General features: G+C 39.1%; 1 protein-coding gene and 1 non-coding gene across 2 annotated transcripts; one reads left to right on the plus strand and one right to left on the minus strand.

The window, feature by feature from the left end:
- Positions 1-10,536: 10,536 nt before the first annotated feature.
- On the minus strand, positions 10,537-121,321 carry HS6ST3 (heparan sulfate 6-O-sulfotransferase 3). The gene is made up of 8 exons (XM_063304645.1): positions 120,153-121,321; positions 119,780-119,784; positions 83,243-83,267; positions 82,366-82,383; positions 73,130-73,162; positions 51,642-51,683; positions 16,783-16,791; positions 10,537-11,417 (listed from the first exon to the last, which is right to left on the minus strand). The coding sequence occupies exons 1-8, from the start codon at positions 120,776-120,778 to the stop codon at positions 10,709-10,711; spliced, it is 1,467 nt and encodes a 488-aa protein (XP_063160715.1). The 5' UTR covers positions 120,779-121,321; the 3' UTR covers positions 10,537-10,708.
- LOC134499397 (U6 spliceosomal RNA) lies at positions 50,465-50,571 on the plus strand. The gene has a single exon (XR_010068124.1). It is a non-coding gene; the product is annotated as a U6 spliceosomal RNA (small nuclear RNA).
- Positions 121,322-140,393: the final 19,072 nt, after the last annotated feature.

Raw genomic sequence — 140,393 nt, forward strand, 5'->3', positions numbered from 1 at the left:
AATGTTTGCACCATCACATTGCTCTTAAAAGGTCCATAGATAAGAACAGATTTTGACAAACATGCTTTATAAAGCTTTACTGTCTCTTGTCTGAATCTAAACCTACTAAGTTCAAATTCATGCAGGCAATGCTTTTTCCTGTGACACTCTATGGAAGCAAAAGTTAGAACAAGCAGGATAGAAAGGTTATTGACACCTTTGAACTTTGCTGTTGGTGTTCCTCCATGGATAGGAAAGAAAACAAACAAATAGATCATTGAACGCATCAATCCAGGGTGACTTGAGGCACAAATGATCAGGCTGGAGAGAAGACCTACTTAGCTCTCTTGAGAAGTTATAATGCTGGGAAAGGTGGAGGGAAAGGGAAAAAAAGAAAGACAACCAGAAGTGAGGTGGATGGACTCAATTACACTGGAGATGAGTGCATTATTAGAAGATCTGAAGGGCCAGGTTGGGGATAGATCATCCTGGAGAAAATCTATTTGTCTGGTTGCTAAGAGTTAACATCAACTGGATGGCACATAATCATCAACCAATCCTTGCCTCTCATGATTTTTGTCTTTGTTAAATTGCTTTCAGGTATCATGGTTCTTATTTTTATGCTAACTTTTGGTTTATGATCAAACAGCAAATAAATAAATAAATAAATGACAGGAGCCACCAACATAAAACATGCCCTTTCTTCTCTTTAAAAAATGAAACATTATTTTCAGATTAATAATTATTTCTTTCATGCTGATTTTCTCAGGTGCCCTGTGCTTCTTTTACTGTTCTCAATTAACAGGTAGGCATGCAACTACTGAAACTTCAAGTCATGACCTCCAATCATTGGAGAAATGTGTGTACCAGTGCAATGCTGGAAGGAAAAACTGAATGTGTTACTGTCAGCATTGAAGGTGCTCATCAACATCAATACCATTAAGTTCCTTAAAACTTACTGTGCATGGAATTGAAGGATTTACATAAACCAGGTGGTCCCCTATGCTTTTTATAGACTGTTTTTATCACTATCGTGCATGGACAGAAAGGTTTTATATGTATGAGAAAATGGATAATTCTTGAGACATGTCCATAAATTATCATTGTACATAGCAGGGAATATTTTGACACACCCCCAATGAAATTGTGTGACCCTCCCCATGAATATAATCAATGTTTTCATTGGAGTCAGGTTGGACAAGAAATAAATATACCATTTACTAGAACATATATAACTTCCAACATAAGTTCTTGACTTAGGCTTATTCTAATCAGCAGTACTGTACATCAGTCTTCCCTAGCTCATCTTTTAGAATCCCGCAAACCATCTTGAAAGGCTAGAAATTAATATAATAGATAAAAATAGTGAACTTCATTAATGTATGCCCTTTTAACAGACGCTCCAAACCGTATGGATATGCTGCTACACGTCACACTGTGAGAGATGTCAGAGACCTATAAATATTTCTGAGAGAAGCTGAATCCGTTAGCCAGCAGGAAACCACCTGGCAATTGAAACAACGCTGATATAAGATCACAGTATGTTTCCTGCAGAAATCAGAAAAGATTTGGAAGCATGCATGCTTGAAATACTCCTTAGGAAGTTGGATCCAACCAAGTTTCCTAAATGGGGTGGGTTTCTGTGTACTCAAGTGGTGAGATGTGGTTGTATGCACACAAACATGCCAACATACACTACCATTTGTAATGTTTTGCTATGGGAAACAGTGATTTTTCAAGAGGGTTTTCAAGTACAGAATTGTCTCATATTCAGTCCATCTATATTGGTTAGGTATTTGCCTGTGTGAACAGTGATATAATAACGGCGCTGTGTTATGGCCTTTCTAAGCTTTGCTGCTTGAGATATTTTGTTTGAAAACACTGAGAACTGAATGCAGGAAAAATCTTCTGCAAGCACTGTCTGTGGCACTAAATAATGGCACTTATCCTTTGTGGTGATTTCTTCTGTAGGTCTAAAATGGATAAACAATTATTATTGCATTCATTTTTTTTCCTGAATTGGGAAGCCTTTCTAGCAAGAAGGACATTGAAATATATTATTTCTTTAGTATAAAGTGTGTGGCAAAGGATCAAGTGTCCCTGTGTTCTTGCCAGAGCAGATAACTTCTCATCAAGGGTGTGGGTGGCTATGCTTGAGTTCCTTACATGCCAAGTCTGGGATGGATAAGCCAAAAGAGAGATAATGCTGCAGATTTCATTCTTTTACTAGGTACGCACATTTTATTTATTTATTTTATTTTTCAAATTTCTATCACCGCCCATCTCTCCTGAAAAGGGGACTCAAACATGCTGGTTGGAAAAACACTGTTAATGTATTCTATCTAGTAATGTATTATTGATCAGTCATCTAAATATCATGAATAAGTGGTGAGATGTGGTTGTATGTACATAAAAGGATGATTATATTGCTGCCTTGTTACCTTAGACTAACTAAAAATATTGTCTAAAAGGACTCACAATATGGTAGTGGGTTATAAAATTTGGATAACAAGCCCATTTCTTTGCATCTCTGAGAACCTTAATTCTATGAAATGTGGTGCCTTAAGTAGAAACGGGTATTCTGTCTAACAGCTAATCTCAAGGAACATGTAAGTTGTATGAAGTTCCCTAGCACTTCTTCTTGCCTTACATAAAAAGTGTTGACATTTGCCCATGTCATTATCTGATCCTTTTGATATTTACTTTACAGAACATTTTATTGTTTTGCAAATGCAATCAATATTTATTTGCTATTTATAATGAAGTCACACTCCAATTACATTCAATAAATGTGCTGTCCAAAATGACATTTTTACAATTTCCCACATGTTGTCTTGTTTTTAGTGAAACCATTTACAATTATGGGGAAAATTATCTTAAAGTTCACTTTAATTTACCATGACAAACATTCACCATATTGTGCATTACATCCACAAAAAGGTCTCAGTCCTGTAAACAATCCCATTCATAATTGAAACAAGTAACGTATTATTACCTAATATTGGAATCCATACATACTATTGTATGCAACAACAGAAAAAGCCCCAAAGAACTAGAATCTTATTTATTAGCTTAGTCTTTTTGCAAGACAGAAATTTTATTTTATTTTTTATTTTTATTTCCTTAACTTGACACTTACATGAGAAAAAGATTGGTAGAAAGAAAGTTAAGTGGAAAACGGACACATTTCTATTCATAGCCATGTTACAACACTAATTAAAATCAAGGTCTTCCTGAGTCAAGAAGTCACAAATGAGTAGGGGCAAAATAAGTACATGTATAAAACTTGCTTGAACTACTTGAGAGCAACATCAGACTTGTATAATATCTGATCATTCAACTCTCTACCTTTTGAACTCTAATTTTAACCCTAAATTAAGGGAATATTCTTGCTGTCTGAATGTATTCTATCTAGTAATGTATTATTGATCAGTCATCTAAATATCATGAATAAGTGGTGAGATGTGGTTGTATGTACATAAAAGGATGATTATATTGCTGCCTTGTTGCCTTAGACTAACTAAAAATCTTGTCTAAAAGGACTCACAATATGGTAGTATTTAAATCAGAGTATGGTAGTAGTTAAATCAGAGCTGATGATCAAACTTGGATTCACATTTTTGCAGCTTATCATGCTATTTCTATGGCTTTGCAATTTAGGTTTATGACGTGTAATATATCTTAATTTTTAAAAATAGACTGGGATGATTGCTCTACTAAAGCTGCCTACAGAGTAACAGCATCATGCAACATCAATAGCATAAAAGAACCACTTGCCATGAGGATTTTATCCACTATGTATTTAAGCATCTTGAACCTTTGATCCTTCAAATGTTGCTGAGCTGCAACACTGGGCAGGGGCCATTAACAAAAATGCTTGGAACTGCAGTTCAACATTGTCTGCAAGGTCCAAAATTTCTCTCCCTGGTAGAGACCACAAAAACCTTGCACAACAAAATCCACAAAATGTTGTTAATACTTTTGAACTTATGGAAGTGAATATATCCAAGGAGTTAGAAATACTTCCAGTGTCATATGACATTGGACAACCATATTCTGAAGGCTTTATTAATTGAATGCAAAAAAAAAAACCTAAAGAAAAAGACACCCCCCCAATTAACTATGGAAAAGAGAAAAGTTTTAAATCATTTGTTTCATTTTTCATTTGGGGAGGAAATTATTTCAGGTATTAATTCAACTTTGAGACAAGAAATAATATATTTAGATGAATATATTTTTTTGAGTTATATTCCCATTGTATAGAAATTGACATCTAGATAAAGCTGATGGATTCATGGTACCCTACTTATAGCTAAAACTCCTATTCTTTAACAATAGGAAGATAAATTTATGGGTCCCCATTATTCTATGGTCTGCAGAGCTGACATTATTGGCAACTTACAAACAAATTACTTATTGATGTTGATGTAACATTACTTATTGATATCGATGTTGATTAGCAATTATAATAACATATGGCTACCATTCATTGAAATGCTTATCCTGTATGTAAAAATATTATTTTGATGTCAACCATAATGTAATAATTGTTTCTGAGAAATATATGTAATTTTCCAAGATATATTTGAATTATTTATTAAGAAATGATTAAAAATTCTTATACCCAGATCTGTATCCAAGTTTCACAATTTTTCCAAACATGACACTCAAAATACACATCATATACAGTGAATTTATTCTAGCCAACTATCATCTATATATCTTAGAATGCATAGCACAGCTGGAAATAAATCAGTCCAATATGTAACGTATATGATACATTGACAGAATTTCTATGGTAGAATTAACAGGGTAGAAAATAAACTTGAGAGAGAACTGACATCTTGAGGATAAAGTAAATGAAAGTTGCAAAAAAGGAAAAGTAACTTGTACCTAGTAACTTCATTGAAGTGTATTATATAAATAGCATTTCATAGAATCAGGGATTTTTTTCTGTGTTCTGTTGAGTCATGTCCTGCTCTGTATATATTTTAAAATATGAAACTTCAGAAGGGAAAGCCACTTAATTCAGAATCCTGGTAAGACCCCTAGACTGTATAAAATTCTGGTAGCATCTTTTCTGACAAAGAATTTGTACAGCATTAAGAGGCAGACACTTTTGTGAGCTACAGCTCACAATGTATAGAGTGGCTAGGACTGATGTAGGATTTAAACTGAGGTAAGATGAGAGGGGAAAGGAGGTGGATAGAGGGAAGGGAAGACAGGTTGGTTATGCAGATGCAGGTTACATAGGAGACAGATTACAAGTCTTAATCAACTGACAATTGAAATGTAATGCTAAAAACCCATTGTGTTTGTTGAGACCTTCTAAGATTGCCTGAAACCTTTTGATGTACTGTAAGTTCAACAGTTTCTTGCTCAGTGGTGCTGTTAAGTCCTGATTCTGGGAGACTGAAATGCTCTGATACTACTTTGTCCTTGTTTTGAGTCCTGATGTCAAACTTGTGTCCATTTTGTGCCTTTTAATAGCATTTGTGAGTTGGAAAAGGTGCTGCCAGACTCCTGATTTTTTGTCACTACACACTACTGTAACATGGCTCTCCTCCTACAGTGTCTACTAGACTGTATGACTCTTAGTGAAAAACAGTGGTTTATGCACACAAATATGTATTTTACAGTTAATTGTCAGTTTCAGAATAAGTCCAAACTTAGACCAATGCTGAGTCATTCATTACTGAATATGAGTTGCTAAGAAGGCAAGCCCACAACAGTGGGGTATGCAGCCCTTTATTAATTGGGGATCACTTATTTCCAATTATTACCAAAAGCATATGGTCCTATACTTGGGACAACAAAAACAGTTTTAGCCCACACAAGAGAGATTCTCCCCTTACAGCAAAAACAAAGCTTTATATTGTAGTACCAAAATAACTTGCTACGTGCCAGTTTCAGAATTAGTAAAGCAGTTACTGTCTGGAACAAAATGGTGCCTGGTGCATCCTTCCTACTAGGACCTCCAATCATTCAGGCAGATGTTCTTCATGATTGTACCATTCTGTTTTCCTCCTTGTGGTTTCTGTTTTCCCCTTTCCTACTCTCAGCCAGAATTCCAAGGGCACTGGATACCTTGGCATTGTTTCATTGTCTTGGTTTTTGTTGGGAAAGAGGCTAACAGATCTAAACCCCATTCCTTGCAGCCCCAATGTGGTTTGCAATTGCCCCTAGTTGGCTGATATCTTCTTCCTGCACATGGGCAATGACATTTTGTTACATAGAGATCCACGCTTGGAGAATAAATTGTAACTAGTATGATGAACTGTGTGATGTCAAATGACATTTTCAACTAATTTGAAAACAACAGCATTGAAACTAAATCCGAATTTGGGGGGAAGAAAGCAATGAAGCTCTCTGGATACAGTGCAGAATCTATCATTTATTTCATCCATGGTAGGTGATATAAAACAGCTCCAGTGCTTGCTTGTGTCCTTTAAAAGAGGTGGTGGTGAATAATAATTAGAGTACAAATAGCTTCATGCCTCAGGCTTGTTATGCTAAATTAGTGGAAGATGTCTATAAATAAATAAGTGTTGTTTTCTTATTAAGGAAAGACTTTTTTTAATGCTTAAGCTTAGCCTAATTTATAAAACCGTGGATAACTTCACAAACCAGTATGATTGTATATGATGCTAGTATTTCATTAACATTATATGTGAAATAAACAAATAAGAAATAGAATGAAGCAAACCTTTGCTTGATGCGAACTCACCAGGTTATACCAGTGGTTTCATTGCATTACAAAATAGTATTTTCACTCTTAAATATATTATCGTTTTTGATCAAGGAGGAACTATATATATATGGAACATCTGGGAGAAGGGTCTCCACAGTTTCTATGTATGCGTATATTTGGGGAGGAAGATGGAATTGGAATGTAACATGAGATGGATTTTAAACCTTTCTCTACGGCCTGATTCCCTATTCCTATTTTCCCTATAGATGAAAACTTACAGAGTTAAGTAAGTTTTAATGTGTAAAACTTACACATACATATTAATATCACATGCCTCCTAGAAACTTGCTTTATCAAGAAAGAAGGAGAATTAAAACTCTCTACTCAAGAACCACTAATCTGCAGTTTTTAAACATGGTGGGTCTCCTCAGGCACATCTAGTTGCACCTACAAATGCTGCTGTTTTTATCCAGCAGAAATGAGAAAGAAGCTGTTCATGATCCACCTGGCATCATAAGCAGAGGCTTTACTTACTAACATCATTATTCTCTTTCATACATACAACCATAACCACCCCACTATTTCCTTTTATTCTTTACATATTTATTTGTTAGATTTATATCCCATCTTTTCTCCAGGCACTTAGGGTAGTTCTTTGGAGGGAGAAGAAACATTATGCAAAGCGCAGAAAGGATGTAAGCAACACTCTTTCTTTCTTTCATCCTCTCAGTCCATTTCCCCTGTTGATCTATACTTGACACTAACAAAAAATGATCTGTCCCAGATTTGGAATCTCTCATCACCCTTTTATCCCTGACTAATCCTCTCTATCTTTTATCATAAACATGTGAACACAGTTTTATATTTATCTTTGCCATGTTTCATGTATTTCAAACAAACTGCTTCTTCTTAGTAGATGCTCACCCAACAGCCACTGTTCTCATTCATTCTTGGGTGTCCAAGTGGCCCAAACACATTTTCTCTATCTTCTCTCATTCCATTCCTGTCACCCAACAGAATATGCTTGCAGATAAGCCTATCTGCAGATAAACTGATCTGATTTTTTTGGTTAAAAATTTGAGAGTCTGCTTATCCACAGATGGGTTTTTATGTGAGTATATATGGGTTTCCTGGTCAATGACCAAAATAAAATGACTGACCGACCAAGTATATATGGGAAATACAGGTACTTTTTAAAAAGTGTTGCTGTATATCCTCGTCGATAAGCTGAACCCAATTTTTAGGTGTATTTTGGTACCTAAAATTCTCAGCTTATCTGTGAGTATATATGGTAGTTTCCCATGGATTGCATTCATGCAGAATATTGAACCATTTTCTCCACAATTCCTGGTTCTTCTATTAGCACTATTCAGTGGAGCATAACTTGCAGTTTTCACCAGCATATGGATTCCTATTTTCATACCATCACATATTGTAGTACCTAGGTGAAAGCAATTCATACTTTCTGGCATTATGCTGCAAGTGCAACCCAAAGCCAGTTTTACCTCAAACAGTTCCAGTTTTTCTGTGCTAACTAGAATCCTATTTTGTAGACTATCTTATTATTCAGATTAGATATGCACTTGCTGAAAATCCTGGCAAAATTCAAGCTCTCATAAAGTTAATGAAGAGCTCTCAGAAAACCGATGACTTCATGGGGAAGCCAAATAGAGAAGCCAGGAATTCACTGCCAACCTTCTTGGCAAAAGGAACATCACCACCACCACAGGGCACCTTTACTTAGTACAGGATCTTATACAGCTCCAGTGATATTCCCTTATTTCTTTGTGGTTCAGGATATCTGTCCCTCAAATGCCTATTTGCTGCTTGCTGTCATTTTCGTGTTCTTCCAATAACCCCCCTTAATGCTCCTGTTTGCTTCTGCAGAGGAACATGTGGCTTTCATGTAGGACAGGCACTTAACAATGACAGAGTTGGCAGAAAGAGGGTGAGCAATGTGGTGCCCACAGCTGCAGGCAACTCTCAGTCCTCTTTCTGTGCTCCCAACCTACCCCAGTTCTAGCACTAGCAGTGGCAGTGTGATCTTCTGAGTGTTGTCACTGTAAACAAGACAGTTCTGTATTGCCAGCCTGCTCCCCACCCCCCTACCCCCTTGGCTGACATAGGCTGATTCAAAATAGAAAAAAGAAAAGAAAGAAAAAACTAACCCATTGCTGGAGAAAGCTTGCTGTTGAAACTGGGGGAAATTGAAAATTGTATTTTATACCATTTAAAAAAAAATAGTTAAAGTGCATCCAGTCTTCAGAAAAATAGAACTCTTGAAACCAAGCTCACTGTTGTTTCTTCATTACTGTATGCTCCATCTGATTAGCAGATAAATGGGAAACCATCCAAACAAATACACCTTAAAAGTATAGCTTTAAGAATGATAAATCAAGCAACCTAGATGAATGTTAAAGCAAAGTATTGCAAGAGCAATTTGCCTATTTTATATCTAAATTTTAGTACTATCCAATATGAATTAAAACTTGAAATATTTTAAATCCCATTTTTAAAACATTAAAACCACAGAGATTCTGCTAAAATTATAGTGGCCAAATCTAATCCTTGGCACAATGTTTACATTTTTCAATCTTCTTGTTTCTAATTTTCAGTACTGTAGCTGAAATAAATCCTGTGAAATCCAAATAAAAACTTGACAGAAGAATATGCTTAAAATACATTTCACTTGCTATGAAGAGTTCCCTATTGATTCATCCAGAGGGTCATAATAATGGGGGCATCCACACATCTATTCACAAAATACTGCCAACATTTGGGCATGCTTATTTTCAAACAGTTATCAGGAAAGAAGTTGTGTCATCGTAAAAGTTACATGGATGTGAACACTTAGTTCCTTTTCTATTCCCTTCTCAGATTGGAGATTCTCTCTCTCTCTCTCTCTCTCTCTCACACACACACACACACCCTTGACAAGAGAACCAAACCAGTCAGTTTCCATTTCAAACTTGCAGAATCTTGTAACCTATTACAGAAAATCCCAAACTACTGATTCTGCCAGACCTTTATGGCCTGGCTTCCCAAAGGGAGTAATAGGATTAATGCTATTTTCAAGCTGCCTTCAACTTAATATCTTTTATACTACAATGCCTAAATATACTTTTAGAACTCGATCTTTTCTTCTTGCTTATAAAAAGTTGAAAGGCATCATCACAAATTTACAAAGGAAAATTTTAAAACACAAAAATGAAGTATATAAAGGAAATCCACAGAGTCTACCTTTCCAAGTATCTACTGGACATCATGCCATTAGGATGGCATGAATCTCATGATAAGAATCAATGTTTTATAGATGATCATAAGTGGCTTATTGTGAAGAAGAAATTGTTCAACAGCTAAATGAATAATAACAGCTAATATGTACTGAAAATGGCAAGCTTTCATTATCAACTTGTTTATTCAAGCAGGGCATATAAGATAGATAGATGACTGACAGATAGATAGACAGACAGACAGACAAAGATCTGAATTAGAATTTAATCTGATGGGTATCCTGTATTTTTAGAGATGTGTATTTATTTATTGGATTTTTAACTTTTAAGTTTTAAGTAAAAAAACTGTCCTAACAGTGAGACACACTGAGACGAGGAGTAGGTCTCTAGTGTTTATTACTGCTACATAAACAGAATCCTAACAAACTGAAGAGGTGTGGGAAAAACCCAGACAGATACACCCCAAAGTCAAGGTGGGTCTGATCTGTGTCTCTTTGAATGGCTGCTTAATTCCTCAGTACTACGCATGCATTTTCCACCCTGGATGGGAGCCCCTTCCTGCTCACCATCATTACTCATGACAAAAACCCAGAACTTTATTATTTGTATTTTGAGTGGACCATTTGGTGGGAAACAGGATATAAAGTTAATTAATAAATAATAAATAAAATGTTGAAGAGTCTTCATTTCATTTATTGGAGTTCTATTTGTCAATTCATTATTAAATCATTCTGCTCAGCAAAGTAATAATGTCTGAATTAATACGTATCTCTGTGTGTTTTCTGTAGGTGCATGTGAGGACTATTCACCACCGTTCCACCTGGCTGTTATAATCCTCAGTAGCATCTATTTCTTTAACTTCTCCTGCCTTTTGCCATTCACTAACTTTCTGTTCATGCAATATTTTTTGCTCCTCCCATTGCTTCTGGCGATTTTGTTCATGCTCCTCTTGCTTAGCATACTGAAAGCGCTGCAAAAATAGATCTTTAGCATATTCGTAGAGCTGCATATCCAGGAAGTTGAGGTCTTCTATGCGCTTGCGTATTGACTCACTGATATCCACATTAGAGGCCCGAGTAATATTATACTGAGTGAATGGGGAAATGAACTCCAGATTAAATGTCCTCTCAAAGAGATACTGAGTTTTTCTCTGAAATTCTGTCAGCCCAAAGAAAGCCATGTTCTTCAGATTGGACTTGGCGCTTTGAAGAAGGATCATGTTCCTTTTGCCCTCATTCATAAAGGTCAAATTATAGCATCCAACCAGGCTGAGGTCTGCCAGCATGCGAACCTGGCGGTTGTTAGCCAGGTTGTGGTCACAGTCCATGAATTCCTGTAAGGAGACTCCAGACCAGTCATCTCCTAGGTAGCACATAGGCAGTTCCTCTGGCGTGGGACTCCTGCCATCACACATGTGGAGGGAGGTCTTCCACGTTGCACCTCTTTGGACATGCTTCCACTCACTCAAGTAACGTGACACAGGATCCCTCAGCATTGTGATGTAATAGAAGTTCCTAAAAGAGTTAAGAAAATATGTTAAGCCGTTAAGCAATTTTTAAACATTTCCTCCTTTAGTGCTTTTGATGATTTTGCCAATTACACTAAAAATTATCATTAAATCATCATTAAAAACAAGATATATAAACACTAAAAACAGTAGAAAATCATTAAAGACCAGAAGGATTATGGGGATAAGTCTGTTTTTAGCCTATACTGTAATAATTATTCAGCATATTCCACATCAAATTAGGGTATCACTCTGGTTCAAATAATTTCATCTAAATCTATCATTCTGATACACATTTCTTTAAGACAGCTGAAATGTAATAGCAATTGTAAGATGAATCTTGCCTACCCCTCCAACTCACTGGAGTTTCAAATGAGAGACCATTTCACCCCAGTGGCATTCCCCTTCCCATTTTTTGATCCATGAGATAAAACACTGAAATGCCAACAGAACAAATCACAACTCCAGAGAAGGTCGAGCTACTGTATCTGGGCTGCAACTGCATCTACATTAACAATATACAGAAAACTAACACCTTCCTCCTGTGTAAGAGACATCAGGGCTTCTGCAGATGTGATAGTCCTAGAGAAGGTGCAGGGTTTTAAACATGGAAATGATACCGGGAAAAGTTTATTCCCATTTCCTCTGTGACACATGCCTCAAAGGTTGCTAGTAAATTGAACAACAATGATATAATCATTAATTTCCTGCTGCCTGTCAATTTCTGATCTAAAGTACAACCAGAAATCACCTCTTTGTGAGAAATATATTAGGGATTCCAATTTGGTATTTAATATCCAGTTTGGGGCAATAAACCTGCCTCTCCCCGATTACATCTGCCCGTCCCATCAGGTCTGGCAGACAAGGCATGCGGAGGGTCACACCTGTCAGGGAGAATTACATTTGGCAGGTCTGCCATGGCACCTGCCTTGTGGAATCTTCTCTTCCCCAGAACTGAGATTAGCCCCATCCCTTTTAACATTCCACAAATCCCTCAAGATCTCATCACAGAACAAATCAATCTAGAGTTCTCACTCAAGACACAAATAACCAGGCTCAAATTATCATATTTGGCCACATTACAATATGCAAAGACTCAGCTAGCTCTCATGAGAAGCCTATAAAGCTGGGAAAGGTAGAAGGAAGGAGAAGAAGAGGATGATGATGATGATAATTGATTAAACCTGTATGCCGCCCAACTCTCAACGACTCTAAGTGGTTCACAACAACCAAACAAAGAAATTACAGTAAAATCAATAAAAGATAAAGATGAAAGATGGCAAGCACAATGAAGTGAGGAATCTCCCTCGCCAAAGCCCTGGGTGAAGAGCCAGGTCTTCACAGCTCTTCTAAACAACAGCAGAGTAGGCGCCATCTGGATTTCGAGGAGAACCTACTTCTGGAGGGCAGGTGCTGCTAAAGACAAGGCACACTTCCGGGGTCCCAATAGATAATGCCATTTAAGCAAAGGAACCCAGAGCATGCCAACCCTGCAGGATTGAATCAGCTGGGTGATTGTTATGGAAGGCAGGCATGCTATAACCAGGCCCTATGCCTTTTAGGCTTTATATGTAACAACCAGCACCTTGAATCACATCTGAAAGCAAACTGGCAACCAGTGCAGCTTGCAAAGCAGAAGTGTTACATGGGCATACCAAGGCATGCCTATTACTGCTTGTGCTGCTGCACTCTGGACCAGTTGAAGCTTCTTGGTGATCATAAAAAGGCAGCCCCATGTGCAACATGTTGCAGTAGTCAAACTGCAAGGTGACTGTCTGAAAGGCCCCCCAATCTAAGGAAAGGGTGCAACTGGTATACCAAATGGAGTTGTGCAATGGCCTTCCTGGCCACAGCTGCCACCTGCTCTTCAAGCAGGAGCTGTGAGTCCAGGAAGACCCCCAGAGTGCACACCAACCTTGAAGGGGAAAGGGCTACCCCATTCAAAGTCAAAGATAGAATATGTCCAGATCTGGGTGGCCCAAACATCCACAGCCACTCGATCTTGGTAGGATTGAGTTGGAAACAGTTCCCATTCAAACCCACCCAGCCTCCAGGCACTGGGACAGGACTTTGACAGGCTCACTTGGCTGGCCTAGGGTTGAAACGTATAATTAGGTATCAGCAATATACATGATACTGAACCCTAAACTGGTAGATGACCTCACCCAGCAGTTTCATGTATAGTAGATGTTTAAAAGAGGGGAGAGAGAATAGAACCAGCAGCAAGGAGAATGGACTTGATTAGAGCAATGATAAGTGCATTGTTGGAAGATCTGAAGGGCCAAGTTCGGGACAGATAATCCTGGAGAACATCTCTGTATGTGGTTAAGAGTTAACGATGATCTGATGGTACAAAACCAATTTGTGCTTTGTTTGAAAATTTGAACTCATTCCAGGAGACAAACTAAGTTTGGCAACAATCTCTAAATCAAAACCATGGTTTAATATTGGTTAGGGAAAAGAATTCCAACTTGTAACAAATATATTGCAAACACTTGGTTTACATAATGACAATCATTAACTAATGTCATAAATCTAAGAGACTGGTTAGGTTGGTAACTGTTTTTGAACTGGAGGAGACTAATCTTATTCACAATAGCAAAATAGATACTGAAATCAAAAGGCAATGCATTCCTGTAGCCCTGAAATTATTTGCTGTTAAATCCTTAGCACATTTGCTGTTTGGTTCAGAGATGTGTCCTTAGTAGAATAGACACATCATGATTAAGAGTTTTTTCTCATCTGTCTCTGGAATAGTGGAATAGATTCCCATCTATATACTACTAAAATGTGTCTGTAACCTTTAACTGGGTGAAACGGTGCATCATAGGGCAAAACTTTTTCAACCAAGGTACCTCAAATGGGCTAACGTACATAATGCATCCAAAATCCAGGACCCATGGATTCTGTGGAATAGAAATTTGGCAATTTTTATAAAACATTTTATGACATAAAAATTACCATAAAACACTTTATGACATAATATAAAATGTCACAAAACATTTCCTGTGGTCAGTTCCTGATGTTTGACTATGCTATACAGTTCAACATTGGCAACTTTCAAGACAGATACATTTCTGAATGTCTCCCTGAATTTTAAGAACGTTTCCAGTGCATTAGAAGCTCTGCCATTGTTGAAGATGTTGAGGAATCTGGTAAGGAAATATCTCTGAAATGATGACCCAACAGGTCATGGTTGTCGAGTCAGGATTATGCCTAGAATTAGATCACTTAAAATTTTAAAAAGCACTAAAGAGCCCCTATGACGATGCTTTAAAATAATTAAATCCTTATTGGGCTATATTATAAAGAGAATAAATGAATAAAATAAATTAAACCACATTGCCTCATTTTTCCCCCCTCTTCAGGGGGACAGTAAACCACTACTATTGTCCCAATTGTAGGTCATTGGAAATAGTGCAAATCAAGTTCTTAAGTGTTTTGAGCAGCTAGAAGTGTATCCAATGCAATCCTGAGATGGAGACTGGTAACCTGAAAACTGACATGAGAGTATGACAGTATTTCTGTTAATGTTTTCTACTACAGATTAAGGTTACTATAGTAACTAATCATTTTGGCCGGGTGAAGAGGTTGAATTCAACTGTCCCCTTTTCGAATGTAAATTTTTGCACCTGGGGGGAAAGAATTTGCCTGGACTTGTTTTAGTTTCTGTTTCCCTTCTGTGTAGGCATGTAGCAGCTCTCACTGAGAGCCTGCAAGAATGCAGAAGCCTTTTAAATATGTTTTGCTTTCTGTAAATAAAATTATTTTTATAGAAATGCCTGGTGTGTGACTTTTCTGATCTCTCCTGGGCTAAAGGCTTTCCTAGCAATCTGCCAACAATTTCCCCATATGGCTGATCCCTCTTGTCCTGTCTGTCTAATTTCAGTCTTCATGGTCTCAAGCAGCTTTAGCAATGTGGTCTGTTATTGCCTATATATTTTAGGATTTACACAGGCTAGGAAATCATCATAAAAAAGGCTTTTAGTAATTAATACCAAAGTGTAATTAGTCTGATCTTGGAGCACATCAAGGAATAAATGAAACATCCTAAATGTGAATGGGTAGTAATACTACATCCCATACTTTGCCATTTCAACAAAGATTCTTCTTCCCTTTCAAGCTGATGAGTTATAGACTTGCTTTTGTCAGATGAAAAAAAAAAGTTGGTTACATCTTATGTTGCAAAGCTTTGGATGGCATTGTGTTAATATGTACATACTGTATGAGTCTCTATTTTTACATAGTTGGTATTTTAAATGTCATTTTATCTTTGGATTTTTGTTCCTTTGTTTCTTTTGACTGAAATAATATTGATATTGAAACTGTAACTTTCAATTAACTTAAATATATAGATGTTCTACAGAAATCAAAAAGTCTTGAAAATTAATCTAGTTCCAACATCAGTCTAAGGGGGAAAAAACAAACCTGGAAACCAATGAGCAATTTTCTCTTTAAAAATGATGACATAATAAGTCGTGTAAGTAAGTATGGAATTTCTGTTGACAACTTTTGATTTCAAAGGTTATAGTCTGATTATTTTTTAAAAAATCTCTTCAATCGTGTCCAATTCTTGGAGACTGCCTGGACAAGTCCCTGCAGTTTTCTTGGCAATGTTTTTCAGAAGTGGTTTGCCATTGCCTCCTTCCTAGGGCTGAGACTGGCCCAAGGTCACCCAGCTGGCCTTGTGCCTAAGGTGGGACTAGAACTCTCAGTCTCCCAGTTTCTAGTCTGATGCCTTAACCTTTTCAACCTTGGCAACTTTAAAATGTATGGACTTCAACTCCAAGAATTCCCCAGCCAGCTATGGTTGTTGAAGTCCACACATGCCTTAACCACTACACCAAACTGGTTCTCAGTCTTTGATTAGGGCCTTGTTATTCAGGATGGAATTAAAGAATTTTGTTCACCTTCTATGTGCTGGGGAGAGTGGGAACAGCCAGCCCTGGGATTCCAGCACAGGGGAGGGGGATGTATTGTCTTGTAAGAATGGGAAGCACCATGGAATCTTCCCCTTAGCAGGAGTTAATAATGAGCAGGAGGAAATATTTATTTATTTATTTGATATCCTGCCTTTATTATTTTTATAAATAACTTGAGGTGGCAAACATACCGAATACTCCTTCCTCCTCCTATTTTCCCCACAACAACAACCCTGTGAGGTGAGTGGGGCTGAGAGAGAGAGACTGGCCCAAGGTCACCCAGCTGCTTTCATGCCTAAATTGACTGAGTATTTTCTGAGTGGAACCTGAAGTATGATAAAATACTTCCCCAAACCTCTTTACATAAAATCACTTTGTTTCCAGAGTTTATATCCATCCCATACTGCTAATAATGGGCATGTAGTGAAATTGTATATTTTTAAAAAAGGCTTTCCTGAGCTCCTCATTACTAAATTAGCAGAAACACATCCTAAATTGTAATGCTCAGGCAAAAGCAAGACATCACACAAGGAAATGTTCATGACTGAAATCATCACAGATGAACCAGTATAAAAATAAATGCCCACCCAAGTAATGTCTCTGCAGACAATATATTCATAGATTATGACCCTCTCACATTGGAGCCATTGATACCATCAAGGTGATTCTGTACTTCTGGAAGAATGCTGATGTTTCAGACTCTAAATGTTGGATGAACTAAGCTTCTCAACTCTTAGCCTTTGAACCAGCTTTGTATTGAGAGACAGGCAACTCCAGACAATACAATTCCCTATGGTCTAGGTTTAATTCATTGTTTAAAAACTGAATCATACCACTCAAAACATTGTAGATAGATACTCTCATTTTGTTAATTAATTAGGTCCATTTGAACATGGTTTGCCTTTGAAGAAAAGCCTAAACAAAGTAGAAGTTGAGAAGATCTGCCTTCTCCCCATTACCTGATACTATCCTACCATCCTGTCAGTGGGTAGACCCTTTCCTTTTGCTACTGACATAGTCCCACAAAAAGCCCCCCCTCTCCTGGCCTTCCAAAAGGGGCTCAAGACGTGGCTGTGCCACCTCGCTTGGGGTGGGAGCAGGGACAGTTCGTCATGGGGGTGTCTGGCACCTTGACGCAGCCCCAGAAATTTTAACAAGACTGTGATTTTGCCATCTTGGGTTTTAGGTTTTAGAGTTTTTATTATATTTGTGTAATTATATTTGTATAATGTATTTTAATTGATATTTAATTCTTACTGTTTTGTTTGTAAACTGCCCACAGTCATTTTCGAGATTGGTGGTAGAAAAATATGATAAATAAAAATAAATAAAATAAAAAGTAATTTTAAGATAAAAGGGAGATTGTTATGCTGCTTGTTTATTTTGTTGTTTGCTTACTGTATGCTGCCCAGAATCACAGTTGTTTCAGTTGGGTGGTCGTATATATCTCTTAAATAGGTAAGTAAATAAATAAACTGTGTATCATCCAAAGATACAAAACTGTCCAGCTATTAAAATATGCAATAGCTCTACAAAGCTTGCAAAGCAAGGTTTGACAGGCAAAAAGACTTTAAATTTAGATTCTGAATCTAGAATTAGGTACACAATATGTATACTGTAAACAAACCAATCAGGATTTATGTATTACCAGAAAGAAAAGTTCTAAGTATGCTTTGAAAAGCTCTTCTGGTCAGCTGTATTTCTTGTAATACATTGGTATTTACAGTAATTGTAAGCTGCCCAGAGTCAGGCAGTCTATTAAATGAACAAATACATAAATAGGCCAAAAGATTCCTGCTAGCTGCCACAGGGACGTCTCCAGTGATGCACTCAACCCGACCATCTGGCAGTGATGGAATGACTGAAGGAACTTCAAGGAATTGATTAAAGGATCTGGGTGCCTTTACCTTGCAGGGAAGAAGAATGAAGGGAGATAGGCTAGCAGTCTTTGGGGTCTCATATAGAGGAGGGGGTGAGGAGAACAGTACTCTGTTGCACTGAGGACAGGACTAGGACCAACAATGGGTTGAAACTACAGAGGAGTAAATTCAAGTTAGGTATTAGGAGGAATTCATCTTGGTAAGAAGTATAAACCAGTGGAATGGGTTTATTTATTTATTTCAATTTTGATGGTTGCCCATCTCGCAACAGTGACTCTGGTCACATTTATTTAAACACAGTAGAAGGTTGCCTCTTGAAGTAGCACGTTCCCCTTCATTAGAAGTCTTCAAACAGAGGCTGGATAGTCATATGACCAAAATATTCTGCAGTGACTGTGGGGTTGGACTTGATGACCTCTGAGGAAACTTTCAATCCTATGACTGAATTGTTTTTCTCTCAGGTGAACCCTGAAGAGAAGCAAAGTGCAAAAAAAGGGGAGAAACTGGAGGGAAAAAAATAGAGAGAATTACATCTTGACCTCCAATTAAGGCTAACCCATCATAATGTTGGGCCAAATTCAAATATTTGTAGGGTCATGAGCATTGCTGCTCCTTTTCTACCCAAATTTCTTCCTTCTCTCTGAGGTTTTCTCTCCTTCTCTGCTAGGACTAGGGACAATTCTAGACAGATAATTCTTGAAATTGTTTATGTTCTTAAGCATCAGTTAGGAAACAAACCTTTCCACGTGATGAAATAGGAAGAAGGAATGACCTTGAGGGACAGAAGGAAGAGCCACTACCAAGACAATGGTTAGATAAAAGAAACCTGAGCCTGGGGCGGAACTGCAATCTGACAAAAAGTCTCAGACAAGACTCTCCCTAGTTCTCATGAAGATAAAGGGAGAGAGGGTGGGAAGTCATGGCCTGCATAACTTTGGTTTCCCAGTCTGATCTACCTTGAAGGGTTGACACATACACTCTCTCTTGGAAAGAGCTCTGGCTAGGGGATAAGCTGCCATGGATGATCCACTGCACACCATTACTTTTTATGCTTAGTGCAGCTCCCACCTTGAACATCATATGCTGAGAGACCTTTAGAAGATGTCTCAGTCATTCTTTCAACCACACTTCAGATTCAGAAAGTCAGATTCAGAAAGAGCCTTCTCAGTAGTCTACAGAGAAGGATGGGCATTTACTTCTGTTCGAGAAAAAGCAAGTTCAGATAGGTAACAGGTCACTGAAGTGGAGGAAAGGTGCTCTGCATATCCTGTGGTTTATGTGTGCCTGGGGACAGGAACCCATGTGTTTTCTTTGTGATCTTGGAGTGCCAATTATGGCAGAAGCTTCTATGGGCCAGGATTCATAGATTAATGAAAATATTTGAAATTTAAGGTTTAATTGGGTCAACATCCAACTTTCAAGGGAGTAAATTGGTTTCTCAAGGACATACCAATTACTCTACATTTTTATTGCCAATTGCTGTATTAATTATGCAGAATTACTGGAATACTTCAAAATGTACTGCAGCAAGAAATCCCACTGAGCTTTCATTTGAAGCTTAAGGGAGACTGGCAGTGACTGAATTAGTAAAAATTAAAGAGAATTTGATCAGGGGAAAATGCTGTGTACTTGGCTTTGAGGGTCTATTTATCTAACAGTTCTGGCATGTTTCACAAATAAATCATTTATCTTACTTACCTGGCTATATGGATGACAGTGTCAAATATAAACAAATATAAAATATAACACTATTATTTGCCTTTGCAAGAACAGCACACTTCCAGTTGTATATAATAAATGATTCATAGATGTCCAAAATTACTTCATATTTTAAAAAGTAAATCTAATGCAGAATTCAATTATAACTGCTGCACGCAAAATGCAGGCTTCTTGGTTCTTCGCCTGGTGCAATTTAACAGCCAATTGATAGGTATTTTTAGTTTAAAGCTTAAGGACACTTAGGATCTGTTTTAAATACTGATATGATATATTTTAAAATATAATAATTGGTTAACAACATTCTGGAAAATAGATATTTTAGAGTTTTTGTTCTCTGTATCTCATTATTTGCAATTTTGCTTTTATCTCTTTTATATATTTTGTATCTCCCTCTGTTTATATATATATTTTCTAAACATGTTCTCTGTCTCTTTTATAAAAAAGAGTCTCCAGTGGCTGACCTCTCCTGGTAATCAGATCAATGGAAGCCTGATATAACATCTACCTGGTTGAAGGACCAATCAGTGACATACAGTAGTCCACAAAAGTCAGGACATACCACTTCCTCTGAAGTGTTTCATCTTTGTAAAAATAAACATTTAATCAGACAGCAAGAAGAGAGGAAAAAAAGCCCTGTATTTATCCCAATATTTTAAGGAAATATATGGTTTAATACATTTAACACAAATATCATAGGTTGAAATGGGAATTCAGCTTTCAGGACTTGTTTTACTCTGGTATGAATCATTTTCCACAATTGTTGATTAGCAACACTGCCACCAGATATGAAAGAACGATCTGACCTGCTCATTACATTTCCAGCAATTTATGGCAAATGAATTATCCATTTTAGCAATCAGAACTAGAGTAGAATATTATGATAAAACATTCTACCAATTTTCTCTGAGTATCACATTCAGGGTAAATTTAATATTATTTTTCCCTTAGCATTTCTATTACTACATCTAAATTCTGCATCCATTTGATTATACAATCTTTAATTTGTTTGGTTTCTAAGTCATAATTCACCAGCAATTTATAAATAAATTCCAGCAGATATTCCAAGTTACATGCTATACAATCTTCAATTCTGTCCTCTAAGAATCCCCCCACTTGTTTCTGCAATTGTTTTAATACTGCATTACTTATCTGAAGATACTGAAACCAGCCTGTGAAGAAGACCATTGTGAAGTAAAAGGTTCATATTATCTTCATCTTAATAATAATAAAATCTTAATAATCAAATCTTGCAATCCAAACATATTGTTCTCTCCACTGAGCAATTGTTTTTGTGCTTTCCTTTTCATACAAATAAACATTTAATAACAAAGAAAGAGGGGAACACCTGGCTTATTCTTTTCCTATATTTATCCCAAACATTCAATATATTACTTTTTATTGTATGATCTCTTACATATTGTTTGATTTTGATTGTATCAGTCCAGATATACAGTATTTATGCAAACCATCTGGAAGTCCTGTCCCTCCCATAGTAAGGAGATACAATCCAACCTGTAATCCTTGTTAAGCAATTGGCCTGGTAGTACAATTTAAAGTTTATAGCTGCCAATCCATCTCACTCTTTTGAATCCTGTTAAATCATGAATCTTGAATTTAATCCTTGGTCTTTTATTGGACTACATGTAGTTAATTACTCATTTATGCCAGTCACTTAATATCTTGATTTCAATATCTATTAGATTCATTTGGGAAAGAAAGTCTTGGTAAAATACTCATTTGGATAGCTGCAATCCTTTGTAACTAAGACAGGTTTAGTTTTTTCTATCTAGAAATATCTGCTGTTACATTTTTCTAATAATAATTACTTTAAAAAATCCTTACTATTTTTTGTCAAGTAAATTCCTAAGGGTTTAACCTTATTTGCACAAATTTTGGACAGAGATGTTTATATCATTTTTAATATGTGCCTCTGGAAGGCATATGTTGTTTTTCCTTTTTAACTTAAAAAGATCCTTTTAAATGGACTAAATTATGTGAAATTTATAAGTATATCCCATGGGAATTTTTTTCTTTATGCTGCACAATAATTTATTCTGTAAATACGTTGAATTTACAGATCCATATCCAGGTTAAGATAAGTCTTAAGTGAAATTTTCCATTTCTCTTTCTAGATCTTCTTTATTAAAATCTTCAGAAATACTTCTGAATTTTAAGTTATTTTAATGTAGTTTTATTTCTGCTTGTTCTAATTTAGCTTCCAACTTGCTCAATTTGAAAATGATTCAGAAGCTTTCCAGATAGTTCCTGAGCACAGTACCTCTCTGATACTTATTAAAGCAGCCTGATCTTTTTCAGGCTTCTCTATGAGCCTGAAAAAAGTGCTGTTATTTTAAGAGTTGCATTTACTTTAATGAATGCATTACTTAAGTCATCATCATCATCACCACCTTTTTTAAGGATTGAAAAAGGCTACTTAATGAAAGCAGAAAAATATTATAGTCATCATTTTTGTACATCAGTAACAGTTGGTATTCCCACAAGTATTATAGTTAGGTTTTGAGATTTGGAATCAGACTGGAACAACTATAACAAAAGCAAAGTTTCTGATTTTCTACCCTTTTTAGGTATGCAATAGAAAAAGTTCTGTAAATTTAGGGTTATTTGAGAAAATTAGCTTCCAAGTTTTAATAACACAGAAAATATTTGTGAAACAATGATAACTGTCAGAGAAATATCTCTCAAGGCATCAATGCATGAAAGAACTTTCTTCTTAAATTACATTACTTTATTGTTTGCTTCTGGGAATCAAAATCTCATATGCTCACCTTACTAGTAACAAATAAATTACATATTTACTTAATTAGCATAACATATTTAATCAAGACCTTGCAGATGAATTTGTACAACGTTCTAAACTTGGTTAGCTTTAAAGTTGGCTAGTATATTTCTGGTTGTGTGTTGTACAAATCTAATCTGTTTGGTTAGGTTATAATTCAGTGCAGAGCAGACTTAAAAAATGAGTTAATTCATGATACAAGTTAACTGTGTTGTACAAACCCAGTTATTAATTCATAATAATGATAGGTAGTATTTTTACTATAATCAGTGCTAGTTAAAAAGCAAAGCAAATCAAGTAATGATTTATTTCATTTAGAAAACATATATTCCCTTGTTGAGATAACAAAATGTTAATTCACTACTGATAATTAGAAATAAGCTTATTAGATAGCATCTTAGTCAATAATATCAATGGCTAACTGCCAGTTTCTCTTCATTGTAGCTGGTGGCATCTTCTCTCCTTTAAAAAGCAGGTTAAAAAAATCAGTTCATTTTAAAAGAGGCTTTGCTATTTCTTAGCAGGATCAAAATCTACTAATATTATTAATCTTTCTTAGTAGAAATCCAAATTCATAATTTATCCTGTAAATGATATTTAAAAGTTCTCACTAGTTCATCCTTTATTTATTATGGCAGGACTCAGCCAAAACCAAACAGATACTTATTATCCATGAGACTCTTATTCAGGGACAAGCATGAGAAAACTGTTGAATTAGGCAATGGCCTCATCACTGAAAGGGACCAAGTTAGGAATGCTATGAGAATACTTATTTTGTTCTCCAACTGGTACCTAATTTAAATATAGCATTATTTCATTGGTTTTCTCTTCTACAGGTGGGAAAGGGTAGGAAAAAATCTTTGGGTTGAAGATTTGGCAAACCAATTTAGAAACCAATGTAATAGGAAATCATTAACACTAATGATAAATAATTGGCTAATATAAGAGATCCAAATACTTTGCTAATGGGTAAAAGTGAAAATTGTCATGTTGAACCCCAACATTATGTGGAACAGCTCCGCTAGTAACCTAATTATATATTAGTAAGTAAGTACTGTAAGATTTGGTTCCATTGTGATGAGTATCTTATGCTATTTAAGGTCTGAATTACAACAAATATCTGAAGTCATTGCATCATTCTAGACTGCAGCTCAGAGATTAAATACTGTATTCAGTGCTGCTCATCTCATCAACAACACCTTTGTCCTGGGCTATCATGAAAGCAGAGCAACAAATACTCTAATTTATTATTGTACTTTTACTGTCAGGCAAGAAGAAAAGTATTGCCACAAATGTTAAAGCTACCCCTAAACAGGTTCACCTTCATTTTTGGCCAGGGTCATCTGTGTGTTGGAGGGGGTGGGGAAATTAAGATGGTGGCTTAGATTACACAATGCCCCACCCCTACTTCAGTCGTGGCTGCCATCTTCACTTGTTTAAACCTCTCCCAGATAACACCTGTTTTTGGCGTAATATATGTCATTAACTTCCATTAACTGGATATGTGATGCCTGTCCTCTCCCAGAATAAAGTCATCTACTGAACTAGATGTAGGCTGACCATATTTCCTTGAGACAAAAAAGGGACATTGGGATGGCAAAACGGGATGGGGTTAAACTTATGTAATATTCTGTATTCACAAAAAAGATGATAAAAAATGTTATTGACACTAAGCTGGGAAGGTGCAGGAAGGGGAGGTGTGGCAATGGTTGGGTCTGGAGAGGCTGGTTCAGGGGTGGCATTGGGCAGAGAGGTTGCAGGAGGGCTGGGGGCAGTGGCGAGCTGGGACAGGAGGACAGGAATGGAAGTGGCAGGAGGCTGGAGAAGCGGAGGGCTGAGGGCAGCAGCAAGCTGGGACAGGAGGACAGGAACGAGGTGGCAGGAGGCTTGAGAAGTGGAGGGCTGAGGGCAGCAGAGGGCTGAGGGCAGCAGCGAGCTGGGACGGGAGGACAGGAACGAGGTGGCAGGAGGCTGGAGAAGTGCAGGAGGGCTGAGAGCGGTGGAGAGCTGGGACAGGAGGACAGGAACAAGGCAGCAGGAGGCTGGAGAAGCAGAAGGCTGAGGGCAGCAGTGAGCTGGGACAGAAGGACAGGAATGGAGGAGTCTAGTGAATGGTTGTCCCTGACAACCTGTTCCTCTCTGGCGCGCCCTTTTATTTTCTTCCTGCCGTTTTGGCCTGAGAGCCAATCAGCTTCTTTTCTGCTGGGCGTGCTTTTCCGACTGTCTTCCACTGCACTGATTGGCAGCAGTGACTCTTCCTCTTGCTCACCGCCAATCAGCTGTTCCTGTGGTTCCGCTCTAGGTTTCCCACCAGATTGAGAACTACTGCCAAGTCAGCCTCCTTTTCAATTTCAATTTCAATTTTTTCCCGCTTCTCTGAATAATGGCTCTGTTTTTAAAAAACAGGACAAAATTGACATTTATACTAAAATGGCGGGACGGTCGGGAAATGTTAAAAAAACAGAACTGTCCCGTTCAAAACGGGACATATGGTCAGCCTAACTAGATGTCTCCTCTCAGCTCCCAGAGTCCCCATCTGTCCGATAGTATGGGGAGATTGGAAGTGCCCATGAGGCAGCTTACCCTGGTCCCCTTGTGTGATAGTGAAGGGAGCTCATGGTTGATGCTTTGCACTAGGCAGCTTGAGGCGACATCATTTTTCAAGCTTGAAGTCATCCTGAAGTGGTTACAAACAGTTATTTTATTCTGCTTATATAGCCCAACTAAATTATAAAGATTGGCACATAGAAGCTGTTTGAAAAGTGTTCTCCCCCAGAATATGCTGATGAGATAGCCTTGGCTTGCTCTGCCTGAAAGCAGTTATTGCTGTTAATAACCTATTGAAATAAATGAATCAGTTTCGGGCTGATCAAAGAGAAGCTGCACACTTTCCATGTGTTTCCATAGCACGAATTATTTAGAAACAATGAACACTAGAAAAATAATTGCTGAAATAAATAGTTGAAAAAATAAAAAATCAAATTACATAATTTCCTTTGTTCCTGAAGTTTGTTGGTAAGAATCTTTCTTTATACTGTATAGCTAAAATGACAAGCTCTGTAAACAAGATGGAAGTTTAAGACATACACAACATGTTTAGGGAAGAAGTTATGGATGAAATAGACTAAAATTCTCCAAAGAACACTGTACATGTTCAACAGCTACAGACTGTTGAGGCTAAGATGGAAAAAGCGGCAGATCATAGGGAATAGTTAGATGACTGACTAGAACATATGGATGATTGGGCAACCTTTTGTTGCAGATCACACTTGTTACTTGTGTTTACAGTGTTAGGTGTGAATGGCTGCATATGTCATCAAAACAGCACCATCTTCATATATAGGAGATTTAGTAAATTGGGAGGAAATTCTAGACTGGCAGAAGTACAACTATACGTAATCCTTAAAAAAAGGAAAAGCGTGCAAAAGCTCTCAAAACAGAGACATTCACATATATATTCACATGCAGACCATGTGCATTCATCTGTATCTTGAGGCTTTCAAGTTGCTGGAATCCACCCCACAACATCTCTTTATATTAGTGTTACCTGGAATTTTAGGCTTCATTATTAGTTTTGTAATAAGGCTGACATTAGCATTTTAGCATGGCATCCATGCCTTCTTTTGAAGTTCAGGAAACCATGTTTTCCTTTTACCCAAAACCATTTCTTTCTTTTACGTGCAAAAACTAGCCTTTTCAACAACTAAACAATAGAAAGTGTATTCTGACAATCCTTGAATACACTTGCAAGTTTTTAAGAAAGATACAAATCTGGCTGGGAAAGGGAGTGACGTATCCCATAAATTTGCCACTTGTGGAATGCTATCTGTAATCAATGTTTTCTATTATTCAATTCTCACATGTAATCCATGTCTTTTATTGTTTGATTAGTTGCTTTCTGACATATCATATATACCAAATGTATCTATAATTTGTTTCTATAAAAAGATTTGACCCCTTTAATAAATGCTCTTTGCTTTGCCTGAAGTATTTGTGATTCATGCTGTTGGGACGACAGTTAGTCTCTCTCCCAAATTCAGGGACCAAGTTCTTATTAGCTCCACACAAAACTCAGGTGCCTGAGTTTTGAGGCAACACCAGTCATTCCAAACCATTAGTCTAAGAACCACGTATCTAAGAGTGATTCTTGGCATGGATAAAAAACCAAGAATCAAAATAATGTTTGATAAAGTAGGCCATAGTCTCCTTTTGATACAGTAAATTGGAACAATATGGGATGGATGGATGCAATACCAAATGGATTCATAGTTGGCTGAACAACCGTAGCCAACGCATGGTCCTTAATTGGTCTATGTCCACAAGGAGAGAGGTATATAGTGGGATACCTTAGAGTTCTGTCCTTGGGCCAGTACTCTTCAACATCTTTATAAGTGACTTAGATGAGAGAATAGAAGGGATGCTCATAAATTTGTGTATGACACAAAGTGGAGAGGGAGGGGATTGCTAATATCCTAGAAGAAAGCTCAAGATTTAAAAGGATCTTGACAGACTTGAACATGGGTCAATCCAATAAAATGTTGTTCAATGATAAGAAAAATCAAGATGCACAGATACAAGATAGGTATTGGATTAACAGTAGTACTTGCAAGAAGGATCTGGTAGTCTTGGCAGACCACAGATGAAGCATGAGCCAGCAATGTGCCATGACTGCCAAAAGAGCCAATGCAGTTTTGGGCTGCATCAACAGAGGGAAGTGTCATGATTATGAGAAGTGATAGTACCTCTCTAGGCTGCACTAGTCAGACCACACCTGGAATGCTGCGTCCCCTTCTGGTTGCCACAGTATGAAAAGGATGCTGAAGAACTGGAAAGAGTGCAGAGAAGAGTGACAAAGACGATAAGGGGCTTGGAAGCTAAATCCTATGAAGAGCAATTAAAGGAATTTGGTTTGTTTAGGCTAAAGAAGACTAAGGGAAGACATGATACCAGTCTTCCAATACATGAAGGGAAGGAGCAAGAAAGAGGGTGTGGATTTATTCTCCAGAGCACCTGAGAGTAAGACAAGAACTCCACACTTAGAAATCCCGACTTAAAAGGAGGAATTTCCTTTCTGTGAGAGCTATTAGTCTGCCTCCTGAAATTGTGGAAGTTTGCAAGAAAAGGTTAGACAGCCATTTGTCTGGGGTGGTATAAGGATTCCTGCACTGGACAGGGGGCTGATCTAGAAGACCTCCAAGATCCTTTCCAACACTATGATTCTGTGAAATGTCCTAAGTCTCAGGACTTCACCAACTCACAAGATCATAGAATCACAGAACTGAAATGTATCTCAGAGGCCATCTAGTCCAAATTCCCTGCTCAACAAAGAGTCTGTTATAACAATTTGGACAGATGCTATCCAGCCACTGTCTGAAGAGGAACGTACCACTTCATGAGGCAACCTATCCCACTGCTTGACAACTCCTACCATCAGGAAATTCTTCCTGAATCTATATCCATAGAGTTTCAACCCATTGGTTCTCTGGTCCTGTCCTCCAGGGTGACATAGAAGAAGCTTACTACTGTGATATGACAATCCTCTGGATATCTTAAGTCTGCTATTATATCTCATGTCTTCTCTTCTGCAAGGTAGAGGAATTGGTTTTTAACTGGAATTGGTTTTTAGTCACCTCACTATCTTGGCAGCTTTCTTCTGAATTTGCTCCAGTCTGTAAAAATTCTTGTTAGACTGCAGTGCCTAGATTTAGACTCCATATTCCAAGTGGAGCCTAACTAAGGCAGAGTAGTGTGGGGAAATTACTTCCAATGATGTGGACTTTATGCACCTGTTAATACTTCCCAAAATAGTAGTTCCCTTTTGTAACAGCTGTATCACATTGTTAACTCATGTTCAACTTGGGATTTGCTAGGATACCCAGATACATTTGACATGTACTACTGCCAAGCCAGGTTTCTCCAATCCTATACTTGTACCTTTCACCTTTTGCCCCAAAGCCCACAAGAGCATATATTAAAAAAAAACATTTGGGAGTCATTCAAAAGACATGACTGCCAACTTCTGGCTTATGTAATGGCCATCAAAAGCTTTTAATGGGAGGGATAAGGCTGGGAATAACTATTGTATACCACTGCTTTCAAGCCCCCCCCCCCCACAATTTGGAGTATTCAATAGTGCCAGACAGCATCTCGGCTTTGATTATACAGTTAAAGGGCATGCTTCTGACTGCAGAGATGAGGTTGGTTATAACTCAGCCTGGCCCAAGTTCTTTCTCATAAGGAAGCAACTTAGTATTGGCCAGAAGAGAAATGTAGTTGCTAAAATCTAAGTTTTAACTGAGATGTTTCTTTCACAAAAAGTAACTAAAAGTAATTTTAATGTGTTTATATATTGTATTTTTCTGAAATAAATTTTATAGCAACTAACATCTGAGCATGTCCAAAAATGTGAGGGTTTTGATGCTTTTTCAAGGACAGAGGCTGTAAATGTAAACTAATTCTTAATCAATCTTGATTTGAATTGCAATAATCTAAAAGTTTGTTGGATTAAAGAATAAACATTACTTATTTTGCATTTTAGACATATGGGATTAGATCTACAAACCAATTAACTCAGAATGTTGGTAGCATGCCTAGCAGCGAAACATTCTGGCACTAGGAAGAAAATCTGCTCTGCTTCCAGCATAGTCCAGGATTATCTTCTTACAGAGACTCTTCGATGTTAAAGCCTTTTAAGGAAACTCCACACGGGAACAGGATGTTAGATACAGTAGCTATAAAGGGAGATGATTCCTATATGAACCATTGGAAAAACTAAAAAATAATTGGATCTTGTCATTTTCAATCAAATCTCAATACTAGATAAAATAAAATCAAACAGGCAACTATCAGAGAATCAAAACAGTAAATACGACATTCAGGGCAAGGAGGTAAGAACCATTTAGTTACAAAAAGTCCATATAGTGATTGACTGCTCAGAATTAAATATGCTGATATAGCACCAGAGGACTAGTAGTTTACAATTAAGATATTTATGTTCTTAAAGTATACATCAAAGTTCTAAGGTCTTCATATAGCTCATAGCTACTTAATGAATGTAAGCAGTTTATTACCAATGTTAAATAATTGAGAAGGCAAGAATTGTCTTACGTATTCACCTTCATAGTCAGATGAAAGTTCTTTAATTCTTTGCAATGTATCTGATGCAACAATCCATCATTCTCTTTAAAATTAAAGGGGAAAGCATGTATACCAAAAGTATTTAAGATACATTTGAAATAAGGAAATCTATTTACTCTTATTACATTCCTATGTTGCAATCAAGCAAATGAAGTAAAAAAAGTAAACATCACAGCCAACATGAATAGTCTTGTAAACGATCTGGAATCCTGAACAGTAATTCATAGGATAGAATTTAATGAGATTTTAAAACTAATACCAACAAAGAAGGTAAGATCTGACAAAATGTGTTTATTCCTGTATTAGTGTGACTTTCAAGGACAACAAAGAAGGGTTCTTGACAAAACCAAGGAACAAGAAATATTGCCTTAATGTACAGATTTCCTGTTTTATCATTGAAGTAATCCATGTGTGTACAGACATTAAAGAACAATTTATCCCAAGCAATAATTCTCAAATAATTAGTTGCTTTTTAATTGCTAGTATCATTAACCTTAAAGGTATAATTGAGTAGCTCCCCAAAATAAAAATAATTTCTGTCCTATTTATTCTGAAGAACAGGAACATTTATGTACACTCAAAGCACTGAGGACTGAGAACAAATTAAATGGCACAGAAAATATAGAAATTGTTACCAGCTTTATCTATCTATAGAAACATTTGTGGAAGTCCTGGGGCTGTCATAATATTCACCCAAATTTGGATACTGAGTTTTGTTATGCTGAAAATCCAGTTTCACAAAGGTAAGTTGAAAGCAAAGGGGACCATAAGGTAGAAGGCTCTGGGTAGGCCATGACAGAAGAAGGGAAACTTGTATCTTTGTACAGGTCCCCCCCTCTAAGCCAGTTGCTCCAGACCTGGACCCAAAGGCATTATATCATTCCATGTTCGGACCATGTCCATTTTTTAAATTCAATTTTTTATTAATTATCAATACAACAAGAAAATATAAAATGGTTTCATGGCATACAAAATATTTACACATTATGACCTCAATCAGTTTCAATATCTTGCTTATAAATGTTTCTAATCTAATCCAGTGGGGAAGCTGCAATTCAAACTAGGACCCACCTGCTTCTGTACTGTATTGCTTCTTCCACAGGGATATCCATAGCACCACAATTGCCTGTGGATACAAGAATTCTATGTGCTCCTGGCAACTTTTATGTAAATTGTCTACTTGCAGATAAAGACTCCAAAATCTCATGTCAAGTAGTGAAACTCGGGCGGCTTGCTGGAAGTGACACTGTTGCTGGGGTACAAATCACTGGTCATATAATCAATCATTTTCAAATTCTGTAGAAACCAAACTCAGAAATCTGTTACTTAATGTAGTTCTGCCAGCCTGTACTTCCAGAAGGTCAGTTTCTTGCAGACTGAAAACATGCTACTAATACGTCATGTTCGAAAAACAAGCATATGTATATATATATAGGATTATAAAAATATAAAGGTTTTTAGAATGAAATAAAGGAGAGGGTTGGGGGGCTTTCCAGAAAACTGCCCAGAGTCCCTCCAGTGGGAGGAGATGGGCGGTGACAAATCTGATAAATAAATAAATAAGTAAAATGGAAGGCAAGGATTTGCCCACAATTAAGCAGAACATTTGTGTATTAGAGTTAGGCATTTCTACATTTTCTAAATGATTGACATTAAGTGTTTTTATGGCTATCAGCAGATAAAGATGAAAACTGAAAATTGATTCTCAGAAATTCTAGTACGGCAGTTAGCAGAGCCACAGCTTCCTTGTTTAGCTTGTTTTCTTCTTTTCAAATTCTGACTCACTTATTAGACAAGCTAGAGTCACAAGCAATTTCATCTTTAAATTTGGGAGAAGAGGAACTGAACTGATTGTATCCAGTCTCTGGTACTGGAGTGACAAGTGGTCACATCCTCTTTTCTTTTCTTTTTTCTTTTCTTTTCTGTGCCTTTGAGTCAGTGTTGACTCTTGGTGATTCCCTGGACAAGACCCTGCACTTTTCTTGGCAAGGTTTTTTGGCATGCCCTTGCCTCCTTCCTAGGACTGAGAGTGTGACTAAGGTCATACAGCTGGTTTTGTGTCTAAGGCAGGACTAGAACTCCCAGTCTCCCAGTTTCTAGCCTGACGCCTTAACCACTACACCAAACACCCTTCCAATGTGTTAACTCACACATATTTTCTGAGCCTGGGTGGTTAGGGTGCAAACAACATAAAAAGCACAGCTTCTTTGAGGATCAGCCAACAAGTACATCCTTGTCAAGATTCTCCTGTATCTCCTCTTGTCCTATACTGTAAGGTTATTTTCTATTCCCCTCCTCTATCTTCCTGTCATCTGCAAATCTGATAATTGTGATAATTCTGTAATTTTCTAATACCTCATCCAGGTCATTTATAAACAACGCTGAACAGCACAGAGGCTAGAACTGACCCCTGTAGTATTCCACTTGACCGCTCCTTCCAGCTTGAAGCAGCCATTGACATACATTTGTTACATACAAGTGCTGACCAGTTCTTCATCCATCTAATGGCAGCACAGTCCGGTTCACATTTTGCTATTTTCCCTACTAGCATTTGTCAAATGCTCTGCTGAAGCCTGTGTATGTACTATGTTTACTGCTTTCCCTTGGACATTCTATCAATAGGAGATCAGATTGGCTTGATATCTGAACACTTAAACAACTTTAGAAAAGCACAACTAAGCTAAAAATAGCTTTCTTCCTTCACCCAATTCTTTGACCAAGGCTTTGTAGGATTGTTTTTTTATTAGAGGAACATAACTTGAATGGAAGATGCTCCAGATCTAGTACTTCACTAGCTTAGTTCTTCTAATCATCAGACTGTGTGATATGAAGAAAGGGCCCAATGTTTTATAGAAGTTTTAACAGAACTCTCAGTGTATAGTTACTTCAGTGAATAAGTATCTTTTGTTCTACAGTTCTTTTTTCCTATACTTAATGCATGAAATAATCACTTCTGGCTTTTAAAGGAAAAGTGAATATGGCAGCTGAATGCTTAAGTAGCGATCACTTCTAGAAAGTACCATTTGTCCAAATACATTCTGATATGTATATCTAATTAGATTTTAGATTTTTTAAAGATTTTTTTAATCCTGCTTTCATTATTTTTATAAATAACTCAAGGTGGTAAACATACCTAATGCTCCTTCCTCCTCCTATTTTCCCCACAACAACAACCCTGCAAGGGGAGTTGGGCTGAGAGGGAGGGACTGGCCCAAGGTCACCTGGCCGGCTTCCATGCCTAAGGCGGGACTAGAACTCTCAGTCGCCTGGATTCTAGCCTGGTGCCTTAACCACTAGACCAAAGTGGCTCTCCAGTTACAGAAGAACTCTAACCTTGTACCATTTAGTAGGTGATTAATTGATGATAGACAGACACACAGACAAATATTGCTGTGATTTTATATTTCACTGGTAGGCCACTATATCACAAAAATATAACATCTTTTTACTGTCAGAGATACAAAGGTGAGGTATTGTGGTGCATTCATTTCTGTGCATACTTAAATTGTCAAAAACAGCCATTATCAAACCATTAGTTTCTGAGACTGAATTTTCGGGGTGGGGGTGGGGATTGTGTATGAAATCATAAAAATTGATTTAAGAGAAAATAAGATGCAAGTCCACTATTCTCAGCATCCCATTTCTAATCTCATTTCTAATTATTAAAGCCTCTAATGACTCAGAAACATCTCCTTCCCTCCTAGCCAGTGTATATCATGGCTGCTTATTTCTCACTTCATAAGCATTCAAATGGATAAACTGTTGAAAATCTACCAGATTGATGGAAGGAGACCATATTTTTCCATTTTTATTATGAAAATGAATGAACAGATTAGTACTAAAAAAGACATTTAATAAAGGGGATGGTATATAAATGAAATATTTCTCTGACACAAATACTTTTAAAAGCAACTGCACAGCTACTTCTAAAATGAAATTGTGCAAAGAAAAAAAATAGGATTTATTATTTTCTTTATAAGCATGAGCCTCAAAATAATGAAGTATATATATTTAGCAATCAAACTGTAAGATAACTTTGAAGTCTGGGTAAACTATACTTCCAACTACTTAAAAAGTTACTATAGTTACTCAATCATACGAAGGCAGAAATAAATTTCTAGGGCTGTATGATATTGAGGATATAATATTATATCAATTTACTTTGAAGTAAGCCCCATTCAAAGGGACGCAGTGGTGCTGCGGGTTAAACCGCTGCGCTGCTGAGCTTGCCGATTGGAAGGTCGGCGGTTCGAATCCGCGCGACGGGGCGAGCTCCCGTTGCTAGTCCCAGCTCCTGCTCACCTAGCAGTTCGAAAACATGCAAGTAGATCAATAGGTACCGCTTCGGCGGGAAGGTAACGGCGTTCCGTGTCGTCATGCCGGCCACATGACCACGGACGGGTCTACGGACAACGCCGGCTCTAACGGCTTAGAAATGGAGATGAGCACCGCCCCCTAGAGCCGGACACGACTGGACTTTACGTCAAGGGAAACCTTTACCTTTACCTAAGCCCCATTCAATTCACTACATTTTCATGTATGTATGTGTATCAATAAACACATACAAACATGTGGAATGTTCAGACATGTATACTCTCCAAATGTATGTCTAGATCACTTTTCCAGCATAGTGCAAAATGCTTAATTTTTATTACATTACATGGAATTACAGTGTCTTGAGTGGTATGATCTGTGAGCAGTAGGTGACAACCTAAACCAGGCATTCAGAGGACTGAACTACCCACCCCAAAAGGTCGACAGATGAATCAAGAGAACTGGACTGATTCCCAGGGAGGACCTCTTAAAAGACAAGCTACAGAAACAGAACAACAGACCACCACTGGATGTCACCCACAGCTCACAGCATAAATCACCAAAAAGCATTATTAATAATACTGAAAATGAAACAAACCAAACAATGCTGAAGATAAACATATTGAAGACACTGCACTTTTTCAGGCATGGGGGGGGAGCTCATACTTGCCCTCAGGCAACCACCCAACAGGAAGCAGATTCTCACTGGAAACAAGACAACAGGACAATGATACTAACATGGACCAGACCATGTAACAAACACTGATGTCTTTTTATCCCCACATCTACACCAACAGTACCATCTGAGGCCCTGACAAGACACACACAAGTCCACAGGCACCTTCATATGCTCTTCCTGTGATGTGATACATGCTGGTAAATGTTTAAGAACTGGCTGTGCTGGCTCCATTGCCTCACTTCTAGACACGGAAGAGCCGATCAGTGCACTAGGGTAGTAGCTCAACTCTGCCCTCAACCGGCTTGCAAAATTCCAGAAAGTTTAACAATCAGCTCTCACAAGCTGGCCCCAACTGTAATGGTCCATGGGAATGATCTTGGGAGACAGGAAGAACAGCTGCAGACTGGACAACCGTCAGGTAAAAGATATCTCAGTCCTCAGAAGGAGGTGGGGGAAAAGCATGGGAAGCGGGGACCCTCGCTAGTTTTCCAGAGAGTAAAAGGAAAGGAGTGGAGAAGGGCTTTCAGTCTTGCAAGATTCTGTCAATGTAACCTTACAATAAAGACAGAGTTAGTACTCATAGTTGTGCTTCTTGTCTGGACTACCTCAAAGGGCTAACACCAGCATACCACTGGATATATGCTATCATCTGCCACCAATCCTCTCTGGATTCTAAGTTGGACAAATGGGACAAACTTTGTGCAAAAGAATTAACGGACACAAGTTTGACATCAGGACTCAGAACAAGGGCAAAGCAATCTCACCATTTCAACCTCCTAGGATGTTCTACTGCAGACCTCAAAGGGACTATTTTGAAAAAATTAGACTTTAACAGCACCGTTGAGCAAGAGATTGCTGAGTTCACATACAGCAAAGAAATACAACAAAAATGGTCAAATTCTGGTTACACACACACACTATCTTTTAAGTTTAGGCATTCAAGACAAGTAATTTAAAAATTAGTTTCCCTGTTACTCAGTACATTTTTTATTTCTGATGTCATTTAGGGTCAGAGTCAGTTGCTGTTCTGATGTAATGTCAGGGACTTTGGGGCAAGGAAAATATCTAAAAGCATCCAAGGCTGAGATGCCACTGGAATACTACCTTGCCAAAATACTAATTTATTTATGTAGTGAATGGCAAATTCCTTCCTTTCCCACATGCATTCAGCCATTCCCCCAAGCCTTCATTTTACATACACGAAATCCATGTTCACCCGGTACTCACATCCCAGATGACTGAGCAGACAGGCAAGAAAGTTCATACTGACTGCGGCACCCTTGCACCATTTGAGACTAACAGATTTATGTTTAAGGCATAAGTTTCATGAGCTATAGTTTGTTTTGTAAAAGCTTATGTCTTAAATAAAATTGTTAGTCTCAAAAGGTGCCACCAGTGTCTTTCTGAATTTTGGCTACCACAGACTAACACAGCTCTTGCTCTCTCTTACAATGTCCATGTTGACTGCAAAATCCAACCCTTCAAGGGGAAAGAAGAAGCTTGTCTGGGCTTGCCCAACAGATTCTCCTCAGCCCCTGCTGCATTTGCTGGAAACAACAATACTTGATTCTGAGATAAAGAGGAGATGGAGAGCTGGGAAATGGAAGTTGATCCCTTGGGAGGGAACCAAGGAGAAAGACCACGGGGAAAGAAAGCCTGCTGAATGATGTAATCAGAATGGAGACTGGAAACAGCCTCCTGGTTTTGATGAGTTAGTTTCCAAGGCAAGCAGAGAGCTAAGCAATGCTTGAAGTGAAGCTGAACCTAAGGATTGGAGGTAAGGGAAATGCAACTTGGAGCCAAGGAAATGGAGGAGGTAAGAACTCTAGAGTGGTAAGACAGAGAGCTAAGTGTCTCTGGGCTGGAGGTGAGACAAGGCTCCAAACTGTGACCCAGAAATCTCTAGGGTCTCAGCAGGAGCTAAGGGGAAGTGAGCCTAACATTTTGATTGAAAATGCCAATCTATAGAAGTCAGGGATAAATCAGAACCAGCTTGCTGGAAAAGCAAAAAATTGCCTCCTCAGAAACTCAGCGTTGTCGGCCAGAATTTGTGTACAGGTGTTTTTTTTTTTTAAGCATTTTAGCCTGCTGCATTCATCTTGGAGAAAGACAGTCTATGAGGTTGCTGAGAATTAACACTGACTTGATGGCACCTAATCAGTCATTCAAAGTCTGCTGTATGCATCCTGGTATCTTGATTGCACCTGCTAATTATTTCAAGGAATTTGCCTCTGATTTTTATTATATTTTTGCTAGTTTGTAAGTTTTCTACTATCTTAAGCTATATGAGATCAGAGTATGCCCATCAGATCTGTGCCCCAGTTTAACTACTATGAGACTGAAGCTAAATGCCTTACAGTATTTCATCCGACTGTAATTGTTTGGGCATTTGGCCACACATCTCAGAGCTACTACGGAGTGACTCCAGGGAGTTGGCTTCCCTTTTTTATCATTATTATTATGATCACCACCATTATTATTACAGGTGAATAAGTTGCCCAGGCTGTGAGAGCCTCTTCTCTCTAACAAGCTGGTGTTAAAGGGGAGGAGCCTGGTCAAGGTGTTTCCTTCTTGGGGCAAGATGGGCAGTGACAGCAGACATACATCATCATCCATAACCAGAAGATGTGCCAGGCATCCCAGTAGAATGGAGGTGGGGCGGAATGTGCTGCCAGGAGGGTCAAAATCCTACTAGTTACCAACGTTGTAGTCTTCCTCTGGCCATTTTCTGCAATGTAATATTTTCATTTTACAATCCCAAGAATGTTTATAATTAATGTGAGTTGAAATCAATCACATAGTGTCTCTAGTGCTTTAATTTTCTGGTGTCATTAGCTGCACAGCAATTCAGAGACGGAGGCCATTATTATAATCATTATACTGACGTATTGCAAGAAGAGAATGCAGAATTCAGTCTGAGGCTCTCAGATTGGAAACAGACTTTGTTTTAAATTGCTGAAAGCAATTTGAACAGGCAGTATTTCTTATGCTGTACAAACTGGTTCTCTAATTCATTCTTGCCTTTGGCCAACCAGTTCTTGAAACAGTACTAAAAAGGTAAAGAAACAAAAATGTTAAGTGTCAAAGTTGATTACCAGAAGGAAAAGTAAGAAATTATTCACATCGGCCAGTCCTGTTCAGCATTCTGAGGGGAAAAAGTGTTACTAGGCTACTGGTATAGATCTGGAAATCAAATTAGACATGTTTATTTGTAGCACAGTGCAATTAAATGTTATACAAAAAGTTGTGTCTGTTAGCAATCTTCTAACAAAGAAGATATGAAGTCATGTCATTCTTTCATCACACATTTGGATCTGACATTGTAAATTATGAATGCTAGAGTCCAGATTACAGCTGTCAATGCTGGATTCAGAATAGTTATGCCCCTGTTAATTTGGCTTTGGTGAGTCAGTGGCACACGTTATATTGAACTGCATTGTTTCATTTCTAAGGATTCCTGTCATCTACTAGTAACATCTCTCTTAAATAACTACTTGAGTAGATCAGACATTTATGTCACTCTCCTTTTATCTCATTCAAATCCAAACATTATTTATAAGGTAGACTATGCTTAGTAGGAAACAAATGGTCCTACAGGTGCCATTCAGGTTGTTCTATAAGTTTAAGTCCAATTCCACTGCTGTAGTTAAATTTTTATGCTTTTTTTTTGTTTGCTATTGTGCTTACGATGGTTTGGTTCTACAACCCTAGTCTAGTTAGACCAAAATAAAATATCTATACAATGTTGAAATGGAACTAGATTTAATTATACCTAGGGTATACACACTGAAACTTAAGTTAGTCACTGATGTATAACCTGTGTGACACACACAACTTTTTTTTTAGCCAAAATTATGTACTTTTCCTAATTACCTTGATATTGTCAATTTAGTTTTTGGATGTTTTGGATATTTGAATACTAAATTTCTTGTTAATGACTGCAGTAAAGACTGCTGCATACAACTTTAAGTATGACCAAGAATGGATTATATTCATGTGCCTTTTATGTTTCAGGGGTGCCAGGAATGTGGCTTTCTCAAGCATCAGATGCTGAAGAATGAGAGGAGAAGGCAGAGGTAGTAAGGTACTGGAGGGTGCAACTTGTGTGTCACATGGCTGTTCTACATCCCCATAAATGGACTCACCCTCAAGTACAGATCAGAGTGCTATTCCAGCAGTTTTTTGAAGTACGATTCAACCGATAGCCGAGACATGTGCCATGTACACGTCATTCTGTATGTGCCATCATCATGGCCCATCATCATGATGGCCATATTAGCAAAATATTAACAAAATATCCCTAATATATCCCTGTTTGCCTTCTGAAGTAGAGGCAAAATCAATAAATGTCTAAACCTGGACTCCAACTCCATCTGTTCTGTTTCCCAAGTCAGTCACCATTTTCTATCCTAGCATTTTCTGTGAGCACACAGCACACACTTGCCCTACAGGAGGTTTTCACCTCAGAGAAGAGGCACCAGTGGAAAAACAGCACATGGCAGATGTGGACTTCCAGATTCCAGGAAGACATTCCAATAGCTGTTTGACAGGAAGTAATACAGCCTTTCAAACCAACGGAAATATTGAAAAAGAAAAAATCATTACAACTGTACTAATATTCTCTTTGCCTCTATCCAGGCAATCATTAAGTCAAATTTCAGCCACCAGTTCTTTTTCGCATCATTATGAAATTTCATATCATTATGAGCCACCAAGAGTTGTTGAGAGTTGGGTGGCATACAAGTTTAATATATTATTATTATTATTATTATTATTATTATCAGAACATATTTGGAATTTCATTAGTTTTCAGTTTATTTTTGTAAAAGGCTTTCTTGTTTCTCCAATTGTTAGTTCTCTTAGTCAATTTTAACTAACCAAATTTCATCTTTAATCTATTGTTTTCTGATTTGGAGGATAGCACCTTGATTTTGGGGTGGAAACCATGGAAAATCAAGAAAAGGTTGCTTTGGGTTTATATCACACTCATGTCCAAATACTTTCATCTTGTAGGACAAAAGACCAAAAAAAGAAAAAAGGGAAGCCCTTCCAAACATTTATGTCTGACAACATTTATCAGAGAGCTAACGTTAACAGATAAGCCTAAGCTGTTAAGCATCATGAGCCATTATTTTAAAATATACTTTTCTTGTATGTGCAAATAGTTTTTGTCTTCTTGTTCCAGATATTATTGTGTCTTACATGCTAAGCTTGTTCCTATACACTGGAGATAAGCAATAGTTTAAATGTTTGATTGCAAATCCTAATCTCCATATCAAACTGCCTGTTAAAAGCTAATTGCTCAAAAGCTGTTGGAAATATTTTGAGATATTTTCATTTTTGATAAAATTATGCAAATTAAAATACTGCATGCACCATATTATATTTTCTACAGCATTGGTTTTATATCCACATTTTGATGATAATGCTTTGCATTTATCAATTTTCAGAACTGTTCATACCTATATTGTAAAGGAGACAGATTGGCACAAGAGGTTGCTTGCAAAGGTAGAGTAACCTAGTCCTTCCTTCCAAGTCAAAGAGCAAGGCCAGTTACGTTAAAACTTGAGATATGACTTCTCCCCTTTCCTAGCAGTTTTTAGTAGTATAGTAATACTGTTGAACACTTGGGTCTGCCACCTTGCTTGGGGCAAGAAGGGAAGTAATAACACCTGGAGATGGTTAGCGCCTTAAATGGCCCCTTTAGATACACATGAATGATATTCCAACTGCTACCATCATCTGGATTTTATATTGTATTTATGTTTATGTCATATTTGTATTTATATCGATTAGAGTATTTTAATGTTTTTATCTTTGTTGTAAACCACCCAGAGGCCCCCTTTGGGGGTAGATGGGCGGTGGCTAAATTTAATAAATAAATAAATACCAATCTTTTGCTACCTTTTCTTGACACTCCAAATCAATTGCTTTTCTCTGCCTGTGGAAGAGTGAACTCCCTACCCAGAGTGAGCAGGCATCTCTGTTCCCTCCTGGGATCCAGAGTTTTGGTGCTGCCAGGAAGGAGGGTTGAAACAGCCCTCCCCCGCTTCATTGGGGAGTTTGTCCCCTAAAAGGGACCTGAAAGCAAGCTGTGGGTGGGGGTGGTGAGAAGGGGTCAAGCCAGGAGGACCACAGAGAAGCAGGAAAGAGGAACCTCCAAGCCAAGGGCAAGCACCTCAGCAGCTGTCTTCAGGCTGCCAAACAAAGTGGTAAGCCTTGGAAGTACCAGGCTGACTGAGAGGCAGAGCTGAGAGCCAGGGAGGAAAAGGGCCTGGACAGAGCTGCCAAACTCAGGTGAGCTCCCTGCCCACAGCAGCCCCAGTGTGGAGCTCCCCCAACCAGCTCCAGGAAGAGAGGCCTGGGAGTGCTGGCGGGGGCGGGGGGTGGGGGAGAGAAAAGCCCATTTGCCAGTCTTAAAGACCTAAGAAATTGTTAAGTTAGGAAAATGTAGTGCTACAAACGTAGAGATAAGAATGTAGACAAAGAATATGGAAATAGAAATTGATCAATTAAATGCAGATGGTCCTTGCTTAATGACCACTCATTCAGCAACCGTTCTTGAACTTATGAAGGCGCTGAATGAGTGGTACTTATGACCGGTCCTCAAAGTTCTGGCCATCACAGTGTCTCCACAGTCACGTGATCACAATCTGGGTGCTCAGTGACTAACTCGCCATTACAACGTTGCAGTGTGCTGCAGCCATTTGATCCCATTTATGACCTTCACTGCCAGCTTCTGACAGAAAAAGTTAATGGGGAAGCCAGAAGGAGCTCACAAATGGTGATCATGTGACCCTTAACATGATGCCATGCTTTATGACCACGTTGCTTAGCAATGGAAATTCCAGCCCCAATTGCTGTTGTTAATGGAGGAGTACCTGTAAGATAGAAATAGTTGTAAACTTATAATAGGAAGACTGTAGAATAAGATAGGTAGAAAATTAGAAAGAAGCATAGAATTACCATTAAGATTAGAAGTAGGGAATAGGACTTTAAGTTTGTATAATAAAACAGTATTTGTGGGGGGGAAAACAAATGTGGTCTTTGTGTTTGTGATCTATAACATATTAAGAGAAACTAACACTGGCAAATAGCAGGAGTGATTATTCTAATATTAATCACTCCTGCTATTTGCCCGTGTTAGAGTTTCTCTTAATGTGTTATAGATCACAAACACAAAGACCACATTAAACCATAGTTTATCAAAACATAGGCAATTGTCACAGACCAACAACCATAGGCAAAGCTTGCAACCATTAAGAGAATTTCCCATTAGAACGACCTAGGTTTAAGGTGAAGGTAATGTCTCCCATGAGTTGACCTCAGTCCCTGGTGACATACATGAACATATCTATTTTATTTTCTTGCTAACATGCAAAAGTTATATATAATATTACCTTATATTTCTCCCCCCACCCCAAAATCTAGCATTTCTCAAATTAAAAAACTTCAGATTAATATGTAAAGGTCAAGTAAGGACATATTGTATTTCCAGATATGTGAAGTAAACAGAACAAAAGTTGTTTTTTTCCTAGTAAGTTACCAGCCACCTAAAATTCTGCTTGCATTTAATTGAAGACTTTAAAAAAATAGAATTCAGCATTTTAAATCAAAACCATTAGGATGTACTGAATTCCACTTTCTTGAAAAGGTGTATAAAAATGGCTTTGGTACCAACCAAGTGTTCTGTGCAGCTGCAAAATTCTCATTTCTTGAACACCTGAAGATTGAATTCATGATTGGAACTCTGACCTCCTCAAGACAAAATACCCAGGAGAACTAATATCCCTCAAATAGGCAAAGTGTGTTTCATTTTCATGTGCTAAGAAATGCACACTTGAAATAATCTCATGCCGTTTGAACAAAATTGATCTTCTGGGCATAAACATATATAAAGAACATTGCCAATGCTAGCCTTTTTTAAAAGTAACATTATGTTGTTCCTGTAGTATGAATAAAAGGGTATATAATCTTATTCCCCTTGCATTCTTTTCACAGGTTAGAATCTTATGCAAGCTTTGAGAGAAAAGTATTATTTTTCTCTACTTGAAAGAAATCACAATGGGAAAAAGCAAGTACTTGAAAATTTCAATTACAAGTTCAGTTCTGCATGATTGCATTAGGTGCAATGCATAATAGTCAAACCTCAGTAAAACAGTTGGCAGTCTGCCTCCCTTGATCTTCAAAAATGACATCATCTCAGGAATTGCTAGAATGCCAGCTTCTTGGATTGAAATGTCCTGGTGAGAGCTAAAGCTACAAAAAACTGACAATAGAAAAGCTGAGATATCAACTTTGGCCTTTTGGTGGGGTGGGGGAAGGCCCCAACGTTGTCACACAGCACACTGAATACTCTTGAGGGTACATGATTAGAAAATGGAGCACATCTGTATCTATATCTAATTATTTACATAGATAAATATGCTGCCTTTAGAGAAGGAGGAAGCACAGCATAGCATCTTGATTCTATTACAAATGCAAAAGAAATGGAATAATCCACCACGGATTATTTTAAAAAGGGAAGAATTCATGGCGATTCATAATACTTAGTTCAAATGTCAAACAAAACAGCAAAGTTGTGAACAATGGAGTATACATTATGTATATTCGTACATTTTTTGAAAATATAATAGATATAGCTGCATTAAAAAGATTGTATATCAGGGATAGTTACATATACACCCTCTCCTCGTTTAGTGACCACTATCTGTTCCTTAAATTAGCGAAATGGTCGCTAAGCAAAATGGTCACTAAACGAACGTGATGAGACAGAGAGAGAGAGACGCTGCAAAGATCACTGGTTGCTGCATCTCATTTAGATATAGTTCCCTTGTACAGCTATGCCAGCTTACTCTCTCTGGCATGCTTTGTTGTTGTCAGGCACAGAAATTTGGGCATAAGTGCACATTAGTCAGAAAATAACTTTTCCCCACCATTTTTACTGTTGTATTTGTGAACAGTCACTACACTTAATAGCTGCTAAATGAGGAATGGCTGTAATAGGACTGCAAATTCTTCAAAAGAGATTCTTTGGACTGCATCAGAGCATACAAAACAATTCTTTTCACATCATTAAAGCAGCTGCATTTTTTTCCAGGCTCAGGCAGCTGCTTTGGAACTTACTATCAGCTGTCTCTTCGTAGATATAATTTGTGCATTTTTCTGTATTTTTTCTGTATTTAGTAAAAAAAATAATTCTCAGAAAATCTGATGAAATGAAATAAATGAACACATGCAGTCATAGGCAGGGGCAAATAACGAAGTGTATGTCACAATGTTTATGATGCAAAATACAATATTGGGACACAAGTACAAAATGCTTTATAATGTTCATTTTTGCATCATCAGAGTTTGTACTGATACCTATGCATACAACAGTGACACAAATCAAAATTCTGCTATGACTGGATGTAGCTGTTCTCACCCAGCAGGAATTTATGTTGCTACTGCCTGTTCTTCAGTCAGGGGATGCCCACCTCACTTGGAATCTGGATGGGTCAGATTCCTTTTTTCCAGGAATAGATTTAATTTATAGACAGGATTAAATCGTGCTCATGCAACCTCTCCCAACCCATGGACCTTGTCAGGCCCCATGGTATATGGAGGAACTGAGAGGAATGAAATGGATCAAGAGACGTCTAGAGCATCGCTGGTGGAAGATGAAGAATGAATCCAACTGGACACGGGTAAGACCTGCTATTAAAGCCTACCTCATGGCAATTCGTGAGGCAAAGAGGCAATACTTCTCCGCAAGAATTGCATCTGCAGATAATTGCCTGGCGACTCTTTTTAAGCCGACCATCTCCTTCTTGGTAAGGAGGATTCGGGGGTGTTCCTGCAGGGGTGCGCGGAGGAATTTGCAGATTTTCTGACAGATAAAATCACTCAGATTCGTTCCCAGTTGGATGCCAGCATGGATAATGGCCTGGTGGAGATGCCAAGGGTAGGTTCTTGCCCAGTTATCTGGGAAAACTTTGACCCTGTTGCTCCTGAGGAAGTGGACAGGGCCCTAGGGACTGTGAGCTCGGCCACCTGTGTGTTGGATCCATGTCCCTCCTGGCTAGTAATAGCCTCCCAAAGGTTGGTTGGTACTGGCGATGACTAATGCAACTCTGGAGGAAGGGGTTGTGCCCCAGCCTTTTAAAGAGGCTGTGGTTTGCCCCCTCCTTAAGAAGCCATTGTTGGATCCCACCCTGATGGACAGTTTTATTCCTGTCTCCAACTGCCCCTTTTTGGGGAAGGTTGTTGAGAAGATGGTCGCACTGCAGCTCCAGAGGATCCTGGATGAAACGGATTATCTGGACCCCTTTCAGTCAGGATTCAGGCCTGGATATGGGACAGAAACAGTATTGGTCATGCTTTTTGATGATCTCTGGCAGGAGCAGGATGGAGGGTGTGCAACCATCCTGGCTCTACTTGACCTCTTGGCGGCTTTCGATACCATCAACCATGGTATCCTTCCGGAGCAGCTTCAGGGGTTGGAGGTGGGGGGCACTGTGTTGTCCTGGTTTACCTCCTTCCTCCAGGGCCATTTCCAGTCGGTATTGATCGAGGGCAAGAGGTCCTGCCCTTGGCCCCTGCTTTGTGGGGTGCCACCGGGGTCAGTGCTCTTTCCGCTCCTGTTTAACATCTACATGAAGATGCTGGTTGAGATCATTCATCACCATGGGGTGAGATATCAGTACGCTGATGATACTCAGTTGTACATCTCTGCCCATGGTGAGTTAAGTGATGCCCTCTGCCCTCTCCTGGTGCCTGAAGGCTATTGAGGTCTGGATAGGGAGCAACAGGTTGAAGTTGAACCCTGGCAAGACAGAATGGCTGTGGGTCAGGGCTCTTTGGTATCCAGAGAATTACCATCTTTAGTTTTGGATGGGGTTGCACTGCCCCAGACAGACCCGGTGCATAATCTGGGGGTTCTCCTGGACTCACAACTCCTACTCAAAGAGCAGGTGGCAGTCGTGGCCAGAAGAATCTTTGCACAACTATGTGTTGTGCGCCAGCTACACCCATTCCTGGACCAACAGGCCCTTCTCATAGTCACCCACGCCCTAGTCACCTCCCATTTGGACTATTGTAATGTGCTGTACATGGGGCTGCCCTTGAAAAGTATCTGGAAGCTTCAATTGGTTCAAAATGCAGTGGCCCACATAGTTTTGCGCAAGCCTAGACTTGTCCATGTGTCAGCTCTTTTGTGGGAGCTGCATTGGTTGCCAATTTGCTTCTGGGTCCAATTCAAGGTGTTGGTTATCATCTTTAAAGCCCTACATGGCTTGGGGCCAGGTTATTTGCAGGACCCCAGATGTGACTTTCCCCAGTCACATTTACCCGGCCCACCAGAGCGGGAAAGCAGGGCATGTTGTGGGTCCCTTCAGTTAGGGAGGTACTTTGTGTGGGACCAAGGAAAAGGACCTTCTCCATAGTAGCTCCCTCCCTTTGGAACATCATCCACCCAGATATAAGATTGGCTACCTCCTTGCTCCTGTTCCAGAAGGCCCTGAAGACGTGGTTCTGTCAATAGGCCTGGGGACCCCAGGCTGCTTCGGAGCCAATCAAGTAGCTGGTATGAATGTGTTTGCTGCCGCCGGGAGGTGTCTATTGTGTTTTTATGGTTTTTAATTCTGTAAGCCGCCTGGAGTCATTGTGTGTGAGCTGGGCGGCCTTATAAATCTGTTACATACATACATACATACATACATACATAGAGCAAGCAAGCAAGCAAGCAAAATTTTAAACAACAAAGCATGTAATAACCATTATTAAAAATAAATAATAAATATAGCTTACTACCATATATTGTTAATCTATCAAATCTTATTTATATCCAAAATTTCCTTACAGCCATTATGAATTAACAATATTTTGCAACCTTTTAATTTTTTATAAAATAATAAGAAACATTCTCTTCCATAGAACAGTCAGAGCAATTAATAAGTAGCATGATAACAATTCAGCACATCATATACAATGTATAGCTTAACAAAATATACAGTACAGTGTTGATTCAACTTCACCCTCCATGTAATGGCAGCTCTGAAAAGGGAAAGTTAGTGTATCTCCCTAAGAACTATTGCTGGTAGACCATTAAATTGGTGAGAGTAAATGTTCTTCTGTGAGGAGAGGACAGGATGTAATATGAGTACTTACGAATAGAAAAAGGCTTGTTCAAAAGGCCAATGTTTCAGCCATGATAAATTCTGCTCCTGTCCTTCTATAAATCTAAATCCAATACATGCTGCTTGGCCTCTTGTAAAGCCCTCTCAGGCCCTAGAATTATCAAAAATTGAGTCAAGAATCTGCAATAAACCAGGTCTGAGTTAGTTTTTTGTTTTAACGTGTCATTGAGGAATAACTGTGTTAAAGATCTCTCCCCCCAAATTAATTTTAACTGATGTTTCAATTGGCAGATCTTCATGCAGGGCTCTATTGATATGCAAACTAGCTCCAAACCTGAGATTTGCAATGAGGGCCATTTAGCACTGCTCTATAAAGTTTGGACTGAATTACACCCAAGTCTTTTATTTCTGTACAGCACAAACCTGCACATCACAGAATATGAGGCCTAACACTGTGGGCCTGAATAGCATGACTGTGGTGGGAACCTAATTACTTCCATGGTGGTTGGAATCTAATTATTGCATTGGAAGTTTTTTGCTCCTTTCAACTAGAAGATTGAAAAATAATTCCTTAGCATTTAAGGTCTTAATTTGCCCAATATGATTGATATTAAGTTCCCACTTTCCCACGATTTTACTACAATTAATTTCTCATTTTTCTCCCCTACAATACGTGCCTAAGGCTTGCAGATTTGCTGGAAGTCAGACTTCTGTCAGGGAGAGAATGACCACATCATCCATGTAAGGCAAAACAGATATTGGTTTATTAGCTAGCACTGAAGGATGTAATACAGTGTTTGTTAAGGCTTGAACCAAAGAATTGATGTAACCAGTGAAGGCACCAGATTACAATTTTAATTCTTCCTAGAGTAGAAAAGAGATCTCCACTTGTTCTACTTCTGCCTTGCAAGTATTCTCATAGAGCATCATAATTAAACTAGTAAAGCAGTAATCCACAGAAGTGTTACCTCCACAATCTTTCCACAGAGATAGAATCAAAAGCCGCCCTCAGATTTATGAAGGCAGCATAAAGGTACCTCAACACTGAAAGGAATATTTTTACACCATTTAGTTTAGAATAATATATGAACTATGGCAGATCATTCTGTTCTGATCAGCCAAGACTTGCTCTTATTCTTAGCAAGTCAGTGGGTTTCTCATGCATATGTTTAGCATATAGGTGAGATTAGCCCCATCGCTCCTAGCCTTCCGGAGGAAGCTGAAGACCTGGCTCTGCCACCGGGCTTGGGGCAGGGAGGAGAATCGCCATACTTGGGGTTGGCTAGTGCCTTGAAGTGCCCCTCCTACATAATGACCTAAGGAGATCACAGCCATCTGGATTTTATTAGATGGGGTAGTTGAGAAATTGTTTTAGAGGGATTTTATTGGAATTTTATTATATATTTATGGTTTTATATTGTAAACCACCCAGAGTCCCTCCGGTCAGAGGAGATGGGTGGACAAATAAATAAATATAATTTACTGATAACTTTTAAGAGACAGAAATTAGCAGGACTAGATGTATAACTTTTCTTGAAGACAGGGGCTCTAATAGAACACAGTAGAGCTTTTAGCTAAGATCAAGTTTAGTATCCAGGAATAAGCTTTTAAATAATGGATACCAGACCCAAGAGTTTTTGGAATATGTGTTACTGAGGACAAAAAAAAATGGAGTAGGAAAGAGTAAAGAATTATGAATAGCAACAAAGGAAGAAGTTAGAAAATGGGTCAGTTATTTAAAATTGCAGGAAGCTCAGATCTGCATACCAAGGTTAGTAGTCAACCTTACCAAAGGAAGAGCTAGAGGGACAGAGAATATATACAAAACTACTCAAAACTGAAAAGAAATAAAGTCTCCCTTATATTATTTGTCAACTTTATCTTACTGTTCGTATTTCCTAGGACCTTTTTTAATACTGGACCTCACTTCCTAGGCCCAGTCAGACTAAAATGACTTCTTAAGGTCTTTGGTTTTCTGAGAATTCTAGCTAAGATAATTCAGGTACAAAGACATTCTCACTTCCTCTCTTCCAGAATCCTGTTCTCCTGTCTCTCAATAGAGGTGAATAGTTGGGTTACAGTTGGCTTATATTCCCTACAGTAACCTGTATACTTATTCAGTAATATACCCAGTATCAGAACAATACAAAGAGTATTGGATGCTGCTGTCAGAGAGAGGTGGGCATTTATGTTTCTGAAGTGGCCACAGAGGGGGCAATAAGAGGTCAAAGTCAAAATATAAAATAGGGAGTAGAGAGATACCGATAGAGAGTATCAAAATATAAATACAGTAGTGATAATAAACATAAACAAACAGGAATTTTAAGGTTTGCATTATTCATAGATTTTTTTTCCTGCCATATCTTTATCTCCAATCCAATAAAAGAGAAACAAAATCAAATTAATGCCAATGCTTGTGCTTATTTTTTTATATTCATAGAATTGATTTTTTCCAAGGAATTGGGTATTTATATTCATGAACTCAGTAAAAAAGTGACCAAAAGAGCTGCCAAACTGAAGGAACAAGGTGAGTTAATATTCTGGCAAAAGATACATTACAGTGGCTAGAGGATATTTTTTGAAACAGGTCAGAAACTATAAGGGAAAAAAGATGCTAATATTTCAGGTTAATTTTTTACCACAAATGATATTTTAACTATTTGCCTAGAATATGCTTTACTGCTACAGAGAAGAAAACTGAACTTGAAAACTTATTATGACCTTAAAGACATAAAGAAAAATGTGGAGTCGTTGATTAGATCTATGCTGGCCTATTCATAAAGCTACAGGCTGGACTGATCCAGATGGGGCTGAGCTTTTCTTTCCCTTTACAGGATGGCAATTTTCTGGCAGAAAAAAATATTGTGGCTGTAGGAACAACAGTGTACATAAAGTGAAAAGCAAAGGATATAAACCGTAAAGAGGATTAGCCAGTTTCTTGAAAAGGCCAAGAGGCTACAAGCTGTCCATCTGCCCATCCAATATATGCATTAGATTAAGTTGCCATTTGATGGAGACAAATAATTGCAATGGTAAGTCTTCATTTTAAACCTAAGCAATATTCAGTCAACCTTTTATCATAAAGAACACTTTTTGTTACAATAAAATAGCATTTAAAGCTTGTAATCAATCGTTTTACAGATCTGAAACTAGAACCATGTGAAACTTTATTTATACATGGTAAAATTCATATAAAATCACAGAATTCTTTAGATGTACCAGCATTGCCAAATCATTAAAAAAGCCCATTGTTTCTGTCTTATAGAAATATTTTGTACCAACAATCCTTTTTGTCATTTATTTCCATTAATCTCATTAGAAACTGCCTCTGAATACTTCATATAGAATCTATTTATTAATTTTAAGCACTTCACTATATAAGTCAAAGCAGTCATTCAAGTCCTTCCCACCAATAGCTTCACTATTTCATGTAATCTCCAGATTTTATTATCCATGGTTAGGAAATAAAACAAGGTAAGGAAAGTATGTGCTTGCTTTGGCAGCACATATACTAAAGTTGTAATGATACAGAGAAGTTTAGAATGGCCCCTGCACAAGGATGACACACAAATTTGTGAAGAGTTCCATATTTTGAAGTCTGGGCTAGTTTGGTGTAGTGGTTAAGGCAACTGGGAGACCGTGAGTTCTAGTCCTGCCTTAGGCACAAAGCCAGCTTGGAGACCTTGGGCCAGTCATTCTCTCTCAGCCCTAGGAAGCAGGCAAGGGCAAGCCCCTTCTGAAATCTTGCCAAGAAAACTGCAGGGACTTGTTGAGGCAGTCGCTGGGAGTCAACACTGACTTGAAGGTGCACACATGGAAAGTATGCAAAACATGGCTTCTGGAATTATTTCCAGTCCTTTTGCCTGCAGTGGCCTACAGGAGGTGTCTGTTTTCTTCTGTAGAATGAAGGAACATATGCTGGTTTGCATGGGTACACTGAGAAGCTGCATACCCTGACTCTTGATCACATGACTAGGAGAGAGATGATAGGGTGGCTCAGAATGAAGGAATCAGCAGCATTTTGAGCCACAGCCCATCTGCATCTCCCTGAGCTGCTTGTTGGCGGGGATCTTTCTCCCCACCCCTAACCTTTTCTGGCCCATTTTTTAACTTGACCCTTCTTTTGCTGGCTTTTCCTACCATACCAAATTTGTTCAGTTTTTGGAGAATTATTCTGCAAATGGCCAGACAGAGTCCCGGCCCGTTTTATATAGTTTCACACAGTGCTCCATTGGGTTGAAAAGAATTTTACTTTACTGTAATCGCCCCAGCTTGAATAGTTGTTAATAAAAGGCCTATTATAAAAGGTCCTCATAATAGTATCAGCATTAAAATATATATCAAATCCATTGGCATAAACAGTTTCCTATCAGTCCTTGACTAGCACCACCAAATTGCATCATGATCACATGATTGATAGGAGCTTTTGGTGAATGCAAGGTAGAGGAGGAGGACAAGTAGCTGCAGTAGTTTTATTTTTCATATGCTCATAACAGGGTGCAGTTCAAAAAATAAAGTACAATACAAAAAAGGATACAATAATTCACTACAATCCAATTTAAGATCACAACTAAAATAACTTGAATGGCCTATAACATTTGAAACAATCATTCAAAGCTGTATCTAAATAACAGTACATTCCAGCATAGAATTAATATTCAAACTCAGATGTATTTATAGTAGAAGTTGATTCTAGAGGACTGGAGCTAATGGGAAGGAACTCTTACCTATGATGTGGCTATTTTAGTACAAGAAGGTACCAGTTGACCCTGACTAGATACTAGGGTCAAGGGCACAGGCACATGAGCTACAGGCAGATTTCTTTGTGCAAGGCCTGATGAGTCAAGGCCAGCAACTTTTCCTTTCAGAAAAATCCAGTCAACGTAGGAATTGGCAACATAGGGAAGTAGGACTAGTTCAAAGCAATCTAGAGAGAGCAATTGGGTAATCTGGCTAGCAGACTGCTGCAGTAACCCAACTTCTTTGTCCTCTCTATGTGGAGCAACCAATGGATCTCATGAATGTTCATTAAAGGGAAGTAACAATTTTTGATTAAGAACTTTAAAGAAAGTCCCCCACTGATGTGGATTCTTAGGTTCCTTACTACCAAGGATGTCCATAGCTGGCAGCCAGAAAACAGAAAAAAGGCAGAAATAGAAGGGGTGGGATGATTAAGATGGAAAACAACAATCTCTACCTTGTCCATGTTCAGTTTGAGATGGTGAGAACACTTTTAGTCCAAGATCCAACCAAACCAATTGAAAGAGAAGTCTATAACCTGGGATCCAGAGTACACCTGATGTAAATATGTAAAAACAAAGCAATTGTTTGGTACAAAATGAGCAATTTGAAATAATTTGGAATGCCCACTCTGCAATGCAGCCATCTTGTTATAAAAGATGGGCATATGCTATGGCTGTAAATAGTTTTGACACAGTGTATATAAACTGTGCACCTCTGGAAAAGTAGAATGATGTTATGGCCAAAGGAGATTTTTGAGCATTTTGAATTGCATGGTCCAGGTGGGTATTCTGTCTCCCTGTTATCTGAAAAACTACATCTAAGTATTTAAAAAATTGTACTTTATTACTTGCATGGCATCCAGTTGCCAAGTATGGACCTTAGGGATTTGGAGAGCATCAAGCAATCCCCAAGGCCTTCTCTCTATAATATGGATCAATGGAGTGCAAAGCTCTTCCTATGCAGTATCTACTGACATTGCGGACAGGATTACTGCATTGTCAGCATAAAGTAACACTGATATATGTCTGCTTGTGAGCCTTGGAGGGTAGTAAGCAAGATTGCTGATGTATGGAACCAGTGAGTTTATAAAATAATTGAGAAGTGTAGAGACCAAGATATAGCCCTTTGTGAGATGACCTGACTTTGAGCTGCAAGTCTTTATAAAGTCTAAAGGACAAAAGTATTAGTTATTTGTCAACAGAGGAGCTTTTAAGCTTGTTCCACAGCTTTCTGAAACCGAATCAAATGCAGATCTAAAATGGATAAATACAACATATAACAGCAAGATTTGGTAGTATATTTCTAAGAGTTGTAGTATCATAGCTTGATCAAAGGACAGCATGATGTATTGATGCCTGCCTGCTCTTCCTGGCGTATGTGAAAGGGGAAAGGTCCCCTGTGCAAGCACTGAGTCATGTCTGACCCTTTGGAGGGACGTCGCTTTCGCGACATTTTCTTGGCAGATTATAGCGGGGTGGTTTGCCATTGCCTTCCCCAGTCGTCACCTTCCCCGGCAAGCTGGGTACTCATTTCATCGACCTCGGAAGGATGGAAGACTGAGTCGACCTGAGCTGGCTACCTGAGAATCCAGCTTCTGCTGGGATTGAACTCGGGTTGTGGGGAGAGTTTTGGTTGCAATACTGCCGTCTACCACTCTGTGCCACACGAGGCTCTTCAATTCAATTCAGTTCAATTCAGTTCAGTTCAGTTCAGTTCAATTATTCAATCCAATCCAATCCAATTCAATTGGTATACCCTCCAATAATTTCCCCTCTAGATGTTTGGCATATGTTTTGTTAATTATACTTAGCAAACAGGTTGGTAGCTTGCTGACTCTTGTTGGTTACCTTTTTTGAAGATTGGAATAACTATGGCCAAGCTCCAGTTTTTGAGTTTAAAGATATGTGGTCAATTATTATAAAGACAAGCCAGAACAAAGGACCACCACTCCAAATTCATTTTTATTATTTCTACAGAACTGAAGTCCAATCCTGAAACCTTGGCAGGTTTTAGACGATTAATTACAGTCTTCGTTTCTGAGCATTTAACTGGTGTCACTGTGAGAGAGTGTTGGCTTCAGGAAGAAAATCAGATATTCCAGCCTATACATAAAGAAAGGATAGTCATGCCAAATTCCTGCTGGTGTAAGGGAAGACAGACTAGAGTTGTTATTAGGGCTGGAGCGATGAGACACCAGAAAGGGAAGGAAGAGAAATGTATGTACCTAGGATGTAGATGGATGCTAATAACAGTATCGATGCTATTATGATTTTGATTACTGATGTTGATTATTAATATTATATACCGTATGCTGTATATTTAATGTATACTGCTTTTGTAAGCTACTTAGATTTGTTTTGGAAGCAGCATAAAATCACTTGTAAAATAATTAATTAATAACATTGATCATGGAAAGGTATTATTTCATTCCCTTTCTGGGGAAGGTTGTTGAGTGAATTGTGGGTATTTGGCTGCAGGTAACCCTAGAAGAATTAGATTATCCAGATCTTTTTCAGCCAGGGTTCAGGCCCTGCTATGGGATAGAGATGGCATTAACTGTTCTAGTGGGTTACCTTTGTTGGGATCTTGATTGGCCCTATTGGACCTTTTGACTGCTTTTGATACCATCAACTCTGGTATTCTCCTGGACTGACTGCAAGGGTTGTTCTGACTACAGAAACACTATATTGCAATAGTTTTGTTCCTATATCAGTATGTAATTTCAGTCAGTGATGGTGGCCACTCTCATGTGGGGTGTCCTTAGGGTTACTCCTCTTCCCCTTTTTGTATCTAGGTGAAGCTGATGAGAGATGTCATCCAGCTGATCAGAATGTGATAATAGTTGTCAACTTATGACCACTCATTCAGCAACCGTTCAAAGTTAAGATGGTGCTGAAAAAAGTGACTTATGACCAGTCCTTGCGCTTATGACTGTCACAACGTCCCTGCAGTCACATGATCAAAATTCAAGCACTTGGCAACTGGCATGTATTTACAATGGTTGCAGCATCCCAGGGTCACATGATCACTATTTGCAACCTTACCAGCCAGCTTCTGATGAGCAAAATCAATGAGGAACCATGTGATTCACTTAACAACTGTGTGGTTCGCTTAATGACCATGGTGGTTCACTTAATGACTGTGGTGATTCGCTTAACGACTGCCGCAAAAATGTGAAATTGGGTGTGGTCACGTGATGCCTCACTTAACAACCGCATCACTTAACAATGAATTTTCCCGTCCCTATTGGAGGAGAAGCTGCTGTTTATTGAGGAAGGGCAAATATGTGAATATCCAAAGTTGAACCAACAATAGCAGAATAGTTAGGAGAAATACACTAAAAATGTTCTACTAAAAACAATATTAAGAGAAAAGGGATTAGCAATCAGAGTAGTATATCATAAAATTCAAATATTTTAATTTTATTTTAAATAATATTTTAAAAACAAAGCAATAAAATCATCCAGCAGGGATTTGGGGATTATAAACTTCTCTTACAATCCTCCATCAAACCTGAGAAGAATGTAGCATAATAACTGGCATGGCATGTTCAACCAAGACATAAACACCTTGAAGGAGTTCATAAGTAACCCAGAGTTAATGCTGAGGCTGGGCTATTTCTGACTATCCATACCCAGCCAGGTTCAGTTGTTCTTAATTATTCTTTGCCTGAGTTTGCATGCCACCATGCAAAACCTGGCTGCCTTGCATGCTATTTCAGGATTAAGGTCAGAATAATAATGTAGCTCAATTTGTAAAAATCCAGGTCACCGATATATTAAACTGAAAAACCTCATGAAATTCTAAAACCAATAATTAAACCAGTAACACATCCTTTCACCTCAACTGGAAGACTCATCCACATGCTTGCCGTTTGATTTCAATGCTACTTTCAGCAGCAGGAAGAAGCATCCATTCATTTCACCTTTCTATTACTATTAATGGGTGTTTACTGCAGTCTGGTCTCTCACTGACTGAACACTGCTGTCTATACACAACAACTGATATTTATTTATTTTCTTTGAAAAATATTATGAGAGTTACCCTCTCCTTCTCTTTTTATCCCTCTCTCATTAAATTGCATATTTTAAGTTACACTAAAGTTAAGTTAGCTTAGGTTTTAAAAAATCCTTATGAGGAAAGGAAAAATGATAAAAATTGAAATCTATTGGGTACAACATTCCATATATTGTTGATTTCTGTCCTCTACATATCTGGAAAATATAGTTTACTTTGGCAACGATTGAGTTCACTGTTATTGTTTAATGAAGTAGATCATATGTGAGCATGTTCAGTGTTACAGTATTTTATGTCAGATCAGAAAGGATCAGACATGTCTTTATTATGACTGATTAAATCAGGTTTCTACAAAATTGGAAACAGTTTAACTTGCAGAACTGAATTACTACACAATGTAATGAAACCAATTCCTGGGGCTCCTACAAGAAAGATATTAGGCATGCAAAATTATTTCAGGTTTATTAAATGGCTCTTGACATGTTTTTTAAACTTCTCCTGGGTATTTTCACATATTCAACAAAAACAGACTATTTTTAGTTCTATTTTAACTTTTCCCAAAGGAACTGTATCTTCCTTTTTCATATTACTCTTTAGCAGATTAGAGAAAAAGAAAGAGAAGGAAGAAAGGGAGAAAAAGAAAAAAATTAAGCAATAATTTTGCATTGCTGTCTGCATTGGAATGATTTTGTTTGCATATTGATTTAGCTTGCACGTTATTATGAAACCTCTTTGACTTAAAATATGAAGAGCCACATTCTGGCAGAAGTTCCATCAAATCAAGTAAGAAAAAGCTGCTGGTAGGTTATAAATATTATAATCCACAGATGGTACTTTCCCCAAACAGGGCCATGGTGTGAGATGGATTCTGTTCAAATGCCTCTTCCAAGTCTCCACAAATTAATTGTAAATGGAAATTGTCAGTAGTGGCTTCAGATACATTTCCTTAAAAAGCTAAATGGTGGGGGTTTGCTTCCAATTCAAGGCCTCTTCTCTCAGGTGATCAGTAAACAATAATGCTACAGTATTAGTAGGTTCTGGCAGTGGCCTGGTAATTTACTCCTAGATGCAGATATTAACTCCTCACTGGAAATCATATTCACAGATATTGCAGCATTATGAGGCGGATTTTTATATACTTGCTTAATAATGAAAATACAATTTATTATTGTTTTGTATTAAAGAAACCATAACGTCTTACCTTGTTCTTAATTAACGGCACAGAATTCTTGCAAGATACAGTAGTTTAGATTTGCACTGTTTCTGCATCCAATTGTACGCTCTAAATGGATCAGAGCCTACAGCCATTGCCCTCAAAATCCAAAAGCAAAAACTGGCTTCCAATTGCAGCTTGACAGATTCTTTCTTATGTTATTTGATAATTACTTACTGGAGTTGTTGTAAGGATTACCTACATTATTTCACTGTTTGAAAAAAACAGCACAGTGATTAATGATATTTTTGATAATTTTCACCAGGGTGCTTGCATTTATGCCAATAGCAGTACTATTCAGTTCATCCAAAATGCAAAAGGTTAAGTTTTAAGGATGTCAGATTTCTGAAAATGTTTTAAAACAAACCGTTAAGCCAAAGAAAAGTAAGCCACTTAAAAGAAGGATCACACATTACAGGGTGTCTGCAGGATATGGTCAAAACAGTCAAGATGGTGGCTGTGATGGTACAATGCACATTAAAAAATGGCTGGAGCTCCAACTGCACCGTTGCAGCTGCCATCTTGACTGTTCTGACCATACCCGGCAGATCACTCGGACACATTATATTTGCCATGTATCTGTGTAATCAAACTTTTGAAAAGGATGTCCCTGAAATGGCTGTCCTTTAGCCTTTGCCTATTTGTTGCTTTTCAGTTTGTTGCTGATTAATTTTAACTGAGAAGAAAGAACAAATCAGACAAGCAGTATCATTTGCTTGAAATCAAAACAAGTTGGTCATGTGATCATTTTGCCTTCTGAAATGCTACAACACATGCTACAGACACTTTAGTTTGTAGTTTAGAAGTCATTCACATTACTTTTCAGTTCCACTGGGAAAAAAAGAATGCAGAAAATAAAATTCTGATCATTTCTCTGTATTTTAGTAAGTCACAGAACCTTAATATAATGTCACTGCATTTTCTGAGGTTATGAATAGCACATGAATAGTAATGATGAATGCTAACCGTTGAAAATCATACATTATCATCTAGCTAAATAACAATTAGGAAAACATCCGAAGCAAGTATCGTCTTTATTTAACTGATAATACAAAAAATAGAACAAACCCATACAGGTAGTCCTTGACTTATGACAATTGGGACCGAACTTCCATTGCTAAGTGAGGCAGTCATTAAGTGAGTTGTGCCAATGTTACAACCTTTTTTGCCATGATCGTTAAGCAAATCACGCATTGTTAAGTGAATCCAGCTTCCCCCATTGACTTTGCTTGTCAGAAGGCGGCTGGGAAGGTCGCAAACAACAATCACATGACCCTGGGATGCTGCAACCATCGTAAATACATGCATGTTTGACAAGTGTCTGAATTTTAATCACATGACCGTGGGGAAGCTGTGACGATCATAAGTGTGAGGATCGGTCATAAGTCACTTTTTCTAGAGCCATTGTAACTTGAAATGTTTGCTAAACGAATGGTCATAAGTCAAGGGCTATCTGTATATTGTCCTGTTAGACTATGCACCAGACAAGTTCTCAATGAATATTCTTCATTAAATAACTACAATAATTAAGTCCTTGACATGCGAAAATTTGGTGAAACAAGCCCAATTGGGCCACAGCAGGGCAGGGAACATGACTTTACACCAGAAAGATTGACTGGATCCAACTGGAATACAAGGCTGGAGGCAATGGTTCTAGAACTGGAACAGTGCTGGTCGGTACTGGTGCTGAATCACTGGCTCAACGGACCTGGAAGCAGAACTACAAGTTGCAGACAGGAATGAGCTGAGGACTTGGAACAGGACTCAAACTCGGAACAAAACTAGACCCAGCTGAGGGTTCTGGGCTAGACTGGGTAATCTGAACTGAAGGCTTGAAGACAAGGCTTGAAACTTGAAACTAGGCTGGATTCGGCTGGAAGCCCCAAACTAGGCTGGATTCTCTGGACTGGAGACTTGGAACTAGGCTGGAAACTAGGAACAAGGCTGGACTCAGCTGGAAGCCCTGGACTGGACTGGATTCTCTGGACTGCCAACCAGGAACAAGGCTGGATTCAGCTGGAAGCCCTGGACTGGACTGGAACACAGATCCAGAACAAGATAGATATGAAGTACCTGAACATGGCTGAGCATGCAAAGCATGGTTAGACGGGAGAGAGGACACATGGTGGCGCTGGAGTTTCAAGGCACGAAGAAGCTGCTTGGAAGATCATGGAGTTTCACGGCTGAAAGCAAGACTGAGACTGCTGGGCTCGGCGATCAAAGGATCCTCAATGGCAGAAGCAGGATGCAAGTCCTCTTTGGGGCAAAGCAAAGGCGCTGGTTCCTCCTCGGCAACAGACGCCGTCTCCGATGCAGGTAGGGAGTCTTCTTCCGAAGCTGCAGGCTTGTAGGATTGGTTGTTTCCAGCAGCCCGCTCTCCACATGGCTGCCTTTTATTCCATTCTTTGGCATGCTTGGAGTCTCCTGTAGCCAATCGGGTTGCTTTCTCCTGCGCACGCTTTTCGGCTTGTTGGCGTGCGCCGATTGGTGTATTCAAATCCTCGTCCGAATCTTGCCCAATCAGCACCGTGGATTCTTCCCACACTGCTGGTTCAGCCTGGAGCTTCATTTTCTCCATTTTGGGCTGGTAAGTTTCCAATTCCTCCTCTGACTCTGAAGAAGTTTCACTTTCCGAGTCAGAGGCAAGCTTGGTTCTGACATATATATTAACTGGTATTGAGTTGTAAAAACAGTTCAGCTGTTAGATTCCTGCTATTTTGAACCAACAACTCTCATTTCTAATGTCACATTTAGCTAAACCTAACCTAAGAACAGCCATGTTGGATCAGGCCCAGACCCATCATAATCCAGCATTTTGTTTCTCATAATGGCTATTTACAGTAGATGCCTCTCACCTGCAGATAAAGGAAGAAATGGAGACACGCCCCTCTCTTGCCATTGTTCCCTTGCAACTGTTTGGAGGCACCCTACACCCAACCTGAAAATGACCTGCCCTCCATGCATTTAACTGTTTGCCTTTATCCCAGTTAGTGTCCACACCATGTCTTATGGTTATAAGTTTGTTCTGAATTTCCTTCCAATCAGCTTCACTGCATGAGCAGTTTTCAGGAAATGGTCAGGTAACTCAAGAAACAAGACCTGAGAATACTACATGAAATGTTAATAGCTTAACTTTTTAATTCTACGCTGAAGTTAGGAAGTTGTAATTTGTACTTTAGAGAGGAGAGATGGGGTGGATCTCAATGTTATAATTAACCAGCTGCAAGACTATGAATTACATTACTCTGAAAGAGATCAAATGTCTTTGAGAATCTGTTCATAAAGTAAGTGCAGAGAAAAGGTGTTTTAGCTGTAGAGTTTAGCTCATTTGCAGATGAATTCTTCAGTCAAGGGCAAAAGCAGCCAAAGGTCTGCATTCCAGAAATATGAGTCATTAGAGCACAATAGGAGAAAAGCTGCAAGTAAAATGGGCTCAGGGAGAACTATCCAAGCCTCATTTTCTTGAGCATAAATGATTTATTCTAGGGCAACCATCAATCTTCTGTGAAAGAAGAAAGGGAAACATGTTACTGGATATAAATCAACTATTTATCTAGAAGATGGAAAAAGTATCTTTTCAGCAGACAGAGTTTCAATAAATTACTCCTGCATGCTAAATAAGGAGAAGGGCATTAATTTAACAAGAAGATGCCCACTATATCCAGAACTAGGGTCCAGCTTGATCTCAGTGAAATACATGCCTCAGACAGGATGTGAAGTAAAGTTTAAAGGCAACATGGATGAGAATGGTCCATTACTTATGAAAGGCATATTTCAATAAAATTTGATATTTTTGAAGTGGGGTATAAGAACAAAAACTGTTTAAATCTCTGGCACTGGGATACAGGGATTCAGATGCTGTTTGTATCTGGGAAAACTTAATCAAAGGATTGAAAATATGCAAAGCTGCATGTAAATCACTGTGCCCCTGCTTTTTAAAAGGGAATGGAACAAGACCAAGTTTTTCTGAAAGAAGAAAAAGAGTCAAAGAAGCCTGTTGGCCAATGTAAGTAATGACAAAATAGAGTAAAATAAACACACCAGAGGTATGACTTCCTTAGTTCAGGTAAATCATTTTGCAGGGCTCCTGCCTCCCAGGGACAGAGGCATTCACTGTAAGGGGTTTCCTGAAATCTCCCTTTCAGGACTGCAGTTTGCTGGACATGCAATGTGCAAAGTGGTACATAGGAAGACAGTAACACTAAAAGGCTGAAGAACTAAAAATAGCTACTCGAATACAGATGTATGGTCACAGCCTTCATTGGTCTGATGGCTCTGAGTAAGTGAATTATATCGGTGCAGTCATGGACTGTTCAATAAGCACTTAGGCTACATCATTAACTGTTATTGACCATCTGTGGGTGGATTTTACACATGATGTAACAAAATTCTGCTGTAGTAAAAATTATCTTGAACATCTAGTAAGCAGTGTAAATAAAACTAGTCAAAGTATCCCAGAAATTTAGATAAGAGATGGGTAATCAGTCGAAGATGAATGTCCTTGTAAAACCAGCAATAAAGGAGGACATGAGCTAGAGTTTCTAAGGAATTTTTCTGTATTTTCACTCCAAAATTGCTGTGGGGAGCACATTGAAAAGGACTACACCCTTTCTATATTGTTGTTTATTCATTTAGTCGCTTCCGACTCTTCGTGACTTCATGGACCAGCCCACGCCAAAGCTTCCTGTCGGTCGTCAACACCCCCAGGGATGAGTCCGTCACCTCTAGAACATCATCTATCCATCTTGCCCTTGGTCGGTCCCTCTTCCGTTTGCCTTCCACTCTCACTAGCATCAGCATCTTCTCCAGGGTGTCCTGTCTTCTCATTATGTGGCCAAAGTATTTCAGTTTGGCCTTTAATATCATTCCCTCAAGTGAGCAGTCTGGCTTTATTTCCTGGAGGATGGACTGGTTTGATCTTCTTGCAGTCCAAGGCACTCTCAGAATTTTCCTCCAACACCACAGTTCAAAAGCATCGATCTTCCTTCTCTCAGCCTTCCTTATGGTCCAGCTCTCGCAGCCATATGTTACTACGGGGAACACCATTGCTTTAACTATGCGGACCTTTGTTGTCAGTGTGATGTCTCTGCTCTTGACTATTTTATTGAGATTTGTCATTGCTCTTCTCCCAAGGATTAAACGTCTTCTGATTTCCTGACTGCAGTCAGCATCTGCAGTAATCTTCGCACCTAGAAATACAAAGTCTTTCACTGCTTCTACATTTTCTCCCTCTATTTGCCAGTTATCAATCAAGCTGGTTGCCATAATCTTGGTTTTTTTGAGGTTTAGCTGCAAGCCAGCTTTTGCACTTTCTTCTTTCACCTTCATCATAAGGCTCCTCAGTTCCTCTTCGCTTTCAGCCATCAAAGTGGTATCATCTGCATATCTGAGATTGTTAATGTTTCTTCCAGCGATTTTAACTCCAGCCTTGGATTCCTCAAGCCCAGCATGTCGCATGATGTGTTCTGCGTACAAGTTGAATAGGTAGGGTGAGAGTATGCAGCCCTGCCGCACTCCTTTCCCAATCTTAAACCAGTCCGTTGTTCCGTGGTCTGTTCTTACTGTTGCTACTTGGTTGTTATACAGATTCTTCAGGGGGCATACAAGATGACTTGGTATCCCCATACCACTAAGAACTTGCCACAATTTGTTATGGTCCACACAGTCAAAGGCTTTAGAATAGTCAATAAAACAGAAATAGATGTTTTTCTGAAACTCCCTGGCTTTTTCCATTATCCAGCGGATATTGGCAATTTGGTCCCTAGTTCCTCTGCCTTTTCTAAACCCAGCTTGTACATCTGGCAATTCTCGCTCCATGAATTGCTGAAGTCTACCTTGCAGGATCTTGAGCATTACCTTACTGGCATGTGAAATGAGTGCCACTGTTCGATAGTTTGAACATTCTTTAGTGTTCCCCTTTTTTGGTATGGGGATATAAGTTGATTTTTTCCAATCTGATGGCCATTCTTGTGTTTTCCAAATTTGCTGGCATATAGCATGCATTAGCTTGACAGCATCATCTTGCAAGATTTTGAACAGTTCAGCTGGGATGCCATTGTCTCCTGCTGCCTTGTTATTAGCAATGCTTCTTAAGGCCCATTCAACCTCACTCTTCAGGATGTCTGGCTCTAGCTCACCGACCACACTGTCAAAGCTATCCCCGATATTGTTATCCTTCCTATACAGGTCTTCTGTATATTCTTGCCACCTTTTCTTGATCTCTTCTTCTTCTGTTAGGTCCTTGCCATCTTTGTTTCTGATCATACCCATTTTTGCCTGGAATTTACCTCCAATGTTTCTAATTTTCTGGAAGAGGTCTCTTGTCCTTCCTATTCTCTTGTCTTCTTCCACTTCTCCACATTGCTTGTTTAAAAATAATTCCTTCTCTCTTCTGGCTAACCTCTGGAATTTTGCATTTAATTGGGCATATCTCCCCCTATCACTGTTGCCTTTTGCTTTCCTTCTTTCTTGGGCTACTTCTAGTGTCTCAGCAGATAGCCATTTTGCCTTCTTGGTTTTCTCTTTCTTTGGGATGTATTTTGTTGCCGCCTCCTGAACAATGTTGCAAACTTCTGTCCAGAGTTCTTCCAGGACCCTATCTACTAAGTCCAGTCCCTTAAATCAATTCTTCACCTCCACTGCATATTCCTTAGGAATATTAGTGAGCTCATATCTAGCTGATCTGTGGGTCTTCCCTAATCTCTTTAGTCTGATCCTAAATTGTGCAATAAGTTCGTGAACTACAGTCAGCTCCAGGTCTTGTTTTTACCAACTGTATAGCTGTCCGCCACCTTTGGCTGCAAAGGATGTAGTCAATCTGATTTCAGTGTTGTCCATCTGGTGAAGTCCATGTATAAAGCCGTCTCTTAGGTTGTTGGAAGAGAGTGTTTGTTATGCAGAGTGAGTTGTCTTGGCAAAATTCTATCAGCCTATGTCCTGCTTCGTTTTGTTCACCCAGGCCATGCTTACCTGTAATTCCAGGTGTCATCTGACTGCCCACCTTAGCATTCCAGTCTCCTGTGATGAAAATAACATCTCTTTTAGGCGTGTTGTCCAGTAGGTGCTGCAGATCCTCATAGAACTGCTCTACTTCAGCTTCTTCGGCATTTGCGGTTGGGGCGTATATTTGGATCACGGTGATGTTAGATGGCTTGCCCTGAATTCGAATTGAGATCATTCTGTCGTTTTTTGGATTGTATCCAAGCACTGCTTTAGCCACTTTACTATTAATTATGAAGGCTACTCCATTTCTTCTGTGGTCCTCTTGTCCACAGTAGAAGATCTGGTGGTCATCTGATGTGAAGTGGCCCATTCCAGTCCATTTCAGTTCACTGATGCCCAAAATGTCTATCTTTAATCTTGACAGCTCACCAATAACCACATCCAATTTGCCCTGGCTCATAGATCTTACATTCCAGGTTCCAGTGGTGTGTTGATCCTTAGAACATCGGATTCGCCGTTCACCACCAGCACCATTGGCTGCTAGCCGTCCTTTCGGCTTTGAGCTAGCTGCGTCATCACGTCTGGGGCTAGTTGAACTCATCCTCTGTTCCTCCCAAGTAGCATTTTGACCATCTTCCGACCTGGGGGTCTCATCTTCCAATGATATACCGACATATCTCTGGTGGTACTGATCCATTTAGTTTTCACGGCAAGAATACTGGGTGGGTTGCCATTACCTTCCCCAGGGATCGCATTTAGTCTGACCTCTCTGTCATGACCTTCCCGTCTTGGGTGGCCCTTCACGGTTTAGCTCATGGCATCATTGAGGTGCTCAAGCTCCAGCACCACGACAAGGTAATGATCCTTTGCTGAAGCCTTTCTATATTGGGGGATTGAAATTTGATGTGTATATAAACTCAATTAAAAACTACAATTTGATTGTTTATCAACAGCATGGAGGAACAGCAGTTTCTAACTGACCGTCTATGTCCAAAATCCTTTGTTTTAAAATTAATTTAGCCTAACTGGCCCCTAGTGGCAAAACAGCACCACAGGAAAAGCCGTAATAATTCAATTTTGTTAGAGTTACTTTTTCCCAGGAGGATTTGAAATTCTCTGCCAGAATCAGGCAGTTCAATCCAAATGAATTATGGAGTAAAAATATTATCTTTACCAGGTTTGGTATAACTGTTATATAACATTCATAATTAAATGAAGAAGATAAAATACCAGTTTCAAAAATCTAATTGTATAGTTGATAAAACTTAGGAGCAAATATAACAATAAAATGTTTTATACCATTCCACAGTTGATCCATCCAGAACTCATTCACTTTATAAATTCATTAATATTCAATAGACAGAGATTAAAGTACCACCTTCCACGAGGCTTAGCATGCTGTTGAAGTTTGTAAATTTAAGCTGATTGGGCTGTGATCTGATATATAACATTATACACATTTAAATATGTTGCAATAATACTGAGGAGAGCAAAAACAATCTTTTCCTACTTTTGTCAGGCAACTTGGACAACCTTCTTTGTTCTTATTTTGTTGTGGTTTTCTCTTTGTCAGGACAACAGGTTCAGTGCTTTCCAAATCAGAAAAATACATATTACTGCATAGTCTCCAAAAAGTTTTGAGAAGAATTACATATTCTAGGGCAGTGTTTCTTAAACTTTTTTCTCTCTAGACCCCTTCCCATTTCTAAAAATTATGGAGGAGCCCAAAAGAGCTTTTGTTTGTACGGGTTATATATATCAATATTTACTGTATTGAAAATTAAAGTTGACACATTTGCTGCCATTGCCGCTTCTCACAATTGTTTGATGGGATTTTAATATTGTCTTATTTTTCAACATACACTGGCAAATAATTTTGATTTTGTGGACTCCACGCTTGGAGAAGCACTGTTCTAGGGTATAGCTCATCTGAGAATATATGAAGTCTCTTTCTGAGCAAAGATGGGAACCAATCCTTGTTATGTGTCTTGGATACAGAAATTGATCCCAACCATCACAGTTGAACTTATGAATCTCATATATCTATGTTGTATGTATGTGTGCTTATACACACACACACATACAGTATATGTGTGTGTGTGTGTGTGTGCCAATCACACACATATACATACATATATAGGATTAGGTTAGATTAAGTGTTTAATGATAAGAAATATTGGCATAATTATTTCTCCTAATTATTTTTCAGTTTTGTTAACTCTTTCTATATCGGTTATATTAGTTATATCCAATAATCATCATAGAGAAAATCCTATGGTTGCTAGGAGTTGAAAACAACTTGATGGTACATAATCAATCAATCAATCTCCAATAAAATCCTTATTTGCATTACAAATTGTATAATATGCTTTGCTAGGATTTTGATTGATTACATGCCATCAAGTTGGTTTTCCACATGGATTTCTCTATCTAGGTTAGTTTAATCTATCCACACAGTCTTGTTTCTCATGTAAAACATGAAGCTACTAAATATTATTTAATATCTAATGCTGAAGATCCTGAAAATTGTAGCTATATCAGATTGCAAATAAAAATATGTGTAAACTTAGTAGAAAATATTAAACTATAATTTAACTTTAATGCCTTTAAACATAAAAATGCATGATTTTTCATATAATTTTATAGCAATAAACACAAAATTAATTAAATTCAGTCAATTTTATTATGGTCTCTGACCAGTGCTCAAAATCATTCACACAATCCACAGTGGGCAATATAATTTTGTCTACAGCTAGTTAGCATAATGCTAAATAGACATACAAAGCATCATTCTATTTGACTATATGTCATTCTTCTCTAAACGATGACACTTGCAATGTATTTCTAGAATCCTGGTCTGCAAGTAAGTATTGTAGCTAACATAAAAATCATTTGAACCATCAAGAAGTTTGCAGATTATAGTACATAACAAAGTATTACAAAAATCCTTATGAAAGGAGCAGAATAAGGAGATATGAGCCAGACTTTCAATTACATCCTTTTCACAGGGACAAAATCTTTCACAATAGGAGGCTGTGAGATCCATGGCCCTTGCACCCTTATTTCCAGTAATCCACAGTACAAGCCATAGGATATACATAGATTCTTTCATAAGGAGAAATGACCAACATTCAGCTCAAAAACACAACTAAAGTTTCGTGGGCAAACAGTTGAATAAAAATCCTTTCCTTTCTTCACCCTCCTTCTTCGTTGCCATGGTTACCAGCTCTGATGACCCTGTCTGGCTGACCTCACCTTTGATGTCTCCTCGTTGCCCTGGTTACTAAGTGATAATACTTTCCCTAAACAATCCTTTATAACCTTCAGGAATGTACAAATGCCTGCTTCCCTACTATTCTACTATATTGCTGCTGCTGTCTTCAGTGCTGTGCTTTGCTTTCTACTTAGCTAAAACAAATCCCATGCTTTCTATTTAATCAACTACAAAACCCATGTCAGGAGGATGCATCCAGATGCCATTAACTACTGCTGCTGAATTGCCCCGGTTCTGACAGAGGCTTTTTTTTAAAAAAAATCTACCTCCCAGAATTGCTCAGGGAAGCATACTGAAATGTGCAAGGGTTAATGTTCTGTGATACTTGGTTATAAACAGATGTTCCAAGTATCTTGCCATCTGGGTTTGAACATCCTATTTCCAGTTATTAAATTGTGGAAAATCTTAGTATACACAAAAAACTAACAGGCTATATCTGTATCTGACATTTTGGATTCTCTTAATCTGAACCAAGACAGCCAGTTTGGTGTCGTGGTTAAGGCATCAGGCTAGAAACCAGGAAACTGGGAGTTCTAGTCCCACCTTGGGCACAAAGCCAGCTGGGTGACCTTGGGCCAGTCCCTCTCTCACAGCCCTAGGAAGCAAGCAAGGGCAAAACACTTCTGAAATCTTGCCAAGAAAACTGCAGGGACTTGTCCACATAGTCGCCAGGAGACAACACTGACTTGAAGGCACACACACAAAAAATCTGGACCAACTGCAAATCTACTAAGGCACACAACTGCTTCCTTGGAAGCAAAAAAAAGTTAGCGAGTGTTGGCAGTACAGAGAAATCTTGATTTACCAGGCCTTGTTGCAACAGGCTTCACAAACAATGGACCAAATTCTTTTATAATGCATATAATGATGTCATTACACATATGCTGCAATTTGTGTCATTGAATTGTTTATGCAACTATTATGCCAATTTATGCCAATTTATGATTGCATTACTTGCATCATAATATAATCGTGCTATTGATGTCAATGACACAAATTATGTGATTTGCATTGCCATAATGGAGTATTATTGGCTTTTGGGGAATAACAGATACCTCCTTTCCCCAGTTACTCTGATAAAACACACTGGTTCAGAGCTAACCCTCAAAATCATAACAATGCTCTATTTATAACAGTTTAGAAATATACGTTTTATATCCTTTCTCCAAGTATTTTAAGCTTGTTCACACTATAAAAATGTCTGACAACATTTGTTCTCTCTCTCCCTCTCCCTCTCATCGCTTTTTCTGTGAAATAGAATTGAATTACTGATTATCCACATAGTGATTTCTAATACTGGAGACTTGAACCTAATGATTTCTGTTTCAGCCAGCTGGAGAAATATGCTGCAAAATTGCATTAAAAACAATTTATTTTCTCCATCAAATGGAACAAAACATAATAGAAAAAAATTCCCAGTAGTTTTGCTCAAATATTCTGTTAGGAAAGACTGGCACAGAACAAACACTTCATAGGTTTTGTGAGAATTTTCAGATGCAAAATCAAGAGAGATAATTTGTATAGCGCAGTTCTTTTTGCTCTCACAGCAAGAAAAATAACTGATGCTGATGCAAAGCCAAAAATGCCATTCTGCCTTCTCCCCATCCCCACTTACCATCCTATCGTCTTTCATTTAGCATTGGCCCCTGTTACGTTTTTTTACGATTGAAATGGCCCAAACAGGTCTTTGCTGCTTTTAGCTTCACTTGCAAGCTGAAGTTCCTTTTGTGCTTCAGGCCTTCTAATTTCTTTTCTACGGATATTAACTATTTGCTGCCTATATCTCCTTGATGAATACTCTTGTCCTTCATCTCCCATAAATGCTCCTTTTAATTCTTAATCAAAATTCTCTATGCAGCCACAAGTTTCCCCATTTGTTCTCATTGGCTGTGGGTTTTAAGCCCCCAGCTTCCGGGGATTTTCCAGCTTTTAACTCTGCATGGGGTTACATTTCCCCAGTCAGAGTTGGTGTGCAATTTGGGGACCCTTCTGGCCTCTCGGCTCCTGCTGAAAGAGCAGGGGGTAGCTGTGGCTGGGGGCGCTTTTGCACAGCTTCATCTTGTGCACCAATTGCACCCATTCCTGGACTGGGAGGCCTTGCTCACAGTGACTCATGCCTTAGTCACCTCCCATCTGGATTAATTTAACATGCTCTACACGGAGGTGCCCTTGAAGAGGCCTCCCAGAATGCAGCGATATGATCAGTTTTTGGCTTTTCTCATTATGCCCATATAAAACTGCTGTTCTGTGAGCTGCAATGACTCCCAGGCTGGTTGTCACCCCTAAAGCCCTCCACGGCACAGGGCCAGGCTTCTTGTTGGACTGCCTTCCTCCCCTTGTTACTGCTTGCCCCACTGGATCTAGTAGGGAGGGCGTGCTCCAGTCCCTTCCATCAAGCAATGTCATCTTGCTGAAATAGGGCCTTCCCAGTGGCAGCACCTGCCTTATGGAACAGCTTCCCACTGGAGATTTGGATGGTCCCAACCCTCTTAGGCTTTCACAAGGTCCTGAAGATCTGCCTATTTCTCCAGGCATTTGAGTCGGGGTGATTAGGTGAGCTCTGCTGTGGTTGATGTGCCTTTTGTGTGTCAGTGGGAGTATTGTTTATCCTTGGGCACCTGGGATTATATACCCTGGGCTTGTGTGTGTGGGTGTGCACACATGTGTGTTTAATCCTTGTACCTGCCAGAGTCACTTGCCTGAAATGGGTGACTATATAAATAATAAATATTAAAAAAAAACCTTAAATTTTCTTAGGAAAGTTAATAGGTTCTCAAAAAATTATGTTAGGGAAAATCTGGAATTAAGCCAGATAGCTCTGTTATTTAAATGCACTTGTTTCTCTTCATAGAAATCTTTAGCAGTCTACAAATATGAATGGCAGCCATGACCAGCAGGAAGCAAGTCAGTTGTGTGGCAGACCACTCCTTTTTCCGTCCCTGTCTTGGGAATGTTGCATACAGATAAAGATGGTAGGGGTTTTTTTTTTTTAATGTTTGACCTTGCTCATAACTCTTACTCCATGGTAAGAGAACTGTAATCTTTCTTGGAAAGTGGTTCTGGCATCACAGAGATGAAATTCTGTTTCCTTCCCTGATAAGCTATTACTTCATTTCACTCCTTGTTAAAATCCCTTTCTATAGGACACTTCAGACTGACACTCCTCAAAGCAACTCATTATTGTTTCTGATGCATTTGAATGTCATCTTAAGCAACGCTGGTTGTATTCTCCAGTGGAGACTTTATCATTTCCTGAGATCAGGAATAGGTTAGGGAAAGCCAGTTTAGGAGGAGATGATATATTAGCATTATAGGAACTGACTAGATCCTTGGATATAAGACTTCTTGGAATTCTGCATAAGAGTGAGATATGACTATAATAATGTTTTTACAAATATTAAATAATCAGCAGACATAACACTGGTTGGGGGATTTTGCCCACAATTATTATTAAAATGAGAACAACGCCACACAGTATTTATGTTGAAGTAGTAATTTCTCCAGAACTACAACCTAACAATGCATGTTTTTCTTTTGTAGCATTTTAAAACTGAAGGTCTCGTGGAGAATGGCTGTTATATTACTTGTCCTTTCATATTTGCCTTCAAAATCTAGGATTTTTTCCCTGCAAAGCCTCATTTTCTATTTAAAAGCCTGTAATTGAATTGAAAGTATATTTTCTATTTATTATTATTTTTTCCATAGAAAAGAAAATTGAAAAAAATAGTAAAAGTGCAAGAAATGAAAAAGAAATATACTAAGAAATATAGAAGTGACTTCCAACCTTCTTTTCAACAGAAAATTATAATCTTATTGTCCTTCCTCCCTCTTTGATGTTACACAAGTCCCCTCAGCCCCTCATTTAATCCACATCTTTCTTAATCCTCAAATCCACAGATTATTTCTTTGTTCTTTCAGCAAAAAGTCCATATAGGTTTCCAGTGTTTCAAAAAAGTTTTTGTTGTTTTTTCTCTGACCAAACAGGTCAGTTTTGCCATTTCTGCAAGTTCTGACATTTTCACAATTGAAAGCATATTTTCTTTGCCTTAGTCTTCCCCTTGCTTCAAATTTTAGATTATGAATTCTTTAGGACAGGGACTTTATGAGTGTGTTCATCATTATAATCTCTGAACAACAGCTATTATAAAAAGCAAGATAGCAAGATATAATACAGCAGCTTATTTCAATCTCTAATCTTCTGGTTTTTTGGATACTAGTGTTTGGGAGGACAACTGGCCTAGGACCCTAGGGAATTGTGTTACATGAGCCAACGATCTGAGTTGGTAAGCAGCATCTGCATATCTTTCACCATACTGCAACCAACAGTCAACTTCAGTTGATCCAAAAAAGCAGACCCTGCACCTGTGGGAAAATGCTAGGAAGAAAAAAAAATCATTTTTTTCCAAGAGCAAATGCTAAGAGGTAAGGGTTTGTTGTTTCAAATATCTGTCCAATAAGAGATTTGTTCAGGAAAAGACAGATCCTAAAGATGGTTCACATTTATGGAGAACACAAAAGTAAAGCAAGAGGCCTATCAAGGTCATGATCCGAGAATTGGGTTATTCAGGATGGGCAAGAGTGGGATACAAGATTTAATGCAAATAGTCAAACATTTTTCCAACATGGGAAGTCTTGTTCTTATCTGTACTTCCTGAGAACCACTCTCAGCCTAACTGAAATGGTCTTCATTATTCTCCAGTTGTAGCTTGCCTGACACTCATTTTAACTAACCTCTCCACTTCAGCAATATCTTTGCATACCCACAAAAGGGTGCTGTTTTCTTTAGGGTACAGCCCTAACGTCTTTCTGGACACCCTTCTGGCAGAAGTTCTTCTGTTTTTCATTCTTCCTGAGATGGTGGTCTTTCGGGCTCTGTGGTTTTCTGCTGTCTTAGGACAGGCACAGAAAGAGGGACCAGTGGTTTCTGTCTCAACTTCCTCTTCCTTAGACCTGCTTAATATTACAGGGATGGTACATTAAAAATATTTTAATTTCACCACTGTGAAAAAAAATTCAACTTTTCAGAGAGTCATAATAAAGTTCAGGTAATTATGCTACAGGTCAAATTGAAAAAGGATGCTGCAATCAATAATGCCTGAAAATAATGACTGCTGTGATTAATCAGTGGAACATTTGCTCCCCCCCCAAAAAACCTAGAAAAATAATATAGGGTTTTAATAGGTTTTTTGCAATTTTAAAAGTGAAATATGGGGAAAAAACAGTATACAAAAACAAAGAAAAACAGTAATATCCAACAAATTAAATTACAAAATTGTAGTACAAAACAAACAAAGAGACAGACAAGTGCAGCTCCTATTTATTTTTAGATTTTTATCCCATCTTTATTTTTGGTCAACTCAAGGTGGCATATATATGTAATGCTCCCACCTCCTATTTTCCTCACAACAACCCTGTGAGGTGGGTTGGGCTGAGAGAGAGCAGCTGGTCCAACATCACCAAACTGGATTTCATGCCAAAGGGAGGCCTAGAACTCAGTCTCCTGGTTTCTAGCCTGTTGCCTTAACCACTATACCACGCTGGCTCTCAATCACCATTTTTCTCCCTATTATTAGGGAGTTTGCAAGAGCAGTAATCCAGGACTTGATATCAAGAGAAGAGCAGGAAATTTCAACTCAGAAATTCATGAAAACAGCTTTTCAATCCTCTCTGATATATCATCTTCTGTGGTGTATTTACAAAAATGCATGTATTTTAGCCAAAGAGAAAACTATTACAGTAAGTCTTTTGTTTTTCTTTTTGCCTTTTAATTTCTGGCCAAATCCAGTGTTTTACATCTCCTGAAGTAGTTCTGGAATTTCTTGACTAATTATATGCCATCAGGTTGGTGTTGATTCTTAGTGACCACACAGATAGATTCTCTCAAGGAGGGTCTTGCCCACCCTGGTCCTTCAGGTCTTCAGGTCTCCCAACGGTGCCCCCGTCACCACTGTAACTGAGCCCACCGCCCCTTGCTTGCTGCTGGTCCTCCTCTTCTTCTCTTTCCTTCTACCTTTCCCCGCATGAGAGCCTTCTCTAGAATTTCTTACTGCATAATGAACCATCATCCTTTTTACTGTTTTTGTTCTCTCTCTTACTGGAGAGATTGCACTTTTCCCCCCTTTTCTCTGCCATCTTTTTTTCACAACAAGAAGCTATTTTTTCCTTTTTTTGGATTGGTGGACATGAAACCAACTGGATGACTTTGGGCTAGTCACTCTCTAGGAAGCCCTAGGAAGAAGCAACTGGCAAGCCAGTTTTGAAAATCTTGCCAAGAAATTGCGGGGACTAGTCCAGGCAGTCATCAGAGGTCAAAAATGACTCAAAGGCACAACTTTTAAGTTTGTATGTGACATACTATTATACTTTCTAGTTCAATACATAAAAATACATAAATATTTTAACATGTCTCTATTACATGCAATTTACTCATACTGTACACTCGTATTGTAGAACACAAATGTGTACTTCTGTTGGGAAAAGCTGCAGAAAACATTTTTTTCCAGCTTGTCAAAATTGGAAGGGAACCAGATCTATAGCAACATGACACTGTTTATAATGAAGTCCAAGAATTCCCTTCTATGTAAGCTTTTTATTGCGACAAACCTGTAATGTGGATAAGGGTTGTTTCCCCCATACCATTGCAAACCAATTTTTATAAGTCCTCCAGTGGCTCGCACGTAGAGACAGCTATAAATATATAGGAATCCCTGTGGATTTGCTCTTTTATACATTCCTTTGTAGAATAAAAATGAATAAAAATGGCAAAAAATGCAGTGATTTATATGGGATTTTGTAGGTGATAACCATGGGGCCAGAAGCCTACCAGAACCAATGCAGCAAACTTAACCTTTGTATTATCCTGTAACATACATCTAGACATGTCAGAACCATGATTCTGGGCAGTCATGAGTCAGCTAGTAAAGAGGTGAGGGGGGGGGGTGTCTGGGCAGAACCTGCATATGTCCAGACATGTCAGAGTCATGATTCTGAGCATGTGCAGAAGTAGGCCATGTGTCAACTGGTAAGGGTGTGGGGTTGGTATATCCAGATATGTCTGGGCAGATGCTGCACTGAAGTTTACCAGTTTAAAGTCCATTGTGCTTTTGAAAAATAAAAGGCCAGCAGTTTGAAGATGACAAATACTGATGTAAAATTGAACCCAAATGTTTGATGAAAAATTGAACCCAAAGCCTTCAAAGTGAGGGGGTTAGAAGAAAAAGACCCCACACTCCTGAGCCATGTAGTTTCTTTGAGAGAATGCACATATACTGTTTTGTTACTGTAAGTTCTGCAAGACAGCAAATAGTAAGTAAAAACGTTTAAGGATATTACTAATATTTAGTAATATTTAAGGATATAACTAATATTTCATATTAGTTGAAACCACAAGTCTAATTCTATCTTATTTCCTGTTTTAGGAACGATGAGGTCTCAAGATGTTATCATGACACAGATTCTGAAAGCATGTATCATAAAAATGCTGCATCAATGTTTAATGGGGTGTCTACAAGAAGATGAAGAGCAGGTGGACAGAACCAGTGAAGCAGAGCTTATTAAAAGCTTATGTTGTAGACTTTCCAGACCTGAGGCCCTCTGAATCATCATAAGAATTTCAAACAAACTGAATAACAGAACAAACTTTGTTGAACTCAGTGCATTGAAAAGAACAAAAATCCACTCCAGGAATATCAAACTGAGGCTGAATTGCCTGTGGCTCTGAAGAAGGTCATATTGTGGAGGTTCTTTCTTTTCCAGGGACTAGACACACCACAGCATAGCAAATCTGTACATTGCAGCACACACCTTCCCCAACAACAGGGTATTGCTATGGGTCAATTCCACCCATCTAGGACTTGCAAGTTGCTGTTGCCACCTAAATACATCTTTAATACTTAGTCCTGTATACCCAGTCTTTTAACACTCAGTGTTAACAGCCTCAAAGTCTATAAAGTAACATACAACCTTGTCTTTTTCCAAAAGTTCTTGCACTAAACAAGCAGATAAGCCATCGTTAAAGTTATATACACTGATCTCCAAAATCCCTTCCAACCCTATGATTCTATTATTCTACTGGTAACAACAGAAAAGCTGATTAGTTTAGTCAGGGGTTAAAATAATTTACTGTTAATTTAAAATCTGGTTCTAATTTCTAACTCATAAGGCACAGGAAAGGATTACAACAAGACACTCTTATCACTAGGCCAGGAAGCTTTGAGGGCTAGACTTCACGTCACCTTGATCACCTTGATTGACCAGACTGTCGCCGGACAGACTCCTGCTGGTCACAACTCGCTTTCCATTCGTCTTGAATCCTGGCTTTCCTTCTCCAGGTTCGGCCAAAGTCCTTGACTATTGGATCTTCCCATCTCCTTGGAGGTCAGCCGATAGGTCTTTTTACTTCTCTTGGATACCATTCAGCAACTGCTGTTGTCCAATGGCCATCCGACATGCGTGTGAAATGTCCTGCCCAGCGTAGCTTCCATTTTCAATATTTGACAATGACATCATTTATTCCACTTTGTGTTCTAATCTGGCTGCTTGAGATGTGGTCTCAGAGAGAAACTTTCAGCATGGATCTTTCCATAGACTTCACATGTAACTTAGTAATTTCAAGAAGGCAGTAATTTCAAGAAGAACTTTATTGCTTTGCATTTCTTAAGACTAAAAGTTCCTTTTTTGCTAGCTAATAAATATGTAAATAGAGTCTGGTTTCAGAATGGAGGAATCAAGTCTTATTCTGAGATGTAGACAGATAGGATACATTAAAAACCTTCATGTTTATGGCATAGGTCTGCTGCTGCAGAGGCATTCTGACAAAAAAAAAGTAGGTATGTCATGACCCTACTTATAATATCCCAGCACTGATCAAAAAGGAGAATTCACCTAAATCAGTGACTGAGAAAACTAATTTCATGGTAAAATAATTCTATTAATATATTTAAGGTGTACTGGCAGAGCTACATTTAAAGAAGTCTGCATTTCAAAACATATATGAAATGTAAAATCTATAGAGGCAGTATCCAAATGCTTAAGAATTGTTATTTTTCATCATGCCACTATTTTATATAACTTGAGGGCAAGATTATTTCTTCTCACATTAAGCAGTAATTTTTGCTCTTTAAATTATGCAATAAAATTGTTCATTGTTTCCTAACCTAATACTATTTATTTAATTTTATACGGGACAAAGAAACTTACCTTAAAACCCAAACCTGATTCACTATCAACCCCACTGCATTCAATAAAGCTTCTGCTCATATAGAAGTATACAAGTATACAACCGCCAGTAGAACAGCAGCAAACATTCTCCACCTGCCATTTGCACTGGGAGGGAAGCTGCTCACTGGAGCTCATTTCAAATAGCACCTTGGGAGAGATTTTAATTAGGACTTGGCCAGAGAAGCAGTTCATTATCTGGGTTATTACCATAATAAATCCATCAAGCTAATTTCATGGTCATAAATCCTGTCCAAGTTCAGAACACAAAGACAAGCTTACCAAGCGAACAGCTTCCAAAAGAATGAATGAATTGGGGAAGGCAGTCAAAGGCCAGGGTTGTTCTTTTAGCCAGAGTCACAGAAGCCTTCAGATCAACATTACTTCTGCTGTCTTTCCCATAGCCGGGTTGTTCCTAAATACCAGAAGCCTTTGAGACTATTTGACCACATTTGGTCTGTCAGGTTTAGTTTCCTTCATAAGGTTACTTCCACATGGACCTGCTTGGTTCAGCTGTTTCTGAGGCATTCTTGAAGACTGGGTAGAGGACACCCCTTGACATAGCTCAGAGATTGTTGAGGCAACGGAGCCTGTTGCTGGCTCAGCACAGCCATGAGGTCTGAAGTACAGGATCTGTTCTTGGGGTGCATCCTCCTGGTCCTCCACCTCAACCCAAATGGGTGTCCTGGGGGAGAGCCATGACATCATTGTTGACAGATCCAAATGTTATTGATGTTTATCATCAAATACAGACTTGGACTGCCTTGGTCTATTTTCTTTTAGGTGTTTTATTGCCACTGTATCCAGGATGATGCTTCTGCTACAAGTCTGGGATGGCCCAGCTGTGTGGAACCAGATTTAGGGAGGTGGCCAGACCCAGTAGTGGCATTGCACAAAACTCTGGGTAAGCATTACTATCTTAATTATACTATCCCGTACCTGATATTTGGGGACAGCAAAGCTAGCCGTGCTGCTGCATCATCTTTCCCTAAATACCAAGACACACTGGGCAGAGACAATGCTAGTAAGTGTAAGAAGTGCTACACATGTTCATAGTTCTACCATTATGGGTGAGCAGAAAGCCTATCTGGCAAGTACTAAGAATAACCTGTTCACAGCCAGGTCAATCTGTTACAAAGCCATGAATGATTATTATCCATTTAAATCTCACAATGTAAAGATCTCTACTTATGAACCATCAATAAAAACTAATTTTTAACTCTCCTTCTGCACACTGAGAATTGCTGAAGAGATTAATTGTCTCTTTCAATAATGCTTGGTATTATAAATTTCAGTCAAATTGACTTCCAGTGAGTTTTATACAGTATTCAGGGCACCAGATATTAGTGCTTAAAATTCACATAGCCGAAATCAAAGTTTATAGGAAAGTAAATTCAATAACCACTGGGTCTCATTATTCCTCATCCAGGCAAATATGAAAACATTCTGAGGCATTTTTGTAGATATAGGAAAAAATTAAAATCAGCAGACATGTATGTTTAATATATAACATTATATATTAGCTTCCTGCTGATCTTTTTTTTTACGTATCCCATTTTTTCATGTTATTGCACCTTTATAGTCCAATTTACTTAGTGAATGAAAGTATGTGCTCTTATTTCCTATTATCTACTTTTTGACATTCTGTAGTTCACAATACAATTACTAATACATAATATACATGGATATATGGAAAAGAAGGAAATTTCAAGTATTTAATATTTTGTATAGCACAGTAGCACTTTTGTCACTGTAGAAATAATGCAAAATAAGGCTCAGCAGTGTGATCAATAAGAGCATTTCAGCAATTGGCTGGATCTTTTATCAATGGCAGAATGGCTTATAACAACTCTACTCAGCTGTTTCTATTTGAGGCCACTTATTGCCACCACCATAGCTTTTATTGTAATATCTTCCATTCATGAAGCTTTCCAATTCCTTCACAAGCTTCAGGCAGCTCAACTCCAAGGAAAATCTAAACTGTGCCAAGGCCTCCTACCATGCTGTGTTGACTGTCATAGCCAGGAAAGTGGAGATCACATTGGACTTTTTACCAAATATATCCTCTCTGCATGATATCTAAGAAGCTGAAAGCCAAGTTTATCAGATGATTTATCATGGTAGAACAAGTCAATGCAGCTTTTTCATTTGCAACTTCTGGCTGTACTAAAGATACATCTGGTTTTCTTCCGTTTCTTCCTGGTTTAAGAACACTCCCCTCTTAAGCATCTTTGCTCCACCACCCCTCCTAACCTGGTTCATGGGGACGAAATGTTCAAAGCAGAGTGCATTTTGAATTTTTGACAAGGCCAGCTTGAGTATTTGTTTCATTGGAAAGGCTACCTGGTCACAATACATATTTAGCTTAAAGTTCCAAATTAACATAGCCAATAGTATGCAAATAGATCCCCATCAATCAAACCAAGCAGAGACTGAGCTGAAGTTATTTTATCTGCCTATCAGTTAACCGTTTTGTTATCTAAGAATGTCCTCAAAGAGGAATAGAATGGTTTGGAATCAATACTGTCCAATCTATTTTTTCTCATGGTCCTCAAGGACAGTTTTCTAATTAATTAAACTGTCCAAACTTCTATACAGCAATCAGCTGGGTTCTATTAGTTTTAGTGCTAAGAAAATAACATTTGGGTGGTCAATGTTACTATGCTCCTTGTTTGCAGGGCAAATATCTGTATTTAACAATGTTTAACATTTGTCATCACTGTCCTAGATGCTGTGTAACAAGCATTTGTAAATTCTGATAAGAAATGACATAACCTACAAGTCTTCAATTAATGTGTATATGAAAATTTAATTAATTCTTAATTTCTATTTTTATGCAGTACATCTTCAGCTCAAAAAACTTAAACGTATGTTTTGACATTTTACAACATGTCTAGAAATGCTAATTATTGTGCAAGTTTTTTTTTAAACAAATCACTAACTGATGCAGAAATTATACGCAACATATTTCTGGTGATGGGAACATACAAAACATATATAGACTTGAAACAGACAACAACATCCCAAAACCTAGAAGAATTTTATAATACGTGTTCCTTGATCTGTGTCCCATCTCTCAAAAGGAAAGATTTTTACCAAGCTAGACCTCAGAGAAGCTGATTTTCGAATCAGAATTAGAGAGGGAGACGAATGGAAAACTGCCTTCAATTGCCCACTAGGCTGCTACCAATATAAAGTGTTCCCGTTTGCGTTGGCTGGGGCCCCAGAGTGTTCATGCAATACATTAATGAAGTCTTGCACGACCATTTATACAAAGGAGTATTGGTCTACTTAGATGACATGTTAATATATATAGCAACAAAACAAGAGGACGTTAAACTGGTCAAAACGGTGCTGCAGAAACTGCAAGATGCCCAGCTTTATGCTAAACTCTCCAAATGTGAATTTCATAAAACTCAGTTGGATTATCTGGGCTATAGAATTTCAACTAAGGGGATTGAAGATCCAGGACATTTTAGCATGAGAGCCCCCACAAACCAGGCAACAGCTCCAAAGTTTCCTGGGGTTCGCCAGTTTTTACCACCAATTTTTCCCCCAGCTTGCCCAGATTGCATTGCTCCTTACTGACCTATTAAAGACAAGGGGTCGAGGAGAAACATGCAAGGTGACCACTCCAGGGGCGCGTTTACATTGGATGCCAGAATGTCAACAGGCTTTTGAGAACTTGAAGGCTCTCTTCACTGCAGAACCCATTCTTAAAAACCCTGATCCTGATAAACCATTTATAATTCAGGCTGATGCAAGTGACCAGGCAACTGGGGCTGTGCTACTCCAGTGGGACTTGAATCAAATCCCCCATCCCTGCACCTACTTGTCTCATAAATTCACTGATGCTGAACGGCGCTGGCATGTGTGGGAGAAAGAAGCTTTCACTGTGAAAACAGCTTTACTTGCTTGGTGTCACCTTTTAGAAGGGGCCCAGCATCTGTTTGAAGTGTGGATTGATCATAAAAACCTACAGGTGCTACATACGCCCCGAAAATTGAATGGGAAACAATTGCGCTGGGCTTAATTCTTCAGCCATTTTAATTTCACCTTGAATTTCTTTCCCGGGAAAAAGATTGTTTTGGCAGATGCTCTCTCCAGACTGAGGTAATTGACACTGTATTTTCTGCCAACCAGCTTGGAATGGCGTGCGTAACACACAAACAAGTGGCAGCACCAAAAGTGAAAGTGCAGGCTGATTTGAAACAGGAATTGTTCCAGGCACTCACTACCAATCCCTGGCTACAAAGTAACAAGGCCAATTTAACTAAGCTCAATGGCTTGTGGTACTGTAATGACAAACTCTATGTACCTGAAGCTTTGCATTTAAAGATATTGTAGCAATCTCATGATGATAAATCCGCAGGGCATTTCGTGCTCACCAAGACTCTTCACCTAATTAGGAGACAATTTTGGTGGCCAACTTTACAAACTGATGTAAAAACCTATGTAAATTCTTGCCCTGTTTGTGCGCAGGCAAAAGGGAAAGGGGGAAAAGCTTAGGGCTTGCTCCAGCCCATGGCTGCTCCTTCCCAACCCTGGAAGGACCTTGCAATGGACTTTATTCTGGATTTGCCCAACAACAAAAATAGAACTGTTATCTGGACTGTCATTGACTTATTTTCAAAACAAGCTCATTTCATCCTTGTGCAAAGACTCCAACTGCCCCGCAGCTCGCCAACCTTTTTGTGCAGCACATTTATTGGTTGCACAGATGTCCAGAACGTGTCATTTCAGACCATGTGTGCAGTTTATTTCTAAATTCTGGAAATCCTTTATACACTTAATTGGGGTGCAACAATCCTTAAGCGCGTTGAACCACCCTGACAGATGGGGCGACTGAACGAGTTCAGTCTACTCTAGAGCAATTTTTACGCTGCTGCATTAATTTCCAGCAAGACGATTGGGTCAACTTATTCTCCTTTGCTGAGGTGGCTTGCAACAACTCCGTCCATCAGAGCATGGGCTTCGCCCCATTCCAAGTTGTTTTTGGCCAGGACTTTGTTCCTATTCCCGAGCTGCCGTTGAAACTGCCTGCTGACTGCTTGGCAGCCGACAGGTGCACAAAATTAGGATCTAATTGGCCAGTAATTAAGCAAGCTTTGGCAGAAGCCCAACAAACATATAAAAATTTTGCTGATTGCAAATGTCAACCAGAATGGAATATGAAAGTGGGTGATAAAAGTTTTCCTTTCTACAAAATTCCTTAAATCACAGCAACCCTCAAAGAAATTGGGTCCTAAATTCATTGGCCCTTTCCCAATTGTGAAAGTCATAAACCCTGTAACTGTTCAACTAGACTTGCCTCATAATCTTAAGCATATCCACCCTGTCTTTCATTGCAGCTTGCTGAAACCTGCTCCAGAATTGTCTAAACAGCACTCTATTTCTGTTCCACCTACTCCCATCATGATTGATGGAGAACAGCATTTCAAAGTCAAAGAAATCCTAGACTCTCGCTTTCATTGTGGCTCTTTACAATACTTAATCAAATGGAAACACTGACCCTGAATGGGTTTACAGCCACTGTGTCCAGGCGCCTGCACTAACTCATAAATTCCATTCAAGATACCCTGACAAACCCTCACCTTAACTAACATACCTTCCCCATTTGTCCTCTCATTTTATTGTACCCCTATTTAATTTCTGTTTAGCTCTTTTTTTTTTCAGGAGGGCAGTATGTCAGGCTCCCCAGTCAAATGTTCCCAGAACATCTTCTTGGACTCGTATCCATTTTCTAGCAACCCATGTCAACCCATGAGTCACCGGCAGGGAGGGGGAGCTGGACTGGAGTGTGAATCATTTTGTTTGGGCTAGTTGCTCCTTGCCCAAGGTCATTGAGGAAGAAACCATTCCAGCCATCTGCTGGCATGAGGAGGAGGGGCACATAGCTAAAGGGGGTAGAGGGGGGGGGAATTAGAAGCTTTTGTAATTTTAAATTGTAGAACGCATGGGAAATGCCATTCGCAACTTTCACTCTGTACTGGCCGCTTCGCTTCATTAAATAGATTTATAAGCACCTGCTTATGAGTTGTAATTGAGTGAAAGCTTGAGTGTCCCAGTGCATTACAGAGATCTACTTGAATAACTTATTGTATAGCTATTAGCAATTTAGCTTCTTATCAGTGAGGCTGCTTTAATAAAAATCACTTCAGATTCCAAAAAATGTGCACAGAGGGTTTCTAACAATATGGGACCTGCCTAAATTGCAGGGCACCATCAAACTCTTGGACCTTACTCTGCGGAAATGGCTGAAGGAACAGTTTATCAAAGAAATTATTGAAAGGACTTAAGGAACGATGAAAGACCTTATGGCATTGTTGATCATGTGCAGAAGGAAGAAAATAATAGTAATGGCATTAAGGGGTAGAATGGATTGTAAACCTGTACGGTATGGGAATTGTTTATCTTGGTGGGGGGGGGGGAAGGGAAGATGTTATGTGTATATGTATGTTGCAATGTGTTGTATTACTTGTGAGTAAGAATATAATGAGTGGATAAAAGGAGATCACTGTGGGTGCTCTCTACTGCTGATGTAACCTGAAGCTACCAGTAAAACAACCTATGTATTGGGTTTCTTTTTCTTAATATTTTCTATGTTTGTTGGGGTAACAAAGATAACATGCTGTTAGCCCTAATTGCTAGGGTTTGAGAATCTCATTTCAGATTCCTCTGCAATTTTTTTAATGAATTGTACCATGCTCCATTAGCTCTTCTAAAATAACAACTGCTTTATTTATGCAGTTCTGCTAGCTTTGCAACTTAATTCTAGAGCTGTTTTCTGTAACACAATTTAAATAGGAGTACTATTAACTACAAGTGGTTTTTTAAAAAGTCACTCCAGTCACTCCCACAGTGTGGGAAACAATTTCCATCGGTCTAGAGGATATATAGAATTTGGAAGAAAATCAGGAGTCTGGAAACACTTTTTCTAACTAACAAATTTTATTAAATGGCAGAAGCTTTCATGAGCTGCGGCTCACTTCATCAGAAGCATACAGTCGCTAGACTAATGTAGGATTTAAATTGGGGTGAAATGGGGGGGAAGGGAGGTGGAAAAGGGAGGGGAAGATTGGTTGGTTACACAGATACAGGTTACACATGATAACAGATTACAAATACCTTATCAGTTAATAATTGCAATGTGCTAAAAACTCATTGTGTTGATTGAGACCTCCTGACATTGCCTGAAAACTTTTGATGTACATGAGTTCAACAATTTCTTACTCAGTGGTGCTGTTAAAGTCCTGATTTTCCAAAACAGTAAATTTGAGATCTGCTGTGGAATGTCCTGGGAGGTTGAAATGCTCTGATGTTGCTTTATCCTCGTTTTGTTTGTTTGCTTTTTGCCACCATAGACTAAGACAGCTCTTTCCTACAAGAACTTGGAAGAATTAAATTTATTGCATGAAGATAGATAGATAGCTAGATAGCTAGATAGATAGATAGCAATTTTTCCCAATGCCACTGCCATGTTATCTACTGTGACACAAATACAGATTTGTACTATTACAGTAAAGCTTCATTCTTACCCTGTCAAATGTATGTTCAGGCCAGAGCACTGAGAGAAGTACAAACAGTATGCAAATAGCAGCATGGCAGTTACAAATATTTGGGGGTCAATCACTGCATATAGTAACTAAACTCAACATGGATCCCTGGATAAGCTGGACATTCAGCATGTCTTAAAGCTCAATATTTGCTCTTTATAAAATACTGTCCTAAATGATCAATTTGAAAAACAGCTCATTTAAAAAGAGATATTTCAACTTCTGCACTGCAAGGGTTGTTAATCCATTTATCACATTCTGGGGAACCAAATATACATCAACTGAGTTCATGTAACTTTCATTTCTGTGCTTTCTTTTTATAAAAAGTATTATAGGTAGACTATTAATTTGAATGGAGAAGGAGCGTTCTGGGAGTAGCTGCTTATCATTTTTCTCTTCTAATTGTTTATTCAGCATAAAATCATTCTCTGCAGATTGTCTTGTTCCTTGCTATATAATGTAGATGATACTTCCTCTTCAAGGATATAAATGTAATCTGGACATACTACTTGATCCTCGGGCATCACTGGAATCACAGGGGGTTATGATAAGGAGCACCTTCAAACAATTTTGCATAGTGTGCCAAGTATTATACATACCTTGATTTCATCCCAGCTTGATTATTAAGCAAGTCCCCCTCTCTTGGGGGAGATGGGCGGTAATAGAAGATTGAAAAATAAACAAACAAAGAAATAAATAATTGTAATCTGCTCTATGCTATCCTTAAAAGCATTCAGAAGTTGCAAGCTGTGAAAAATGTACAGCTAGGCTGCCAATTGGAATCACAGGATGCCTATACTGAAAAATCTGTGTTGGCTGCCTGTTGCTTTCTGGACACAATTTAAGATACTGGTAATTGGTACTTACTTTTAAAGCATGAAAATGCTTAGGGTATGACTAAATGCATCTCCCATTCCAGCTAATTAAGGTGCCTTGTTCTCACTGGCCCATTGTTCTGGCAGATGGAAAAGGACCTTCTCCTGCATGGCTTCCAGGCTATGGAATGTATTCCCACAAAGCTGTATTTGGCTCCCATGATCTTAACATTTAGGCAATCTCTAAAGGAATATTTTACCAGGCTTTTCATTACTGAATGATTTCAGGGCCTATTTTATTGTTCATCTTCAAAAGTTTTAAACTTTTTATACGTATAACTAATCGCTCTGAATCTTTGTCGCAGTAGAAAAGCAAGCAGGGTATGGCCTGTAAAACAAGGTGCCCATTGTACAAAATCAGCTTGTCCCCATTTGTATGTATCACACATTCTCTTTCACACATGGTTTGTTCTTTCACAGAAGCATTTAAGTACTTACTTAAGTATATATATTCCCCTCTCTCTTTCCAGCAGAAACAAGGGAGGGAGGGAGGGAAGGAAGGAAGGAAGGAAGGAAGGAAAGAAGGAAGGAAGGAAAACAAGAAAATAGCTATAGTGGATATGGAAGAAAAGAGGAAGGTGGGGAAGAAAAGTAGAGGAAGATGAGGCAAGGAGGAGAAATAACTGAATAAGGAAGGAAATATATTAGAGCCCCTCCCAAGGAACAGGTAATTATCAGGCTTATGCTCTGACAGTCAGCTTTGCAGCAAAGTTGCTGGCAACAATATGTGTCATTTGTGATGGAGTTTTTAAAGGTTAATAAAAGAACTCCAAGCAGCTAACAGCAATCTTGTAGAGGAGAAGCATGAACCAAAAAAAGGAATTTGCACATTAAGCTTAATTACATTCAGAAATAAATTCAGTCTTCACACTGTAGTTAGATGAAGAAAAATAGAGATAGCTTCCTTTTATTCAGTAGATCTAGATACAGGTAGGTTCATAGTAGAAAGCACTTAATCATCACTGGTTCTTTGTAGACACTTTCTAAAGGGTGAGATGGTAGGGGGAGGGCTGCACTCCTGCAGCAGCTCCTGCTTGCATGTCTGTCCACAAGGTAATGGAGACTGTTAATCTCCAAGCCCAAGAAGGAGGAGGAAGAGGAAGTCAGGTGACCCACATGACATCCCACAAGCATAATAGAGATCCGATTTGCTAGACTGACCCCCTTATGCTTATGAGACAATGCTGAGTTGATCCCTGATAATTCCAACAATTTGTTCATTCCTTTTCCACAGATTCTTTCTACTATTATTAACAAACTGAAAACAACCCCTCCCTTTCCAGTCAGAGGTGATTATTTGGGGTGGGGGGTGCATAAATATAGTGTTTTTAAAATATATACTCTTCTGGTTAACAAAGCTGAACAGGCAGCTAGTACAGCACCAGCCTCATACATAACTTATATTTCCCATCCTGCTCTGGAGCCCATAGAAACAACAGAGTTATTTTTAGAAAACGCCAACCTCTATTGTAAATTCATCCCTAATGTTGCTAAGTTAACCACACAAAATAAAATCAATTTTATTTTAATGTATTTTAGTCCAAAACTGAACATAAGGTAGCATTTAAAACTATGTGATTTATGAATCATTCTAAACCCAACAATCCAGTTCTACAAATTATAAGCAAGATAATTAAAAGATTAAATGTATAGCACAGAATTCTAAAATCCTTACAAACTAAAATTTAAAAGGACTAAAAGGACTATCAAGCAAATTATGATTAATTAAATTAAAAGTAAAACTATATATGGTAATATATTAAAATTATTGTATGGTAGTAGCTGTATACTATCACAAAATGATAAGAGTACAGTGAAATAATGTTATCATAAATATTCTATATCATCTATAAAAAGAATAAAAATGGAAGTAGTAAAATATTCTGTGCTAATAAGATATAACAATAAAACTGTTCAACAAGGTGACTAGAAAACTAAACATAATAGACAGAAATACAACAATGCAATTATACAAATGAGGGCTTGTCAGATCTATTTAACTTTTATTGGCAGTCAATTCCTGGTGATTTTTACAAGCTGCTGCACAAAACTCAGCAATGTTGCATGAGTAGGATTACAATTATAAAGAAGAACAAAGGCATAAATTGATCAATATGGCCAGGAAGCCTTGTAAATATTGGTAAATATAAGTATTTTTGGCTATATAAGCACGGAAGCCAGTACTTGGCTTTGTACTATGAGCAAATCATAAAGACTGCTCATATTAACAAGATGAGATAAATAAATTTTAATTCAAATTCACCTTAATAATGATATTCAAACCCACACAAGAAAAAGATTATTGTTAATAACAAATACAAGGCATAGTACACTAAACATAATACTACCCATTGGCCCCAGAAAGAGAATAATTAATATGTAAGGCAAATATTAATTCACAGAAAATCAGACTTTGGATTTACCCAGCACCAGCGTTGCATAAAATAGGCAACTTAAATATTTTTGCAATTATTTTTTACAAATGAATCCCTAGCACCTTATATTAACATGTCAATATTAGTGTTATAGGGAAAATAAATAACCTGAAGCTCAAAAGACCTGTGTAATGTTTTATACTGAATCTGGTTAGTTCATTTGATCAAACTTTTAATTCCTTGTGAATAAAGAACTGATGGTTAAAATATATAGATATACTGTAATTTCTAGCTGGCATCTTTTAAAAATAACAACCTAGTTTGAAATAACATCAGAATTCAATACAGTACACATGAAATTTGAAGGCCACATAATTCTTAAAATTGAATCATAATCATTAAACAAATTAAAGGATGCTTTTTCAAAAATGCTAACATTAGGCGTTTTAAGGGGCAGAATAGATCACGCGGGGTTTGTTCTGTATCTAAATTGGATGAAATGAGGCAGAATCCAAGAGATGCCATGCCATTTCTCACGGGATGAAGCATGGAGCTCTCTCACAGTTGTCCTGCACATGGTAGAATGTATAGCTGGTCAGTAGGAATGTTTCCTACTGCTGCTGAAAGAGTCTGTTGACCTTTTGCAGTACTTGTTTTTCTGGATCCCCTTTGATTTTCCCAGGTTTCCTCTGCCAATCAAGCCTTACACTGGCTCCGTATTAGGGCTACAGATCAATTCAAGCTTTTGCTGTTAGCATTTAAGGATTTGTGATTAGCTGTCCCCCATTAGATGTCCCAGCTCCTGTGTTGGCATGATCCTGTTGATGCAATATGATTGGAAAAACGGGCTTTGGCCCATTCCTTCTTTGTGTTGCTTCATCCTGTCTGCGTGCATTACACTACCTTGGATTTTTCTTTTTCTGTTCTAAGTTCACACATCCTTGGATGCATTTAATACAGATTTCAAGAATTTATCTGTTTAATAATCCAGATTGAACAGCTGGAAGTGGTTGTGAATTAATGTTGAATATGACGGTTATTAAAATTAGATGACAGAGCTATCCTGTTGTAGATTTTAGTAAAATCAGATGGCAGAATGACAGGTTATAAGTGCAGGATTTTATTTTTGTGTAAATGTTGTTTGATAATTGAATTATAGTTAATTGGATTCCAGTTCAAGCACAACTGCAAATGCCAGTTTCCATATTAATCTTCCTGAATATTGACATCTTTAGAAGTGTCCATTTAAGCTCAATGGCTAATGCTCCTGGCCTTCTGGAGGAATTTGAAGACCTGGCTCTGCCACCTGGCTTGGGGCAGGAAGCGGAGTCATAATGTTTGGGGATGGCTAGTGCACTAGAGCACTTGCCGCATACAAGGACTGAATTATTTCTACCATTTGGATTTTTATCTATATTGTTTACTTGTAACTATTTTTAGATATTGTATTTTTATATATTGATATTCTAGAGATGACGGACTTGTCCCTGGGGGAGCTGGGGGTGTTGACGACCGACAGGAGGCTCTGGCGTGGGCTGGTCCATGAAGTCACGAAGAGTCGGAAGCGACTAAACGAATAAACAACAACAAAATTTTTATATATGGTAATTTTATTGTATATTTATTGTTTTATTGATTATTGCTGTAAACTGCTCAGAATCCCTCTGGTGGGAGGAGATGGGCGGTGACAAATTTGATAAATAAATAAATAAATAAGTTAATGAACAGAAAGAAAGGAGCCTTTTTTAATGGCAAGCCTCCATTTGTTGAATGCTCTAACTAGGAAGGCTAAACTGATACACTTTATCTTTTCAGTGCCAGGCTAAAATATTTTTATGGTTTCATGTTTTTTCCTGTACAGTAAAACTTTGATTAAGCTAATGAGGAGGGAGAGGTCAATGATCTAAATTAACGCAAATGACATAAATGGAAACAAGTGGCATAATTTGCATCATTTGAATAATGACATCATCATGCTAATTATATAAATCAGCATGGATGTCAAAAAATATAGGTAAAATTAAAGTTTATTTAACTGCCTCATCCGGATTGCTTTGAATGCAATGGATTTATTTATTTATTTATTTATTTATTTCTCATATTTCTACACCCCCCATCTCGCAAGCGACTGTGGGCGGTTAGTGTGTGTGGTGGGGAGGTAAAGTCAGGATGGAAATATTTAACATCTAAAGCTTGTTCAATGGAAGTCCATTATCTCAAGGAATTACTCCATTGTTTTAATAGGTTCAAACTTGTAAATAGCTGGAAAGAGGCGAGCTACAAGGAAATTTATAAAAACTGCTGAAAGCCTGAATGAGGAGCCCATTGTTAAAAGTGTTCACTGTATAGTTTAAATGAAGTTATTTGCTGTTAATACCTAAAAAAGCTTGTGTTTGTGAAGCATTTACTTATACAAGATGATAAAAGTGCTGCTGTTGCAGAAAAATGGACTTCATTCTAAAGAGCTGCTTTTTCACTATCATATTCACCTGGAGCATGCATGGATGCGCACTTACAACCTGCTGGCAACTCCTTAAACCAAATGCAACTGTGGATAGCAGGTGTAGGGAATCAGGGAGATGACACTGAGGTATATAGACAGGAACCACTGTACAAGCAAAGGGGGCTGAAACATTCCTTAAGTCCTGGGAAGCAAGATAGTATTTGAAAGACTCCTCCCTGATTCAGTGGGATATAAGAGGGAGGTGAGGTAAAGAACAATCAGGCTTGCAAGATTCTGTTATTATAGCGGATCTGAGTAAAGTATAGTTCTAGTCTTCCTGTGGAGTCTGTTTCCTGATCTGGTCTACCTCGTAGGGCTGGCAACAGTTCTATGATGCTGTGCTTGAGGATGAACTTGAACTTGCATCTCTCTGGTGTCAGTCAATTCACCATCTTAACTACAGCATAATGCCTCTCGTTTTAGCTTATAAAATGTTGTATGCCCTTCTTAACTGGGGTGCTGATCAAATGGCATTATTTGATCAAGATATCATATAATGTAATGTTAGATAACATTATGAGTTATCTAACAAATGCAAATATCTACATTAAAGGCAATGCATTTGTTAGGCCAACTCAAGATTAAATAAATGAGTAAGCATGGTTTTAGACTTTCCTTTTCTCAGGGCTAACAAGCTACTTTGGGTTAAGTTATTGGAAAATGGTAATTCTGACATTCAAATATATAAAATTATGACTTTATCTAGTGGATTATACTTAACTAAATTATCTTTCCACAAAATGCCTCCAAACCTTTCATTTATATTATAAATACATTACTTAAAGCTGTTCCTGAGTTTATTTGGAAATCCTTCCTAATGTATAAAATTATATGATATTTTAATTTCCAATAAGTTTCCTTGGTGGTGGGAAAAATGAAATATTCAGATCTTGTAATGCAGGATCTTCCTAGTACCATAGGGAAAAAAAACTTGCCAATTTTCAGCAAATGTAGTTTCTAAGTGTTACTATTTTGCCTTATTTCTATCTTATTTAGAACTGCAGTTGCTTCATTCAGTATACAGAAGCCAGACAATCCTCTATGAATTATAGTGTAAATGAACTACTCGTCTCTTGTGTATTTCAGTATCCAGTATTTCAGGATATGTCAGTGATTTTCCTTTTCTTGAAAATGGATAGCTATCCCTTATCAGGAAAGTTCCTTCATTAGAAAAAATTACACATGATCGTATCTTGTCTAGTAGATACTAGTGGATAAGAACATTTCAATATATATTACTAAGACAAATGAGGATATTAAGAGGTAGATGAAAATACCTCTATATTTCTGACGAAAAATCAATGTGGTGAAAATGAATATTGCATCAGGATTGATACACATTTGGAGAGTAATGCCTATGTCGGTTCCAGTTAAATATTTTAAACAGTTTGATAAGTTAATGGTTACATTTTTATGGAAGAACAATAGTTTTAATTTTCTCAATTTTATAGAATATAATTATGCATACGTGTTAGCTTTAATAATATAAAGGAATGAAAATAATATTATTATGCCCTGTTGTGGGCTCAGCTAGAGAGTTATTGTTTTTGCTATGCTCTCCTAGCAACACCTTAGTTCTAATTATACTACGAATTTGTTAATTTTTCCAATGTTGAAGGTGGTCAGACACAGTTGAATGTTATTGGTCAGAAAATTAAAATGTGATATGGATTCTTATGATAAATGGACAGTTTGGAGTAATTCCAATCTAAAAAAGTTTGATAGTAATAAAAGCCATGGGCCAAAAATGAGATTGATTGCTGTTAATAAGCAATAATCAGCAGCTAATAAGTAACAATGTTTATAAAACTTTTAAGATTGTACAAAAGGAACATAACTTACTTAAAATGACTGAATGGCAATGCATACAGGTAAAACACTTGCTATGTTCACTATTTGTCTCCAATGCCTTTGCAGCCTCTGAAACTCTAAAGCCATTTGGTGTATTGGAGAAAGCCTTCACTGTGATTAAACTGATAATGTATTATTACCATAAATTTAAAAATTCACAAAAGTAACTTTGAATAATATACAAGAAATTTGGAATAAAGAACAGGAGTAGATTTAGAAGATCTCTTGCAGAGAATGTATTTATTAAATAAAAGAAGATAAAAATTAAGATGTGTAACTAGCCTATTTGTAGAAACAAATAAAATATAATAAGGAACTCAGTGGGGAAGCTGCTGCTCCATTGCCATCTTAGCTCCACCCCTCACCAGGAGTATCTTTCTTACCCAATCAATGGCTTAAGGTCTTAAAGAATTATTAGATAAATTTAAAATAATTTACTTGGTTGGTTCAGCATCATAAGGAAAAAAGTTCAACCCCCCAAAGTTTTAAAAATATTTGGCTGCTATCCCTTCTATGCTGGACATGTAATATGTTTTATGGAACCATAACGCACATGCTATAGAGATATCCATTGGAAATTTCTTGCTGGTTAGACATTATTGGTAAGGTGAACTTGGCAAGAAGGAGTCAAAGGTGGTTGCATAAGGACAAATAAAAGCCCTTCTCCATTATCTCTAAATGGATAGATTATGTACAAGGAAACCAAGGTAATACATTAGTCCATGTCAGCACTTTCTGGGATAGAGAAATAACCAGTCATTGTTTTAAAGACCATATATGAAACAAAGTGCCTTTGTGGGTGCAAAAATGTAAAGTTCCACCATATAAGGCAAAAGCATACATTGAACCAATGAGAAATTAGACACATTGTACTATGCACGTTTAGAAAGATGCTAGTATTCCCAATGTTCAGAACTGCTCCTGCAGGACAGATACAACAGTTGCTAAATAAACTTTTTTCTGTACCTGTTGACCTCCTCTGCTCATTGAGTGTAGAATCTTTATTCACAACAGTTGCTAAACTATATTCCAAAAATCTGTATGAGGAACTTTGGATATGTTAGGCATGGAACTGTTGCCAGAAAAAGGGTGATAGTCACTAAAATTTCCACTCGGGCTATTTCTCTCCAAGTCCAAGGTTCCCTTCCCCACATCACCTGGCAGGCCTGGCAGTGCTTGGCTGGCAGGCTTCAGAAAACAAAAGCCTCTGCAGCCATCATTTAACCTGCAAGAGAGCCACTCCCACTCCCACTTCATCCTCCAGTTCCTTTTGGTGGGCTCCCATCCCCCTTGCTTTTGTGGAGCTTGTGAAGAGCGGATTTTATTGCCTCCCTCCTCCTGGGAGACCTAGTTCAGAGGGCAGGATTCTTCCTTCCATCAGTCCCTGCTAGAGATGCAGCCAGCTGCCTCTTAAAAGACCCCAGAAGTGCTTTTCTCAAATAACCCAAGAATTTCAATCTCCTGGATCCAGCTCTACGGACAACGTATGCAAAATTACATGTAATTTTATCCTCCACCTTGGTTTTTATATGCAAAGTGCCATCCTAACAGCTCTGTATAAGGAAGACAGTAGAGAAGTCTTCAATGTGGATAGACTTTAATTGCCAGAAATAATATTGCTGAAGTTGATTCCTCCCTTGCCCCTTCCCTCGTACCTCAACTAAAAAGCAAAAAACAAAAAGCAGAAGCAGAAGCAACCAAAGTAAAGGGGAGCACATGAACAGATTATTAGAAGATTGCTTTATTTAGACTGTGAAGGTACAAGGCTGGGAGGATGCAAAATTGTACAAATATCCTAAATAACAAAATCCATAACTCAGAACATCACAAAAGATATTCAAGGATGCCAAAATGCTTTCATAGGAGAAAAACTGTATAGGTAGTCCTTGCTGAACAACCATTTGTTCAATGACCATGACGATGACGCTGAAAAAATGGACTTACAACCTGTGCCTGAAATTACAAATGTTGCAGTGCCCCCGCAGTCATGTGATCAAAATTCAGGCGCAGGCGCTTGCCCGCACTTATGACCATAGGGGTGCTTCCACTTCCCCCATCTCCCCCCCCCCACTACCCTTTTGGTCACCTGTACCTCCCTTGCAGGGCGGCAAGCAGCTCCAGAACCGGGAAGCCTCAGCAAACGTCAGGAAGCCTCCGTTTGCCCGGCTGCCTCCCCTCCCAGTTCCCACACCAGCCTTTCGCCTTTCACACCCAGTGCCTTGCTGCCTTCACTCTCTCCTTTTTGGACCTGGCTTCTCCACAAGCGTTTCCTGCACGTGCCTAAAGCTGCACCCTCTTTGGAAAGATCTGCCAAGAGAGTGCAGCTTTAGCCACTTTGGAAATGGGGAGGGGAGCGGCTAAAGCCTGTGGAGCTTTGGGTCATTTTCCTCAATAAAGGAATGAACAAGTATGGTGCTTCTGACTCATTTGTTAATTGGGTTCTCTTCATGTAGTTTTAGGAATTGTGTGGAGAATAGATAATGTCTTAGGTCACATGTAGGCATAAATCTTGGCAATTCAAAGGGGTTCACAAACTTTTGAGCACCACTGCACATCTACATAGGAAGATGTGTATTTGTTTCAGCGTGACCCTCTACCTTTTTACGGCTGTAACACTGTAGGTTGTTTTGCCCTCACTGATGTGCAGAGACGCTACAAAGCAACCATTCTAAAATAGAGTAGAGTACAGTAGTCTCTTCTTTCCCCACAGGTGCAGCTTATTCCTTGTGGATATTTTTTGGATGGCCACGGATGTGTCTTTTTCCTAACAATGCAGCTAGATAAGGTCTCAGTTTGGATCAGGACTCCTGTTCTGGACAAGCTACTCCCTGCCTGAAATTCTCAGAATTCTATTGATTTCAGTGAAGATTAAACTAGAAGATGACAAATCAATCTATTTTCATCATTTTATTACGTGTTCTGATAAATTTGATCCATCTCCTTTTTCTATTAATTTGAAAATATCTTAATATTGCACACTTATTTGCATTTAAATAATTGGTATTTTATATAAATATTTTCTTCAAATACAATTATTTTTCTCAAAATATACATTTCAAGTATATATGTGTACAATTCTTTTGCTCCGAAAATTTAATTAGAACACAAGCTAAGTGTAAAAGCCAGTGGAAAATCATTCCAATATTCACATTTGGTCAAATTGTATCAACCCCTCAAGCATTCTTAGATGAAACTCTTTTCTGTCCAAGCCCATTTAACTTATTTCTGAGTAAATATAAATAAGATTCTACTATCAGCTACATCTACAGTTTAAGGTTATCTCCTCACTAATGATTTATAGCTTTTCCGAGTGTCACCCACAGCTGCTGTTGAGGAAATATAAAGCTTGTCCTCGTTATTATTATATTGGCATCATGGCTGGATGACTCTCAAAGTGGGGAAATGGCCTAAATATTAAAAAAATTCATAGATCTCAAGCTCTATTGCAAAGGACTGAAATGAGAAATAATTTTAGATACCGTATGGCATACCAGAAAAAATGTTACTCTTGAACAACTGCAAGTTAAAATGATTTGGATTAAGTGAACTTGGTTGAAAAGTTTGGTTTTATGCATAATGGATCAGGCCCCAACTACAGACAACAAACCAAACTTCATCAGCTTTATTCTTTTATTATACACTTATATTTCTTAATATGGTATTACACATTAGAGGTGGTTAATTTTTTCTGATTGTACGCAAATAATTCTTTTCATCTTAATACTTAGTCATCATTTATTTATTTTTATTTTATTTAAAGTTATATCGTGCAGCATATAATTTCGCCTTTATATTACTTTGTAAATATCTTATGAAGAAGTCGGGTGACCAAGCAACAACACTATTTACAACACTGGAATGAGCCTTCAAAATCCAAAAAAAATCTTCTCTAATAATTGTTTGAAGGAAAAGCAAAAAAATAAATTGAACAAAACATATTTAGCTTACTGCCCATCCATTAAAAATACATTCTAAACATTTACATTAAGATTCCACTGTCTGTATTTCTTTATAATACAACCTATTATCATGCAATCATAAAACATAAGAGTTGGAAGGAACCTTAGGGCCCTCTACTCCAACCCCTTATCCAGTGCAGGAATCCATGACTAGGTCAATCCTAACAGATGGCCATCCGGCCTCTGTTTAAACACCTCCACTGAAGGAGAATCCATCTTGATCTAGAGAGCCAGTTTTGTCTAGTGGTTAAGTCACCAGGCTAGAAAGCAGGAGGCTGTGAGTTCTAGTCCCGCCTGAGGCATGAAAGCCGACAAGTTGACCTTGGGCCAATCACTTTCTCTCAGCCCAACTCACCTCATAGGGTTGTTGTTGTGAGGAAAACAGGAGGAGGAAGGTATGTTTGCCGCCTTGAGTTATTTATAAAAATAATAAAGTCAGGATAGAAAATAAATAAATCTTTCCATTGTTAAACAACTCTTACCATTACAGATCTTTTTTTCTGATAGCCAACCAACATCTACTTCCATATAATTTATGCCCAGTATTTCCTTTCCTTTCTTCGGGAACACTTCAGAAGAAATCTGTTCTACAGGATAGACATTAAATACTTGAGTACGGCTATCATGTACTATTCACAGTCTCAGGCACCCAGGTCCTAGCATCAAAACAACTGAAGATTGCCTAATTAATTCTCTTTTGAACAACTACACACTCAGCTGAAACTGGACCCTAGATTCTCACTATTTGATAATGAATTACTTCCCCTTCTTCCCTCATGGCCTCAGCCATGAAAGCCATGAAGGCCTTGGAAAAAATATTCAAATGCTGTTATGTGTTTATACCTACAAAGATCAGAACTGTGCAAACCATGGTACTTCCTGTGGCACTCTATGGAAGTGAAAGTTGGACTTTAAAGAAACAGGATAGGAAGAATATTGACACCTTTGAACTTTGGTATTGAAGAAGACTACTGAGAGCCTTCGAACAATTCAATCCAGAGTTGGATCAACTAATAAATCAACCCAGAGTTCTCACTAAAGGCACAAATGATCAGGTTCAAATTATCTTACTTCAGACACATTATGCAAAAAGACCTATCTCTCTGGAAAAGGCTCTAATGCTGGGAAAGGTGGAAAGAAAAAGAAGAGGTTGACCAGTAGCAAGATGGATGGACTCAGTTACAGTGCAATGAGTACACCATTGGAAGATTTGAAACACCAGGTTAGGGACAGATGGTCATGGAAAAAATCTATCTATGGCTTTGTGCCTAAGGCAGGACTAGAACTCATGGTCTTCTGGTTTCTACCCTGACGCCTTAACCACTTCAGCAAACTGGCTCTCAGGAAGAAGATGAGTTTGGTTTTAAAACTGGAGAAAAAAACATAAATTACCTGCGCTATGCTGATGCCACTACCCTGATAGCTAAAAATGCAAAGGATCTGCAAGCTCTAGTAATAAAAGGCAAGGAGCAAAGTGAAAAGTGGGATCAAAATTAAATTTAAAGACCAAAATAATGACAACAGGTAGAACAACTAGTTTTAGAATTGGCAATGAAGATATTGAAGTGATGGATAGCGTCTGCCTTTTAGGATCAACCACCAACAGTAAAGGATCAAGCAATCAAGAAATACACTGCAGACTAGCACTCAGTAGGGCAGCCACAAAGGTCTTGGAAAAGATATTCAAATGCCATGATGAGTCCATACCTAGAAGTATCAGAATTGTGCAAGCCATGGTATTCCCTGTGACACCAAGGAAGCAAAAGTTGGACTTTATAGGAAGAGTATTGATGCTTTTGAACTTTGGTGTTGGAAAAGACACCTGAGAATACTAAGAAAAAGAATGCCAAGAAGGATAATCGATCAAATCAACCCAGAGTTCTCATTCAAGGCACAAATGACCAGGCTCAAATTATCCTACTTCAGACACATTATGTGAAGACCTACAGTAGCTCTCTGGAGAAGGCTCTAATGCTGGGAAAGGTGGAAGGAAAGAGAAGAAGAGGACGACCAGCAGCAAGGTGGATGGACTCTGCTACAGTGGCAATGAGTGCACTGTTGGGAGACTTGAAAAAACAGGTTAAGGATAGATTGTCATAGAGAAAATCTTATCTATGTGGTTGCTAGGAGGCGAAAATGACTTGATAGTACATAATCAATTGATCAATCAATCAATCAATCAATCTTTCCTCAAAAGTTTCGTATCTGTTTAGGCATGCAGACAGAACTTGACATAATATTCTAGGTGCACTCTGATCTACACAGAAGAGACAAGAACAATGGCTTCTTTCGAATTTGGTACTATACTTCTATGGATTGGATGGGATGGGATGGGATGGGATGTGCATTTGCTTTTTTTGCAGCTGCATCACACTGTTGCCTCATATTCAGTTTATGGTTTATCATGACACCCAAATCCTTTTTATCATGTGCTGCATCTGGTATGGTCCACCCAACCTTTGATTTTTCCTACTAAATTGTAGGACTTCACATTTATCTCTATTGAAATTTATCTTTCTGGGTTCTGCCCAGGTTACAGCTTGTTAAAAGCCTTCAGAATCATGATTCTGTCCACCAAGAAGTTGCCCTATGCAAGCTGTTTGTTTTGAGGCAAAACAAAAAAAAGCTTGAATAGTTACAAGGCAGTTACAAGTAAGGCACTCTGGGTGCAATTCAAGGTGCTGGTTGTCCTTTTTAAAGCCCTTCATGGCTTGGGACCAGGTTACCTGAGGGACCATAATTTCTTAGTTGTTTTTACTCGTCCAATTTGGTCCAGTAGGATGGGCATGCTCTGGGTCCTGTTAGCCAAGGAATGTCAGCTGGCGGGGACCAGGAGACATGCCATCTCTGCCATAGTATCTGCCCTCTGAAATATCCTCCTGTCATGCTCCTCGATCAAATGTTCCCAGAATATTCGCATCCATTTTGGGGCAACACGTGTCAACCTGCGAGTCAACCAGCAGGGAGGGGGAGCCAGGTTGGAGTATGAACCATTTTGTCTGGACTATCTTTCAGCACCAATGGAGAATCGTTACAGCCAACTGCTGGCAAGAGAAGGAGGGGTGCATACCTAAGGGGACAGTGTGGGGGAATTTGACTTTACTGATACTTCTAATTGTAGAAGCGCACAGGAATTTTCATTCGCAACTTTTTCTCTGTACTGAATGCTTCACACCATTAAAGTAGATTTCTAAGCAAAAGGTTATGAGTCATAATTAAATGGGAAGTCGAGCGTTCCAGTCATCACACCTCCCTCCTGATATTAGGATGGCCCTGACCCTGTTGGCCTTTCAGAAGGCCTTGAAGACTTGGTTATGTGCCCAGGCCTGGGGTCCCGAGTGTGTGAAGGGCCCTGTTTCCTGGTTAAGCTAACACCTACAGATTACATTTCTTGGCTGCTATACGTATTTAATTTTTCTTTTGTATTGTGTTTTTAATTGGTTTAATTGATTTTATAATTGTTTGCCGCCATTTGTTTGAGATGGGTGGCTATCCAAATTGAACAATCAATAAATAAAAAAAATAAAGGCAGTTACAAGTTTGTAAGGTGTCCTATATCTTTCAGCAGAAAGCCAAGGCAGAGATAAGAATAAGTTATTAGGAGCAACAAATACTTGAAAAAATGAAGAGTTTTTATTTTGTAATTTATGTCAGTGGTACAATGCTGGTTGGTTAAAAAAGTTGAGGGCAGGAAAGCCAGATTGCCCAAGAACAGTTTGTGGTTCAAGAATCAAAGAAATCCCAAAGCCAATCAAAATGTCAAGCTGAAGACTTGTTCAGCAAGGAAGGGATAGGATGTCACAGGACAGAAATCAGGAGACTTGTTTCTAACAAGAGAAAGAATCTGGAGCACACAGTTAACACATTCAGAGTTCCTGGCCTTGCCTAATTAAGACAGTTGACTCATCCTCCCCTCAAGCACTTATGCTGATCTCTGCTGCTTGGCCTTCTTTGAGCAGTGGCATGATATAGGGCTTGGCACTCTCCCATGATCAAGCTGGGACTCTTTGCCATCTGATTCAGCAGCCACTTGCACTGTGTGCAGTTCATCACTCACAGATGGCTGACAGGCACATGCTGAGAGTCTGCCAGATGTCCTCAGAAGCTGAGGAGTCCATAACAGGTGTTTGCTATCCCCCCTATTTCTGTGTTGTCAACAAATTTGATGTTTTCTAAACCTGTTTCGAAGCTGGTTATAGCACTGTATAATATACTTTACATTTTAGAGGCAGTCTGGTTTAGCAGTTAACGTGCTGGACTAGGACCAGGGAGACCATGAGTTGTAGTCCTCCCCTAGGTATGAAAACTGGGAATGTGACTTTGAGCCAGTCACTCTCTACCAGTCCAACTCATCTCACAGGATTGTTGTGAGGAAAACAGGAGGCGGAGGCATAATATACACTGCCTTGAGTTGTACAGAATAAAGGCAGGATATGTATCTAATTTAATTAATTAATCCCTCAGTTATAAATATGTTGAACAGCATAGAGGCAAACGACATTTCCTTCCAGATTAATGTAGAACCATTAACATATACAGGTACTCCTTGGTTAATGACCACTCATTCAGTGACCATTTGAAGTTGCAACAGTGCTGAACAAGTGTTACTTACAACCAGTCCTCAAAGTTCTGGCCATCCAGCACCCCTGTGGTCATGTGATCATGATCTGGGCACATGGCAACTGGCTTGCACTTACGATGGTTGCGGCATCCTGTGGTCATGTGACGGCCATTTGTAAACTTCCCTGCCAGCTTCCCACAAGCAAAGTCAATGGGGAAGCTGTCAGGGAAGGTCGCAATTTGCTCCTGTAAGTCGCTCCCATTCCCACAGCTTTTTCTCCCAAGGAGCCCGGAAGCAGCCACCCCTGGCCCTGCTGTGCTTGTACGGTGCTGCGGTGGTCACTGGCACACCCTCCCCCAGCCAAAAGCAGCCATCCCTGGCCCTGCCTGGCAGCAGCCACCCCCTGCTAGGCCATGCTGCAGCAGCCACTTACCCACCCACTGGCCTGCTTGAAAGCCACCTGGGACTTGTGACTTCCTGCCGGCTTCCCCATTGACTTTGCTTGTTGGAAGCTGGCAGGAAGTTGATTAATTACCCATCATCTCTGCTTAACAGCAGCAACAGACACTGCTGGGATTGCCATCACTAAGCAATATGGTCACGTGATGTCACACTTTCCAACTAAATTGCTTAGTGACAAAAATTCTGGTCCCAATTCCCATTGTTAAACATTGACTATAATGGCTCAACGAATTCTGTATCTACCTGAAAGGTGAAAGGTCTCCTGTGCAAGCACCGAGTCATGTCTGACCCTTTGGGGGAATGCCGCTTTTGCGATGTTTTCTTGGCAGACAATAGCGGGGTGGTTTGCCATTGCCTTCCCCAGTCGCCACCTTCCCCAGCAAGCTGGGTACTCATTTCACCAACCTCGGAAGGATGGAAGGCTGAGTCGACCTGAGCCGGCCACCCGAGAATCCAGCTTCCGCTGGGATCGAACTCGGGTTGTGGGGAGAGTTTTGGTTGCGATACTGCCGCCTACCACTCTGCGCCACACGAGGCTCTTGTATCTACCTCATAGTAACATAGTCTATCTACATCTTGCCATCTTCTGTACTAAAATCTAATGGAACGCTTCTTCATATACTTTGCTGATGTCAAGGTTCTGTATATTATGACCATTCCTATGGTCAACTAAAGTACTTTAGTCCTTTTTTGAGAAAAGAGATCAGATTGGTTTGTGTGGAAGAACAAACGCTCCACCCAGAGTGAGCAGGCATCTCTGTTCCCTCCTGGGATCCAGAGTTTTGGTGCTGCCAGGAAGGAGGGTTGAAACAGCCCTCCCCTGCTTCATTGGGGAGTTTGTCCGCTAAAAGGGACCTGAAAACATGCTGTGGGTGGGGGAGGTGAGAAGGGGGTCAAGCCAGGAGGACCACAGAGAAGCGGGAAAGAGGAACCCCCAAGCCAAGGGCAAGCACCTCGGCAGACGTCTTCAGGCTGCCAAACAAAGTGGCAAGCCTTGGAAGTACCAGGCTGGCTGAGAGGCAGAGCTGAGAGCCGGGGAGGAAAAGGGCCCGGCTGGAGCCTGCGAACCCAGGCGAGTCCCCTGCCTGCAGCAGCCCCAGTGCAGAGCTCCCCCAACCAGCTTCAGAGAGAGAGGCCTGGGAGTGCTGGCGGGGGCTGGGGGGCGGGGAGAGAAAAGCCCATTTGCCAGTCTGGAGAGGTTTTCACATGCAAATAGACTGAGACTGGCTACAAGAGCTGAAGGCCTGGGGAAAAAGAAAAGGCTTAAAGAGCTAAGAAATTGTTAGGTTAGGAAAACATAGCGCTACAAACATAGAGATAGGAACATAGGCATAGAACATAGAGATAGAAATGTACAGTATAAGTTAAATAAGATACAACTATAAGAAATAGTTGCAAATTTATAGTAATAGGAGGATAGTAGAATAAGGTAGGAAAATAGAAACAAACACAGAATTAGCATTAAGTTTAGAAGGAATAGGAGTTTAATTCTGTACAATGTCTTTGTGTCTGTGACTTGTGCCATATTAAGAAAACCCCTAACAGTTTCTCATTACTTACAGGTAGTCCTAGGTTAATGATGGTAATTGGGACTGGAATTTCTGTCACTAAGTGATGCAGTCATAAAAAGCAACATCACATCACCGCATCGCTTAGTGACAGCAATCCTGGCAGTCCCCATTGCCATTGTTAATTGAGGATTGTGGGTTGTTAAGCGAGGACCTCCTCACAACTTCCTGCCAGCTTCCAACTAGCAAAGCCAGTGGGGAAGCCAGCAGGAAGTTGCAAGTCCCAGACATCTTGCAAACAGGCTGGCAGGCAGGTAAGTGGCTGATACCAGGTGGGGGATGTTGTGAGGGTGGCCAGTGTGAGCACGGCAGGGCTGGCTGCTGCTGAGTGGGGGAGGGTGTGTGAGGGTGCATGGGTGGTGATGCAGTATGAGGCTGGGTGGGGGTGGCTGTTGCCAGGTGGGGGAAAGCATGTGAGGGTTTGTGGGCAGCCAGTGTGCTGCGACAGGGTTGGGGGTGGCTGCTGCTGGGTGTGGGAGGGTGCACAAGGGTACGCAGGTGGCCAGCATGGAGCGAGCGTGGCAAGGCTGGGGATGACTGCTGCTGGGTAGGAGAGACTTACCAAACTGACTTGCAATCTTCCCTGCTGGCTTCCCCATTGACTTTGCTTGGGGGAAGCTGGCAGGGAAGGTCGCAAATGGCAATCATGCAACTGTGGGATGCTGCAACCGTCATAAGTGCAAGCCAGTTGCTAATCACTCAGATCACGATCACATGACCGTGGGGGTGCTGGGATGACCAGAACTTTGAGGACTGGTCATAAGTACCACTCATTCAGTGCCATCGTAACTTCGAATGGTTGCTGAACAAGTGGTCATTAACCAAGGACTATCTGTATTCTTGATAAATCCATGCTGCCTCCTACCATTTTTCTTTAAATGCTCACAAACTGCTTAGTACTTTGTTACCAGCCTTAGTAATAATTATGCCACAAGTAGCATTTCTTGCTAATAGTAAGGACAATACCAGTCACCGTTGGCACATTTTGGGCAGTATGCCAAAAAACACAGTTCAGGTTCAGTTGTACCCTAAAATTTTCAACCACAGCAAGTTAGGACTTTTAATATGCTAGAATTTCTAATCTAGACACTACCTTGCAAGCCAACATATTGTCTTTACTCCACCAACTAAGAAGTAAAATTGATTCAGAATTGAATTTACTATTATTGAAAATGGTGAAAATTCATAGAAAATCCTATGAAATAACAAAATACCCACTCCAAGAGCTAACTTTTAACATATAATTCTGAGATAACACTCAGATAAAATAATTGTCTGGAGGCAGGTACTGTATAAACCTGGAGAATAGTTTTATAAGTTTAAAGGTACTGCTAGTTTTATCCAGTTTTCTCACGATTTTTCCCAACTTGAATTGCAAAGGAATTCGTTAGGAAGAAAAAAATCCAGACAGATGTATACGGTATATTCTGAACATTTAGTGTTGACTGCAGTTAGACCCAAATTCCCCAAGTAATTATCACAGGAGGCTACTGCCATTCTACTATATAAACACAACAAGCCCGAGATTATACCCCAAGCTTCAAGAATAATGACAAAGGTGGAAAAGATAGTCTAGTCAAGCATGAAATTGATTTTAATACAACAAATATCTGACTCCAGTGTACTAAACAAATAATTCTAAAATAGAGTGAAGATAATAAACACAAAATCATTAACACCTACTAATAAATCAAACGCGGAGGAAAGAAACCTATTCTCATATTGACCCTTAATAACTGATTAAAGTAATTACTCTAAATCTGGCATAGCTTTCAATCACAACTTCCTTTAGATCTACATATGAGGTTCCTCTTCGTAATCTTTCAGGAAATGAATTTTCTTAGTTTTCTTAAATATCAAGAGAATGACCTATTTGCAGTGTGACTGCAGTACCCACACACAGAGAATTTATTTAAGTCTCCAGAGAGCCCTGTTTTCTCCTTCCTACTGTCTTTGCTTACATACACTTTGCTGAATATATACTTTACTTGCATTATAATGGATAATACCCCAATTTGATGCTTATCTAGTATTTATTTTATGTATATCGTACCTTTTTACTCAAATAAAGATTCAGTGTAAATGCGGGGGCAAACCCTGTCTCCTCACCCGTAAATGTGTGTTTGTATATTTCACATATGCACAAATAATGCCCATGTACTTTTTTTACTTTTTCATCCTCCTTTTAGCATCCAGTTTTTCATTATCAAGTCGAAATGAGACAGGATCCTGTCTGCACAGAGCAGAAGTTAGCAAAATGTAACTGTTATGTCCAAAAATAGTATATAAGACCATAACTTGAAAGCAGAATGCCTTTCATTACAGAAGACGACAATTGCTTAAAAAATAAAAAAGATAATTAAGAATTTCAGAACCATTTTTTTTTCAAACTAAAGAATACACTAGTATCATAACTTCAGTTATATAGGCCCATTAATATATTAATATAAAGATTGCAGCACTGGCAATTTATATAGCATTGTTTAAAATTCTTGTGAAACATTTTGCTGCAGCTAAATCCTTAAAATGGGAAAGTTCAGTTTTAATTAATTCATGTAATTCTAGCATAACCATTTCCTCCTCTATCAGTTGGCTGTCAGCGGATGAAGAACAAAATCACAATGACAGATTTTATTATAGTGTCTATTGACACTGCAATCCTAAATATGCCTATTCAGTAGCAAGCCTTACTGTGTTAAATTGGAGTTAGTCCCAAATTAGTGAACACAAACTTAAATCCTGAGACTGGATTCACACACTGCACTTCAGCCAACCAATTATGACCTGTTAAATGAACAAGTACAATATGTGAACCCTGACAGGATCGCTTTGTATAATATATGGTTTGTGGATCACAGAATTAGTGAGAGCATTTTTCATCTGTAATATAAATGATCCTCCACAGAAGTAATATGACATCACATAGCACAGAAGTTGTCATAAATTCTGGCTTCACAAATTTTTCTAATATATGGTTGTTGAATAAGCTACAATTGACTGGATTTACACATCATGTTAATCCTTAAACTATAAACAATCACAATACGCTAAACCAAACCAAACCAACAAACAACATTAATGAGATTTGTGACTCCTGTCAAAGGCATATAGAAGCGAACAGTTAAGGACTACTGGCTTGCAGATCACCTTTTCATTCTTTTCTGTCACAGATATCCTGTATCTTACTTGGGCTTGTATCCTCTCCCTATCAATGGAGACACAGGGATAATTTCTCATCTTGCAAGGCCAGTCTGAAACTCTCCATCTTATTCATCTCTCCACCTAGTGGAGTTTCAGCTTTTTCCTCTTTTTCTATTTAGTGTAGGGGCATTAGATATCTTTACAACTTACTTTAAAAGCAATGGTCCAAAATGGAAAAATCCTTGCTAAGGACCAAGCAGGATTCAGAGGGGACCATTCAGCCTTGGACCATTGTTGGGTCCAGCACCATTTAGCTGAATAAATAAAAAGGTTCCCATTCTGTAGTTTTTGTGGATTTCAAATCACTCTCTGATTTGATTCTAAGGGAGAGTCTATGCGGAAAACTATGGAGATATTCAGTGGATAAGATTGCTCCTCCAGACTCTTTATTCTGACTCCTCAATGAGACTTAGATGCTCTCCCTGGGGGCAACTTTCTGGATTGCTACCATCCAGAGAGAGATAAGGCAAGGGAGTATTTTAGCCCCCCCCCCTTTTTTAAATCTATATCTTAATTCAATAATTCAGGCTCTTACTTCTTCTGATAATCACTTTCCAGTGTTAGTAGGTTGTTCAAGTCTAGCTTTGTTACATGCAGATAACATGGTAATTTTGTCTGTCTCCTGGCTGGGAATGAGAAGGGCATTGAGGGCATTTGCTTCCTTTTGCCTAACAATAGGTTGTAATAAATTATTTTAAAAATTAAAGTGTTTTTGCATGACCCTACTATAGGATGTAGGGAATCTTGGATCAACTATCCCTTTATGAAAACATATGCCGGCAGAGAGTATGAAATTTATCTGCTACTTCTTCTGTCTGACCAGGACTCTGATGTATCCTCCCAGGTTGCTCAGTTTTGTACTTTTATTTGTTCTATTTTTTTCACTTATAGCTAAAGAATAGTACTAATCTTGGTGATTATTATTATTATTATTGCATTGCATACTTACTTTTTATTTCTACCTATAGTTAGGTGTATGTGTTTCTATATATATTTGATATACATATTTAATGTATGTTGTGGTTTCTGGTTGTAATGCTGTAATAAAGATTATGTTTTGCAGGTTTTTAAGGTATTTTTTAAGTTACTAAAAGTTGTAATGGATTTCCTACTGAAGTTCTTTATCCATTCAACTAAAGTAAACTACACTGAATTCAATGGGACTGTTCTATTCAGCCTTTGTTTCAAAAACTCTAGTGAAGAGGCACAAAACACCTCATGAGACAAGCTAGTCCACTGGTTGAGAACAGGAAATTCCTCCTAATACCTAATTTTAGGAAAGGGGGGTGGGATCCATCTTGTGCCCCAGTTGTGCCCATTACTTTCCTGTAGTTTCAACCCATTGCTTCTGACCCTGCCTTTGATCAGTGTGCAGGTATACTCTCTCCTCTATATGACACTTCTTTAGAAAACTGAGGACTGCTATCATACCTCAGTTTTCTCTTCTGAAACTAAACACAGCCAGCTCCTTTAACCATTCCTCATAAATCTTAGCTTCCAGTCCCCTCATAATCTTGGCAGCCTTTCTCTGAACTCACTCCATTTTGTTGATGTTCTTTTTAGGCTGCAGTGCGATCTGGACTCTTTACGCCTGATTTATACTTTTCTAGGATGCAGTAGACACTACTCTATCTGATTTTCCTAGGGATCATACAAAAATTAAATCAAAAGACAACAGTTCAGGCAATGGAGTATCATACTGCTACTTACTAAAATGAGGAATTCAAAAGCAACACTGTGAAGGAATTTACGATTTATACATTTAAAATTAAACGTATGGCATAATTATTCCACTCTTATTCAGATTCATTCCTATTCCAAATTTATCACAACAAAGTTCACTCAAAAATGTCTATGTAACTAACATGGTATACCTTCAGAAGAAATGGGGCAGTATTAGGTTTTAGGTATGTAATTAGCAAGGTATGGAAGACTTACAAGTAAGGAAGAAACTTATCTCTGTATCAATTTCAGGTCCAGCCAGGAGTAACTATACCCCATGGACATGGAGCCTGCAGCACTGCTGCCACCCTCTGGCCAGTTAATGGACCAGACTGATCAAGACAAAAATCAAACCATCGTTAGAGTAATTTGTTAACATCTCTTCCAAATGCAAACAACCGCTGTTAACTTTTCTACCCCATTCTGACTGTTGAGTCTTACATGTTTTTTTTTAAATCTTCCCCGAAGATAAGTTTTCATGTAAAGAGAAAACCTGAGAATAAGGATCAAATATGTTCAATATTCAAAGGACATTATGACTACTAAGGACTGAAGGAATTGTAATTTAAATCACATGAATGCCACAAGGTGGAGGAAGACTACAATTACTGTCTGATCTTCAAAAATCAGAAAGATCTTTTTTACTAATAATTTTTATTAAAAGGCATAAGCTTTAAACCTGGGAAGAAGCATTTTAAATTATTCAAGGAGAATCTGCCATATTGAACTCACTATAAATGAAAATCAGAAATTTCTTTACAGCTTCCAAGACTCTATTTTTATCCTAGGCTAGCATTACAGGTAGTCCTTGCTTACTGACCATTCATTCAGCGACCATTTGAAGTTACGACAGCACTGAAAAAGGAGACTTTCTTTCAAGTCCTTGAAGTTCCGGCCATCCCAGCACCCCCATGGTCACATGATCACAGTCTGGGCACTTGGCAACCAGCTCGTACTACAATGGTTGCAGTGTCCCCAACCACCCCACCACACTGACACCATGCTGCATCAACCCCTCGCACACCCAGCAGCAACCACTGACTTTGCTTGTTGGAAACTGGCAGGAAGTTGCGATGAAGTCCTCGCTTAACGACCTGCGATCCTCACTTAATAATGGCAACAGGGATTGCCAGGATTGCCATCACTAAGCGATGCAGTCACGTGATGTCACACTTTACAATCACATCTCTTAGTGATAAAAATTCCAGTCCCAATCACTGTCGTTAACTGGGGACTACCCATAACAATATTTTACTGAAAACTTGGTATATCTTGCTTCCTTGATCTTTCCCAGCTGAGTGGACTTGACACTTTCCCCCATTTGTCCCAAGGCCTTCCCACCAAAAAAGTTTTTTAAGAAACCCAAGCTTATTCAAGAACAAGAATGCATTTCTTCATCTGGGGGCTGGCTTCTTTTTGCTGATAAATAAAGTCTTCCTTGGGCTAAGTTCAACTCCTAATAACTCGTATGCATTTCAAAGTTGTTTTCTTGGCCAAAAATTGAAGCAATTTACCACTTCCTTCGTCTGAGATGGTTTTTAGACTTCCCAGTCTAGTCTCTAGTTCTAGGATTTCCTAGTTGTCTCCATACTATGTGTTAACTATAGCTGAACTTGCTTAGCAATTTTGAGATCTGCCAAGATTGGCTGGGTGCTGCAACCTGCTGTGACTAGGCAATCCAGATCTGGTAAATCTGCTTCTCTCCTCCACTAGGCCTCAAAAGACTGGCACAGGGATCAGATGAATATTGCCAGAAGCATCCAATTAAATGCTGCCTTGGGTGCTAAATGATCTGAGAGGCAGTCAGAAGCATTTGCAGGATCCAGCTTTGATGAAAGCAGCGTCGTAACAGCATAAGCCTTGCCCCTTCTGTATTTGCATGTAACATCACAGTGCACTTAAACATGGTGCAGAGTTTTGTCTCCATGGCACAACTTTGTTGTTGTCATCTGCCTTCCCACCCCCCACCCCCAGCTGCATTGGCTAATCACAACATAGGCTACATTTTTCTTCCCAATCATCAGAAAACTCAGGTTTTCCACATACATGTTTGAGACTTCTGTAATCATTATTCATTTTGTTTGTTGCCTTTATAGATTTTAATGCAGAGTTTGACACAGTTAACAGAGAAATACTATGGAGGAAATTGACTGTCTTCAATATGGAACCCAGGTTGTTTGCACTGATCAAAGCCCTTCAAATAAATACCTGCTTGAGGGTGCAGTCTGGCGTCAACAGAGCCATGATAAGTAGGATGAATACTTATAAAGGAATTAGACTGGGGTGCATACTTGCACCACTACTGTTTAATGTATCCATCAATAGATTATCGGGACCAATGAAGGAACCTGAAGTACACGTGCTTAAAGTACTCAACATGCATTACAATATTTGCTCTATGCTGATGATATGATTTTAATACCATATTTGCAAATTGGGTTGCATAAGTTATTAACTGTCATAGGACAAACACATCTTTAAGTCAAAAGATTCCATCCATGGAGATGACTCAGCAGTCAAAAACACCCTTTTCTTAATAAAGAAATTAAGTTGTATATAAGATGTTTTCAACAATATTGTGCAAATTGATCTTTTTATTAAATGGTTTCATAATCCATATATTGAAAAGCAGTACGTGAAATAAATTACAGCTTCTATTTTTGAGAAAGTATTATAGGCAAAGCCATAGTTAAAAAGTGTCACACAAACTAAACAAATCTCAGGGGGGTCACAGGCTGGGGACCTTATTTTATAACTCATTTGTTTAGTAAATGAAATACAAAACACTACTTTCTTTTTTCCTCTGGAAGTAATATAGTGCTACAAGCCTCACATGCATAATGGAGGAAAGTAATGGAGTGAAATAATCCTCATGTTATTTCTGATGGCTGAAATCACTGAAGTTTGCCATGCATTTCAGACAGTAAAAATGAAGGCCATTAAACCTCTGAAAGCAAGTGAACATCTAAGCTTTTAATGAAGTGCTACAGGACAGACTTTATTATTCCTTATTTTTTTGGTTAAGTTTGAGCTTCTTAAACCAACCATTGAAGAAATTAGCAAATTAAGGCAACTAAAAAATTATCCATAAGATTTTTTTTCTGAATGTGAACATACTCTGTACAAATAAAGGGCAGAAATGCAAACAGATACATTTGTAGTGTACTAATATATGTATTGACACCTAGCAAACTTTGGTTGATCTCCAAAAAAGCCAAACAGTACTGCACCTTATTATTTCTTGGCTGTGAAACCATTAGGGAATCCTATTTTGGTAGGTTAAATTGGAAAATTGAAAACAAGATCTCAGAAAAAAGAAATGGCAAACCACCTGTTGCTGTCAGGATTATAGTAACCAATTCAATGAAAGCAACATTCCCATTTAGCACTTTTAATAAGATTTATCAAAAGGATAAGGGATAAGGTTACAGAAATCTCAAAAACTAGATTACTTTACCTTTAGAATTCAATTTATCTTTCAGTCTGTTGGTGTAGAGACTTTCTCAGTTTTTTCCTAATGGCCTGCCTGAAAACTAGTGAGCTAGCTGATTCTCCCCAGATAAATGACAAGTGTATTGATGATGATGAACATGATGATGATGAGATGATGCCACCAAGACACTGTCAACTCTTAGTGACCACATAGATTGATTTTCTCCAGATGATCTGTTCCTAACCTGGTGCTTCAGTTCTTCCAACAGTGCACTCATCACTATTGTAACTAAGTCTGTCCACCTTGCTGCTGGTCATCCTCTTCTTCTCTTTCCTTCCACCTTTCCCAGCATTAGAGCCTTCTCCAGAGAGCTACTGTAGGTCTTCACATAATGTGTCTGAAGTAGGATAATTTGAGCCTGGTCATTTGTGCCTTGAATGAGAACTCTGGGTTGATTTGATCGATTATCCTTCTTGGCATTCTTTTTCTTAGTATTCTCAGGTGTCTTTTCCAACACCAAAGTTCAAAAGCATCAATACTCTTCCTATAAAGTCCAACTTTTGCTTCCTTGGTGTCACAGGGAATACCATGGCTTGCACAATTCTGATACTTCTAGGTATGGACTCATCATGGCATTTGAATATCTTTTCCAAGACCTTTGTGGCTGCCCTACTGAGTGCTAGTCTGCAGTGTATTTCTTGATTGCTTGATCCTTTACTGTTGGTGGTTGATCCTAAAAGGCAGACGCTATCCATCACTTCAATATCTTCATTGCCAATTCTAAAACTAGTTGTTCTACCTGTTGTCATTATTTTGGTCTTTAAATTTAATTTTGATCCCACTTTTCACTTTGCTCCTTGCCTTTTATTACTAGAGCTTGCAGATCCTTTGCATTTTTAGCTATCAGGGTAGTGGCATCAGCATAGCGCAGGTAATTTATGTTTTTTTCTCCAGTTTTAAAACCAAACTCATCTTCTTCCTGAGAGCCAGTTTGCTGAAGTGGTTAAGGCACCAGGGTAGAAACCAGAAGACCATGAGTTCTAGTCCTGCCTTAGGCACAAAGCAATCTGGGTGACCTTGGGCCAGTTATTCTCTCTCAGCCCTAGGAACTTCTGAAAATCTTGCCAAGAAAACTCCAGGGACATGCCCAGGCAGTTTTCAGGAGTCAAAAACTGGCTCAAAGGCATCCCCCCCCAAAAAAACAGCAATAATGTCTTGTGTTCCTCAGCCTTTTCCAAAGCCAGTTTAAATATCTGGCATCTCTTTTTCCATGTAGGGCTCTAATATTCATTGGATATCCTAAGCATTATTTTGCTAGCATGTGAAATTAAGGATATTGTACAATAGGTTGCACACTGTTAAGCCCCCTTTTTTTGTTATCAGAATGTAGATTGACCACTTCCAATCTGTTGGCCACTGTGTCATTCTCCAGATTCAGAGGCTTCAAAGGACAAAACTCAGCCCCCCACAGAGATGAAGCAAAATGGAGATTGTTCTCTCCTCTTTTTTAAAAGCACACCTGAGAGGAGAAACCTACCTTTCTGACTGGCTCTCAGGGAATCCTCATTTTTTCTATCTTCACAGAGATGAAGTGAACTACAAAACAGAACACTTTGCATGGTATATGACAAAAAATAGCTAGGGTAATATCTGGAATGTATGGCTACTGCTTCTACTTTTTTAAAATATAAATGTTATTAAAAGTTTTACAAAGAACATAAAAACTAACACAAACTAATAAAGTATAGCTGAAACAGAGAAAGAAAAAAGAAAAAGTGTAGAAAGAATAAAAAGAAATAGAAAGAAGCTTCCGATTTCCTTTGCAGTAAATATAAGCACAATTAGAAAATTACTGTACCTCCTACTCTATGATAACAAAAAAGCTCACTTTTTTCTATTATTCAGTTTTTTCTAATCATCAAAACCACAAGTCATAAGTGCATTTTTTTTCCGTTTCATGCAAAAAGTCTATAAGGGGTTTCCAGTCAGCCATAAATATATTGTTTTTACTCTGATCAAAGACGTTACTTTAGCTATCTCTGCAAGTTCCATCATCTTCACCAACCATTCCTCTGTTGTAGTGTCGAACCTTTCCACCTTTGAGCATATAATAGTCTCACTGCAATTGTCATATACAGAAACAAAGTTCCATGAGTTTTTCTAGTTGTCTGTCCATTAGTCCCAAAAGCACAGTCACTACTACTTCTAGTTATGGGAATGAACAAACAGTAGGAGATGCTAGCCTGGAAATCTGCTTAAACACGTTCTGAATGTTTTACTAAGATATCTGTAATGGTATGTGAGAAAGACCTTGAAAGACAGGCAGAGAGATGCTGCCTAGGGAATGGTCAGATAAGAGAGGGCATAGCCCGCAGCTGGACAGTGGGCAGGGCAAGAGGCTCAGAAGAGACCCTCCCTAGTTTCTCAGGCTATAAAGGAGATGGTGGGGGGGAGAATTGTACTTTCAGACTTGCAAGGTTCTGTTAATGTAGCCTTACAATAAAGTAGAATTAGCTCATCTGGTCGCGTTTCCTGTCTGGTCTACCAGGGAAGGCTGACAATATCACATTGTGTCCATTACATTACTGAAGCATTACAAGAGAAAATTCAGAATTTCAAATAGTAATGACTTTGCCATATCCACATAATTTTGTATGTTTACATTGTTCTGTGAAGAGTGCACAAAATATTAACTATGACTAGGATACTTAGTGCAAAATGTATAATTTTGAATGTGTCAATAGGACACATTAGTCCCAATCCATTTATATCCCATTAACAATTTCAAGCATGGATCCAATTCAATCCACAATAGGGAGCACAGCATTTGAAGATGTCAGTGTATAGTACTGACCCGCTTGTATGCAGGGTGCTGCTGGACTCAGTCCTCTATCTGAAGTTATTTAACATCTTCATGAACACTGGGAAAGGTCATCTATTGGTTCTGGTAGTCTTTAAATCCTCCTCCCACAGCCTCACTGCACCTACTTCACAATTTCTGGTGAAGGTCATTAGCTCCTCTACTCCAGCCATTAGCTCCTCTACTCCATTAGCTCCTCTCTGCCCCTGGTCTACCAGGGAGGATGCAACTGGCAACCTCCTTCCTTTAGTAGTCTGACTTAGCAGGAAGGTGTATGTACGCTAAAGGTTAGGTTCCTTTCTCAGAATGAGCACTACCATTTAAGAACTTAAGGTTTAAATACTTAATTGTATTTAATAAGGTCTGAAACATAAATAAGAAAAGAAAAAAGAAAAAGAAAGGAATAAATTACTGTTTTCTAAAAAGTCTAACCCCAGTCACTATCAGGCCCAGGATTTCTCACAGATGCATTCATACCAGAGTAAATTCACAATGCCTAAATTTCAGTCCATGAAATAAAACAGACTCTTCTCTCTAACTAACTTGCTCTTCAAATTATAAAATCGAGCTGTCCTGCTGCCAGCTTGTGGCACTGGAGATTTTCAGCTTCAAAGGCTTCATCTTATTTTTGAAAGAAAACATAAAAAATCGATCAGAGATTCTGGCACCTTTAGTATACTTCAAAAGTAAATTTATTGTATTTACTGCAATACCAGTTTATGTTAAGTCAGTCTTGGACACAAGAAAGATCACCTAGGACCAGTTGTGTTACAGTTACAGAGGGCCCTGAAGGAAACAGATCCTAGACCCTTTACAGCTGGGTTTCAGGCTAGGACATAGTATGGAGACAGCATTGGTTATGCTTGTTGATGGCCTCTGGTGGAGCCGAGAGGAGTGCAATCATCCTGGTTGTCCTTCATCTCTCAGCAGTTTTTGATACTATCAATCATGGTATCCCTTTTGTCTGATTGTACAGAGTGAGAACCATAATGTTATGGTGGTATTCCTCCTTTCTCTGCAGCCAGTTCCAGTCCATGTTTTGATTTAAGAAGACAAAGTACCCCCTGATCTGTAGGTTACCTCAGGACTTGATGCTCTCACCCCTCCTATTTAACATTTACATGAGGCCCATGGATCAAGTCATCTGTTGGTTTGGGATCAGGTATGATCAGTATCAGGCCAAATGTTGCTGTCAAAGTCATGTCCCAGTGCCTGGAGGCTGTGAGAGTTTGGATGGGGAGAAACAAGCTTAGGGTCAATTCTAACAAAACTGTATGTGTGTTTGGGCCCTCTGCTGTTGGAGGTCTTCCATCTTGGGACCTGAACAGGGTGGCATTACCCTGATTGTATCTGGTTCATAATTTACAGGTCCTAGACTCACAGCTCCTGCTTGAAGAGGAGGTGGTAGCTGTGGCCAGGAGGGTTTTTGCACTCTTTCCTAGACCAGGTAGCCTTTTATATGGTCACTCATGCCTCTGTCTACTGTAATGCTGTCTACCCTTGATGTCTACCCTTGAAGACCATTCGGAAGCTACAGAATGTAGCAGCATAAGCATTGTTGGGCTGGTCATGACATGCTCATATAATCACTATACTTTGTGAGGTACACTGGTTATCACGTGACTTCCAGGTTCAATTCAAGGTGTTGGTTGTTACCTTTAAGGCCCAATGGGGCATAGTGCCTAGTTATCTGAAAGACTGTCTTCTGTGATTTCCACCTGTCTGTAAGAACTTGACAGAGTTGGTTCAGTCTTGGTTGTGCCAATTAAGCATGCCATTTAGCAGGGCCGAGGAAGCAGGACTTCTCTGTCATTGCACCTGCCCCCGGAACACCATCTCCCTAGAGATTTGTATAACCCCAAACACCATCTCTTCCCTTTTTTTTTAATCCTCATGTTCAATAAGCATGGTTGTGTGTTTCTGTCTCTGTTGGTGAGGGAGAGTGTTTGGGTGCTGCTCTCTTCAAGTGATGCTATCTATTGGGCTTTACCGTTGACTGTATAGTTCTTGTACATGTCAAGCCATCAAGTCATTTGGAGTTGAGCTACCTAGAAATTAGATAGATTGATCGATAGATTGATTGATAGATATTGCCCTCTGGATACACAGCTGTTTTCTGACTAAAATGCTATTTTCCTATCACTGTAGGAAATATTTAGAGCATCTTCTGGTACCATTTGCACTGATACAAAAGTCTCTGGCCTGTTTTCCAACCTGTAGTTCTTTAAGAATAAAGGACCACTGACCTCTTAGCTGATTACTGTTTGTATATATCTTTGTTCTGAGCATCTATAGGTTCCATGATCTGTATATTTTGCCTTGAGAACACTTTGCTTTGCCCTGAGAACATTACAACATGAAAAAGATTTTCAAATATCTGCTTTGTGGAAAAAGCTGCTTCTCCAGAAATATTAATCTTGAAAACTGGTCCAGATGGGAAGAGATGGTAAATAGTTTAACAATTCAGAACTGAAATTGTTCCTGTGCCCATTGTGATTGTGATTCAATATAAGAAGTTCTACAGACTGTGGTAAGAGATATCCATAATCCAGACAGAGTGCAGAAATATAGAGATTAGGAGCACCACATAGACATACAACAGTTAGCATCAGAAAAAAAGGAGCCTACATGTAAACTGTTCTTTTCTAATATAAGATTTAGCATCACTTGCTTGTACTAAAGATAGTCTGCAATTACACTATCCAATGCTCCATTTTCTTTGGGTATAACCCATTCTCTGAAGAAAATCCTACTACTTATAATGTTCTTTCAAAATACTTTGTATTTTGCCTCTGTCTTTACATCCAATGGAAATGATGACTTGAATAGCATAGACTGGTAATGAATACAACAGGGGAGGATGCAGGTCAGTAAAGATGTGATTAAGGGATCACCTAGCTAATTTTAATGCCTTCAAGTGCCAGGACTTAAGTAATACAACTAAAATACTGAAGGCTGAAGAACTGTCAGGACCTCTGGCAATTATCTTCAAGGAGCCCTATAGAACTGGGAAGGTGCCAAATAAAAGCAAATGTGTTCCCCTTTTTCAAGAAAGGGAAAAAATAAGATTGCAGTATCAGCCAGTAAGCCTAACATCAATACTTGAAATGATGTTAGAGTAGATAATAAAATAGTCCAATTAGAAGCATCTTGAAAACCATGCCATGACAGCTAAGAATCAGTATGGCATTGCCAAAAATAGGTCATAAGACAAATCTTACATCTGTCAAAAGCTTTGCTGAAACCAAGTTAGATTATATCCCTTTATCCACTAGATTCCAGCAAAGCTTTTGACAAAGCTTACAATATTCCTATTGACAAACTATTTTTAAGTGAGGTTTGGATGATGTTATAGTAAGGGTCCACAGCTAGCTGGCTAACTGCACTCAAGTCAATGTTAATAGCTCTACATTGAGTTGGAGTAACTAGTGAGGTTCTGTAAAGATCAGTCTTGGGGCCAATATTATTCAACATTTTTATTAATGACCTGTACGATGGAATTGATGAGCTGCCTATAAAATTTGCAAATGGCACAAAATTAGGAGGTCTGGCCAACATTGAGGATGACAGAACAAGGCTGTAGTTGGCCAGGTTGGAAGACTGGGGTGAGAGGAACAAGTTGTTCTTTAACAGGGAGATTTTACATTTAAAGTATTACATTTAAGGAGAAAAAGCAGGACACACATATAACAATAAGGCTTGGAAACAGTACAGTGGATAAGGAACTGGATGTGGTCACTAACAACATAATGAGCATGAGCCAGCGGTGTGAGGCAGGTGCTCGAGCTAACACAGTTCTGGGTTGCATTAAAAGATGCACATGTGAGGTCCTTATTCTCCTCTACTCTGCGCTGGTAAGTCAACTTCTGGAGTGCTATGAATGATCCACAGTTCCAGAAGGATATTGAGAGATTAGAGAGGGTCCAAAAAAGGGCAACAAAAATGATACTGCAATTGAGGACATCCCCTAGGAGGACAGGCTGAATGTACTTGGAATGTTCAGTCTAGAGAAAAGAAGACTATATGGAAAATATGATGTCAGTGCTCAGACACATAAAAGGGAAGATGACCAGGAACTATTTTCTTATGCCACAGAAACTAGGACCATATATAAGTTATAGAAATTATTATATGTTATAAATATATATTTATTATATTTATAACTTATAAATTATATAAGTTGTATTTACCTAGAATTCATGTAAATAGAAGGAAAACATCTGAACAATGAGATCTACAAAACAATGTAACAATAGGTTCTCTATCTGTGGACAACCATCCTTGGAGGATGGTTTAATTGGAGAGGGTTGGACTAGATCAGTGTTTCTTAACCTTTTTGCTCTCAGGACCCCTTCCCACTTTTAAAAATTATGGAGGACCCCAAAAGAGCTTTTGTTCATGTGAGTTTATTTATTGATATTAATATTTATTGATATTTACCATATTAAAAATTAAAATTGACACTAGAATATTTATTAACTCATGTAAAAATAACTATATTAAACCCATAGATATTAACATAAGTAAAATATTTTTTTCATTAAAAAACCTATATTTTTTAACAAATAAAAATGAGATGAGTGACATTGTTTTAAATTTTTCCAAATATCTTCAATATCTGGCAAATAATTTTGATTTTGTGGAACCCTGAGAGGGACTTGAGGGACCCCCAGAGGTCCTTGGACTACACTTTAAGAAACACTGGACTAGATGAACCCTGTGGTCTCTTCCAACTCTACATTTCTGAGTCTATAACTCTCTTCCTTCTTATGCCATCATCAATAACATCTAGAGAGAGGGTCCTTTCTTCAAACCTTGAGTCAACTTTAGTAATTCTGCATACAGAATATAATCTCTCTCTCTCTCTCCCCCTCCCTCCCTCTCTCTCTCTCTCTATATATATATATCTCCCCATCATTTGAACAGCTATCTTTTATAGCAGATATTCATATTTGTCATTTAAATTGCTACACTAATTTCTTTTCTATTCCAAAAACCAGCAAAAGCAATATGTAACTTTATATGTCTTCTTAACAGTTCATCTGATTGTTCAATTATTTTTTACCCTTCTTAGCATCTAAAAGACAGATAATGTAATGGTGTCCTTGAATAGCAGAAAGGACACTATTGGCAGAATGAATTCTACATCCTCCAACAAACTCCCAAATCTGTTTGAAGCAGAGTTGGAACATATCCAGGAAGGCAATGGGAACTGAGGGATACAAACTTCCACTGTATGGTTACAGTGCTTTTGTCTGTCTTTTATCCCAAAAGATAAGACAAAAATTGTTGAGGAAACTCAAGAGTACTGAATAGTGTATGAAAAAGTGTATAAAGGAACACGTTAAGTTAAATATTAATCAAAAAAGGCTCTTTCTTCTTAAAATGTCAGGGTTCAATTACAGCAACTACAGGTACTGAACTTTCAAACCAGAACTAAAGTTTGCTGAATTTAGTATTTTCAAAAACCGAAAAATACTGAAAGGAGGTAATTTTCAAAGCTGAGTCGGTATTTTTATTAGCATACTTTCCTCCAATTTCCTGTCTTCAATTTTACAGTCAAAATGTTGATTGAAACTACTTAGATAATATAAAAAGACAGTGAAAAATATGCATCCAATGCATATTTACTGTGAATAGCACTGCAGTCTAAGTCTTTCAAACAACAAAATCTAGTCCAATAACTTCAGCCAAAATCCAGGTTAAACAATGTATGGCACAATATAAAAACTTTCCATTTGGAAACAAGTGGTACAACAAGTTAGTAATTCAGCCAGCAATAAAAGCCTTCAGGAATGCATCATCAATGATATTAAAATAAGCCATATATGAAGAATTTTTAGTATCTATAATTTGCTTGAATGGAACAGCTTTGCCATGACACAAAGGAAGTTTGGATACAAAGTTCCTGTGTAGTTTTTTTTTTCTATTCAGCCATGAAATATGTCACAGATCCATAAAGATTACAATGCTGTGTTACCCTACATGTAATGTTTATAAACCTGCCTAATTGATCATCTCAAATGTGTGCACAACTGCTGCCTGGCATACAATGATAACATTTAGAACTAATGCCTTGTATTTCTTTCAATAAGTTTTTAAATTGCATAGTGTTTTAGCATTTGAAGATTAGGCCCTTTTTGGCTTGGAATCAGCCTGATTTCCTATGGCAAATACATTTTTATGAAGATTATTATAGAATGTTAAAGACATTGTTCAATTTGAGAAAGGCCAAATTGTTTTTTTTTTTCCTGATATAGTTAGAGGTTATGTTCACATGATACACCTACCTGTGATTTACAAATTAACCCAATTTTCTGGATTCAAATAATACACTGAACCATAATCTAACCAGGTAGGCTGGATTCACATAATGCACTAGACTAAAATGTGGCTGGCTAGTTTTTGGTTTACCCAGCTAGATGGCAGCATGTAACCAATTTTCAGTGATGTCAAAAAGCTACATAAGACTAGGCCTGGTTGAATGGGAGACCACTAGGAAATAGGAAGGGAATCTGCTGCAATATTAAGATTTGCAAACACTGTATCAGAGAAGAAAGCCCTGGCAAATCACTTCTGTACCCCTGTGTCCATGGATTCACCAAGTGTGCAGCTCAACTCAAAGGAGGAGGTAATCCTTATCTTAATTTATGCTTCAATAGGTTGCCCAAACACAGTCTTAGTTGCCCAAGAACATGTAGTCAAATTCGTTAATCTTATTTGTGCCAGAGTTTTTTGCACGATTTATTAAAAAATTCGACTCCTGATCATTTACCCACCGAACTGGGGAAACTGAGCCACCTCTGCTCTATCGCTAGACTGCAGCAGAAGAGGACAAACTGACCTGAGGGTGCGATTGGCGGGACAGATCCGCCTGCGCTCCATGGCTGCGGGCACGCAGTTGGTGAGCTCCGTCCAGTCCGCATGTAACCCGCAGCTCCAGCCGGTGGAGAAGCGCGAGAAGAGCCAGGTGTCGCCCTTGTCCCCGCCGCGGTCGCCGCCTCCCGGGCGATGGCAAGTACACTTTTTCTGCCCAGCGCGACAAAAGCAAGGCTGCTCCAGACGGATGTTGCGCACCAGGTGCCTCCCGAAGGTGGTGCCTCCGGTTTTCTGGATGTGCAGAAAAACCATCACGTCGTGGCCCCTCATGTCGAATGGAAGGCGGCGGCACAACTCAGAGACTTCGAAGAAGAACTTCCGCCCGGGCGAGCGGGAGGAGCGCAGGACGACCCCGCGCGCTCCATGCGGCTCCCAGTGCAGATGTTGCCCTCGTTCGCCCCGACGTCCTCCGAGCGGGAACGGGACCGCGGAAGGGAGCCCGGGGACGCAAGGAGCCGCGGCCGGAGGCGGCGCGGCGGGCGCACCGGGGCAGCCTCCCTTGGGGGAAGGCTCGTGGAGGAGGAGGAGGACGGCGACGAGCAGCGCCAGGAGCGGCGGAAACAGGAGCCACCGGCTCGGGCGCTCTTCCATCGTGCTCTCGCGGTGAGCGGCGGTGGCTCAGGCAGCGCGCCCGGGCAGCGCGCTCCGCGCTCTCCTTCGGGGCTCCGGAAGGCGCCGCTTGAGCGACCTGCTGAGCCGCAACGACGACGACCTGAGAAGCTGCTGCTGCTGCGTCCCCCACAATCCCATTGCGGCTGAGGGAGCAAAGGCAGCTCAGCGCTCAGCTTCGCCGCCTCAGCGGCCGGGGGGCAGCGGCGACCACTAGGCGGGCCACAGCCACGGGAGGAGAGCGAGCGCTTTGCCGCAGCGGATCCCCAGCCCTTGTGCCCTAGAAAGTGTTTTGCTAAGCTCGGGACGGGTCCGCCTCATCCATTGCGACGCAGCTCACCCTTCTACCTCCGCTCCGCTCCACTGCCCACTGCGGGAAGAAGCGCGGCGTACACAGCAGCTCTGGCTGGACGGAAGGAAGAGCCCGGCCGGAATTTCATCCCACCTCCATTTCCATTTAAACCGACGCCTCAACCCAGGAGCGCCACGTCCCCTCCGCAAAGAAGGGACGAACGAGCGCGCGCTCTGCACCTGCCCTGAGTTCGGCTTTTCCCTCGGTTCTTTTACCCACTGCCAAAAAACCCCGCCCTCGCCCGCTCTTTAAGGGAGGCAGGTCTTTAGGCCTTACCAAGCCAATCGCTGACGGGAAGAATTTCCGTAGTAGCCAATCGCCGACTCGTGTTCGCAGTTGGTGGCCAATAGAAGAACAAGGCGAAGGAGTGGTGTGGTTCGTCCCTTCCCCAGGACGGTCCTGTTCCAACTAAGGAGAGGCCAGGGCAGGTTTATAGGGGTCTTTTAAGTAGTAGTTTTAAACTGTCGAGGCAGAGCGCGAGAAAGACCAGGATGGTATCAATTTATAATCATACAAGGGTGGATGGGTGGGTGTGCTTTTCTTGAGCAGTCTGTCCTGAAAGAACCGAAATTCGTAGAAAAGCCTGAGAACTGCTAGGATCAGCTATATTCCAAAGTGAGATAAGAATAGAGGTTGAAAATCAAATTTAAAAATAGGAAGGTAAACAAGAATTCACGAACTTTCTTTGAAAACCAGAGCTCAGTTAGCTAGCCTTTGCTGATTTCAGAAAGCTAAGCAGTTTTAGACACCTCCTCAATACTTGGATGGAGATCACCAGGAAATACTTTGATGGAAATCACCAGGCATGGGGGAGACACTGGAAAGTCAAAAACACATCCCAGAAGAAAGCCACGCAAACCATTTCTGCATTTTAGCCAAGAAAATTATGAGATGAACCTGTCCAGGATGTCAAGCTCAACAAAAAACAGACTTAATCATTTTTTCATGGTAAGTGAAGCTCTGGGTGAGATACAGTGCTGAGAAGATTGAGTGTAAGGGACTGAAACTCACCAAAAGTGGAGGGTTATGTTGGGAATCATCTGTAAGGTGGCGATGATCAAGGCCAATAGACTAGATCAGGGTAAAAGTGCTTCCATTCAAGTTGGAGAAAATCAAGAAGTGTACACTGCCATCTGAGTTCACTTTCAGAGCCCCAGTCTTTTCCTGCAGGGCACGACTGTGAGTGTATATAGATATGCATTAAAACTTGGGTCCAATGTGTGGTCGTTGTACCTGCAGACACCTCCCTTTGTACCCCATCTAACTTTTTACATTTATATTTTAATTTTTAAAACTTCCAGTAGTATCTTTATTTTGAAAAATTTCTCTGCAATCCAATGAGCTGAAAAATTTCTCTGAAACCCAATAAGCTGTTTTAAAGAATAGAATGCTTGTTTAGAGCTGTTTTGTCCTCTCCCCCAAAATGGCATAGGCAACAGAGGTTGGAGGGGGCATCTTGCGAGAGGGACAACTGGTGAGGGGAATGGCATTCTGGTCAATCTGTGCTTTGTAACTGCCTCCCCGTGACAGTCATTCTCTGCATTGGCAAGCCCTCCAGCAATCATTTTGTGAGAATGCTTACAGCTAGGGGTATACACGAAATGAGAGATGTGTTTTGCAACATCATATTACAGAAATTCTATTAAACCATGCTAAATGGTCTGTGGCTTGTTAGAAACAAACCATGGAATGTTTTGATTGCTCTGGGTTTCACCCAGAAGAAAATCCAGAGAGGGCATTGCTCCATCTCTCTCTTCTACCTCAGATGGCCTGTGCTGGCTTGTTGGCTGCCCAATTTTCCCTGTGTGTCATGATCACCGTTGCGATGTTCACTCCATCGTAACGGTTCGCATGCCAGAGTGTTGATGCGTGTTCCTGGCTGGGAGGGTGCTGCTGATAAACCTTGTATGGGGAGATGTGTAGGGCTGTGCCAGGAAGGAATGTGTTTGGGTTATCTCTTAAATGTCAAGGTCTTTTTGCCCGTTGATCAGCAGAGCTCGTTAGGAGCACCTGGGAATGTGGGATTGTTCTGTATGCACGGAGGGGGGGGGTCATTGTTGGAAATGGAGCTATTTAGTTTGAGTTTAGGCGCGCTTTTCTCATTCTCAGCTTTCTCTGTTTGCACCTTATTCTAAATAAACCAGACCTTAAACTTAGATTTGGAGTTTGAGCATTTTATTTGAGTAGGGCAATCGTTACATAAAGCTGAGAATCATTCCACGAACAAACCTCGCTAGTCTCTACCAAGAAATTTTCTTGAGAGAGAAGAAGTTAGCGATGGCAGAATTGGGGAAGGAGGCGACGGGATTTGGGGAGGCGACCAGGCAACTGTTGGAGACGGCATTCCCGAGCAGGGACTCAAGCCCCCTCCCATCCCACCCCGCACCCCATTCCAGAGATCCAAGCTCCAACCCGGAGGAGAGGGAACCGACGGACGAAGGGCTCGCCAAACACCAACAGTTCCTGTGGGATGCCCTGGCAGACCCCCGGCTAGGGATGTCTCGCACCACATGGAAACTGCGATGCCCACAGACTCCCGAAAGGGAGTCCACAAAAGTGTCAGGGAGTCAGCGACCTGAAGGGCCGGGGCTGGAGGACTCTACCATGCCGGATAGAATCAGAGTCCTTGAGTCCAAGATCGAATCCATGGAATACATGCTACGCTCACTTTCAACCGCAGTGAGTGACCTGGTAAAGGTCGTTGGCGGTCCGGGGGCAGCAGGGGGTCCCAGCATCCCACCAACTCCATCGCCAGCTCCGAGGGGAAGGGGCTGGCCAAGGAACTTTTCCCCGGCTCTCCATGGTTCCACTCCGGTGGTAGTTACCCCGGCTCGTCCACCGGTTGGGGCGCCTCCAAGCGGCGGGGTAGCCAAGGACTTTTCAGTGAAGTTTGATGGTGACCCCACAAACTTGTCATTCTTCCTTAACAATGCGATGAATTATATGCAACAATATGGACATTGTTTTACCTCAGAAGGGGCTAAAATTACAGCTATTGCCACAAAACTGAAGGGCAGAGCTGCTGACTGGTATGTCCAGTTATGCGAATCAAGAGCCCCAGCGCTAACCGCATTTAATTCCTTTCTAGCCACTTTGAAATGGTATTTTGAGGATCCCCTGGCTAAGGAAAGGGCCAAGGATGCTCTGAATGAACTGGTTCAGGGACAAAAATTGGTTGCTGATTATGCCCTTGAATTCAAAGTTTTGGCAGGGAAAGTTCCCGAATGGTTGGAGGCTACCTTAATCAAGAAATTTAAGGATGGCCTCAATCGGGAGGTGTTGCGATGGGCACTGTGCAGAGACGATCCAGACTCCCTGCATGATTGGATCTGTCTGGCCGGGAAGGCTGAGCGTGCTCAGCACACCTTTATGCGAGCTACAAAAGGAGACAAGCCCCCCTCCAGTGCGAAGGGGCCGAGGTTGCAGTCGGACTCCAGCTGGGCTGAGGAAAGGCAACACCGTTTCGCCCAGGGCCAGTGCATCAAGTGTGGCAAAACAGGTCACCGCGCAGCGGAATGTCAAAAAGCTAAGGCAGCAGATCTCCCCTCTAAACCAACCCAAAAGATACCACAAAAGGCACCTAACCCCCCTCGCCGGCTGGCGGGGGCGCTGGTGACCACGGACGAAGAGGATGAGCTATACTTTACAGGAGACACTTTGGCCGCCCTGGAGCAGCCAGCGGGAAACGCCTTCCACCTGCCTTAAACAGCACCGCTGGGCAGGTGGTGGAGAATGGGCACAATACCAACATGGTGAGTGCTGATTGCCCCATCCTAGCTGTAAAAATCCAGTTGGCCTATCGATCCAAGACCGTCGACGTGTGGGCTTTGGTCGATTCAGGGTGTTCCAGATGTTTAATCCATCCCGACCTGGTCGCTGCTTTGGACTTGCCCTGCTCCCCTCTCCCTAAACCGCTGATTTTTCAGCAGCTCGATGGTTCCACGGCAGGAGGGGGTCCGGCCACCCAGTTTACTGGGGAGGTTACGCTGCGAATGGGCACGCACATCGAACTGATCCAGTTCATAGTTACCCCAGTGGGCAATCCTTTGGTTGTTTTGGGGATCCCCTGGCTAACTGAGCACAACCCTTACGTTAATTGGAAAACTCGTACTCTAACGTTTGAGGATGGTTTCTACCAAGCTCCCGTTGTGGGGCAATCCCTCACTTGGGCTGCAGGGAGGGCTCCCGCTCCCCCCCTGGAGGGACTGCCCGCAAGGTACTCGGACTTTGCTGACATCTTTGGGGAGGAGGAGGCTGACCAGTTGCCCCCCCATCGCAAGACTGACTGTGCCATTGAACTTCTTCCCGACGTTCCCTTGCCCAAGCCAAAGATTTATCCTATGACCAAGAAAGAACTTGAGGTGTTACGGCAGTTCATTGATAAAAACCTGGCTAGAGGTTTCATTGAACCGGCTAACTCCCCGGTTGGGGCTCCCGTTTTATTCCGTGAGAAAAAGGATGGCACCCTGAGACTGTGCACGGACTATCGGGGGTTAAATTCCACCTCCCTCTCAAACAAGTACCCTCTGCCTCTCGTAAAAGACATGTTAGCTCATTTGTCCACTGGTAGAATTTTTTCCAAGCTTGACCTTCGCAAGGCATACTACCGCATTCGCATTCGGGAGGGGGATGAATGGAAAACAGCTTTTAATTGCCCCTTGGGTTCATTTCAATATAAGGTTCTTCCTTTTGGCCTTGCAGGAGCCCCAGAGGTTTTTATGCAACTCATTAATTAGGTGTTACATGAACATTTGTTTAAGGGGGTGTTGGTTTATTTGGATGATGTTCTCATCTATACCAAAACTGAGAAGGAGCACGAAAAGCTCCTTACACAGGTTCTCACCAAGCTCCGGAACGCTAAGCTGTACGCTAAGCTTTCTAAATGTGAATTCCATAAGTCTTGCTTGGATTACTTGGGCTACAGGGTTTCTGACCAAGGCATTGAAATGGATCCTGTGAAGGTTCAGGCGGTTCTCAACTGGGAGCGCCCACGCACCTGTCGCCAACTTCAAAGTTTTTTGGGGTTCGCTAACTTTTACAGATCCTTTGTCCAGGGGTTCGCGGAGATTGCTCTGCCCCTGACTGATTTGTTGTGCACCAAAGGGGTCGGGGAGACACGCAAAGTGAAAAACCCGGGGGCCGTGCTCAATTGGACTCCTGCCTGTCAGGCTGCCTTTGATCAGTTAAAAACCCTTTTTACAGCGGAGCCCATTCTATCCCACCCTGACCCTGAGCGGCCTTTCATTGTTCAGGTTGATGCTTCTGATTTTTCTATTGGAGCTATTTTGTTGCAAAAGGACTCTGCTGGGCTTTTAAAGCCTTGCGCCTATCTCTCCCGTAAGTTTTCTGAAACGAAGAGGTGCTGGCATGTTTGGGAAAAGGAGGCTTTTGTGGTTAAGGCTGCGTTGGAAGCTTGGCGTCACCTTTTGGAGGGGGCTACCTCCCCTTTTGAGATTTGGATGGATCACCGCAACCTAGAAGCGCTCCGCACACCCAGGCGTCTCAGCCCAAAACAGATATGCTGGGCTCAGTTTTTTAGCCATTTTAATTTTCAACTTAAGTTTATCCCAGGCAAGAAGAATTTTTTGGCTGATGCACTTTCCCGCTTGCCACAGGACGTGGAGCCTATCTCCGATGTTATTGGGACTGTGCTCACAGAGCCACAATTGGGTTTGGTCGCTGTCACCAGGAGCCGCACTCGGGGGCAGCCCCCTCTCTCCTTGCAAATGGCTCCGGTGCAGCACTCTCGTGCCCGCAGGCAGCCGCAAATGCCTGGTGGGTTGCGGGCAAATTTTGTCTCAGCTTTGAAATCTGATCCCTGGCTTTTGGCTAACCCTGACAAGGTTTCCCTTGAGCACGACCTAGCTTGGGTGGGGGGCATTTATACGTGCCTGACTCTCAACGAGCTACAATACTTACCCGTTCTCATGACAGCAAACAAGTTGGTCATTTTGGTTTTCTCAAATCCCTCCATTTGGTTCGGCGGCAATTTTGGTGGCCCTCCTTGAGAAAGGATGTCAAGGCTTATGTCGCTTCCTGCCCTGTCTGCGCTATGTCTAAGCGACCGTCAGGTAAACCCCAGGGGCTTTTGCAGCCTGTGGCTGACCCTTCTCGCCCTTGGGAAGAAATCTCCATGGATTTTATTGTGGACTTGCCTCCCAGTCAGAAGAAAACTGTCATTTGGGTGGTCAAAGGCTATTTTTCAAAGCAGGCCCACTTTGTGCCCTGTGCGTCCATTCCATCGGCACAACAGCTGGCGAAACTCTTTTTGGTGCACGTGTACCGCCCCCACGGCTGCCCCTCTCGTTTGGTGACCGATAGGGGCACACAATTTACCTCACGATTTTGGCGGGCTTTTTTGAAACTCATTGGCACTGAACAGGCATTGTCAACCTCTTGGCATCCCCAGACTGACGGATCTACGGAGGTCCTTAATGCCACCCTAGAGCAATTTCTTCGCTCTTACATCAATTATCACCAGGATGACTGGGTTGATTTGCTCCCTTTTGCTGAGGTCGCTTACAATAACGTAGTGCACCAAAGCACTGGTCAACCCCCCTTTTGGGTTGTTTCAGGGCGGGATTTTGTGCCCAACCTCCTGGCCCGGCTGTGGCGGCCTGTGACTGGGGTTCTCGGCTCGCTGATTCCTGGCCCGTCATTAAGACCGCTCTCCAAGATGAAGTATTCATTTGTAGCTGCATACGCTTCATTTAAAATTAGGCAGCAATTTGCAAACTGTACAACTTTAGTAGAAAGTTAAAGAATTATTAATTTCATCTGTATCACATTCTTCTCTTGAATTATACACACGACTAACTATGAACATAAGAATATATGTGCCTCAAAATTGATTTCTATTAAATTGCATTAAGCAAAGGAGCAAAAAGATTCCACATGCATTGCCCACTCCCTTTAGGCATAAAAAGCTTATGTTAGTCTAAAGATTAAATAGCAAAGCTTATAGATATTATGATAAATTGGGCCTTTCATGATACTGGTTTTTTTTGGATGCATTATTTTTTTGATGTGACTTTTAAAAGTGTTGATAATCTTAAATATGAATGTGAGGTATCTCAAGAGTGCTTTTTAACTGGTTGCTTGAGTTAAACTTGTGTACCTCAGTTTTTTGGTCCTGATGCCTATGCAGTTTCTGAAATTGAAACCCTCAACCTGTGTATCTTAGGAGAAACTGTTGATGATCCCCGTTTCTGCAAGGTATTTGGAAAATGGGAGAGGGGGCTTGTAGAAGCTGCTTCTCAAAAGCAGCACCTATTTTATTGAACACTCTCCCTTTAGGAATGAGACTGTCCCCCACTGTCCTGTCCTTTCAGAAACTCCTGAAAACGGAGTCTATTGGAGTTGGGCAGTTAATAAATTCAAATAAATAAATAAACAAAAAAATTCAGAGGGTCTGGTAAGCAATCGGATGCCCAGGTTGATTGTTTATCATAAAGTTTTTGGGGGGTGGTTTTAAAATTTAAAATTTTAAATTTAAAAGACGCGGTGGCGCTGCGGGTTAAACCGCTGAGCTGTCGATCAGAAGGTCGGCGGTTCGAAACCGCGCAGCGGGGTGAGCTCCCGTTGCTCGTCCCAGCTCCTGCACACCAAGCAGTTCGAAAACATGCAAATGTGGGTAGATTAATTGGTACCGCTTCGGCGGGAAGGTAACGGCGTTCCGTGAGTCATGCTGGCCACATGACCCGGAAGTGTCCTATGGACAACGCCGGCTCCAAGGCTTTGAAACGGAGATGAGCACCGCCCCCTAGAGTCGGACACGACTGGACTTTACGTCAAGGGAAACCTTTACCTTTACCTTTAAAATTTTATATATTTTACTTTCTACCATAGACATTTTACTTAAAAGTTTGTATTTTTTTTAATTACTGTAAACCTCAAAGGGACGTCTGATTGCAGCGGGTATAAGTATGATATATACTTATCATACTATAGTATATCTTTTTCCTCCCATTTTCCATCTTATATAAGCTGCCTGGTCTTTTGTCCCTCTGTCTTTTTTGAAATCTCTCTGCTCATCTAGTATTTCTTCTTCCACACATGGCTCACTTCTTATTTGAAGGTTCTGTTTGCCTGCCTGAGGAATTAGTGCAATAGGTAAATAATTCATCCACTGTCTATCATCTCCCTTTTTCAGTAATGGGTCATAACATGAGTACTGTATTACAGACATATTGATCCTATTGTCTGTTTCTTTTCCAGAGGACTGATGATCGATGGTTAGGGCGTGAGCAAAGATGGAAGGGGAATGTATTCTTCCTTATCTGCATGGAGGCAAGTCATATCACCCAGTTTGGTCCATTTTTTTTCTGGCATCCCAACCAAAATGTGTGGATTTTAGCAAACAACATCTATTTTAGTTTGATTGGTTGAGGGATTACAACTGAAAAATATTTTAGCAGAATCATACAGTTAGGGCACTGTTTTAAAACTGACTGCATGACAATCATGAGGGTAAGAATTTATTGCTATAAATTCTGTGCTCAGAATATATAATTCATGAAGGATTCTTAATCAGGTCAAAGTAGTTATGATAATAAATCACAGTGAATGCCTCATATTTAATGGCAATGCTTACAAGAAAAGAAAACTAAGGCTATAGCAGCATGTGAGGTAAAAAAATAAAACATTTATAAAGAAATAAAATCTAGTTTGGTGAAAGCATGTTTAAAATAATGTGAAAAACTCTGAGACAGCTTTAGTTAATATCGGTAGTCTTTGTTTAGTGACTGCCTCATTTAGCAACCATTCACAGTTACAACAGTGATGAAAAAGTAGCTTTATGACCAGTCCTCACATTTACAACCTTTGCAGGTCTGTAAAACAAAGGAAAGCTGAAGTAAGATCATAAGCACAGTCATGGTTTCACTTACGACCACTTCGTTTAATGACCGAGTTCCTAAATTTGAAAAAGAAAATAATTTACATTTCTGTTACATTTATGGAATGGCTAATCCACTTTATTAAGAATTGTGTAAAGTTATAATTGTTGGAACGTTTTCCTTATCTTGTTTACAATAAGTTTAAATTAAGGAATGCCATTTATAAAGGCTCTTCCTGTCAGTATAAACAAGTGAATATATTGTATAGCAAAATCTATATAAAGGAAGACATTATGTATAGAAAAACACATGTATAGGAAAGATAAAATGCCCATTGTTTTAGCTTGAAATAAAGAGACATACTGTATGTTTAACTATGAATAAGGAAGTTTGCTGTAACTTTAGGATAAAGAAACATCTGTTTCAGCAGAATATGGAAGGAAGGAAAGATTGTACAGGAAGAAAGATGTTAATGCTGATAGAGCAGAAACTATTGTAATAAGTAGGGCGAGGATTTCTATGACATGTCATATTTTTTCTGGAACCTTTATTTGAATTTATAAGTAAGTTAAAACATGTTTTAGAGTAATCTGGTGAGAATTAGATGCTTCTTATTTTGCCTGACAAGTCACATTTTGACTTTTTAAAGGTGTTATGTCATATTGTCGCTTAATTTTCTAACAAACGTCATATTTTGGTCATATTTTGGTCATTGGCAACCCTCCTGATAAGCCAGCAAGTTTGAGCCAGCAAAGAAAGTGAGAATTTGCCTGGTTTTTTTTCTTCTTTTTCTTATTCTCTCCCCAACTCGGGGAGGTATGTGTGTGTGAGAGAGAGAGAGGGAGAGAGAGGTGGGAACAGAGGCTTTTCCCCTGACCAGGCCTGAAAAAAAAGGTGAGAATTTGCCTGTTTTGTTTTCTTTTTCTTATTTGCTCACCAAATAAGGGGTGTGTGTGAGGGAGGGAAAGAGGGAAAGGGAAAAGGTTTCTCCCCTGACCAGGCCTGAAAAAAAGGTGAGAATTTACCTGTTTTTTCTTTTTCTTATTTGCTCCCCAACTCAGGCTCTGTGTGTGTGTGTATGTGTATGTAAGAGAGGGAGAGCAACCTTTTTTAAAATGACTTCAGCAGGCAGAGGCTTCTCCCCTGACCAGACCAAAAAAAAGAGTGAGAATTTGTTTTTTTTTTCTTTTTCTCATTTGCTCCCCAACTCGGGTATGTGTGTGTTCGAGGTGGTAGAGTCACATGAGAGCTGCAATCTGATTTCAACATGCCTAAAAGTAGATGTTCAGCGAGTGTGAAATTACAGCGTCTTGTTCAAGAATTTGGGGAGCAGATTTTCAGTAGCAACGGTGATATTTTGTTTTGTAAATTGTCTGAAGTTAAGGTAGCGGCCCAAAAGCATTTCAATATTCAACAACATTGTGACACTGTGAAACACAAGAGTTGTTTAGCAAGATTTACCTTCACTGAGAACAGGCAACGTCTCCTTTTCGAGAGAGCTTCTTCTTCAACTGCAGGTTCATCAAATACCCAGTCAGAATTTTGTAAGGATCTCTGTACAATGATGATTATTTCAAATATTCCCTTAAGGAAATTAGGTAGTGGTAGCCTCAGGCATTTTTTGGAGAAGTACATCAGTCACCTGATTCCAAAAGAATCAACTGTAAGGAAAAATTACATCTCTGCCTGCTATGAAGATGTGTTAGAAAAGATAAGATCTGCTGTTGACAACAATAAGATGAAACAAGTGATGTAAATGGAAGATATGTTATTATTGGCACTCTGAAATGTGACAAGCCTGGTGAAGTATTTCTTCTAACATGTGAAACTCTACAAAAAGTAAACAATTCCACTTGCTATGCTCTTTGACGATTCTATGAAACTACTCTGGCCGGACAATGTAAAAAGGGGAAACATCCTTCTGTTTGTAACAGATGCCGCTCCATACATGACTAAAGCAGCCAAGGGACTTAAACTTCTTTATTCAAAAATGACCATATCACATGCCTTGCACATGGTTTACAAGAGTGGCTGAAGAGATTCGAAGCAAATACCCTGTTGATAATTTCAAATGGGAAAAAAATGTTCATTAAAGCTCCACTTCGAGTACAAAAGTTCAAAGAAATTGCTCCTACCCTCCCCAACCTGTCATGACATGTTGGGGGACTTGGCTGGATGCGGCTATATATTATTTCACAAATTAGGCTTCCTTGCAGCGGATAGTTAAAGAATTTGATTGTTGTGAATCCTCCTCCATCAAGATCGTGCAAGATCCCTTTTCTGAAACTTTGGCTGGAAACTTAGCATATATAGGATCTAACTTCAGTGGATTATCAAGAGCAATCACCACCTTGAAACTGTAGGAATGGAACTTAGTGATGCACTGAACATTGTAAAACAAACTTGAGAGTGATTTGAAGCAAGCAAAGGGGAAAGTGGCTGAAAAAATTAGTGATAAACTGCAAAGAGCGCTGCAATCTAATCTGGGTTATTCAACACTTCGCAAAATAAGTAACGTTCTAAATGGACTCGAAGCAAAATTTGAAGACTTTGAGCCAGAATTTTCTCCAGATGAGTTTGCTTTTTTCAAATTTGTTCCTATAGCCTCTTGTGATGTCAAATGGAGTTTCTCCAGATACAAGAACATACTGGTGGACAACAGAAGGAGTTTTGAGTTTGATAACCTCAAGATGCATGTGGTCATCCCATGCAATTCTGCTGTTAATGAAAACTAATCCAGGGATGACCATTTTACTCTCAAAATGTTCATTTGATTCCTTCAGTACTAGCACTTCTGCACTGGAAGTGAAGAAGAATAAACCTTTTAATTTGTGTGTGTGTGTGTGTGTGTGTATGTGTAAGCACAGATTTTTAAAAATTGAGTGCTAATTTCAGAAAAATTGTAAAGTCATATTTTTGCTTTAAAAGTCATATTTTTGGTTTAATTGGTCATATTTAGATGGTTTTAAGGTCATAAATGCTTGCATATTTCTAACATTTTAGGTCATAGAAATCCTCGCCGTAATAATAAGCTAAAGCATTCCATTTCATTGATAATAATTAGCTGAATTCCTATAAAAAGGGAGATTGAAAGATATCCTGGCATGGCTGCCCATCCAAAGACAACTTTGGCTGAATAAATATCTCCTTTGACTCTCCATTGATCATCTGGTGATTTCTATTAAATTCCTGGCTTGGACATGAACAGAGAAAAGAAAGGAGTCTCATTCTTCTGACACAATTAAAACTGAACTCTTTTATTATGCATGAACAAATTCCTTCATTCTTCAAAAAGTGGAGTTCTCTGTTTTAATTACTGTTACTTGCAAATTAGAATTAATAATTTCCTTAACCATGTAATCCTATTATTTCTATAAACGAAACTCTGTTGAGGTCAGTGGGACTGATTCCCAGGTAAATTGAATAATAATTTGATAATTTTTTATGCCACCCAATTCCCAGCAATTCTGGGATTATAGGACTATGCTTTATATAGGACTGTAATTTAGACACATTAAATTATTAGAGACCAATGAAGCAACCTTGTTTGACACCTGGTTTACCGAAATTGGTGCCCAAGATTTGGTTGATCTAAGCATAAGCTTCTTTCCCTGTATACCATTCCCCTTGGAAACAGATTAAAAAAAAAGACAAAGAATTGGATGTTTCCCATCCTCAAACTCTTGCATTAATACCATTCCCAATGCCACATCAGAAGCATCAACTTACAAAACAAGTGGAAAATTAAAATGTAGCCCTTTTATCATAGGATGACTACAGTACACATAAGAAGACTAACTGTTAAAAAAAACCTTTTCATACTTAGCAAATGTTATTAGCTTACTTTATTAGTTGTACCAATTGAAGCAAATATTTGTAGCTCAGGGTTGAACTGTGGAGTCCTTGGTGCTCTCTGAGCCTTGTTGTTTTCTTGCAGACGTTTCATTGCCAGACTAGGCAACATCTTCAGTGCAAAGGGGGAGTGGGCCTTGCTCTCAGTTTATATACTGTGGCTTGCCCTGCTTGTGTTGGTGCGGGTGTTGTTCTCTCCTTGGGAGTTCTTTGATTGGGCTGTTGTTTGCTGCTTGGTTGATCGCCTGAGTTAATAGTTCCTTGATTAGGGTGTATTGTGCTGTTTGATGGTTCATCTGGTGTTAATCCTAGTGTTGATTTTTGCATATCTGGGTGTTGATTGCTGGCAAGGGAGTATACTGGTCTTTTGGTTTTTCTATTGTCTCTTTTGAATGGTAGGAGATGGCAGACCAAAGCAGAGTGGGCTTGGAGAGCACCAAGGAACAAGGAATATTTTGCCACTGGGTTTTGGTGAGGCAAATTCATCAGAGGGTGTCTTCCTTATTAAGTTGTAATTAATTTATAACTGTAAATTCACTGATATAGGGAAGTCCTCAGAAACTGTTGGTATTGTGTCAGAAAGGCTAAAGCTCAGAATGAGAAATGCCCAAAATATGTGGTGCGTCAGAAACAAAAGGAAGGCAAAGAGGCTCTAGGTCTGCCACAAGGAGGAAGGCAAATTGGTGATGGACGATGGTGAGAAGGCAGAATATCATCAGAATGAAGACAACAACTTAGTTGGTTTTTGTTGTGCCACTAGCAGAAGGAGGAGCTGCAACTCTGGATAAACAAGGAAGATTAAAAGGTTACTCTCTGCCCAAAATGATTGCTATGGCAGTTAAGTGGCCCAAAATACTTATTTAGATTTAAATTGGCAAATAACTCTTTAGGATACCTCCAAAGAGAAAACAGCATTTTACACCTCGTGGTGTGTTCTGGTTTACAAAAAGCCTTTTGGTTGTAAAGGGACACCTGTAAGCTTCCAGAGACTCAGACAAAATCCTTTGAAATAAAGAGAAATACTGTGAGTATTTAATGTTATTCATATGCATGTAATGTAATGTAAAGTATGTAACGTTATTTATAGTACCACATACTATAAAACATGTGCAATATTTAAAGGATGTTGTTTCCACTATTAAATCTGCAGGGTTTAATTTAATTTAATTTAATTTAATTTAATTCAATTCAATTCAATTCAATTCAATTCAATTCAATTCAATCAACCTAAACACATATCATTTGGGATTTTCTGAATTGTGTTATCTGAGATACTCAGTTGGTTAGCAAGATGTTAAGCCATAAGTAAAGAAGGAGAAATCTATTCAACAGATGCAGTTGCCAACCACCAAGAAAAAAGAAACATAATTCTGGGAATTGTGGGTTACTATGGATGGTTTATATGTCATTTTTCCAACAAAACTAAAATCCTCCCAGACATAACTAATAAACTCCTAGACTTAGTCTAAGATTGCTAAATAGTGCTTCTTTAGAAACCATTTTACACATAGAAAGTTTGGTGCCAGCCTTCAATTCCCCTACCACATTTGTTATTTTTGGCCCTTGGGGCCATATCCCCTTTTACAGAAAGAAGAGAGAGATAGTTGGGCACATGCAGACCAGCACTCTATTTCTAGCACATCTAAAGCCTGTCCCCAGAGCTGATTGTCTCAATTAAAAAAAAAATGGGAAAGGGAGGGATTTTTAGTGGGACCCTAGTTTTAAAATACAACATTTATTGTTACAGAGGAATTTGGTCCATTAAAGTTCACACTATAGTTGTAATGACATGTGAAGTGTTACGATGTACCAGGCACATTGAAACAGTGAACATCACAATAGTATATATTTAAGCCACTACAAGACCATTTTTGCTGCAATGAAGCAGCATGGCTATTTTATGTATATAAAATGTTCCTTTCAAAAATTGTTGAGGCAATTTCCTTCTCCACAGTATCAACTGGACTATGTAAAATTTATCCATATTCCATGCAATTATTTATATAAAATCTAATTAGGTTGAACACTTATATTACTTTACAATCATACAGATTGATATTTTATGTCTCTTTCAATTAATCTGGATGTGTACAATTTCCCATTTTTATGATTTACATGCATACTGATTAAGCCAGCTTTTAAAAAAAGCATTCAAATTATTGTTCATGAAGAAAAGAGACAGAATATGCTGATATAAGTCACTGCATCTGTAATAGAAATTTATTGCTCAAATCTCATATTGCTCTCAATTATTCAATCATAAATGATCCCTTAAATCCAATTCACACTTGGAAAAACATAACACACATTATAAAATATTTCAAACCGAAAAGTATTTTAAACTAAATTCTAAAACGTATACTTAATAAAATATGGAATTTAATAAAAATATGGTGACATACAGGGAACATGTACAGTCATGGTATAGAGACATAGGAAAAACAATGAACAGTTAACGGTTTTAAAACAAAAACTTCTAAAATTAAATCATTACACTGTCCCACTGTTGATCTACAGAGTATTCATGTCATCTGGGAGTTTAGAACCTATTATTAGGTTGCGAACTGAGATAAGGTGGGTTGCAAGACCAGCACTGGAAAGAGGATCTTCATTGTGCATCCCCAAAGACTCAACTAGGCTAAATATGATCCAAAGTCTAAAAAGATTAAAGGCTGGTGTTATAGAGTTTGGTTTAAACTACTAAGGACAATTAGTCTGAAATAACTCAGGTAAAACCAGTATGGAACACCCTCTCTTATTCAATGGAACCCATAACGCTGTATGGTTTTGTCATTTAATGCAATGGAAAAAGCAGTAAATGGTTAAAGTTATCTAAATTAGGCTAGTGGATATGTCCTTGCAGTGATGGATAAAACTGATTCAAGTTCTACTTTAATTTCACTGGGCTCCATCAAGGAGGAGTCATAAAGCCCCACCCCTTTTATATGTGCATTGACGTCACATACAAGTACAAAGGGACATGGCTTCAATCAAAATGCTGCAACCACCGTATTATCTTTTCTGATCTACCAACATGGATGCTGGTGGCCAAATGGTCCCTTCTGAGTGTTTTGGACCATAATTCCACATTCTACAGCCTGCATGACCAACAGTGAAGATGGCTGGTGGTTACTGGAATTTAATTTGAGGCATACTAAAATTGAGGAAGCTTGCTCTGGGTCAAGAATTTGAGAAGTGCATGTATAAATCTTCTTGCTAGGTTTCCATATATATCTTTTAGTTTGCTCAATTGAGATGACTGAAGACAATATTTCTTTGTGAAATGGTCTCTTTAGGACTTCCGATGGGTATATGGCGATCTGAACAGCTGTGCTCCCGGGCTTCGTGGGCAGAACTGACAATGCGGCAGTTTTTTGTGGACTCAGGTTTTCCCTGAAGTCCTGGAGCATTTTCATGGATAGAAATCACTCAGAATCATCCTATCTGTCCTCCAGAACGGTGTCTTGCAGCCAGAGGATCACAAACAGCATTCGTGCTAATCTGGTAAGAGATGCTGGCAGGCTGGGACATCACCATTTCCAAGCCATGCTGTAGCCTTAAGATTGGCCACCCCATTTCTAATTCACTCAATTTTTTTTTAAGTTTATGTACCCTAAGAGAGGCTTTCTACAACAAGGAGAAGCGATCTCTCTTGGTGCTTATCGTTATTTTTGGGATTAATTTTTAAAAATCTTTTAAAGTTTTGGCTTGTTTCCCATCCAAATACTAAGGAGGATTGAGAATAAATAATTGCCTCCCTGCTATTATTTCTGTACTGAATTTGAAGAATTTAATATTTTCCTACACGTGGAATCTGCTGTTTTGAATCTTCAGCTTTCTGTTGCCACTTTCCCTGGGAGCTACCTATTAGCATACTTTCACTTGTGTCAACATCTTTTGGAAATTTTCCATTAACTCCTACTTTCACTAGTCAAGTATCTAGGGGGTGCTAAAATCTACTGCCTGAGACATGGAAGATTTCAAGCAGACTTTCTCAGAGTTCCGTTGTGAGCTTAAGCAGTTTTTTTTTATTCCTGTCAAGCTATTATGCAAGATCTTTGGGACATTGTAGAAAACATCAGCTTTAAAATGTGTCATCTGGCTGGGGACATCATGGAAGTAGTTGAGGAGTTCAACAATGATAGAAATGTTTCTACTGACAGCGAGATTGAGGCTTTTGATGAACTGCCAGATGAAGACCAGATTGTGGAGTTGAAGGAATTAAAGAGTCAGATCGAATTGCAAACCATAAATGGAATTGTTTTTCTGATGGAAAGTTATAGGAAGGAAGAGGTTTTTCTCTATGGGAGGTTTTCTGCTGAGAAGTCTGAGTTTTAAGGGGGGCAGTTGAGCTGTTTTATTTTTTTATGAAAAATGTGCTGTGTGTAATGTGGAGATAGGTAAATGCCTTGGTATATTTTAAAGTGGGGTAAGGATTTAAGAATGTTCATTTGGATTGCTTTAAAGGCTTGTTTGACTTCATTCTCTTTTAATGACTTGGATTAAGATTAATAAAGTATAAACAATATCTGGTTTTAGGTTTAATAGGATGAAGATTGTTATAATTGTAGTATTAATTATAAGAGCAGATAATTTATATGTTTTTTAGTTTGATCTTTATTATAGTGGACAGAAAAGTATAGAATAGTGGTAGGAAGGAAATAATTAAATGTTTTGGGGAGGAGTTGATTAGGAGGTTTATATATTTCTTTTTCTTTTAATGTAAGGGGAGGGAGCAATTGTATTTAGTGATTTTTGTAATGAGCTAATGGAATGATTTATAGAAATAATGTGATTTTGGTTTGACATAGAGTAAGGGTTTGATTATGGAAATTGCTGTATATTCTTGCTGTTAAAAGTCAGAAGTCACCTCTTTATGTAATCTTCAAAATTCTTTTTTTCTTGTGTTTTCACAGCTTAATTTTTCTTCTTTTTGTAGTTTTATCTTTGCTTTAAATCTAATAAAATTCTTACCAAAAAAAGTGAAATGGTCTCTTCATTCTATAAAGAAAGCAGGGCTGTATGCAGCACCAAATTGCTATGTTTTTAATGCACCACACAGATTTGTTATTTATTTACCACTACTCATCTGAAAGGTTTCCTAATGTGCAAGAACTGTCGAATCAAGTAATAATAAAAAGGAAAAAAAGTTTAGAAAGCAAACAAATGCTCAATCAGAATAGGGCCCCTTCTACAAGGTAAGCTGTTCCATCCAACTCTTTCTTCAGAAAGATAATGTAGAAAAGCAAAGGAATTAATTTCTCAGTATCTTTGTACTTTTCTTAGTAACCCTAATGTGGATTACTCTTCCTGTTCTGAAATCTTTCTTAGTGCCAGGATTAAACATTTTATTCAAATATTCTTAAAATCTAAAAAAACAACTTTAAAATCTTACAAAAGCTAAGGTTTTAGCAGATTCAGTTGTAATACACTTTTTTGCATTTTAAATAAAGAAGCATCAGTAGCATGCTCACAAGCTGAAGCAATTTTTTTGCACTCTGTACTGGGTGAGATGAGTTTTTTCACCCCATCCTGACCACTGCAGCCAGATCGCAGACAACTGGTCCAAAGTATCTTTTCTGCTTTGATATTGAACTGGTTCACATCCTCTAGGACTATCATAGCTGGGCTGCAAAAGTCCAGGTGACTCCTGGATACCAGGAAGAGTTAAAGTTTTCTGTGCCTCTTTGAGGTCCCTGCGTGGTCATCTGGATTTTTGCAGATACTGTATCTGATAGTCGTGTCTTTGGGTTTGAATTATTTTCCTTCCTTCAAAGATAATAACCATTTTGTGATTGAGGCAGAGTACAAGTTGATAAATAAATGACCAATTGGCAATCAATGCAATTCCTACAATATACATTTTTAAAATTGCTTTGCTTTATATAACAGAGAAGAAAAAAGAAAAAAATATAAGAAAAAAGAATAAGAAAAAAACAATGCAGTAAGAAAATGAATTATATCAATACAGACTACTCATACATATCCAGATTAAATATATGGATTTTTTTACAATAACAGTTTCAATAACCATATTTCATTATAATTATCCACACATAATCTATGGGCAACTTGTTCATAAAATGCAAATAAGATCAAGTCCATGGGGTAATTGGGGCCATAAATTTATTTTTCCAATGTTGAAGAACTAATCTCTTGGCAATAATAAGAATTCATTTCAATTGTCCAGCTGTTAATTTCCACGTACTGTAGTGGGTATTTAATTCAAAAGAATGCGTGCATCTAAAATATTAAACATTGTCTCAAAGTCAAAATAATATATGTAATCATTTCTTTCCAGAGCATAGTAACTTCAGGACATTGCAAAAACATGTGTTTTGATGAAGCATTATTCTGATTGCATCTCCACCAACATGATTATTTGATTCTGTTTCTGTACAAACACAATGGGGTCTATTAAGTTCAAAATATCATTTTTTGTTGTAGATGTAATCTAAGGTCTACTGAATTTTTTGATATTAAGGTTAAAATGTTTTCTCAGTGTTTAAGCAAAATAGGGGAGTCAGGTTTCTTATTCATTCAGTCTTCAAAATTT

This window comes from Candoia aspera, chromosome 5 (genome assembly GCF_035149785.1).
Source record: "Candoia aspera isolate rCanAsp1 chromosome 5, rCanAsp1.hap2, whole genome shotgun sequence".
Classification (NCBI taxonomy): domain Eukaryota; kingdom Metazoa; phylum Chordata; class Lepidosauria; order Squamata; family Boidae; genus Candoia; species Candoia aspera.

What these genes read in the sequence shown, in the direction of transcription:
- HS6ST3 (XM_063304645.1), bottom strand. Translation starts at nt 120,778, where the DNA reads ATGGAAGAGCGCCCGAGCCGGTGGCTCCTGTTTCCGCCGCTCCTGGCG. An exon ending in CCAGCAGCAAGCAAGGGGCG is followed by an intron (nt 51,684 to 73,129) that starts GTGGGCTCAGTT and finishes CCTTCCCATTAG; the next exon opens with CTCCAGTCCTCTAGAATCAA.